Here is a 143,573-nt window from a genome sequence, read left to right as displayed (position 1 = left end):
TCATTCTACTTCCCGGGACGTGGCTCATTCTCCTTCATGGGACGTGCCTCATTATCCTTCCTAGGACGGGCCTCATTCCACTTCCCGGAAGGTGCCTCATTCTCCTTCCTGGGATGTGCCTCATTCACCTTCCTGGAACGTGCCTCAGTCTCCTTCCTGGGACAAGACTCTTGTTCTCCTACCTGGGACGTGGCTTTTGTTGTCCTTTCTTGGACGTGGCTATTGTTCTCCTTCTCTGGCTCTTGTTCTCCATCCTGAGAAGTGACTCTTGTTCTCCTTTCTGGGACAATACTCTTGTTCTCCTTCCTGGGACGTGGCTCTTGTTCTCGTACCTGGGACGTGGTTCTTGTTCTCCTACCTGGGACGTGGCTTTTGTTGTCCTTTCTTGGACGTGGCTATTGTTCTCCTTCTCTGGCTCTTGTTCTCCATCCTGAGAAGTGACTCTTGTTCTCCTTTCTGGGACAATACTCTTGTTCTCCTTCCTGGGACGTGGCTCTTGTTCTCGTACCTGGGACGTGGTTCTTGTTCTCCTACCTGGGACATGGCTCTTGTTCTCCTTCTTGGGATGTGGCTCTTGTTCTCCTTCCTGGGACAAGACTGTTGTTCTCCTTCCTGGGAAGTTGCTCTTGTTGCAATTCCTGGGACATGGCTCTTGTTCTCCTTGCTGGGATGTGACTCTTGTTCTCCTTCCTGGGATGTGACGCTTCCTAGGATGTGACTCTTGTTCTCCTTCCTGGGACATGGCTCTTGTTCTCCTTGCTGGGATGTGACTCTTGTTCTCCTTCCTGGGATGTGACGCTTCCTAGGATGTGACTCTTGTTCTCTTTCCTGGGATGTGGCTCTTGTTCCCTGTCCTGGTGCGTGGCTCTTGTTGTCTTTCTTGGGGTGTGGCTCGTGTTCTCCTACCTGGAACATGGTTCTTCTTCTCTTTCCTGGGGTGTGGCCCTTGTTCTCTTTCATGGGATGTGGCTCTTGTTCTCTTTTCTGGGGCATGGCTCTTGTTCTCCTTCTTGGGATGTGGCTCTTGTTCTCCTTCCTGGGACAAGACTTGTTCTCCTTCCTGGGAAGTGGCTCTTGTTGCAATTCCTGGGACATGGCTCTTGCTCTGCTTGCTGGGATGTGACTCTTGTTGTCCTTCCTGGGATGTGACGTTTCCTGGGATGTGGCTCTTGTTCTCCTACCTGGAACATGGTTCTTGTTCTCTTTCCTGTGATGTGGCTCTTGTTCCCTTTCCTGGTGCGTGGCTCTTGTTGTCTTTCTTGGGGTGTGGCTCGTGTTCTCCTACCTGGAACATGGTTCTTCTTCTCTTTCCTGGGGCGTGGCCCTTGTTCTCTTTCCTGGGATGTGGCTTTTGTTCTCTTTCCTGGGGCATGGCTCTTGTTATCCTTCTTGGGGTGTGTGGCTCTTGTTCTCCTTCCTCGGACATGGTTCTTGTTCTCCTTCCTGTGATGTGGTATTATTTTGGGAATCAAATTGTAGCATATTCTGGAAACTTGGAAAAATCTTGTACTGTGATCTTCATAAAACCAGAACTTTATTGAAGCACATTATTAATGCGTTAAGAAACCGACATTACCTAGGAACTATATGGCAGTAGTATGTGAGAAATCAACATAGATAGCAACAAGTATAGATAGAATGAAGAAGTCAAAGATATTGACGACTGTTAGGTACGACCGGGACACATTTGAGATGGACGGTGATGAACTGGAAGTTGTAAAGGACTTCAGCCTATTCAAATTGTTAATAATTCAAGATGGAGCGATGACACCGGAAGTCAATAGAAGAATCGCTATGGGCAAATCAACAATGAAGTCACTGGACAAGGTCTTCAAATTTAGGAACATTTCACTGGTGATGAAGACACAGCTCGTACGTAGTCTGGTCTTTTCTGTGGTAGCATACGGATGCGAAACCTGGACGCTAAAGAAACAAGACAGAAGAAGAATCAACGCCTTCGAAATGTGGTGCTGGAGATGGATGTTATAAATATAATGGATGGCAAGAAGAAAAAAAACAAATCAAGTTTGCAACAAATCAAGTCAGACATGTCACTGGAGGCAAGGATCACTAAGCTACGACTTGCCTACTTTGCACACAACATACGAAGAGATCAGTCACTGGAGAAAGACATCATGGTTGGAAGAATAGAAGGAACAAGGTGAAGAGGAAGACCAGCAACATAAGGGACAAGGAGAAGAGGAAGACCAGCAACATAAGGAACAAGGCGAAGATGAAGACCAGCAACCCAATGGCTTGGTACAATTAAGATATTGGTGGAGAAGATCATGGTGGACCTATCTAGGCTGCACAAGATCGACCTTCCTACAGAGCATTCATTGGTAATGTCGCCATGGCTCGGGATAAGCCATACCAGACAATTTTGTTGTAAATCGGCGCTTCAAGGTGGCTTGAACTGGGGTATACAAAGGTGTGGGATGGCCAAAGAGGGGCCTCTAATGGGCGACCATGTCTGAAATTTTTTGGCGGCATACTTTGCACTCCTCAAAGCCACCCATCTTCCAGATGACAACCAACTAAATTTGTCAGATATGATGTACTTGAATGGAAAGTCGGATTATTTTAGGGATTTGAATTGTAGCATTATCTATTATTGTAGCATAGACACTATATAGCAGTATTATTAAAAGCGTCCTCTGCCTGTGACAACCCCTCTCTGTGTGCCGTTGGGATATATAGATGTATTGCAGGGGGTTCCTTCACTGTAGCAACCAGGATGGAGAGAGTGCAGAACACTAGAAGCAGGCTAAAACTACTAATTTTTATGTGGAAGTATATGGCAGTATTATTTTATGTGAATTGTAACATTATCTCTGAACTATATGGCAGCATTATGGACTTTTTAAAGGGGTTATCCAGTTGTTTTAAACTGATATCCAGTCCTTAGGTGGGTGGTAGTCAGCCTTTCAGCACCTCCACTGTGAGCTGTTTGAATTGCGGGCCATCATAGTTTACACTGCTATATCCTTCTCCATACCAGGGATACTAGGGATATCAAATCTTTATCCCTTTTATATTCCCTCTTTTTAGCAATTATCCTTTAGATTCTGCATATTATTCGGGCACTATATGAGGGTTTATGTGAGCTATATATGATACTATATAGTGTTATAAAGAAAGCTACATATGGCAATAATATTACAGATGGCAGCATTAACTTTGCACTATATGGCTTGATTATGTGCGTTGGCACTATTATCCGATATAGTTTGATTTTGTAAGTTGCCTATGGCAATATATAGCTGTATTATGAAGGCTGCATGTCACAATATTATTTTAGCACTATATGATGGTATTTTTTGAGTTGTACACTACGGTATTATAAAAACTGGATTTGACAAAATTACGGTATCTCTGCACTATATATTGCTATGATGTGAGTTTTTGGTATTCTAGAGCTGCATATAACAACTTTATTTTAACACTACATGTAAGTTGTATTTGACACTATTATCTTGGGTCTATATGGCGGCATTATGCAGGATTTGCTACCAAAAGTTCAGGTTCTTAAAAAACAGCCCTTCCTGTATAATAGACATCGCAGCTACTGAAGAACCTCTTTGAAAAGAAAGAGGGAGCAATGTATGTCGGTCAATCTTGGGTTGACACACGACATGGAACTTTCTTCTACGTCTTTGCAGATCAGCAGTGCCCATGCAGCGCCGCTTATCTCTGTGTCATGGTCAGTCAGTGATATGTGATTTGTATATATCCATTATTATTATTATATCTGATATATTTACCATACGATTTAGACAATTATGCAGAACATTATAACTGAGTAAATGCAGATTCAGAGACTTCTTATCCCAGGCGCTAAGGCGTCACATCCGCGTGGGGCCAATTCCTCTATTTTACATTCCTGGAACCACCACCACTTTGACATTTTTTCCTATAGCTCACTTTTTAATTTTAAAAATGTAGAAGAAACCGCAGGAGCGTACGGCGGTGACAATAAACAAGCGTCAGTAATATGTTTTTACGAGCGTCGATGGCTCCTCGCTCTCCTGCTTTTATTTCTAATGTGGATTTATGGAAGATTCTGGTTTGTTTAACATCACAGGTAGCGAGCGCATGGATTAACACGATATTTTAGCCCCCCACAAATAGACATTTCTGTGCTCCCCGAGGGAAGGGGAGAAAAAGCAGCTCAGGTTCTAATATGGTTTCTGTCTGCCCTAATCACCCTGTAATGTGGCGTCCCCCGGGGCCGCACGTCGCCAGTCTCTAATATTGGATAATTTGTCTAATTGTGACACGCCGTTATCCCTCAATGTGACACCGGGGCGGGAGCTCATCTGCCCCACAATGCAACGGGTCATTTCCTCCACGGACACGAAGCTTAAAGATTGTAATTTTATTGCAAAGCGATGCAGATATGGGTAATAGACCCTAATTGTTATTCCGGGGGGCAATATCAATGTCTATATATAGATTGTAACTAACACTTCACACAATGCAATTTGTTTTGCCGACGTTACTTTTAATTATTACTTTACTCATTAGATCCTGTGTGTACTTCACATTATCATATACAGTATATAACAAAAGTAAGTACACCCCTTACATTTATGTAAATATTTTATTATATCTTTTCATGGGACAACACTGAAGATCTGACCCTGTGACACAATGTATCAGTGTACAGATTCTATAACAGTGTAAATATTGTATGTGCTGTAAATAACCCAAAACACAGCCATTAATGTTTAAACTGCTGGAAACAAAAGTGAGTACACCCCTAAGTGAAAATGGCCAAATTGTGCTCGATTAACATTAGTGTTACATGGTCTCTGGTGTGAATGGGGAGCAGGGGTGTAACATTTGGTGACATCAAGGACTACCTCTTGAAGCTCATCAAGAGAAAGCCAAGAGTGTGCAAAGCAGTCATCAAAGCAAAAGGTGGCTACTTTGAAGAACCTAGAATATAAGACATATTTTCAGTTGTTTGACACTTTTTTGTTAAGTATATAATTCCACATGTGTTAATTCATAGTTTTGATGCCTTCAGTGTGAATGTACAATTTTCATAGTCATGAAAATACAGAAAAATCTTTAAATGAGAAGGTGTGTCCAAACTTTTGGTCTGTACTGTACCTATGAGTGCTGCCAGCATTGCTGCAGAGGTTACAGGAGTGGGGGTCCGCCTGTCAGTGCTCAAACTATACACATTGCTACAGAGGTTACAGGGGTGGAGGGTCCGCCTGTCAGTGCTCAAACTATACACATTGCTGGAAAGGTTACAGGGGTGAAGGGTCCGCCTGTCAGTGCTCAAACTATACACATTGCTGCAGAGGTTACAGAGGTGGGGGGTCCGCCTGTCAGTGCTCAGACCATACATATTGCTGCAGAGGTTACAGGGGTGGGGGGTCCGCCTGTCAGTGCTCAAACTATACACATTGCTGCAGAGGTTACAGGGGTGGGGGGTCCGCCTGTCAGTGCTCAAACTATACACATTGCTGCAGAGGTTACAGAGGTGGGGGGTCCGCCTGTCAGTGCTCAGACCATACATATTGCTGCAGAGGTTACAGGGGTGGGGGGTCCGCCTGTCAGTGCTCAAACTATACACATTGCTGGAGAGGTTACAGGGGTGAAGGGTCCGCCTGTCAGTGCTCAAACTATACACATTGCTGCAGAGGTTACAGGGGTGGGGGGTCCGCCTGTCTGTGCTCAAACTATACACATTGCTGCAGAGGTTACAGGAGTGGGGGGTCCGCCTGTCAGTGCTCAAACTATACACATTGCTGCAGAGGTTACAGAGGTGGGGGGTCCGCCTGTCAGTGCTCAGACCATACATATTGCTGCAGAGGTTACAGGGGTGGGGGGTCCGCCTGTCAGTGCTCAAACTATACACATTGCTGCAGAGGTTACAGGGGTGGGGGGTCCGCCTGTCAGTGCTCAAACTATACACATTGCTGCAGAGGTTACAGGGGTGGAGGGTCCGCCTGTCTGTGCTCAAACTATACACATTGCTGCAGAGGTTACAGGAGTGGGGGGTCCGCCTGTCAGTGCTCAAACTATACACATTGCTGCAGAGGTTACAGAGGTGGGGGGTCCGCCTGTCAGTGCTCAGACCATACATATTGCTGCAGAGGTTACAGGGGTGGGGGGTCCGCCTGTCAGTGCTCAAACTATACACATTGCTGCAGAGGTTACAGGGGTGGGGGGTCCGCCTGTCAGTGCTCAAACTATACACATTGCTGCAGAGGTTACAGGGGTGGGGGGTCCGCCTGTCAGTGCTCAAACTATACACATTGCTGCAGAGGTTACAGGGGTGGGGGGTCCGCCTGTCAGTGATCAGACCATACACATTGCTGCAGAGGTTACAGGGGTGGGGGGTCCGCCTGTCAGTGCTCAAACTATACACATTGCTGCAGAGGTTACAGGGGTGGGGGGTCCGCCTGTCAGTGCTCAAACTATACACATTGCTGCAGAGGTTACAGGGGTGGGGGGTCCGCCTGTCAGTGCTCAAACTATACACATTGCTGCAGAGGTTACAGGGGTGGTGGGTCCGCCTGTCAGTGCTCAGACCATACACATTGCTACAGAGGTTACAGGAGTGGGGGGTCTGCCTGTCAGTGCTCAAACTATACACATTGCTGCAGAGATTACAGGGGTGGGGGGTCCGCCTGTCAGTGCTCAGACCATACACATTGCTACAGAGGTTACAGGGGTGGGGGGTCTGCCTGTCAGTGCTCAAACTATACACATTGCTGCATAGGTTACAGGGGTGGGGGGTCCGCCTGTCAGTGCTCAGACCATACACATTGCTACAGAGGTTACAGGGGTGGGGGGTCCGCCTGTCAGTGCTCAAACTATACACATTGCTGCAGAGGTTACAGGGGTGGGGGGTCCGCCTGTCAGTGCTCAAACTATACACATTGCTGCAGAGGTTACAGGGGTGGGGGGTCCGCCTGTCAGTGCTCAAACTATACACATTGCTGCAGAGGTTACAGGGGTGGGGGGTCCGCCTGTCAGTGCTCAAACTATACACATTGCTGCAGAGGTTACAGGGGTGGGGGGTCTGCCTGTCAGTGATCAGACCATACACATTGCTGCAGAGGTTTCAGGGGTGGGGGGTCTGCCTGTCAGTGATCAGACCATACACATTGCTACAGAGGTTACAGGGGTAGGGGGTCTGCCTGTCAGTGCTCAAAGTATACACATTGCTGCAGAGGTTACAGGGGTGGGGGGTCCGCCTGTCAGTGATCAGACCATACACATTGCTGCAGAGGTTACAGGGGTGGGGGGTCCGCCTGTCAGTGCTCAAACTATACACATTGCTGCAGAGGTTACAGGGGTGGGGGGTCCGCCTGTCAGTGCTCAAACTATACACATTGCTGCAGAGATTACAGGGGTAGGGGGTCCGCCTGTCAGTGCTCAGACCATACACATTGCTACAGAGGTTACAGGAGTGGGGGGTCTGCCTGTCAGTGCTCAAACTATACACATTGCTGCAGAGATTACAGGGGTGGGGGGTCCGCCTGTCAGTGCTCAGACCATACACATTGCTACAGAGATTACAGGGGTGGGGGGTCCGCCTGTCAGTGATCAGACCATACACATTGCTGCAGAGGTTTCAGGGGTGGGGGGTCCGCCTGTCAGTGCTCAGACCATACACATTGCTGCAGAGATTACAGGAGTGGGAGGTCCGCCTGTCAGTGCTCAAACTATACACATTGCTGCAGAGGTTTCAGGGGTGGGAGGTCCGCCTGTCAGAGCTCAGACCATACACATTGCTGCAGAGGTTACAGGGGTAGGGGGTCCGCCTGTCAGTGCTCAGACCATACACATTGCTGCAGAGGTTACAGGGGTGGGGGGTCCGCCTGTCAGTGATCAGACCATACACATTGCTGCAGAGGTTACAGAGGTGGGGGGTTCGCCTGTCAGTGCTCAAACTATACACATTGCTGCAGAGGTAACAGTGGTGGGGGGTCCGCCTGTCAGTGCTCAGACCATACACATTGCTGCAGAGGTTACAGGGGTGGGGGGTCCGCCTGTCAGTGCTCAGACCATACACATTGCTGCAGAGGTTTCAGGGGTGGGAGGTCCGCCTGTCAGAGCTCAGACCATACACATTGCTGCAGAGGTTTCAGGGGTGGGGGGTCCGCCTGTCAGTGCTCAGACCATACACATTGCTGCAGAGGTTTCAGGGGTGGGAGGTCCGCCTGTCAGTGATCAGACCATACACATTGCTGCAGAGGTTACAGGGGTGGGGGGTCTGCCTGTCAGTGCTCAGACCATACACATTGCTGCAGAGGTTACAGGGGTGGGGGGTCCGCCTGTCAGTGATCAGACCATACACATTGCTGCAGAGGTTTCAGGGGTGGGGGGTCCGCCTGTCAGTGCTCAGACCATACACATTGCTGCAGAGGTTACAGGGGTGGGGGGTCTGCCTGTCAGTGCTCAAACTATACACATTGCTGCAGAGGTTACAGGGGTGGGGGGTCCGCCTGTCAGTGATCAGACCATACACATTGCTGCAGAGGTTTCAGGGGTGGGAGGTCCGCCTGTCAGTGCTCAGACCATACACATTGCTGCAGAGGTTACAGGGGTGGGAGGTCCGCCTGTCAGTGCTCAGACCATACACATTGCTGCAGAGGTTACAGGGGTGGGGGGTCCGCCTGTCAGTGCTCAGACCATACACATTGCTGCAGAGGTTACAGGGGTGGGGGGTCCGCCTGTCAGTGCTCAGACCATACACATTGCTGCAGAGGTTACAGGGGTGGGGGGTCCGCCTGTCAGTGATCAGACCATACACATTGCTGCAGAGGTTTCAGGGGTGGGAGGTCCGCCTGTCAGTGCTCAGACCATACACATTGCTGCAGAGGTTACAGGGGTGGGAGGTCCGCCTGTCAGTGCTCAGACCATACACATTGCTGCAGAGGTTACAGGGGTGGGGGGTCCGCCTGTCAGTGATCAGACCATACACATTGCTGCAGAGGTTTCAGGGGTGGGAGGTCCACCTGTCAGTGCTCAGACCATACACATTGCTGCAGAGGTTACAGGGGTGGGGGGTCCGCCTGTCAGTGCTCAGACCATACACATTGCTGCAGAGGTTACAGGGGTGGGGGGCCCGCCTGTCAGTGCTCAGACCATACACATTGCTGCAGAGGTTACAGGAGTCGGGGGTCCGCCTGTCAGTGCTCAAACTATACACATTGCTGCAGAGGTTACAGGGGTGGGGGGTCTGCCTGTCAGTGCTCAGACCATACCTATCACTAGATGTGAACACATTCTGCTTCCAGGTGATATCAAAGGTGAATATTAGATTTTGGCGAGGACAGTCGCTAACTAATGTCTTTGGGGAGTCTGGATGATATGCCATATTTAGCAGGGATCACGATGTACCCACGCGCCTCGCTCTTCCTCCTGAGGAGGATTGTTTCAGGCCACATGTTCTCAGTGACATTTCCAGGCCTCCTGCTGAGTATTATAATATGATGCTCACATGTAGGAATTCTGTGTATAGACAAGAACATTAGATTTTTCCAGGCATCTGAATGCAGCATTTACATCCATGACTCCATGACAGATTCTCCTGACATTTCAATCAGAAAGTCCCAGATAGCAGATATCACCTGAGCGAGACGATATCAGCGCAGACACACCCGGGCGCGTGCTACCAGCGCACCACGAAGATCGTGTCATCTGTCTGCTAAGAACAAGTGCCTGATCTATCTATCTGCAAAAAATAACACAGCTGAGCAGCACCTACTGCAAATGTGAACAGGTGCATGCTGCTATGACTGCCTAATGTACAAACCAAAGAGTACAGCACCCTCTTTATACACTAAGATGTGCAAACATTGAATATAACACATTTATTCTACATTACTGCTAAACAGACTATACGTAGAAAGGGGAGAGGTTGCCTTGTCTTGGCTGGTGGGCTCACATGAATTGGCCAATATTGCGTGCTAAGTACCTTCAGTATTTTCTATATGGCAATATAGCCGTTTATATTTCATCTATCCATCCATGCCATATCTAACCAACCCTCTAATCTATCATGTATCTATTAATTTTTATACCTCATTTATCTATTGATTTGTCTAGACCCCCTGATGAAGCTTGATGCGAAACACTTAGATGCATTTCTCCTAAATGAGGCCTTACCAATACCACTGTGCATGCTCTTTATCATGCATGACCCTCTTTTCTTTCCATAGTTTTTTCTTTATGCATTAACCATCTTGGGCTCATTGATTTTCATCTTCTATAAATATCCGTTTTCAATGCTGAGATATCATTTTTGTTTCTCCTACCTAATATTATATTTAACACCTATCAGGGTGGTCTTGTTGTTCACCTTGTTGCTGTCTTATATGTCTGACTTTCTATGTTTACTAATTGTTTTATAGTCATGCGTCAATAAAAATATACACTTTTTTTTTTCTATTTTTTAGCTCTGCACATTTTTTTGTACAGGTATTTATATCTCCACTTCTTATTTATCTAGACCCCCTGATGAAGCTTGACTTGAAACATAAAAAAATATATATACATACTTTTTTCTATTTTTGTTTTTTTTAGGTTTGCACTCTTTTTCGTACAGGTATTTATATCTCTACTTCTTATTTATCAAGACTCCCCTGATGAAGCTTGATTTGAAACATAAAAAAAATATATATACATACTTTTTTCTATTTTTGTTTTTTTTTTAGGTTTGCACTCTTTTTCGTACAGGTATTTATATCTCTACTTCTTATTTATCTAGACCCCCTGATGAAGCTTGATTTGAAACATTCATCAAAAAAATATATACATACTTTTTTCTATTATTTTTTTTTTAGGTCTGCACTTTTTTGTGTACAGGTATTTATATACTGTATATACTTAATATTTATCTATTTATCTAGACCCCCTGATGAAGCTTGATGTGAAACATGCATCACGTGCGTTTTTCCTAGGTGAGATTTATCCAATTTCTATCCCATATTAATTGATAACTGATCCTAATTGCCGCTGTAGCCCATAGCAACTATTCAAAGCACTGCATTCGGTTTCTTCAACTGGCCTCATAAGATGATAGCCCAGCTGTGATTGGCTACTATGGATTACAAAGACAATTTTTATCAATCTGCCCAATTATGTGAGAAGGGGATTGTCACGGGGCTACCGCGACAGAGAGGTTCCAGAGAACCGCAGCGCTCTGGGCCTCATTCACACACAGTGAACAGAAGCTCTTCACCTATATTCTGACCTGGCTGCTTTGTGCCAGCAGTGCAGGAGTTAATCTTATTGCTGTGAGCTGGGTCTCTCAGCTGAAGTGGATTTTGTAATCTGATCCTCTATATCAGGGGTCCCCAACTCCAGTCCTCAAGGCCCACCAACAGGTCATGTTTTCAGGATTTCCTTTGCATTGCACAGGTGATGCAATTATTACCTGGGCAAGACTAAGGAAATCCTGAAAACATGACATGTTGGTGGGCCTTGAGGACTGGAGTTGGGGACCCCTGCTCTATATAGACCCAGTCCTGACTTCAGGTATTGTCAGCGATCAGTTCTACTGCCTGGCTTGGAGGTTGAAGGAGCGTAGTGTTGGTGTTGGAGGTTTATTTACAGAGATTTGTGTCTGCGGTTTTTGTTGCATGTTTAACCGGTTTTCCTTCCTAGTTTATTCCTTCTCTTCCCTTCTCTGTGTTTCCTCTGTGGTTGTGTGAGCATTTGGTGAGTTTGAGACTTTTAGTTACCTTGTCTGTATACCCTGTTATTTGTTGTATAATTACACTGGTGCAGTCCACCTCCTTTGGGGGGAGAGGGGGCCACTGATAGGGCCTGTACAGGAGACAGGGATACGCTGGCGGCTCGGGTCTCCTAACCATCATAGGTACCCCCGAGATAAGGGAAAGCCAGGGCTCCATTAAAGTGGTAGGGACAGGTGCGGGTCCCAGTACGCCGTCCTGCCCCTTTAACGCCGCTTACGGTGTGACAGAGATCTACTGCGATATTGCGCCTGTCATCCAGCTAAAAAGGACAGTTGGGAGGAGCATTGTGAGATTTGCAGCTTTTTGTGCCTCTATCAGTTACTCGCCTATTCAAGTGAATGGGCCTGACTTGGATTGAGCTTCAGCAGAAGTCACTTTTCATTAAAACTGTTGCACCGTTTGGCTTTTACAGACTGTTTCTGTGCACATCCATCTTTGATGCGATCTGTGGTCATAAATCGTCATAGAGGAGCTCAGAAAAAAAAGATCAGACCATCACTGATGGATTCTCAGTTAACTAATTCGTAATTCGTAATACAGTGCAAGACACAGAGGCAAAAAAAAAAAATAATTTGTCTTAATGAAACTCGACAACAAAAGAAAATATAATTTTTAGCTCCAAATGCAAACATTTAAGTAAAAAAAAAATATAATTTGTCCCCTAAAGTAACCAATAAATCCCCTTTCTTAGCAAAGGCGCAGCTCCGGGGCCCGAATGAAACACGTTTCCCAGGTCCTCCACCTACCATGCGCCATTATTAGTGCTGGTCTTGGTAAATAGGGCATAGAAGTATTTTCAGCCCCTCTAGATCCCCATAGTGACTCCCTTGTACATCAATCAATGGACTAAATATTAAAAAATCTCCAAAAAGTGCAAACGTCTCCTCCTTCTCCTCCATTATTCATCCCCTCTTCCCCCCAGATTTATAGTGCGCTTTTTGTAGGATTATTCTTATTGTTGGCGGTGTAAGTAGGACAAAAACATGTCATGCCGCCTGACTCGGCCTTATTGTTGTTATCCTGAATCGAAATAGTGTGAGCCTCCTAGGAAAACCTCACAGAAGTGGGTCAGAATAACCCTTCTCATTACATTTCTGGGTTGAATGTTCATTTTTTTAATATATATATTGCAGATTTGCCACCCAGGGCCGTGCGGATGCGCACAATCAGTGCAGCGGGCGCGGCGGCGGCGGCAGACTTCATGAAGGATATTCAGGTCAATGACTTGCATGTAAAGCGTGCTCTGTAACGAGGTTGTTAGACTTTATTGTCCGGCCCCTGTGCGAGCGAGAAGAGTCTCCCGAGCCTCCGCTCCGTGTCGGCAAACAGCTTAGCCTGTGTTTTGGATGAAATTGGGTCTAAATCCACACTCCCAAGTCTAAGGTGGGAGGGCGAGCTTGTACCGGTCTCACTATCGGGAAGCCAATGCATCCCCCCTCTAGGGACACTAATCTTACATTGAAGAATCTGGTGCTTTTTGACTAATGAGGTCAGTGAAATATGCTATGGGATTTCGACGCTTCCCAAATCCTTCTGCCTTATTTTTCCTTTTAATTTGCTGACGCGTTTCATGCCTCTAATGAAGCGCGTTCCCTCGCAGCAGTAAGGATATACAGGATCCCTTTAATCTTCCCACTAAATACCCAGCTATCAAGCTTTGCATCCCGGGGGTCTACACAGAAGCTCGCGTTGGGTGGTACATGAAGACGTTGCGGCTTCCATGTACAAAGGACGTCCTCCCCACCATCCTGGCCACCTGGTTCCGTCTAATTCTCAACGGTACAAAGTCAATTATCTATCCTTTGGGTGAGAAAAGGGAGAAAAAATAAATCATAAGACTTTTGCATATCAATAATGCAATGTAGAAACGGGGTTAACACATTTCCAGAGGGCGCAGGAAATATAAATCCTGTTATATGATAATCACCGATTCCCTACATGAGCGACTCCGGCAAACAGCGAGTTGACTGACAGATCCGCGACTTATTTTAAAGTCTGTGGCTCGGTTTGGAAAAAATGAATGAGTTCTCTATGCTACCGTTGACTTTCGATATACAATGGGAGGAATATTAATGGGGCGTTGCATGAGATGATCGCTTTCCGTACCGGTGACTTGCTCCAAAACCCAACTGCTACTAGAGGAACTCAAAGAGAAGCCTAGAAAGTTATATGGAAATAAGGGCGAGAAAGGCAAAGTACCGTAATTGCTGGAGAATGGAACCATATGACCGCTGTCATACGAGCCGCCTTTTGGGAGGAATATCGAGGCTGCCGGCGAGATTTATGATTCTTTATAAAAAGGGAAAATCAAAAGATAAAATCTTCTGGGGTAAATGTAGGGAAGCGAATCGATCTGTTGGGTGGCGTCAATGATTTTTGTAGTGATTTCATATGCATTGCTAAAATATGGTTTTTATTTTGCAGGACCCGCAAGAGGACGGGATGTGGGACTATTGTGAGTGACGAGGGGATGAGAGGCTTCTGGGAGACAGTCATAAAGGAGGTGCGTTATCCAAGCTAAGAGAGGAGCCTGGTACAGGCTTGGCTAAGACGAAGCATAGTCATGTCACTGTATTGTGCTATCACCTTGTTGGAGGAGGCAATAGGGAGATCATTAATTAAGATGGTTCAACTCCTTTGGGGAGAGTGTGCACTTTACCATGTGAAGTCATGGGGTGAGTTCTTGGCCACTACCGACGACGACATCTTGTTTCTCTCTGGTGAAGCGAAGGTGACTACAAGATGCTAAATTGGAGTGTTGGACCAGATGTCAGACATAGTGACGGAGATTTCTCTATGCACCTGTAGGAGAAGGTCATCTGTTGAACCAGTGCTGACCTTGGAGCAGAAGAGGGTTCACCAGTCTTGCTTAGACCTTGTGGGTGGACAGTAAGTTCGCTGTTGGCCTATGGTGTTCAGGGTCTGATAGAAGTCTACTATGTAGAAGATAGACCGGTGAGACTTCCCTGTTGGTTGCCCCTTAGCTGGTAATGTCTGAGATGTATCATCAACCCATGTGGTTAGCTCTGCAAGCCTGCCCAGTGGAGATAGAGGGTGGGTGAGATTGGTGAACCATAATCTAGAAGAGGCTGTGACTTATATAAGGGGTGACCTGTTATGAACTGGTGGTTTAGGAGCAACATGGGACGAGCTCTGAAGGAAGTGGTACCTGTACTGACCGCAGTCCCTGAGCTCAACACAACACTAGAAGTAGCCGTGGGATGCTCCTGTCACTCCCTAGGCACCTCGTCACAGCCTGAGAACTAACTACCCCTAAGGATAGAAACAGGAAAACTATCTTGCCTCAGAGAAAATCCCCAAAGGATAGATAGCCCCCCACAAGTAATGACTGTGAGTGGAGAGGGAAAAGACATACGTAGAATGAAACCAGGATGTAGCACAGGAGGCCAGTCTAGCTAGATAGATAGATAGGACAGGACGGAATACTGTGCGGTCAGTATAAAAAACTACAAAAATCCACACAGAGTTTACAAAAATCTCCACACCTGACTAAAGGTGTGGAGGGTAAATCTGCTTCCCAGAGCTTCCAGCTTAACTGAATTAATCCATACTGACAAGCTGGACAAAACATAGAATGCACAGAACGAATAAGTCCACAACATGTGGACAGAAAAGAGCAAAGAAAAGACTTATCTTTGCTGAACTGGTCAGGATATCAGGGAAATCCAAGAGAGATGTGAATCCAACCAGGAACCATTGACAAGTGGCACTGGCTGAAGGAAAGAGCCAGGCATAAATAGCCGAACAGAAAGACAATCAGTGGAAGCAGCTGCAGACTGCTAAATCCAAGGAGCAGCCATTCCACTTAAAACCACCGGAGGGAGCCCAAGAGCAGAACTCACAAAAGTGCCACTTACAACCACCGGAGGGAGCCCAAGAGCGGAATTCACAACAGTGACCCTAAACTATATGTATAGATTATAGTGGAGGTCTGGTTGCCCGGTAATCCTGAAACGTGGCCTGGAGGTGTAAAATTGGATTGTAGGGGACTCTGGGTCTTGACAATGGAAATGCTCTTCTGGCTCGAGCCCATGTGAGACACAGGTTTTAAGTGGAAGGCCACATTGTTGGTGGAGATGATGTGAGCTGGTAAAGGCCAGTGTGGTCCAAATGTTTTAGACCGGGAGCACCAGTGTGGTGTAATTGTGAGTATGACATTTCAGTACTATGCCCCAGTAGAACGATGAGAAGTAAGGACTGAGGACATGCGGATACAGAACTGTCTATGAAGAGGGAACCCTGGAGATTCCAGGTACATGGTAGAGTGAAACCCCAGAGATACAGAGACCATGACTGAAGGAGTAACAAGCCCCGAGAGAGCTGGGACTGGAGAGACAACATCCCAAGCGTAGGGACTACGAAAGAGAAACGCCTGACAGGTGGCGAGAATGTAGGGAGAGGAGCAAGGTTGGGTTAGGGGACACAATGTAAGTGTGCTGTAAACAGCAGACATGACCAAGCGGATCGTACATATTTAATGGTGTTTATTCAGTTCACTTTGTTCTGTAACAAGTAATCCCTCGTACAAGAGCTGCCAACAATACGCGTGTGATGGAAGCGGTACCCATTGTGTGCCGCCATGTTTTGTAACATTCAATTCTATTTGGTCTGATTGTCGGCTTTCTTAAAGGAAAACTTTACCTGTTGACCTATAGTAACTAAAAGCCTTGTTACTTGGGCCAAGGAACGTTAATTTACCATCTTTTTTTCCATGTAAACAGCTTTGTAAGCCCTACAGCCGGCAATAATCCGGCAGCCACCTCACCACCACCGGCGCTGCCGCAACCCCCTGAACTAATGTCTCCATCCACAAAACCTCATAGATTGTAAGGCCGTATTACAGCGTCGTCTCCCCTCCGCACCCATCTATCACTGTTAGTTCATTTATTAGTACTTTATACAGGTATTTTAGTTACAGCTGTGGACAAAAGTTTTGAGATTTTTTTTCTTCTTGAGTGTTTTTCACTCGTTTAGTCTTATGTTTCTATGGTTACTGGAGCACAATTATTAGCATTTCAGAAGATTTTACACTTTTATTGCCAAATACATGACATAGTAACATAGTAACATAGTAACATAGTTAGTAAGGCCGAAAAAAGACATTTGTCCATCCAGTTCAGCCTATATTCCATCATAATAAATCCCCAGATCTACGTCCTTCTACAGAACCTAATAATTGTATGATACAATATTGTTCTGCTCCAGGAAGACATCCAGGCCTCTCTTGAACCCCTCGACTGAGTTCGCCATCACCACCTCCTCAGGCAAGCAATTCCAGATTCTCACTGCCCTAACAGTAAAGAATCCTCTTCTATGTTGGTGGAAAAACCTTCTCTCCTCCAGACGCAAAGAATGCCCCCTTGTGCCCGTCACCTTCCTTGGTATAAACAGATCCGCAGCGAGATATTTGTATTGTCCCCTTATATACTTATACATGGTTATTAGATCGCCCCTCAGTCGTCTTTTTTCTAGACTAAATAATCCTAATTTCGCTAATCTATCTGGGTATTGTAGTTCTCCCATCCCCTTTATTAATTTTGTTGCCCTCCTTTGTACTCTCTCTAGTTCCATTATATCCTTCCTGAGCACCGGTGCCCAAAACTGGACACAGTACTCCATGTGCGGTCTAACTAGGGATTTGTACAGAGGCAGTATAATGCTCTCATCATGTGTATCCAGACCTCTTTTAATGCACCCCATGATCCTGTTTGCCTTGGCAGCTGCTGCCTGGCACTGGCTGCTCCAGGTAAGTTTATCATTAACTAGGATCCCCAAGTCCTTCTCCCTGTCAGATTTACCCAGCGGTTTCCCGTTCAGTGTGTAATGGTGATATTGATTCCTTCTTCCAATGTGTATAACCTTACATTTATCATTGTTAAACCTCATCTGCCACCTTTCAGCCCAAGTTTCCAACTTATCCAGATCCATCTGTAGCAGAATACTATCTTCTCTTGTATTAACTGCTTTACATAGTTTTGTATCATCTGCAAATATCGATATTTTACTGTGTAAACCTTCTACCAGATCATTAATGAATATGTTGAAGAGAACAGGTCCCAATACCGACCCCTGCGGTACCCCACTGGTCACAGCGACCCAGTTAGAGACTATACCATTTATAACCACCCTCTGCTTTCTATCACTAAGCCAGTTACTAACCCATTTACACACATTTTCCCCCAGACCAAGCATTCTCATTTTGTGTACCAACCTCTTGTGCGGCACGGTATCAAACGCTTTGGAAAAATCGAGATATACCACGTCCAATGACTCACCGTGGTCCAGCCTATAGCTTACCTCTTCATAAAAACTGATTAGATTGGTTTGACAGGAGCGATTTCTCATAAACCCATGCTGATATGGAGTTAAACAGTTATTCTCATTGAGATAATCCAGAATAACATCCCTCAGAAACCCTTCAAATATTTTACCAACAATAGAGGTTAGACTTACTGGCCTATAATTTCCAGGTTCACTTTTAGAGCCCTTTTTGAATATTGGCACCACATTTGCTATGCGCCAATCCTGCGGAACAGACCCTGTCGCTATAGAGTCCCTAAAAATAAGAAATAATGGTTTATCTATTACATTACTTAGTTCTCTTAGTACTCGTGGGTGTATGCCATCCGGACCCGGAGATTTATCTATTTTAATCTTATTTAGCCGGTTTCGCACCTCTTCTTGGGTTAGATTGGTGACCCTTAATATAGGGTTTTCATTGTTTCTTGGGATTTCACCTAGCATTTCATTTTCCACCGTGAATACCGTGGAGAAGAAGGTGTTTAATATGTTAGCTTTTTCCTCGTCATCTACAACCATTCTTTCCTCACTATTTTTTAAGGGGCCTACATTTTCAGTTTTTATTCTTTTACTATTGATATAGTTGAAGAACAGTTTGGGATTAGTTTTACTCTCCTTAGCAATGTGCTTCTCTGTTTCCTTTTTGGCAGCTTTAATTAGTTTTTTAGATAAAGTATTTTTCTCCCTATAGTTTTTTAGAGCTTCAATGGTGCCATCCTGCTTTAGTAGTGCAAATGCTTTCTTTTTACTGTTAATTGCCTGTCTTACTTCTTTGTTTAGCCACATTGGGTTTTTCCTATTTCTAGTCCTTTTATTCCCACAAGGTATAAACCGCTTACACTGCCTATTTAGGATGTTCTTAAACATTTTCCATTTATTATCTGTATTCTCATTTCTGAGGATATTGTCCCAGTCTACCAGATTAAGGGCATCTCTAAGCTGGTCAAACTTTGCCTTCCTAAAGTTCAGTGTTTTTGTGACTCCCTGACAAGTCCCCCTAGTGAAAGACAGGTGAAACTGTACAATATTGTGGTCGCTATTTTCTAGATGCCCGACCACCTGCAGATTTGTTATTCTGTCAGGTCTATTAGATAGTATTAGGTCTAAAAGTGCTGCTCCTCTGGTTGGATTCTGCACCAATTGTGAAAGATAATTTTTCTTGGTTATTAGCAGAAACCTGTTGCCTTTATGGGTTTCACAGGTTTCTGTTTCCCAGTTAATATCCGGGTAGTTAAAGTCCCCCATAACCCCCATGACGTTTCTGTAAAGTCTTAATATTTCCAACGCTGCCCCTTATTTCTCCAGGCTCCTGCCATTCACTCCGGCAGCTTCCGGGCTAATCAGTCCTTGAAGTTCATCATAATGTCTGTGTTTTGTTTGTCCACCTGCTTTTTGAGGATATGGAGGGGACACAAGACTTTTCTCCAAATAGTGCAAATACCTTTGGAGGGCACGCCAATCCTTTCACCTTGTCTACATTTTAAATTTTGAACGAGTGTTCCCAACCTAGCTACCATGTGGAATATTAGGACCATCACCATGTGGGCAATGGGGGCTTATAAATAATTGGCCTGATACAGTTCTCCTAAAAAAGAAGCGTCTTAAAAAATAAAATAAAACAATAAGTGATTTGTAAGGAACTCATGATCTCTAATGCCCGAGACTTTCCAAGCAGTGACAGACACTACCCATTATGATGATTTTCACTTGACCAGCCAACCATCTAAGGTATAGGACATGTTATCCTGGAGGAAAAAGGGTTGGTCATGTTGAATATCAGCATGTCTGATCCATTGTTCTCACAGGAGAGAAGACGCTGCTACTACAGGCATTTAGTAGTTTACCCCCTCTTCCAATTTATAACACGTACTCCTTTGACTAATTCAATTAATAGGCTCACCTCCAAGCCCAAGGTACAGGTGGGTTAACGGGCCACGCGTGTCGGTGCAGAAGATGGCTGAAGCACACAGGACACAGATAGCACAAGTACTGGAAGCGGCAGACAGGTAGATGAGGTACTGGAAGTCACAGGCAGACAGGTAGCTGAGGTACTGGAAGCCGCAGGCAGACAGGTAGCTGAGGAACTGGAAGCCGCAGGCAGACAGGTAGCTGAGGTACTGGAAGCCGCAGGCAGACAGGTAGCTGAGGTACTGGAAGCCGCAGGCAGACAGGTAGCTGAGGTACTGGAAGCCGCAGGCAGACAGGTAGCTGAGGAACTAGAAGCCACAGGCAGACAGGTAGCTGAGGTACTGGAAGCCGCAGGCAGACAGGTAGCTGAGGTACTGGAAGCCGCAGGCAGACAGGTAGCTGAGGTACTGGAAGCTGCAGGCGGACAGGTAACTTTGCACAGACAAACTACAAGTCTTAGGAGTACTGAAGTCTTAATACCAAGATACAGGTGTGTGTTTTGGTGAGCATTGTATAGGCCAGCAGACGATCACAAGGGATCATACCAGGTCATCTGCAAAGACCAACATGGACCACAACAGATTTTAGCGTACCAGGGTGTGGGAAGCAAAGCGCAATTCGGGGCAGGTGTGTAACCCCCGAATTGCGCTTAATGCGTTACTAATGTAATCTGGACCCCTGTAGACACCAAAGCCTGGGTGCAAACGCAAACTCAGCCCCTACACTAAAGACAAAAAATTCTGCTAAAACTAAAATTGCCAATGGAAGTCGACATACAACCGTGGTATTTAGATATAGTAATCGTCTGCCTCTGGGAGAATAAAAAGTGAACTGTCCATCAATATGCCATGCTAATTATGTCTACTAATCGGACTGAGGTTTTATCTGGACAGCAGATTTTTCAGCACAATGTCAGTCTGGGCAACAAAGAATAAAGCCTTGTATTGTCTGTGAAGGTTCTGCTAACCAATATGAATGCCATCAGATTATCCCGTGATTGGGACAGGTTCATATTGGACTAATCAAACCTTTGTAACCAGGTACTAAATATTTCTTCTCCCTGATTCCCGGACAGGGGAGGTCGTTGAATAAATCTCCTTTTTTTACTTCTTTCTTTCGTCTTGCATCTGACAGTCTCCCAGGAGAATCTGCAAGCATCTCATGAAGACAGTGCATCAAATCACCGGTCTTATCTCTCCGTTCAGTAAATGTTCTGTGTGTTGCTTAAAATTGTCCTTATAAATCAGAAAAAAATAAAACTAAACAAGTGATAAAATGTCTCCAGGGCCCAAGGACCACCGGGAGTGAAGCCAATCGGAATCATTGGAGAAATATGAAGATTATAGGGACACTCTAAATATGCTGCGATCACTTAATAAAAACTGGAAATGATGGTCTTGTAAATTATTAGTTATATTAACCCCTTCAGGAAGGAGAAGGCAGCTGCCCGGTTATACTAGAAAACACCCTTCTGGTCTGAAAATCTGAAAATAGTGTATTATATTGTTTCTATCATCCCCTAATATAACATACTTACAACATTTTTCATTAAAAAAATCTTAATGTATTGTTGGCCCCTGGTAAACCAATGTGATCCAAGTAAACAATACATTCAATTATAAACTGAGCACAACACGGTCCATTGCAGTGGGTACGTGCAGGGTTAGGGGTCCATAGGTATACCTCCGGACAGACCCATGTAGTGCTGCGTCCCATAAACAAGACTATATAATGGGGTGGCTTGGATTTGGGAGATGATTTTGGCTGGAAATGGGGTGGAATGAAAAAAAAAATGCAAACCATGGAGCCAAGTAATAATAAAGTAATAGTAAAGCTGTTGTGTAGCTAGAAGGAAGTGTGGCGCTTAAGGGGGTCCTGGCGTTCACCCTTCCTCCCCTGTACAGAGATGTTGATATCTTTAAAAAGTTTCCCCAGGACAGAACTGTAATGTCGCCTCTATCAGCAACAGCTGGTGCAATTTTACTGCAGGATCCATGAAGCCAGGCAGACAATCCAAGGGCAGGGCAGGCAGAGTTCACTCTGTATAGCAGTCATGCAGAGGTCAGGGCAGGCAGAGTTTGCCTAGTGCAGTAAACATGCGAGAGGTCAGGGCAGGCAGAGGACAAAAATCTAGGTCAGAATGCAGGCTGATTTGGTAATAGAAGCCAACTAGGATGATCGGCATTGCACAGATAAGAGCTTAGGAGCCTTATTGCTCAGGCAATGAGTGATGGAGGAACGTCCCTAAAGTACCCTGGGTTTTCAAGGAATTGGTTGGGGCAGATGGACCTATAACCTGATTTCCAGTCTCCTACACGACAACTTAAATCCATTTTTTCTAACCAGTAAAATAGCAAGAGGTCCCAAAGAGAAAAGAGTATGAAGGGTTGAGTTCAGTGCACTAATAAGAAGCATTATCACCATTATGCATAATGTATCCACCATGGGCAGGCAGAGTCAGGTAGACAAACAGGCACATTGATGTAGTAGAGCCAGATGCGCACCTTGGAATAGCAGAGTTGCATTGGCTAAATGGAACCTTGGAACAAAACCAAAAGGAAAACAAATCCGCACTGAACAGCTGCTGAAACACTGGTATAGGGTATACAAAGCTTGCTATGCGTTAAACAAGCCAGTTCATAGGATTTGGGTGCTCATTGAAAAAAAGGCAAAGTCAAACACGATATGCAAAACCAAAAAGCAAAAAAATAGCACTCACCATCCAAATGAATTCTTACTCTTTATTGTGGCATTAAAATAACAGCAGGGTCCCACAGGGAGAACAGTAGTGTCAGGAGACGACGGCCGTTTCGCGCTGCCGCGCTTCTACGGGTATGACCCGGGTATGAATTCTTACTCTTTATTGTGGCATTAAAATAACAGCAGGGTCCCACAGGGAGAACAGTAGTGTCAGGAGACGACGGCCGTTTCGCGCTGCCGCGCTTCTACGGGTATGAGCCGTAGAAGCGCAGCAGCGCGAAACGGCCGTCGTCTCCTGACACTACTGTTCTCCCTGTGGAACCTTGGAACAGTAGAGGCGAGTTGGCAGATGAGCTCCATAATGACGCAAGGTCCGCCATAGCTCGGTTAGTCTTGAATGCAGCACATGGCAGCAGTGTGCGCTAACTACCTGAATAAAATATACCGGGGAGGAGAGGAACTTCCTTAATAGAAGGTTGTTGATCAGAAAACCCATCCGATTAATTGTGCCACCCAAATATTGGTCCATGAACCCCTGTACACCTTCACGAGCCGCAGTCTGGGATTCTGGAGCCCAGCGTGAGATTTCATTGTTCCGTCCTTCCATTAACTCCACGTTTGTGTTTCGGGTGTCTTTTTGCTATGCGGCGTTACATTTTCTGTAATGACGTCATTTTACTGGTTTGCTAATTGTACAATACTTGACAAGTCACTGTCATTATCTGCAGTTGTTGTATCTGCTCGCTCACTAATTACATAAATATTACATTCCGTACAGTCAGACAATGAACACGGGTAACTGCTACATTGTATCATCTTTGTATAAAAAAAAATCTATGAATGAATGAGAACTTTACTCCAAAAATAACAGATTTCTTCCTTTCCCAACATGCGCCTTTAATTTAACATCACATATTTAAAAAAAAAAAATCCTGTAATCCAGAATCACGAAATGATTGCTTAAAGGGGTGGTCCACTTTTGGGGACACTTTTTTTTTTTTGTCACTTAAATGCATGTATTTGGGGCTAAAAATTAATTTCACCGTTTGGCTTTTTGCTTCCCGATACATTCATGTTAGCAGATAAAAGAGTCAGAAACTCTCCCACTGCCCGATTGAGCTCTCTGATGGATTTTCAGTTCACTCATTCTGCAGCCAGCAATTATCAGTGCAACACAGACGCTATAGAAGCCAAATGGTGCAACATATTTCATGCAAAAATTATTTTTAACTCACAAAACATGCATTTATGGTAAGTAAAAAAAAAAAAAAAAATTCTCCGGAGAAGTGGATTATTACAATTTTGCTAAAAGTATATGTACTTAGATTACTTAGAGGGATTGTCCATTTCGGATAATCTTTTTTTTTTTTTTTTTTTGCTAGAAAGGCCCCAGATACTTAACAGATCCCAGACCCCCAGTTTAATCAGTATGTGGGAATCCCGCAGCAAGTCTCCAGTTCCCCTGCAGCGCCTCCACAGGAGAAGTGAAGCATTACACAGTGAAATTCATGGGCTGGCAGTGCAGTTCATACATGTGCTGGGTCCTGCAGACTTCAGGATCCTCTTTGTAGCCGATTTATGATCCGTGACAACAGAACATTCAGCCATATTGGTAATCTTGTCAACAGGTGTAAACTATAACAAGACATATATTAATATAAGGGCATGAGGGCTGAAAGCTGTCTTTGTTGCTCATAGCAACCAATCACAGCGCAGCTTTCATTTTTTTCAGAGCTGTGTTAGAAATGAATCCTGCTCTCTGATTGGTCGCTATGCCAATCGGCTGCACTTGTGGACTCCCTGCCCTGAGAATGAACACAGGGGCAGCAGTGCACATGATCGACCACCGCTCCAATCACAAGGGGCTCTTCAGAGACCCCTTCCTTGGGATTAATGGAGATCTAAGCAGTGGGAAAGTTATCTCTTATCTCATGGATTGGGTGTCATTCTTAAACTTCAGAATACCTCTTTAAGCTCATTGATAGCAGACCAAGGCATGAACATGGGGAGAGCCCCCCAAATTCGCAATGAGCTGCAGTCTCCTTTTGACCCCTTATTCTTCCATTAACTATAAATAAGAGCATTGATTAGATTTGGGGTCCGCAGTGGCGTAACTTAAAGCTCGAGGGGCCTCAATGCAAAATCTATAAAGGGGCTCACAATTATCAGGGGTCTTTAATAGTACTGGTTTTTGGGCCCCCTTGACCTTCAGGGCTCAGGTGCAAATCACTCCCACTATTGTAGTCAGCAACTAAGGCGCACCCTACCGGTATTTTGGTTCCTCCACAGAGTTTTCCCACCAGGGGACAAGAGGATCCTCTGGTTTACCTAGTCTTCGAAATAATAAGGCGCCCCTAGTAAAATGGTCCCCAAGGTCCTGCAGAAAGGGGGTCACTTTGGGGCAATTGCATGCCTCTATTTCTTATGGGATGATGACAAAATACCCTAATAGGCCTCATTGATGACGAGGGTGGACAGAGGGGCATTTTCTCTGGCGGGTCCATGGAACCCCAATCGACATAGTTACTGGTCCATAACCTTAATCTAAGACTCCTGATTTCTTGCCTTGGTTGTCATGGCTATTATATCGCCATATTACATGTCACTTGCATAAGTTGATACTTGCTAGAATTCATCTCTTTCCACATTAATCAATCACGTGCCCCTCCTTTATCTGTTCCACCGTCTACCTTCCATAATTCGCACTCCCTTCACCCGTCTTCTCCTTCTACTCCACTAAATCCCGCTCCCTCCATCGCTCCGCTCTCCCCTCCTCGTCCGTTCTTCTGCAATAGGAGACAGATTAGCATTAAACACAAGGATGAGCGCTGAAGAATTTTTACCAAAAGCGTCGCCATGCCAATATTCTCTTCTTTTTTTTCCTGCTTGAGGTCTTTACATTCCTTTTGACGATCAAGAGATGTCAATTCTGTAACACAGAATAGTTCGCCATTAAAAGGTATCAACCACCGAGGACTCTCAATTCTAAATATTTTCCAATTCTGTAACATTAATATATGTGAGGCGACACCAACATTCAGTGCACAGGAAGGTTTTATTGGCAAAGAAAAGGTTAAGTAGCGTTGGTGGGATTATTGCGGAGGGGGTGGAAGTGTTAAATAATGCTGCAAATTATGTCACCAAGAGAAAATGAAAACAGACAACCTGGAAATGTACACAATTATTACGGCATGTAACTTATACGTTCATCAGATCTCCTCGGAATGGAATCTCTAGGGAAATGTTTGAAGATGTTCTGCAAGCTCCTTTCATTACCACTTAAAGGGGTGTTCCACTTTTGGGAAATAACCCTGGGGGACTGGGGTTAGCCAAATCCAGAATACCCTTTTAGGGCTCACGACAATAACTATTGCGTTGTCTCCTCCATTGTAAGATATTTCGGAACTGATAGGTGGGACTCCGGACTGACCGAATGTCACTGCTTTCTGCAGTGCGTACTGAGCACACAATAACTCCCGAAACCTAATGATAGGAATTTTTCAACATGGCTTTATTTACAGGTTCAATGACTATAAATAAATTATTAAAATACATATAGTCTCTCCGGCCTGTCCAGGTCTCCTGGTATGCCGGATCTTGTGTTACCACCTAGCATCACTATACTTGCAACTTCACTGCTGGTCACACTGTGGGACCAGTTCCACTCTTCGGACCACTTCCATGGGTCTCTCCACGAGACTCATTCCAAAATTTTCAACCTCACATGAGTCTCTGTCTGCACTCCAGACCCTCATCCTCACAGTGCCTTTTTACTCAGCCCAGACTGTACCCTTCTGAGTGTGCACCCCAGGCCTTCAACCTCATAGTGCCACCTGCACCACGGATGGTACCCTCCTGGATCACTGGCTCATGCATTTGTCTACTTCAGGTGCAGCTATCTGTTCCTCTGAAGTTTACTGGTTGCACAGTGGCCCAAAAGGTAAGGGGGCCCATATTTACCTCCAAAGGAGGTGGGATTGTGCACAATGATGTGTTGGACTGCAAAGGGCCCAGATGTTCTTCTTGCACAGTGTCCCTCTTTTGTCTGTGTCCGCTAGTGCCTACCTGAGGTTGCATGTACCTGCACTCTCTCAGTTCTGCTCCCTCAATGATTTGGCTACTTCTTCAGGCAACATGCGTTTGCCCTTCTACTCAGGCTCCTATCTCCTCTTACGGGACACTGTCTGCTAGAGCAATCCCTTGTTCCTCTGTTAGGGTTGGCACAGTCACAGTGGCAATCTCCCCTCCACAACCTGGTCCAGCACACTGGATGGAGTAAACCAGTGCCCAGGTGATCTCTCTCTGAGTCCAACACTCTCTTCCCAGCCTCGCTCAAACAACTGGACAACAGACGTCAACTCCTAAACTGCTGCAGCATTAGCTCGGCTTGGCACTACTCGGGCAGAATGCATTCAGGGGAATAATTCACAGAGGAGCAAAACATAGACAAGTGCACTAAACATAAGTCCATGTCAGGGCTGGAAACTCACAAATCTCACGGGTCATCATCCTCTTGCAGTGCTGAGGTCTGGCAATAAAATACAAAGGCAAATAGAATGACAGTGCAAAGGAGCAATGCAAAATCATGTGCGCTACATACTGAACCTAACTGGTGAGAGGGTATCTGTAGCCCACCTTCACCCTTTTACATCCCGATCCAGAACTCTACAACAGCAGTCGTCACATAGACAAGGAGTGGAGCGGTGGAAACTATTCCATTTTATTGAGGAATTTTGGAGCCCTGATCTCAGGATCAGTCGTGGTATCAGTAGTTGGACCCCTACAATCAGCAAGTTAACACCTCAAGACTGAGGAAAATTAAGGAAGAGAAAAAATTAAGCCATTTACAATATATGATGAAGTGCTTTAGAAATGTCTGATTTTGATCCCACTAGTCTTAAATAACGATAAGACAAAGGCATTCTGCAGGTGGGATACGATCCTTAAACCGGCCCACTATATGCTGCAAAGTCTCCTTCTGGCTGTAATGGGCCGTGATGGGATGGCACAGAAATACTGGCAGATGGACTCCTAGTTGGCAACACAAAAGCAACTAAAATCATTGCTCAAAGCAAATGCATAAAGACATTTATACACCTGTGGATGCAGATATGAAGGCCCTAAGCTGATGGTTGAAGGCTGAGTCCAAGAATTGCATGAAGTCTCTGCAAACTGCAGTGATAACAGGGGCAGGTCACAGGCCTTTCAGACCTTTGGGATATTTTCTGATGCTTAAGCCAAAAGTGTGGGATTGTGTGGCAGGTGGCAGCTAACCCTGGTGGTGGGAAGTCCTCTTACCTTCACCCACCTGCAGAGCAAAAGAGATATCTTGGCACCTCTCCGAAGGCCCCAAGAGGTCCCGCTGCCCTGCCACCCCAGGAGATATGGCCACTTTATAGGCACCTTCCCGACTACCCAAGATGGAGCCATTGCTTATATGCAGCCTATCCATCATGCCATCCATGCTCTAGCTTGCCACTGCTTCAACACTACCAGGGGGGCCATCTTACCTCCCTGACACCAACCCTGTGCCAGCTTTGCACTACAACTCCTGCTTTGGTGGCTGCTGACAGCACGGCCATTATCATTGCATTGAAGTTGAGCTCCAGCCACACCATGCCCATGTGTAGATACAAAGATCTGAGCAATGGCGATGTTTTATGATTGGTGCCACTTTTCTCTTCTGTATATTGAGGGATCCATTTAATGAACTCTGTCAATGTCCGGGCAATCGGTCACATAATAAATAATATCGTTCTTCTGGGCTGTTCGTATGACAGTGGTCATTTTTGCCGAGTGTTGGGTCAGGTTCAATAGAAGGCCAGTAAGAAGTGGCAGTCTGGGCATCGTGCCCTACTTTGAATATGCTTCACCTGGGCTGGAAGCTGCTATAATGTAGACAATAATGCCAGTACACTGGTTTCTTCTGCCAAAATGACTTCAGCTCCACTGAGCAGAAGTGTCCTGGCTGTGCCAGTCAATAAGTGGTGGGTGAAAGCCTTGGCACTGCCAGTCACAACAGCAAGTCCACTGCCAAAAGCTGGCGGCACGGAGCACATGCAGCCAGTCCGTGACAAGAGGAATCATCGTCGGTGCCAGTCACGGAAATTAAAGCTCAAGCTTCAGGTCTTCTATTGCCAATCAAAGTAGAGCATGCCAATTACACAACAGCGGTAGTCCAGTCTTAGGTACTAGACTTGCTGATGCCAACACCGAGACTTTAAACTGCTGGTAAAGCACCATCTCCGCAGATTACAAACACTCCCCTGGGCATTTATTTCACGATTGCTGTGCCAGTCGAATTCTGAAATGTGCATATCATTAAAGGAAGATTAACCCAAGCTTGGGCATGATGACCACGGCAGTGTTAACGCATTGTGCCACCCTTGATCTCCAGGGGGGTCTTTCCCGCACCTCACACAAGATGCCAGAATATCCCCCCTTAAGCCGCAATCCTATAAAGCACTGATAAAAACGTATAAAAGGGGTTTACAGGTCTGTAAATGAGAACGGCGTGGGTCTCCGAAGAACAGATGCCTTTAGAAGAGAGATGCTGCAGCTGTGTTTGGATTCCCGCTTGCACAACAAAGCCTCAGCGGCTCTTCTTTCAATACCGCTTACGCCATAATGAAGGCAGGTAAGCTGGAAACAACCGGACGCCTTTTGGCTTTTTGTCTGCTCGCTGGAAGCATAAAGCAATATTTGTTTTCTATGTTATCGGTGCCACTTGTACGGGTCGTACGCGGGGGACTCTAATAGCACATGAAAGCCAGGAATACAACGCCATCCCTCTGACTGGAGACCCTGTGATCTGCCGAGCCGTCGTGAGCTGCAGAGCAATGCACCGAGAGAACAGATGTCTACACGTGCGCTACAAGCACGGAAAATCCATTTCTTTGAATTTAATTTGGTCATTATGTAACATTAGCGCGGCAGGAGCACGGGCCGTAATGTAATAAGTGGATTACTGTCTCTAGTTAATCTGATGCAGTCAGTTATGTCTGTCTCTTCCAGTCTGTTATCACACGGGTCCGCCGTTCGTTCGTGTGGGTGGAAATGCCAGGTCTGTTAGAGCTCAAGGGAACAATGGTATTTGGGATGTACGGTAAGAACAAGATGATGTGTCCATAATTAGGAAGAGCGGGAATGAGACGTCCAACCTGGTAATGGGAGCGAGCGAGAGAGAAAGAGAGAGAGGCGCTTGCTTGTAATATCACAGGAATAATCTATTACTGTGTTGGTAGTTTCTTATATTTCAGTAATTTGTAGCATACGTATAAAAATAAAGGCACGACTGAGAACCCTCTAAAATCATGGCTAGTCAGGGGTGTGAAGAGTTGTCAAGAAACCCGGTTGTAAAATTGGAGATGAGGATCGTTTTAGATGGAAAACGACAGAGTGAACTACAAAAGAGCAAGTATCAATAAGGGCCCCGATCTCTGCTTCTGAGCTCAGAAGAATCTGGTGTTTTTTTCATTCCTTTCTGTGACTCTAGGCGTCAATTTCCCATCTCGTAGTTCCACTAGGGGGGGGGGGGGGGGGAGTCCAGGGCAGATTTGCCCATCTAGTGGCAAATGAGATAAGAGCAACCGGGCCCAGAAAAAGGAAAAGCTGAAAGTTCCCCACATAAGGGATGGTGAAGAGATGCGGGCGTGCCCAGATGACAGGCAAAGAACTGTATTCACAAGGAGGCAACGAGCTTGGTGGTCACACCATCTTACATGAAGCAACAGGTAGACTTGAACTGATGAAGATAGTTGGCACTTGCAACATTGGCTTTCCCTTGTTACAGTTTGCTAGAACTTGCAACGGTCTGCTGGCACTGTCCTCAGCTGCACCTCCATCACTCTGCAGCAGCCTCTGTGTCACTCCCTCGGCAGCGCACACTCTCACTGCTATTGTTACTCAGCTGCCTCTCTTACAGCACTCAGCATGTTCAGACGTTACTATCTCTTCTGTGACGCTTCAGACTGGCCAGACAATGAGATCATCTCAGATAACGTTATCCAAATGGATTATTTTCACCCAGCTCAGGCAGTAGATATCGCCTGAGTATTCAGGTAGTTGAGTTTCATTCCACTACGTTGCACCACTATTGCAAAATACAATTCTGCTGTTTTGTGATTCCAGCACTTCTATGATAAAGCTTTGCTGTACAACTCTGCTATTCCAGGGTCCCAGCACTGCTACATTAAGCTCCACTGTACAAGTCAGCCTTTCCATGGCTCCTGCACATCTTCATCAAGCTTTGCTGGGCAACTTTACTATTTATTATTATTATACATTATTATATATCTTTTATTTCACTGCGCTAGCTCTGCTACATTCAACCTTTGTTGCAAACTCAGCTCAACAGTTCTTCATCACGGAGGTCACTCTACTACAGCGCTGATCTGGTTCTGCTGCCATTGATCCAGTTCAGCTACTCCAGATGTCGGTGTTCTGGCTCTGATACATCTGCCCCTGTTGTTCCAACTAGATGCCTCTTTTGGTCTTTACTAGGCCCTCGGTGGGTGAAAGGTATCTACAGGGCATACCTCTGCCCATCTGCACTGTCTGTCCTCTACAGACTGGAATGTCCCTTACTTATCTGCTCTCTGAGATGCCAGAAGGGGCATGACGTTGCCTGGTGCTCTGATCCATGACCCAGTTATCTCACCTGCAACGTAATGAACATTTAACCATTAGTGCATTTACTCATATTCTGAATCCGCTACCCAGCAACACCCTGCATGTGGCATATCCTAACCCGGGGGTTGTATCTCCCTTGCAAACGCCAAGTCCTGATCTCATCAATCACCTACATCTGTTATATGGTACAAGCTTCGTCAGTCACACATCTGTCGCATCACGGAAATAATAAAGCTGCATTAGTGATCATTGACATCAGTCCCTGTCCCCAATGGGGCTCACAATCTAATCTCCCGATTTCATGCAGAGATAAATGCCTTATGTTCATGTTGATTTCCCTTTTGGCTCAAACGGATTGTTAATTTACAATTGCCCAATGGCTCAGAACCTCCATGATCCATATATCTGCATGTAGAAGTGGTGGGGCTCTTCGATACAGGGCTGGGGCAGTGCAACCAGCAGTATATGTGGTATCTAACTAGATGACATTGAACTATACCGAAAAAGGATTTGTCACAAATATGCATTTTTTTTCACCTGGTGTAAACGCCGCTTTTTTCCTGAATCCGGCAATGTTTTTCTTTTGTTCCTGCGCCTCTCCGTTCCCAAGATATGGACCTCTCTTCTATGTATATAACGCTACACTTTTTTGCCAAGTGGGTGCAGCCGTCATGAACACCGCCTAATTGGCTAACAAGTCTAGATTAATATACCAGGAAAAGGGGGCCATATTTCAGGAACAGATAGGTGCAGGAACAAAAGAAAAACATTGCCGGATTCAGGAGAACAGCGGAATTTTCACTAAGCAAAATAACGAAATATTTATGAAAAGTGCCAGGTCTAAAAAATTGAATCTTTCAGTCAGTTTAGTTTTTTTTCATTACAACATGTCAGATACATTTTACAATTGATGGAAAAGTCTTAGAATGGGAATGATAGTTGTGTTACCACGACCACAGATATCATCAAGGGGTCTCCAATCATGTCAGACAAATTATAGGTGTGAGAACAATAGGACCTGAATAATTCCTCAGATCAAAGTGAACGGCGCTCATCCGATGACGTAGTCTACGGACACATTGACCAAATTACAGGTATCAGTGAATGTAATATCGGGTACCACGGGCACACTATTATATCAATTACCTGCCACTCCAGTGACAGAGCAGCGTAAAGGCCACCATTAAATGTCCGTAATTGTCCATTATGAGAATTTATGTGCGGAAGATTCTCAGGAAGGGAAATTCTCTTTATGAGATCTGAGTTTTCAATGATAATCCATTTCTACACTTCATTAAATAAAAGCGGACTGAAAAACACAGATTTTCTCATTTAATTGAAAGTGAAAAAAAAATGAAGATTAGGTTTTATGTGAGGTGTCACTAATCGTAACATATCACACTGCGATGTGTCTGCGGACGTGATGCCATCCGAGATGTAGGTGGTTAACGACAAAGTCGTTCTAAAGAAGTCCTTGTATTTAGGAGCAGGAATCGGAAAAGAACGGGATGCAAAAAATTCACGAGTGAGAAGGACAAATTCCTGCTCGACCTGTCATAAAAGTTGACAGCCGTTCTCTCCTTAGGCTCATTGGGCTAGTATATGTAGTATCGATATCTGGGAGTTCAGAGGCTAGGGCTCTAATAAGAGTGTCCCTATTGCCCAATTTGGTATAGGCGTAAGAATTCTGTCTAACAGGAGCTGTGATCACTTTGGGGGCCAACTTGGACCACTTCTGTCACGCTGTGACGGTCTTCGATATCGAAGAGGAGCCTCAAACTGTCCCTGGAACTGGGACCCGAACGATCCCTGTCCCAGGGTACTCTTGAAGGTAGAGAGGCCCGAGTCTCCGACCTTACTATGCTCCTGTTAAACCCTGATCTGTCCCCTCCTCCATCCAATGAGGCCTGAGACAGAAATGTAATGTAACAAGACACAAAGACAAAACAGGCATAACAGAAAACCTCTATCCTACAAAACCAGTAATCAACAATAGGGAGGAGGATAGGGACAGGGAGGAATAAACTACATGGGAACAGGGACCAAGAGATAAACATATACGTACTACAACAAACCACAAATCACTAACAACTCCACTCCAACCATTTAGCCAACAGCACAGGAAGACGAGTCTTTCACAGGCAGGGACAAGAAGGTCTGACCAGTTTTTATAGGAAAAGGTAATGACCAGATCAGAAGCAGCTGAAATGGAGCTGTACGTTTCAGCACCAGAGGAAACTAAATCCATTTAATATGGGACACAAATCACACCATCTCTAAAGAAGACCTGCAATTAATTTCCCGACGTGACTGTCTTACTCCAGATCATCAAGGTGGATGTGACTCCCTCTTGACAATTACCCACCATTTCATAGGTGGCCAATGAGTTCAAAATCTCTAGGAGAAACTTAAAAATAACAAGAACTATTAAGGAATGCATGTGTTAGGTGTCGAGTTCCCTCCTCTTCACAGGGGGAATCTTGAACCACCTCCGCTGCGGTCTCCCATTCTTCTCCAGCCACAGTGGAGCCTGCTCAGCAGAGACGTCGGTTCCCAGGCTCAGGCTGATACTGGCAACTGGTTACTACTGTTCTTCCAGGCTCTGCCTTTGTAGCCAGTACTGGTCAGCGGTGAGCAGACGTCTCTGGGACTAAGTCTTGCTTTTCCCCTTCTGAGCATGCCCAGGGTAAGACCTCTCATTGGAGGTCGGGGGTCACATGCTCAGATACTGCAGCAGCTCCCATTGGTCCTCTAGGAAGGCCCTGAAGTTGCTCAGGTACTGTAGCAGCTCCCATTGGTCCTCTAGGAAGGTCCTGAAGTTGCTGCAGCTATAAAAGGTTTGCATAGCTGCACGGCCATGCGCTAGTATCAAACCAATGTATATGAGCTCAGCACCAGTGTGGTCATGTCTGGATGCGGTTAGGGTTTGGCTGAAATAAGCCCCTAGAGTACCGGCACCTCCGGTGAGGAGTTTGTATGAGTGTATTCAGGGCCTTGGCTGAAATAAGCCGCTAGAATACCAGCACCTCCGGTGAGGAGTTGTTTGTCTGTGTTCTCTGACTGCATGACCACAGTTTGCTATGGTTGGTAGCTGTGTACCTCTGTGAGGTTAACAGGGCACAGCATCTTGTTCCTAGCGACTCTGTGGAGTTAACAAAGTTCGCTTATACCGCCATATAGCGCCGCCATTTGCCAGCAGCAGGTTCCTCTCCTGCACGGTGGACCCCAGGTTGCGAACGCACCTAATAATACATATATATACTCGGTGAGTTCCGCCAACCCTAACAGCATGGCTTTTGGAAACAAAATTGCAGCACAATGTGAGAGCTATATGGCAGTGCTATGTGAGCTCTTAAAGGGAATAATATTTGGATATTTTAGGGACCATGGTGCTGATCTATAAAGCAGTTTTCACCAGAATTCCAGGATAAAACGTCTCGAAATGCCACAAAGTTTTCCCAGTCACGAACATTACGGGCCACGTACAAACACTCCTGCAAAATTCATCATAATGATCGCCACAAAAATGTATGTAAAATACAACAGAAATGTAGGTCAGCCCCTGTGGTGGCACCCGACAGCTGAATGATGGGGCACATTCATTAAAAAGGTATATGCAGAAAAAGGTCAACCCTTGTAAATTGGGCCCCATGTGTATTAAGCAGCACGGTGGCTCAGTGGTTAGCACTGCAGTGCTGGAGTCCTGGGTTCAAATCCCACCAAGGACAACATCTGCAAGGAGTTTGTATGTTCTCCCTGTGTTTGCGTGGGTTTCCTCCGGGTGCTACGGTTTCTTCCCACGTTCCAAAGACCTGTTAGGGAATTTAGATTGTGAGCCCCAACGGGGACAGCGATGATAATGTCTGCAACCTGTAAAGCGCTGCGGAATATGTTAGCGCTATATAAAAATAAAGATTATTATCATTAGGCACTGGGTTGGCGGTATTATTTGGGCACTGAATGGCAAATTCATTGGGCATTACAAGGCAGCATTGCTTGGGGGATGAATGGTACTGATGTGTAGTATTATTTTGATGCTATATGGCGGTATTAGTAAATAAGTGCATAAGGAAGACTTTAAACCTGCCCCTGGCCGCCTAGACCGAAGAGAGCATTGTGGGCCCGTGTTTCGGCATTCTTGGCATGCTCTGCTATATGAAATATTATAGACGTTTTATGGGTGTTTACATGTAAGTTTCAGGAGTTTATCAGCACTCAGGATGTGTGAGATATGGCGGTGGACTCCTGCTCTGTCATCTCATTGGAGAACTCAAGAGACGGCTCCGGCCCTGCGTGAGATGGCTGATAAGAGAGAAGTATTTTGGCAGCATCCTTATCTGCACACGGTGAATATTCTTATCTAATGACTATGATTTCATGTAGAAACAGTAGATATCACATACCAGCGGAAATTGCTACAACTGCAGGGCGTATGGCTCTGTGAAAACGTGAAGGATCCTAGAAATGTCTATGCCAGTTGGCATAAGCTTTTTAGATCGAGCTCCTGAAAAACAGGACTGTTTCCAGTTATTACACATCCTGATAATTAATTACCCCTTTAGAACACCCGTTTAATAAGAGCAGGCATCTATTAGGATTAGATACATCATTTGTTCCTGGGCTTAATCCAAACTCTGTTACGGGGGCGGTTAAACTTTTTAAGTACAATATGGAGCTTCTTTTTGGGCAGAGATATCTTTTGAACCCTCATATGTTCCCCAACTCAGGTGCAACGGCAACCTCAGGACTCCTTATACTGCACCCATTGGTGTTTTTTTATGTCATTAAAGCCCCTCTATTACAAGCACCTAGCAACAGCAACTATGCATGCAACTAGAGAACTTAAAGGGACCTGTCACTTGGCATAAACATGTCATTTTTTTCGACCTGGTGTAAACACCGCTGTTCTCCTGAATCCGACGATGTTTTTATTTTCTTCCTGCGCCTTTCTGTTTCTGAGATATGGCCTCCTCTTCCCGATATATAAATCTAGTCTCGTTACTAAGTGGGCGTGACCATCAACTTTTATCTGTGGGCGTGTTCATGAAGGCCACGCCTACTTGCACTAGATTTATAGACAGGGAAAAAAGGGTCATATCTCAGGAACGGAGAAGAGCAGGAACAAAAGTAAAACATCACCGGATTCAGGAGAACAGCGGCATTTACCCCAAGTAATAAAATTACATGTTTGTAGCAAGTGGCAGGCCCCCTTTAAATAATACTATAAATATAGATGCTAGATAATCCGTAATATGGGTTGTTAACTACGTCAGCTTAAGTACTTTATGCTGGGAGCGCTGGATGTGAAATTAATGTCACATTTGGAAAACTCGGTTATCATCTCATAGAATAATTCCCCCCGAGACAATATAATTACACAATGAGCGAGCATGTAATCAAAAGAACATTTATTAAATCAATAAAAGCAGCAGCACATGTAACCATACAAATACATAAGCGATATCAGTCCATCTTGTTGAGCTGCTTACCCTTGAGTTCAATTCATTTTCTATGGAGGAAACACATTCTAGTACTTATTTCTTAAAGGGATACACACACCATAAAACATGTTTCTCCGTGTCCCTACAAGGATGGGCAAAATGCCACAATGGTAGTTAGCGGCAAATATTGAGTTCACTGCCCTAGCCATCCATTATGTCTATCTTGCTAAGCTTATTAGGTTAGTCCCAAGCTCCCAGTGGACGTGGCCCACCGGACCTTCTGGCTAAGCCACCACCTTTTGTGCCTAGGACCCTCATCCTTAAAATGCGATCATCTCCAAATGCTTTTGTCCTGATAATGCTAAAAATTGAAGGCTGCGCTTGTCAACCAGGGGATCTGCCAAATGGTTTCCACCAATAGAAGTGGGTTGACCAGCTTCCAGCACTGTGGGATCGCTCATTTCCAGGATCTGTGGGATTTTCAGAGCTCAAGCTGATCATAAGGAGATGGCATAACCTAGTGATATACCACCATGTTATTACCAATGATGAAAGGCACATCTGTAAATATTGGGCGTCTTGGGTTGCAGTAGACTTATCTGGGCCAAACTGAAGGGTGAGGAACCCTTGGACGCCCTTGGTATTAACCCTTTGGACTTTGTTGTAGGGTTTCCAGAGACACAAGCTCAGCGTAGTCTCTGTTAGACAAGATGGTGAAATCTGAGACATACGGTCAAGACAAGATCTGTGAAGCATAGTCAGAAAAGCCAAAGTCAGGCCAGGAAGACCTCAATTAATACGCTGCTCCAGCTGAAGGTCAGGGCAGGCGGCAAACAAGAATCAAGACAGGGTACAAGTAGGGTCTCACACTGGAAGACAATACTAAAGAAATCCATGGTACAGACAGGAACTAATGTAAAGGAGCATGGGAGAGGGTCCCTTAAAAGGGGTTGTAGCACGTTACTAAATTATCCTCTAACGATGGGATATTGGATAAATTATTGATCACCGGAACTTAAACTGCTGTGATTCCGTTAAATCCCAAAAACGAGGCTCTGAAAATCTGCTTCTGAATCTGCCCTTCCGCTCCATTAATTCTCTATGAGGCCAGAGATAGTGAAGCACAACATTCGACCGTCTCGGGCAGTTCCATAGTGAATGAGTGAAGCAGAGGTGTACATGCTCGACCTTCGCTCCATTCTTTAGAGCCCCATTCTGTGGTGATCACATTGGTTTGACCCCTAGCTATCAAGTAGTTACCCCCTTATCCTACCAGTAGGGGAACATGTATTAATTTGGCAGAGCCCATTAAAGTATTCTGTATATCCGTAGGATATTGGTTGGGGAAGAAGCACTAGGATCCCCACAGGCCCTTTAAGAGACCAGGAGACGACCCTAACTCTGTGCTACGCCAGCGTCCCCCTTTCTCAGGACCAGTGCAGGTCCCAGGAGGTGACTTGATGGCATTTCTTGTATGTGTGTCACCTTTTATAAGTTTCTGTAATTTCCACAAGTACATGGAGCCTTATGCCCTGATCCATAGCACCACACGCGGTATTTAATTATTGACAAGATGTGCGGTTTGTTATATTAGATTCAATTGATGTATTATCATCATGCTTCCTATGATTCCTATAATAACCGTGGCCTCCATCAGGTTTCCCAATAATTGAGAAGAGGAAATTGTGCGTTTATTGGTTTACACGTAGAGATAATCTAGGATTCCCACAATCACTTCCATGATAGAGATATGGAATCCTAGAAGGGGGTCTTCTCCGTGATTAACACAATCTACAACCACAGCAATAATGCAGAATGATCATTGTGCCCATTCGTGCACAGAGATTTTTTTCTATAATCATCGATGAGAGATGATCATTTCCCAAGAAAATCATCGCTAGAGGATTTGTTATTAGTATAGTGATACCGTCCAAAATGATCAATAATGTACAAATGTAACAGCCAGGGCCGAGAGCTGCTGAGTTTTTCATCTTGGATATTTTTTGCACCATTTCTTCACCCATTAAGTAAAATACGGTAAGTTACTTGCATTTTTTTTCTAAAATACGCAGCGTGAAATTTTCACCAAAATATCATTGTGGAAACGTGGCCCAAGACATTTTCAAAGTGATCAGGCAGCGATCAGGCACTTGCCAAAACCAATCAACCTTCCAGAGATCAGACAAATCAAAAGCGATCCAGCCTCCCATCGATTAGACATGTCCAAAATGATCAACACCCCAGCTGTCAAAGATATATATAAAGTGATAAGGCCCACAGCGATCAGACATGTCCAGCGATCAGATACAGTATGTCCAAAGTGATCAGCCGGTCAATGATCAGACATGTCCAAAGCAATCAGCCACCCAATGATCAGTCATATCCAAAGTGATCAGCATCCCAGAGATCAGACATGTCCAAAACGATCAGCATCCCAGCAATAATAATAATAATCTTTATTTTTATATAGCGCTAACATATTCCGCAGCGCTTTACAGGTTGCACACATTATCATCGCTATCCCCGTTGAGGCTCACAATCTAGGTTCCCTATCAGTATGTCTTTGGAATGTGGGAGGAAACCGGAGTACCCGGAGGAAACCCACGCAAACACAGAGAGAACATACAAACTCTTTGCAGATGTTGTCCTTGGTGGGGTTTGAACCCAGGACTCCAGCGCTGCAAGGCTGCCAATCAGAGATATCCAAAGTGGTCAGGTCTGGCTCACAATGATCAGGCATGTCCAAAGTGATCAGGCCCCCCAATGATCAGACAAGTCCAAAGTGGTCAGGCTTCCAATGATCAGACATGTCCAAAGCGATCAGGACCCCAATGATCAGACATGTCCAAAGCGATCAGTATCTCAGCAATCAGACATGTCTAAAGTGATAAGGTTTCCAGCAATCGCATATATCCAAGGTGATCCACATCCCAGCGATCAGAGATATCCAAGGCAGTCAGGACCCCAGTGATCAGACATATCCAAAGCAATCAGGCCCCCAAATGATCAGAGATATCCAAAGCGATCAGGCCCCCCAATGATCAGAGATATCCAAAGCGATCAGCATCCCAGCAATCAGAGATATCCAAAGCGATCAGGCCCCCCAATGATCAGACATATCCAAAGCAATCAGCATCCCAGCAATCAGAGATATCCAAAGCGATCAGCATCCCAGCAATCAGAGATATCCAAAGCGATCAGGCCCCCCAATGATCAGACATATCCAAAGCAATCAGCATTCCAGCAATCAGAGATATCCAAAGCGATCAGCATCCCAGCGATCAGACATATCCAAAGCGATCAGGCCCCCCAATGATCAGACATATCCAAAGCAATCAGCATTCCAGCAATCAGAGATATCCAAAGCGATCAGCATCCCAGCGATCAGACATATCCAAAGCGATCAGGCCCCCAAATGATCAGACATATCCAAAGCGATCAGCATCCCAGCAATCAGAGATATCCAAAGCGATCAGCATCCCAGCAATCAGAGATATCCAAAGCGATCAGGCCCCCCAATGATCAGACATATCCAAAGCGATCAGCATCCCAGCAATCAGAGATATCCAAAGCGATCAGCATCCCAGCAATCAGATATCCAAAGCAATCAGCATCCCAGCAATCAGATATCCAAAGCGATCAGCATCCCAGCAATCAGATATCCAAAGCAATCAGCATCCCAGCAATCAGAGATCTCCAAAGTGATCAGGCCCCCCAATGATCAGACATATCCAAAGCGATCAGGCCCCCAAATGATCAAAGCAATATGGCTCCCAGTGATAAGACATAGCTAAAGGACAGGTGCTGGTTGTTCATTGTGGGTAACCTCTTTAGACATCTGGGGGTCTCTGGTTTGGCTGGTATGAGCAGATTCTCCATACCAAGTTGGGTTTATTTTAATTTCCTTTGTATTACAATTTTTTATCCAAAAATACAGAGCTTCAGAATTCTGGTTTTGTTGGATAATTACGCAGCCGGTACAGAAAACACATTATAGCGTGTGAAATGGGTCTGGTCCTCTGGGAGGAATTTAAACCTAACTGGAGCTTGGACATAAAGGATGTGAAATGTGAAGGTCGCACAGAAGTCGTCTGTCTTCCATTTCCCGGTAGAACAGCCACATCAAAGTTCTCAATAGCCAATTAACTTCCACGGCAGAAGCTCATTTTGATTTCTATAATAAAACAGATTGGATTGTGAATTATTTCTTCAGAGATGGATATTACACTTCTGTACTGGTGACACAATGCTGTTTGCACACACAGAGCCGAGGGTTACATAGTATCTATATAATGTGCAGATGATGGAGACACATTGACTGTTCGGTTATAGGAGAGTCATAAAAATGGATATAATATACAGTATTCCTGGGGGTGGAAACCTTGAGGGAGACAGATAGAAAATTATGACTGTGGGATCTGTCAGATATTTATGCCTTCGCCAAGGGCAGAAGGTCAGAACACATAAGCATTCAGGTTATAAATGCTTCAAATGCTATTATTCACCCTGTTCATTTCTGTCTCCTTCATTTTGTTTATTCTGTTTCATCATAGGAGAGAGGCAAAGAGACAAGCTGGCAGTGCTGATGCTTTCTTGTAAGAGTTTATCTCACCACAGTGCTGAATTCACAGCTACACTGCTCAGTACTAATATATAATGCTATTCATGCTTCTGGAGCTTTCTAGTAAATGCATTCAAGTGCTGGATTCACAGCTACTCTGCCCAGTACTGCTGTATAATATTAGAAAGCTGCTGCAGCATGTAGGATAAGTATTTTATCACACACCAGTGTGGGATTTACAGCTACCCTGATCTGTACTTTTGAATAGTACTATGCATGCTGCTGCTACTCCCTAGTTTTGCATTACTCAGCACTACTTTATGATGTCCAGCAGGTGTCTTCTAATTTTTGCATCCTTCGGGTGTTTTTCATCCCAGAGCTGGATCCAAAGCTACACTGCTTAAAACTACTGTGTAACATTGTCCATGCTGCTGCTTTCTAGTATGTGTTTTATCTCACCCCAGTGCTATATTCATTGCTAGGCTGATCAGTGCTGTTGTATAATTTCCCTTAAGCTTCTGTCTAGTATTTTATTTCACCACATGGCTGAATTCACATCTACACTTCTCTGTACTGTTGTATAATTGTATAATATCCGCCATTCTGCTGCTTTCTAGAAAGTGTTTTATCTCACCACAGAGTTGGATTCACACCAAGTCCAAGGAAATAACGGATTACAAGTTCCACTCTTAGTCTGCTTTTGGGGTGTCCATATGAAAGAAGGTCCTTGGATGATTTCCTGGAGCCCATCCATATGAAAGAATTTATGAGTATGACAACTTCATTTCCACTTTCCTTCCTTCCTGCATTTGATTGCTATACAGAAATTCTGACTGTATCCATGTAGAACTGTGTAGCAGGAGAAAAGTCATAGAAAAGAAGAGAAAAATCAGAGTGATAAGACGCCTTCTGCTGTGTAGTGAATCTGCTGTCACCGTCGTTCCCCCCACTCTCCGTACCTGTGTGTGGCAGGTTGCCCGCTGGGAAGCTATTCTTTGATATCCGCCTTTGATATCTGGTTATTAAACACAGTCAGCTCCTGTTTAATTGCAGCAAAATAACAAAAACGTTTTCCGGTTGTAAAATATAGTAACAGACATCATGTTATAATGCACCAGTACTATGTCATAGGGCAGGTGTGGACTCGATGTCTGCACTGGTCTTTGGATCACCTACTATTACTGGACTGTTCCTTGGACTACCAGCTATTATAGTAGTAGTCCTTGGGCTACCACCTATTACTACATTGGTCCTTAGGGTATCACCTATTACTGCACTGTTCCTTGGACTACCAGCTATTATAGTAGTAGTCCTTGGGCTACCACCTATTACTACATTGGTCCTTAGGGTATCACCTATTACTGCACTGTTTCTTGGACTACCAGCTATTACAGTAGTAGTCCTTAGGGTATCACCTATTACTGCACTGGTGGTTGAGGTACCACTTATTACTGCACTGGACCATGGGCTACCCCCTATTACTCCACAGGACCATAATGGGCTACCACCTACTACTGCACTAGTCATTGGGCACCACCTATTACTACACTGGTCCTTAGGGTATCACCTATTACTGCACTGTTCCTTGGACTACCAGCTATTATAGTAGTAGTCCTTGGGCTACCACCTGTTACTACACTGGTCCTTAGGGTGTCACCTATTACTACACTGGTCCTTGGGCTATCAACTATTATAGTAGTAGTCCTTAGTGTTCTGTCCCCACATGAGGCGAATGGAGGTGTGGTTGATTAATAAGTGTTGTGAGAGAGATAATCGTACCTCCGTATTTCCTCGATGTGAGGCAGACAGGACCAATGCTGCTCAACGTCCAGAGAGATGATGCACTCCAGGGATTGTGTAATCCAGACTTGTTTATTTTGTAGATCTGGACATACAGCGTATAACTGGTAATACAGAACTTCTCCAGAAATGCAGGGTAGACAGGGTACAGTAAGATGTAGCACCAAGTGTGTCTGCAAGTGTGAGCAGCAAGAGAGAGTGGTCGAAAGACTGATGCCTTCCTAAGCCCAGTTCAAAAGCACGTCCTCTCATAACAGAAAGTAAACTGGAAATGGCTGCCAGAGGAAGAGAAGATTTGACCCCTGAACCGGATGTAAGACATGCCCACAAGAAATACATGAAAAACAAGCTGCCATACAGAAAAAGGCCATTGGGTGGCAGCAGAGTAAAATATAACAACATACATGGAAACTGAGGAATATACATGGAACAGCACACTTAGGGTATCACCTATTACTACACTGGTCCTTAAGGTATCACCTATTACTACACTGGTCCTTAAGGTATCACCTATTACTACACTGGTCCTTAAGGTATCACCTATTACTGCACTGGTGGTTGAGGTACCACTTATTACTGCACTGGACCATGGGCTACCACCTATTACTCCACAGGACCATAATGGGCTACCACCTACTACTGCACTAGTCATTGGGCACCACCTATTACTGCATTGGACCATGTGCTAACACTGGTCCTTAGGCTATCACCTATTACTCCAAAGGACTGCTATAGGCTACCACCTAATACTACACTGGTCCTTAGGCTACTACCTATTACTGCACTGGTCCTTAGGCTACCACCTATTGCTGCCCTGGATCATTAGCTATCACCCATTACTGAATCTGGCATTGGACTACCACCTATTACTGTAAATCGATCATGGGCTACCACCAATTACTGTACTCGATCATGGGCTACCACCTATTACTGTACTCGATCATGGGCTTCCACCTATTACTACACTGGTCCTTGGGGTGCCACCTATTACTACACTGGTCCTTGGGGTGCCACCTATTACTACACTGGAACATGAACTATCACTTATTGCTGCACTGATCCTTGGGCTAAACCTTCTTTCTGCATTGGTTCTTGGGCTACCACTTATTAATACAGTGGACTTTCTCATTACCAACTTTTAATATATTGGTCCTTGGGCTTCCACCTATTACTGCACCAAACCTTAGGTACCAGCTATTACTACACTGGCCCTAGGCTACCACCTATTGCTGCCCTGGATCATGAGCTATCACCCACTACTGAATCTGGCATTGGGCTACCACCTATTACTGTACTCGATCATGGGCTACCACCTACTACTACACTGGTCTTTGGGGTGCCACCTATTACTACACTGGAACATGAGCTATCACTTATTGCTGCACTGATCCTTGGGCTAAACCCTCTTTCTGCATTGGTTCTTGGGCTACTACTTATTACTACAGTGGACTTTCTCGTTACCAACTTTTAATGTATTGGTCCTTAGGCTTTTACCTATTACTGCACCAAACCTTGGGTACCACCTATTACTACACTGGCCCTAGGCTACCACTTAGAACTTCAGTGGAGTTTTGGCTTCCACCTATTATTGCAATTGTCGATGTGATACTATTACTGCACTGAAGCTTGGGATACCATTTATTACGGCATTCCTGTTTGGGCTATCGCCTATTACTACACTGGCCCTTGGGCTACCTCCCTATTGCTGCACTGATCCATGATGGACTGCCCCTGTCCAATAATTAAATGCATCTGGAATCGGATCACCACCAATCTGATATTGCTGGCCCATCTTAAGCCCTAGTAAACCTCTGTCTTCATGGATACCATAGACAGGAAAGGTCATAAGAGCAACATTTTCCTATTCATCGTCATCAAATCGTCAGTAATTGATTTTATAGGAAGAGCTTGGGTGTAAAATATGGAGGAAAGTAGGACCAATCAATCAGGGTAAAAGCAAATGTCCCTGTGAATATGTTTCCACACGATTAGTGATATGTGTGGTCTGATGTTTCAGGATTCTTGAAATCCAGTTTCTATATATTCCAGGCAGCGCGGTCCTGAAACGAGCGCCGTCTCCTCTCTTTGATGGTGTCATAGATGCACTGCGGTCTGTCATCACCGGTGGAGAACACACGACTCTTCTGTATTCATTGCCGGAAACTGATGGCAGGATAAAGCCACCGTATATTGTAAGACGAGGGGTCGCCATCCTTCTTGTTAGCAGAATTTGGAGAGTGCGCCCGGTAAGTTTTTATTAACTCGGCCCAGATTGTATCTCGGCAGAAAGACTAGTTCTTTTTGTATTCCAAGAACAAAATGTGAAAGGTCGTTTATTCTGACTACATGAGAGGAAGAATATGACCCGGACATCATACGCCTGAGCAGATGTACGGCGCCGATCGGATGATAAAGAGCAGGAACGCATTGATATTCCCTACAATGTAACTATATATTTCTCTACATTTAATACAGTGACGAGCGCAGAGGAGCAGGTTAGGACTTCATATTCCGGGGGTCTGATACAAAGTCTTAGCTCACACCGAATAACCTAAACCATCTCCATAGGTTCACAGTTGGCGACCAGAATCCTCCAGTAGGTCCACGATCTCACACATCAATGGTGGCAACCCGTCAGCCCAAAGCAGCTTCCATCATCAGGATTGGTCTGCTTAGCAGGGTCCCGTGGCTCTCTGGCTCCTACACAGGAGGTCTAGACTTCAATAAAGGGGCCCCCAGGTTGTATCTGTGGAGTAGATGCTGACTACATGAGTGGGCGGAGGACAAAGCCAAAAAAGCCAGGTCAGAGCCGGAAAGGCAGTGTCCAAGAAAGAAATCAAGCGCCGAGTCCAAGAGTTCACCTAAAGTGTAAGGCAAAGAGGAGTCTGGTTGTCTGAATGGCTAAACCAAGAGAAGATTAACAGGATAATTAGGAGAATAGTCAGAAAATCAGTCGGAATGGAGTAATCCAAAAGTGCCGCAGAGTGGTAACACAAGTGGGCCATAGCTGTACCAGGGGACAAGGCATAGGGGATATAAATGGGGCAAATAGCCCATCAGGAGAGCTAAAGGGCCACCAAAACCAGACCACTGAGCAGTTAGTAATTGGCTTTGTAGTCAGACCACGTTATTGGCCCTGGGCAGCGACATGTATACTGCCAAGTATGGGAACAAAGCAGCAGCATCTGACAAGAGGCAGGTAAGTACATAAGAAATGGAATCTAAGGCCGCGTTCACACAAAGTTCTTTGAGGTGCTCCAAAACCACAAGTTTCTAAGTAGAAACCACTTCAGGAAAAGCTCCTTTTTTGGAGAAGTTTTAGTAAGAGTTTTTTTAATAGATTTTTGTCAAGCTTCTGATTGGAGAGTGTTTAGGTTGGAGAGGTTTCTTTCAGGATCCGCTTCCTTTCTTCCACCAAGTTTATTTACAAAACCTCTACAGGGAAAAAAAATCTTATATGAACAGCAAAGTGGATTTCCCATAGAAATTAAGTAGAAGAGTTCCAAGAGTTAAGTAAAAGTTTTCCAAGTTTTTTAAATGGTTGTTGATGAGGATTTCAGAAGGGATGTGCTTAAAAAAAAAAGTATTTGTTAACCATAAACTAAAGGTCCAGTAAAAGATACACAAGAAGAAAAGGAGCCACAATATGATCTGCACACCACCAATCAAGTATATGAAAAAAGAACAGCTTTATTGGTAACAAAACAGTTAAAAACAATACACCAAACAACTCCCCCATAAGGTCTGTCCGAAATGATATCACATCAATAAAATGAATAACACACATGGCGCCAGACACAGATATACAAATGCAAAATACGGCTGGGAATGATCTTGTGAAAATATATATATAGACCATATACTCAAACCTAATGTAGGGATACGGATCAAGGCCACAAGCCTAATACATAAATAGCACATGGACAAAGATCTACCAATAACAGGGCCTTAGCCCCTAATACAAGATGAACAAATCATGTCCACTGCCCATGGTTAGGGCCGCAGCCACAAAGACCCAGATGAACATATCACCCCAGCAGCATGCATAAAGTTACCCAATGATCACCTAAAATAGGAAGGGTAACCCCGGCAACCAGTGTGCGGACCAGGACCAAGAGGTGGGAGAACCCAACGCGTATCGCGGTTTCCAAGACCGCTTCGTCAGGGGTAGTGACTTACCATAAAAAGCCTGCGTCCTTATATATCAAAATAGAGCGGCCGTAAGTGAGCACCGGTGTGTGGCCTGTCCCGGACCGGAAACACGGAGACCGGAACTGGTCATGAGGGAGGGTCAAAGGACAGGTATAGTCGCACTTGCGCAAACAGTAGGGGATGTCAAAAGTGGGCAGACGTCTCTGCTCACACTGTTCCAATGCGCACGCGCTGAGAAAACAGCCGGCGGTCCGCATAGGAACAAGGAGAAGAAATCTTCAGGGGCAGCCAGAGGTATATAGCGAGAACACAGCTATGTATGTGAGCGTATAAGGAGAAAAGAAGGAAAAAGAAGGAGGCATAGCCAAAAATGTGTCTGAAAATACAGACCATTTGGAAAGAAAATAATAATACTGAAAGGAAAAACATTTAGTTAAACAAATGCTAAATACACAAATCAAACAAAAACCTGTAAATAATAATTATACCTGGAAATATAACGAGAAAAGTAAGAGGGATACCACCCAAATGTCCCAGACCCAATAAACCATAAATAAGACCCATTTACAATTATACAAAAATATTTCAAAATTATGACATAATACAAAATAGGGGCGATGGTACAGATGGTACAAATATTTGAAGGGTTTCTGAGGGATGTTATTCTGGATTATCTCAATGAGAATAACTGTTTAACTCCATATCAGCATGGGTTTATGAGAAATCGCTCCTGTCAAACCAATCTAATCAGTTTTTATGAAGAGGTAAGCTATAGGCTGGACCACGGTGAGTCATTGGTCGTGGTATATCTCGATTTTTCCAAAGCGTTTGATACCGTGCCGCACAAGAGGTTGGTACACAAAATGAGAATGCTTGGTCTGGGGGAAAATGTGTGTAAATGGGTTAGTAACTGGCTTAGTGATAGAAAGCAGAGGGTGGTTATAAATGGTATAGTCTCTAACTGGGTCGCTGTGACCAGTGGGGACCGCAGGGGTCGGTATTGGGACCTGTTCTCTTCAACATATTCATTAATGATCTGGTAGAAGGTTTACACAGTAAAATATCGATATTTGCAGATGATACAAAACTATGTAAAGCAGTTAATACAAGAGAAGATAGTATTCTGCTACAGATGGATCTGGATAAGTTGGAAACTTGGGCTGAAAGGTGGCAGATGAGGTTTAACAATGATAAATGTAAGGTTATACACATGGGAAGAAGGAATCAATGTCACCATTACACACTGAATGGGAAACCACTGGGTAAATCTGACAGGGAGAAGGACTTGGGGATCCTAGTTAATGATAAACTTACCTGGAGCAGCCAGTGCCAGGCAGCAGCTGCCAAGGCAAACAGGATCATGGGGTGCATTAAAAGAGGCCCGGATACACATGATGAGAGCATTATACTGCCTCTGTACAAATCCCTAGTTAGACCGCACATGGAGTACTGTGTCCAGTTTTGGGCACCGGTGCTCAGGAAGGATATAATGGAACTAGAGAGAGTACAAAGGAGGGCAACAAAATTAATAAAGGGGATGGGAGAACTACAATACCCAGATAGATTAGCGAAATTAGGATTATTTAGTCTAGAAAAAAGACGACTGAGGGGCGATCTAATAACCATGTATAAGTATATAAGGGGACAATACAAATATCTCGCTGAGGATCTGTTTATACCAAGGAAGGTGACGGGCACAAGGGGGCATTCTTTGCGTCTGGAGGAGAGAAGGTTTTTCCACCAACATAGAAGAGGATTCTTTACTGTTAGGGCAGTGAGAATCTGGAATTGCTTGCCTGAGGAGGTGGTGATGGCGAACTCAGTCGAGGGGTTCAAGAGAGGCCTGGATGTCTTCCTGGACCAGAACAATATTGTATCATACAATTAGGTTCTGTAGAAGGATGTAGATCTGGGGATTTATTATGATGGAATATAGGCTGAACTGGATGGACAAATGTCTTTTTTCGGCCTTACTAACTATGTTACTATGTTACTATGTTACAGGCCCATAACATATTTATCCATCAAAAATGGAGGTCGCCAACCCCCCCCCTTAATAGAACATATAGTCCATAAAGGTCCACTGATATCCTAAAGCCAGTTCACAGTGGCGAGAATCCATGGAAGAGAAAGGGGGAATACCCCCGCCAATCCATCCAATTCCGGAAATGGCCACTAGAAAACGCCATAACTCCCAGTGTTGTCCAATTTCCCAAGTATATGTAGAACATCCAGTATATCCAACCATACAGGAGAAGTTTTGAGGGAGACCTTCTCATAAATGCCATCCATCCACAGAGTCCCATCCAAACATCATCAATCCAGAATAAATGGAATGGGATGGAGTCCGAATCCAGAATTTTTAGAATTTTTAGCCCAGGAAACCTGTAAAAAGGAGATCCTCATTAATACCCTGAGGCGCTAAAGAATCAAGCAGATAGATCCACCGAGATTCCACTTGCAAGAGTCGTTTGTGTAGGGAGCCACCCCTCCCGGAGCCCCTAACATGTTCCAAACCAATTATCTTGGTATTGGCATAGCTACCGCCATGGTGAAGTAGGAAATGTGAGGCCACTGTAGTGAGCGTCTTACCCTTCTGGCTGTCTGCGGCTGCCGTACTAATAGTAGAGAAGTGACCCTGCATTCTCCGACGCAGCTCTTGCGAGGTCTGACCTACATAAATACAGGGACACGGACAAATCAAGGCATAAATCACGCGAGAGGTTTTGCAATTGATATATGCCTTTAGTCTGTGTTGCATCTGATCAGTGGGATTGCAAAAAACGCGTCGGATACATATATGGACACATGTTGCAATCCCCGCACGGAAATGAGCCTCTCAACGATATTCCCCGATTGAGTCTCCGTGTGGGCCTCATGTAATGACTTTGGGTGAGTATATCCCTAAAATTAGGTGCCCTCCTAGCAGTTGTCAATGGACAAACGCTGACCACCTGAGATGTTTGTGTGTCCATAGTTAAAATCCTCCAGTGGTCATTCAAAATCCTACTCACCTGAGGCCATTGGGTGTGATATCCCGTAATAAAACGCGCATAACTATCCGATCTCCTCTTGTTAGTGACAAGCAAGGAATCTTGTGTCTGCCGGCTCGCCCTCTGATAGGCGCGGGAAATACATTTTTTAGGATAATTCCTGCTTTGAAATATTTTGGTAAGATCCTGGGCTTCCGTCTTGAAATCTGAGTCCTGCGTACAGTTCCGTCTAGCCCTGAGGAACTGGCCAATCGGAACCCCATCCCTCGTATGCTTCGGATGAAAGCTCCGATATTCCAACAGACTGTTGACAGCAGTGGGTTTCCGGTATAAACATGTGGATAGCATGCCGTCCTGACACTTGACCTCCAGGACCAAAAAATTAACTGTAACAGAGGAAAAATGATGAGTCAAAAAGATATTAAAAGGATTATTGTTGAGGAAGCCCAAAAATTGGAGACATTCCTCAGATGAGCCAGACCAAATGAAAAATAAATCGTCTATGAAGCGCGACCAATGTCGCACCCTGTTGTTAAAAACATTGGATACATAGATGACTGTGGACTCCCACCACCCTAAAAAAAGATTTGCAAAGGCTGGGGCACATCGTGCCCCCATGGCCACACCAGAGGTCTGCAAAAAATACGCCCTGTCAAACAGAAAGGAATTGTGTCTCAAAACAGAATTAAGCAAATCAATAATAAAGGAGTCGTGCATTCTGTCTGAGTCTGTCTGTTGGTCAAGAAAGAACAGAACTGCATGCATGCCATTGTCACGATTAATGTTTGAGTACAGCGACTCGACGTCGCAGGTGACCATGAGTTCGCCTGGTGCTAGCGTCACCCCTTTATATCTGCTGATAAAGTGCGATGAGTCTTTCGTGTATGATGGTAATGTGGCCACAAGCGGCACATAGGTACATGCCCTCTCACACAGGCTGCCAATGCTGGAGACTATTGGAGATATTTCCATTTGGACCCAAACACTTGGCGCTAGCGTGCTATGGGGTAAATCACAAATAAGCTTATTGATCCCCTGTGCAATTATGGGATCAGACATGTGCATGTGCTGTATGGAGGGAGGTTCTGACCCATCATCTGATGACGCCAACTTGTCATTACCTAACTGCTGCAGCCAATCACAGGCTGCAGCGGTGCTCGGATTTCCAAACAGTGCTTGCAGAGTCGCCGCAGACCCCTGGAGAAGCCTGCGCTGGGTGACATTTATTAAATCATGGAGCTGAAAAAAAAAATCAGCAGCGTAGATATAAAATCCTCAGCCTTCCCTTCACAATTTGGTGCAGATTTTGACACTGCAGATTTAAATGCAGAAATCCCAAATGGAGATCAGATTGTTCCCTTTCCATGAGCAAAAATTAGGTTTTAAATAACAGTAATCTGCTCTGATCGTGGAGTTTTTTTGTTGTTGTTGCATTTTTGCTGCAGATTTGAAGCAGTGTTTTTATGGATTTTTTAGTGCAGATCCGCTGCATTTTTTATATGCATTTTTCTACTATATGGGAAAAATATGCAAAAAAAAAGTGCACAGTTCAACAGCGTCTTTAAAATTATGGTGGCCTGGAGTTTTCATAAAGTCACATCTTCTCTGCTTGAACTGTTTAATACAGCGGATTTTCTGCACTAAAATCACAGCAGAAAAACAACTTTGCCTTTATGCTATGTGGGAACACGGCCTTACACTACGGCGTGCTGTCCGCTCTTGCCGAACTACAACTCCCAGCGGTGGAGACTGCAGTGATACGTGTAGTTCTGTTCGTTCCATGTTCGCTTTATAGTGGAGATTTCTGGGTCTCGTCTCAAGTTATCAAGATGTTTCCTCTGCGACGACTTTTGTGGTTTTAACTTATTATCTGGTGTAATTATCTGGAGTGAGCGTCTGCTGAAATGTCAAGATGGTCAGAAGTCACGTTTATATAGTAGACGGAACAAAGAAGGAAAATGAAGAAAGGAGAGCATGCAACACGGTAAAATGCAAAAACGACACCGCGCAGGGCGCAGCCGCCGACCTTTACATAAGAAAACTATGTATCTGCATCATTCCCATACTAGAAAGGAGAAAAGCATGGCGGACTTCTTCCAGAAACAGCGCCACCCCCTTCTATAGGTTGTGTCTGGTATTACAGCTCAGCACCGGTAAAAGTGAAAAGGATGGAGCCGCAATACCAGACACAACCTGTGGGCAGACATGGCGCTATTTTTTTTGGGAAAAAGTAACCAGGTTTTTCTAGTTTTAGACAAAACCTTTTAACCCCATGGGGTAAAAAAAAAAGAAGAAAGGTCCACTGATGAGAGAAGTGAAGTACAGGAAACTGAATGGACGGCATGGGGGCATTCTTCATGGCATAAGGGACGTTGTAGGTTTGTCAGGGCAAGACAGCGGTAATTAGCGGGTTGTGGCTGTCATGGCGAACATTGCGGCCGTCATGGGGGCATCATGAGTGTCCCAACTGTAAACAGCAATGGAGGCATGAGAGCAATAAAACATGAAGATACTGACAAATGTGATTGTATACATGCATATAACTGTATACGTGTATAGTAGTTATACAGGGTGGCCCCATAACCGGGCCCAGGCGGGGCCTGCCGCTTACTGGGCCTCATTCAGAAGAACTGTGTTACCCATAGCAACCAATCAGGGCTCAGCTTTCACTTTACCTCACAGGCCTCATTCAGAAGAACTGTGTTACACATAGCAACCAATCAGGGCTCAGCTTTCACTTTACCTCACAGGCCTCATTCAGAAGAACTGTGTTACACATAGCAACCAATCAGGGCTCAGCTTTCACTTTACCTCACAGGCCTCATTCAGAAGAACTGTGTTACACATAGCAACCAATCAGGGCTCAGCTTTCACTTTACCTCACAGGCCTCATTCAGAAGAACTGTGTTACCCATAGCAACCAATCAGGGCTCAGCTTTCACTTTACCTCACAGGCCTCATTCAGAAGAACTGTGTTACACATAGCAACCAATCAGGGCTCAGCTTTCACTTTACCTCACAGGCCTCATTCAGAAGAACTGTGTTACCCATAGCAACCAATCAGGGCTCAGCTTTCACTTTACCTCACAGGCCTCATTCAGAAGAACTGTGTTACACATAGCAACCAATCAGGGCTCAGCTTTCACTTTACCTCACAGGCCTCATTCAGAAGAACTGTGTTACCCATAGCAACCAATCAGGGCTCAGCTTTCACTTTACCTCACAGGCCTCATTCAGAAGAACTGTGTTACCCATAGCAACCAATCAGGGCTCAGCTTTCACTTTACCTCACAGGCCTCATTCAGAAGAACTGTGTTACCCATAGCAACCAATCAGGGCTCAGCTTTCACTTTACCTCACAGGCCTCATTCAGAAGAACTGTGTTACACATAGCAACCAATCAGGGCTCAGCTTTCACTTTACCTCACAGGCCTCATTCAGAAGAACTGTGTTACCCATAGCAACCAATCAGGGCTCAGCTTTCACTTTACCTCACAGGCCTCATTCAGAAGAACTGTGTTACCCATAGCAACCAATCAGGGCTCAGCTTTCACTTTACCTCACAGGCCTCATTCAGAAGAACTGTGTTACACATAGCAACCAATCAGGGCTCAGCTTTCACTTTACCTCACAGGCCTCATTCAGAAGAACTGTGTTACCCATAGCAACCAATCAGGGCTCAGCTTTCACTTTACCTCACAGGCCTCATTCAGAAGAACTGTGTTACCCATAGCAACCAATCAGGGCTCAGCTTTCACTTTACCTCACAGGCCTCATTCAGAAGAACTGTGTTACCCATAGCAACCAATCAGGGCTCAGCTTTCACTTTACCTCACAGGCCTCATTCAGAAGAACTGTGTTACACATAGCAACCAATCAGGGCTCAGCTTTCACTTTACCTCACAGGCCTCATTCAGAAGAACTGTGTTACACATAGCAACCAATCAGGGCTCAGCTTTCACTTTACCTCACAGGCCTCATTCAGAAGAACTGTGTTACCCATAGCAACCAATCAGGGCTCAGCTTTCACTTTACCTCACAGGCCTCATTCAGAAGAACTGTGTTACCCATAGCAACCAATCAGGGCTCAGCTTTCACTTTACCTCACAGGCCTCATTCAGAAGAACTGTGTTACACATAGCAACCAATCAGGGCTCAGCTTTCACTTTACCTCACAGGCCTCATTCAGAAGAACTGTGTTACCCATAGCAACCAATCAGGGCTCAGCTTTCACTTTACCTCACAGGCCTCATTCAGAAGAACTGTGTTACCCATAGCAACCAATCAGGGCTCAGCTTTCACTTTACCTCAGTGTGCGGAATGGCTGCGGCCATCATCTCCTTCCTGAGGTCGGTCAGTGTTCTCTATGGAGGACAGTAGTGACGTGTGGGCACAGCATGGCGGATTGTGACAGAGGTGGTGATGTACACACAAGGTCAGTCACAGAATCATTAGTGAGCCATGCCCGTACATTCACGCTCCAGTAACAAGCATTATACACGGTGTGGTGCAGAAGTGACGCGACGTGAGATATGCGGCCAATTTCGTACATGATAAACACCAGGAAACATACAGAACATAAAAATAATCCCAGCAGAACAACATGGCGCCGTGTACGGAAATCACCGGGTGTCCGCAGTGTGAACAGACGGTTACCCGAGTTTTCTGGGATTGTATCCGAAAAATTGAGACAAATTGAGGACTGTTGGCAGCTCTGGGTCCGCAGTTCTGCACCAGGATGACGCTATTCATTTTCTGTCAGATCCGACGACTGAGATCCCTGATGATCCCAAAATCCGCTCTGCAGCCGCGTCCCCTGGATGGAGGGGAGCTGCGCATGCGCCATTGTCTATGGGGCCACAGAACGCCATTTCCAGCAGTCCCATAGACAATGGATGACGTAAGCGCCACTCTGCTCCATCTATGGCGCCTCTGCACAGCGCTCGTTCTCAGTGGATTTCAGAGCCTGAATTTTGGGATCCGAGGGGTTCTATTGTACCACCCTGCGATAGGGGGTAACTTTTTTTTTTCTTAGAAGTCTACAAATAAAGCAGGAATTTACTGGAGCAACACGGCGCCTCAGTTATGGCGCTCCAGCCATTGCATAACTACTACAGCTCCCAGCATGTCCCCACAGGCACCGACATATTTTCTTTACACCGATCGATGTCGGAGATGCAAATGTTAATATTTTTGTTTGCGCGGCTCGTTTCGAGCCTTTTGTTGGGGGTTGATGCAGTTCTGTTCGGCCGTCTGTTGCCGCCGCCGCGTCAGAGCCAGATGTTCCTACTTCAGCGTTCGCCTGTCAGATGGTCTCTGACTTTCAGTAATTACCCAAACAACAGGGCCGAGAAGACAAGTCTGACGGTACACGAGCCTTAATCAGAGAAAGGGAGAAAGCCCGTGCCCCAGAGGAGCCGGCAGCTCAGGGCAGCGCTCGGGCCAGCACCGCGGACAGCAGAGAGGATGGACGCCATGGTGGCCTCGCTCCTCCGCACTCCTCTGGGGGCAGATGCGTCAGATTGTAAGGGTGCAGCACTCGAACGATTCACTTATATCTTCTTATCGTTTAGGGTTTTTATTACCGAAGTAATAAGCAGGATGCAGCAATCTGACCTGCGTATAATCGCCGTATGACAATCTCTTCTACCTCCCAAATCTGCGTCCTAACCACAGTCACTTTCGGACTTCATGTCCCGGCTCATTTCATGATCATTCTCCTGAATCACTTAGACTTTTTTTTGTTACTTGGTCAAAAATGACTAGTTTTCTAGTGGAAATGGCTTCAGGAAACGCTCCTCCATTGGGGAGTTTTTGGAGGAGTTTTTTTTTTGTTTCTTGAGCTATTCGCAAAGTTTTTTTTCTCTCCGAAACATTTTTTGTACAAAGCCTGAAGTGGAAAACAACACTCAAAAGACTGAGCATGTGAACGGCGGAGAGGTTTTACTGTAGAAATGAACAGATCACGGAGGGTCTTTTAGGCAATTTTTTTCCCCACACAACCCAAAAACTGTGTCCACCCGACTCCTCTCTATTATTGGATTCTGATTGACTTCCTAACCTCTGCTCCGGCTCCTCCAGACTATATACTTGGATCAGAGCGTTCTCTTGTCCCTGCATCCCTGATTTTGGATTGTTAGGTTTAGCCCTTCAGCATGCTCCACTGATGAGCAGATACTCCGCAGACCCAACCCAGGGGCCCCTGCAGTGAAATCCAGACACCAAAGAGCTACTTGACCTTACTGAGCAGAATGTCGACCTGTCAGTTTCAATCTGAAGTGTAGACAATTGTTTTATGGGATCCTGGATCCACGCAGGGGTCCCCAACTCCAGTCCTCAAGGCCCACCAACATGTCATGTTTTCAGGATTTCCTTAGTCTTGCCCAGGTAATAATTGCATCACCTGTGCAATGCAAAGGAAATCCTGAAAACATGCCCTGTTGGTGGGCCTTGAGGACTGGAGTTGGGGACCTCTGCACTGGAGGATTCTGGTGGCCCAGTGTGACCTTATGGGTTTGAGTTATGATGTCTGAGGTTGTGTGTTGGACATAAGTATTGATTTTACATCAGTCCAGGAACATTAAGCCATGTAAATCTATGTCTTAGAAAATGGAACATGTCATTATACAAAATGCATAGAAATATAATTTTTTACAACTTTGTAGCTAACATCAATGTGTTCGTGTTCTTTACCCTCAGATTGGCACGGTACTTCTGCTCAGGCCTCTGATGTTTGGCTGTATCTTTCCGTCAGGTAAGTAGGCAAGATGCCTCCAAGAGAACTTTTCCAGCAGACCTCCATAGTAGTCTGATGGGCCAGCACCACCATTTCCTCGAATGCTACATGATCTCACAATAGTGGTAGAAGAAAAGATGGACCTAAGTCCGTCCTAGCAAATTGCTATGTTCAATTACTAATGAATGCTTTTCGTAGAGAGTTGTGTTATGACATAGATACAACACTATAAGTGTACAGTACCTTAAAAGGGACACATAATACAGCAACAACTTGTACTTTACGTTAAATAACTTCCCTAAACTCATTTTATGTGTGCCCACACAAAAATATACTCTTGGTTAAGCCCATTAGTGTTCCTGCACATTACAGTACTGCTTCCATAGCCACCACAGCCGCCCACATAACTATAATGCTACCATAGTCCCCTACACAATAAGATGCCCCCCCACACAGTATAATACCCTTCCAGTACCCACACACAGTAATGCCTCATAGTACCACCACACAATAGGATTCCCCTGTACAGTAATAGCCTCACATCACCTCAACAATATAATGCCCTTACATCCCATTACAAACAGTATAATGCCAACTCTGTACCCCCACAGAGTAATGCCTTCACAACCCCCCCACAGTAAAATGCCCCCCACAGTACTACCAAACAATAGGATGCCTCCCACACAGTATAATGCCCTCTCTGTACCCTACACAGTAATGCCTTCACAGACTGCCACACAGTATAATGCCCTCTCAATTCCCCAACAGTAACACCACACAATGGGATACCTCCAACACAGAATAAGGCCCCATCAGTACACCTCCACAGCCCTCCACACAGTAAAATGCCCCCACAGCACCACCACACAGTAGGATGCCCCCCACATGCAGTAATGCGATCACAGCACCCCCATGTAAGCATCCTATTTGCCTGTTGCATGACCTGGAGGTCTTTGGTGGTGCTTTAGTCTTTACATAAAAGGTTTTGTTGTATTCAAGCTCTGTGTAATGGGCACACAAATACAGTTAAAGCCTGGACATACCTCCCTATAATCCCTATAAAGCTCCCCAAATTCAGCACTGTCCTGTTGGATTCAGAGCAGATGGGAAGCACTCTACAGTGCACTGGGATAGCCTCCCATTAGGAGACGCACTCAGAGTTGTGCTCACCATGGTGGGGAAAGACCAAACAGTAAGAAGTGGGAGCAACAAAGTGACACCAAACTTCCTCCCTGGTAAACATAGACACAGGGATAAATTAAAGAACTTAATGGGTTTCTTAATGCATATGTATACTTTTATCAATAGTTGAGTATCAGATCTTGGATTAGGTTTTGTTAGATTTTGCTGAAAATGCAGAAATCTGTCAATAAACACAAAATGTCCATGAGATAACGTACAGCCGTCTCCAAAGATCTGGAAGTTATCTGTCATATCGGTGCCATCTTGCACTATTTATGCCTCCAGCAGTTCAGTAGAGCGGTCATTAAATTCCCTATCCTCTACTGAAAATGAAATTACTCTGCTGACTGTGGCACAGTCTAAACAGTAAATCTAAAAGCTTAAAAAAAAAAAAAAAAAAGGGGATAAATTACAAATTTTGAAGTGTACTCCAGTGTGGAAATTGGGTATGTATATTGGGATAGTCACATAAAAACACAAATCACCAAGCTATAAAAAAAAAAAAGTCGTATAATGTTGGAAGTTTCCTTTCCTAGAATACTGAACTCCGCAGAGGGGGAACGTTCTTACACAGGGTCCCTGGGCTTATATTTATTGACATCTGAAAGGAATAGGACTCACAGAAGGACTAGATTAGACTAGATGTTTATCTGTCTGTTGTTTCCCTATTGTCTCTCTGATGTCAGCACAACCACCTGGGAGCTCAAGATCAACCAACTAAATTGGAAACCTGTCCACCAGTTACAGAAAAGTTGCAGCTACAAGGTCTCTGAAAATTACCAGCGAGTACCTAGTGACATGACCGATCAATCAGCTGCTGTGATACAAAGAAAGTAATCATATGTTAGGGAATCAGTTTTTTTCCCCCCAGCAAATATATTGCCACTATAACACAGTCAGAGCCCTGGAAGGATTCAATGAACGGGCTACAATGGGCCCATTTATACATTTGTGCTGAGAGTTTGTAAGGACATCATGTTACGGCTCTTTTCCCTTCGACTGCAATTCGGTTTTCTTGTGCTTGGAAGCACAAATCGTAATGGACTCCATTGAATCGGATAAGGAGGGAGACTTCCTTTTATCCCTCTTATAACGCTCGGGGCTCCAGTAGACAAATCATGAATTTGGTGTTGTTAGGATTTGCATAGCAGGGTGGTTCTTAGATACCTGTGCACCTTACTTTCTAATCTTTATATGTCAAGTATCCCAAGACGTTTAAAAAAACATAGTAAACCCCCCCCAAACTTGTGATTAGATTCAATTTTTTTCTTAGCACAGAAATCCAAGTTCCTTGCATTGATATAAAAATGTAATGGTGTAATTCCTCAGTTGCCACTAGGGGGAGCTTAAGAGTTTACTACATATATATATGTCCACTATATAATTGTCTAAGAGTTACTTCCGTCTATCTGTCTGTCATGGAAATCCCAAGTTGCTGATTGGTCGCGGCCACGACCAATCAACGACGGGCACAGTCCGGCCGCTCCATACTCCCCCCGTGTCAGCGCCCGCCACCCACATAGCGTTGTAGCAGTCCGTTAAACCGACTGAGTTACACCGCGGCATAACGTGGTGTAACGCAGTCTGTTAACGCTGCTATTAACCCTATGTGACAAACGTTTTACTATTGATGCTGCCTATGCAGCATCAATAGTAAAAAGATATAATTTTAAAAATAATAAAAATAAAATAAAATCGTGATATACTCACCTTCCGGGGCCTATCCCGCTCCTCGTGACGCTATACTAAGTGGCTGCTATATACTACGTGGCTATGCTATATACTAAGTGGCTGCTATATAATATGTGGCTATGCTATATACTAAGTGGCTGCTATATAATATGTGGCTGTGCTATATACTGCGTGGCTGTGCTATATACTACGTGGCTGTGCTATATACTACGTGGCTGTTATATACTGCGTGGGTATGCTATATACTGCGTGGCTGTGCTATATACTACGTGGCTGTGCAATATACTACGTGGCTGTGCAATATACTACGTGGCTGTGCTATATACTACGTGGCTGTGCTATATACTACGTGGCTGTGCTATATACTACGTGGCTGTGCAATATACTACGTGGCTGTGCTATATACTACGTGGCTATGCTATACACTAAGTGGCTGCTATATAATACGTGGCTGTGCTATATACTGCGTGGCTGTGGTATATACTGCGTGGCTGTGCTATATACTACGTGGCTGTTATATACTGCGTGGTTATGCTATATACTATGTGGCTGTTATATACTGCGTGGGTATGCTATATACTGCGTGGCTGTGCTATACACTACGTGGCTGTGCTATATACTGCGTGGCTGTGCTATATACTGCGTGGCTGTGCTATATACTGCGTGGCTGTGCTATACACTACGTGGCTGTGCTATATACTATGTGGCTGTGCTATATACATACATACATATTCTAGAATACCCGATGCGTTACAATCGGGCCACCATCTAGTAAATAATAAGAATATATGATATCGTCAATATTAAACTCCCCTCCCACCTTCACATGTAACAAACCTTACAGATCACTGAATTTCTGACCCACTTCAGACGGAAATGTGCCAGAGGGTCCGATATTTCTTTGATATTTCACTGTCCCCATTAATAATAATAAAAAAAAAACACTGAGCACTTTGAAGCTTTATTTTCAGATGCCACATTGTGCAAGTCATGTCTGATGTATTTTAACCTATTCAGATGAGCCGAGAGTTTTTGTAACATTTTTACAAAGTAAAAGACTTGAATATTGAGAAATGGAATCAGACCAGATTATTTCAAAGGGTTAGTAAAAAAAATATAAAAAAAATAAGGAAAAATGCTTGCGTTTTCTTTGCTAGTTTTGACCATGGCCAGTGTGCAATAGTGCAGATGAGCCCCATGAATGGATATCAGCTGCAGTACCATAAATTGGCCATGAAGAAAAGTGGCGCGGTTTCTAGGAAAAAAAGGAAACCTTTTTCTCTAATGCAATCAGACCTCGAGGGCTTCTGCTCAGATATAAAACTTGAGATCAGTAAAAATCAATTTTCCTCTCTCCGCAGAATAGGAGATAACTTGATAATCACTAAGAATCCAACTGCTGAGACCCCCCGTAATCCCAAGATTGGGGAACTGCACATTCATTAGCAATGGAGCAGCCGTCGTGCATGCTTGGCTTCCAGTCCCTTCATTGTTTATTCCACTGCTGGAAATAGCGGAGCACTGTACTCTCTAGTCCTATAGACAATGAATGGAGCAGCGGTCGCGCATGCTTGGCTTCCAGTCCCTTCATTGTTTATTCCACTGCTGGAAATAGCGGAGCACTGTACTCTCTAGTCCTATAGACAATGAATGGAGCAGCGGTCGCGCATGCTTGGCTTCCAGTCCCTTCATTGTTTATTCCACTGCTGGAAATAGCGGAGCACTGTACTCTCTAGTCCTATAGACAATGAATGGAGCAGCGGTCGCGCATGCTTGGCTTCCAGTCCCTTCATTGTTTATTCCACTGCTGGAAATAGCGGAGCACTGTACTCTCTAGTCCTATAGACAATGAATGGAGCAGCGGTCGCGCATGCTTGGCTTCCAGTCTCTTCATTGTTTATTCCACTGCTGGAAATAGCGGAGCACTGTACTTTCTAGTCATATAGACAATGAATGGAGCAGCGGTCGTGTGTGCTTGGCTTCCAGTCCCTTCATTGTTTATTCCACTGCTGGAAATAGCGGCGCACAGTACTCTCTAGTCCTATAGACAATGAATGGAGCAGCGGTCGCGCATGCTTGGCTTCCAGTCCCTTCATTGTTTATTCCACTGCTGGAAATAGCGGAGCACTGTACTCTCTAGTCCTATAGACAATGAATGGAGCAGCGGTCGCGCATGCTTGGCTTCCAGTCCCTTCATTGTTTCTTCCACTGCTGGAAATAGCGGAGCACTGTACTCTCTAGTCCTATAGACAATGAATGGAGCAACGGTCGCGCATGCTTGGCTTCCAGTCTCTTCATTGTTTATTCCACTGCTGGAAATAGCGGAGCACTGTACTTTCTAGTCATATAGACAATGAATGGAGCAGCGGTCGTGTGTGCTTGGCTTCCAGTCCCTTCATTGTTTATTCCGCTGCTGGAAATAGCGGCGCACAGTACTCTCTAGTCCTATAGACAATGAATGGAGCAGCGGTCGCGCATGCTTGGCTTCCAGTCCCTTCATTGTTTATTCCACTGCTGGAAATAGCGGCGCACTGTACTCTCTAGTCCTATAGCCAATGAATGGATCAGCGGTCGTGCATGCTTGGCTTCCAGTCCCTTCATTATTTATTCCACTGCTGGAAATAGCGGCGCACTATACTCTCTAGTCGTATAGACAATGAATGGAGCAGCGGTCGCGCATGCTTGGCTTCCAGTCCCTTCATTGTTTATTCCACTGCTGGAAATAGCGGAGCACTGTACGCTCTAGTCCTATAGACAATGAATGGAGCAGCGGTCGCGCATGCTTGGCTTCCAGTCCCTTCATTGTTTATTCCACTGCTGGAAATAGCGGAGCACTGAATTCTCTCTAGTCCTATAGACAAAGAATGGAGCCGAGGTTGCGCTTGTAGCGATCAAAAAAATGTTGAGAAATAAATGTAGAACGCATTAGACAAGGAATTTAATTTAAAGGGGCGCTCCAGCGACAGGTTATGGCATATCCTTCTGAGAGGTGCTAACTACCAGATTGGTGGGGGTCCAACCGTTCAGATTTGCCCATAGTCCACAGGGATTTTGCATCACATAGTCACGACCGTGACACCAAAGGGTGGACACACGTCGCCTGTTCTGGGATTTAGAGGGGCCTCAGTGAATCCAGTAGAATAACTTGCAGTATCTGGAGTGCCCCTTTAATTTACTTGCATCATTGGGCAAGTGAAAATTTATGTAAAATCCCAAATATTTACAAGAAAAGACATGATACATTACGTGTTTTACGCTGTCTTCACCAGCGTGGCGATCACCCACATTCCCCGGATCCGGCCGCATCCTCTTACTCTTGCAGAAGCACAAGCCGCTGATATCAGCTGCTGGAAATAATAGCCGGGGATTAAATTATTGGCTTCTTGTGGATGACATATTTTATAGTCTGTCTCTTCGGATCTATCAGGATAATTTCTGACCCGGCCTGGTTTCTGATGATTATGATATCATTGGAACTGAATTATCTTCCTTTTATTGCTGGAGAAGCTCGCAGAACATTGCAGGGCAAGTGGATTAATCTTGTCAGATCCGGAGGGGGTGCGCACAGAGGGGAGAGACTGGAGGAAGGGAACGCAGGCGTTGTGGGAACAGCAGGGGAGACAAGTTTCCTTTCATGTAAAATGTATAATTCTTAATTATTGGGGTGAGAGATGAGCCTCATAGCAAAAGTCAAATTGCCAACCCCTCTCATATTAGACCATGCCCCAACCCTCGCCTGACCTTATAGTGGAGGAGACATGACCAACGTGGGCCTGGTGCTTCCCTTCCTTGCTTTTTGTGATGCAGCCCATGATAGAAGGTAAGAGATTTTGCAGGGTCCCTCCACGATTAGGGATGGTGGATACAGTGCAGGCTAGACAGAGACCTGATGTGTCCTCCTTGCTTTGGGGTTGGATATATCTCTTACAGTATGACCCACTCTGGAAAACAAAAGTTTGCATTACTCACAATGTAACAGAGTTTTTGATAGTTTTCCATTGTTTGGGGACAAGGAATGCCACCCGAAAGACAATCGACTCCAAGAGTCTTCCTGATGTAGACTGGGAAGGCCAGGTCATTGATCTACTATGGTACCAACAGAGTCCCCCACCCAGAGAAACAGACCGATGGGTTTATCTGGGTGGGTGGAGAGCCTGTCCGCTTGGTTCTTTGTGGATATACCTTCCAGGGAGATACCTACCTCCAGTGGCTAAGAACCTGGCCTCCTGGTGCCCGGTATGCCTCCATAGAAGTCCTTGTCTCTTGGAAGGTGATGATCCAAGCCAATGACCTCCAATGGCTCCACTAAGCTCCCTTGATAGATGCATAATGTGGGGAGTCATCTGCTATGGCTGGGAGAGACCTTCTGTGTCGAGACCTATTCAAAGATTGGGTGCAAGATGAAAGCCTCTGAGAGGTATCGCACCTGGTGCTGGAATGACAGAAGCTTTACAACTCTCCACCAATGCTCGTTAAAGATGCCGTGGTCCAGTGGCTACATCAGAAGTCCATGGCCGTCTGATGTGGGCCTGGAACACCTGTCAGCATCAATGGCACCTGCTTCGATTAATAGGCCAAGCGTTTTCATGCCACAATGATGAAGTTGCGTCCGGCCCACAAAACAAGTGCAGGTAGGAGGTATTTCGCAGGGTTCCCTTTTGGCAGCCAAGGACTAGAGATAGAAATGATTACGCGCTCTATCCACAAAATAAGGGATGTAACATCTTCACGGACATGTGACATAAACTCTATAGCACTTACGAGTAAAAGGGTTGTCCGGCCACAGGACATTGAAGACGTCTGACCTCTGGATAAATCATCAATATCAGATTGGTGGAGGTCTGACACCGGCCAGAATAGGATCCGATGTCCAGTACACATCAGGCGCTTTTCCACTTCATTCAATCTGCTCAATTGGCCACCGCCAGGAGGGCGCCATATGTGAGACCCCCACCAATTAGATATGGGTTAGGTCATCAATATCACATGTTCAGAAAACCCATTTAATGAGTGAAGCCGATCACAGGGTCATCCCGCAATCAGCTATGAAGTGGTGGATCTGGCAGTGAGTGATCAATTTCCCTGCAGCGCCTCAACAGGGGAAATGAGGTATTGCATGTAGTCACTGAATTCAGTAATCTGGGTGTGCGATGCATAGGTAGATCCGGTCATTTAGTGCACGACATCGTCTTTGAAGCCAATCTGTGTAATGGATGAGGACCACCCTTTAAATTACTAATATACTGTTTATGGATTAGTCCAATACATGAATAGGGCTGAATTGCAATAACAGGCACAGCCTACAGTGCTGCTGTTTTCTAATCCCCCAACAACCCCTATATAAAAAACCCACACACACAGGGGTAGTGAATAGTGAAATATGAAGGGGGCACAATGTCGGGGATGGGGTTGTACGATGCCGTGTGTTGGGCTCCACTCCTCCAGCATTGCCTCTCGCAGGAAGAGCATTTCAGGTGAGATGTAAATATCGGCGTCTACAAAGTGATTTACTGAAATGAGATTCAGTAAAAAACAGCTTAAGATAATCATCTTGTCAATTTTACCTTCAGGAGAGAATTCAGTATCATCACATTCCCAATGATTTCTTACCCTATGAGACTCATTGGTCTCTATAAAAAATATACATAATGTGATGCATATGACGCCAGATATAAAGGAGCCCCCCGCCTGCCACATCAGACATGATTACACTTCTGTACAAAAGTTTGTATCCCCTTCAGGTCTCTACAATGGTGGAGGAGGACCTCACCTGGTTGTTTGGGGGCATATTGCCACCACCACATCCCTGAAGTACCCATTGACCACCCCATAAGAAAATAAATGGCCCCTAATAAACAAAGGGGGTTCATTGTTCTTCGATTAACCAGCGCTGACACGACACAGTTATTAGAAAGCGTTGCAGACATGGTAGACAGTCACGTGTGGCCTCCAGGTGACATTGCTTGTCCGTGTTATTATAGTACTCACCTGGCCAGGACCTCGCACCCCGAGGGTTCACCATCACTAGCCGCAGACTACATGAGCTGGCGACAGACGCTGGGTAACGGCTGCCATCCAGAGACAAGGTGTCACCCTCGCTCACGATGATCATATCGCTGACAATGTATCAGGTCCGCTAAAATAGGTCACTATTAATATCGGAGCGGAAAAAGAAAAAATAGGTCAGGCCTAAACCTATAACAAGTGGCGCTGGGCAAATACGAGACGTGCAGAGCAGATAATATCCCGGATCGGTGATGTAGAGGAATGACAACCAGATGTAACGGACACCAGCGGCCATTATCATCATACGAAACACAGATTTTTGTATTTTTTTTTTCCCTTTACACCATAATTTGTAAAATAAGGACCTGGACCGCAAATCCAAATATTATACATTAATCAAATGCGACAAAGCAAAAAATTTACAGAACTGTTCACAAGGTTGTTATCCAACATTTCGATCAAATTGTATAAGCCCACTGCCACGTCAGTGCGACCCCCGTAGTGGTTACCTACTAAATGAAGTATTGGAGGGCGACGACCGCCTCCACGACACTGTTCAAATAGGCAAACTGCCCCTAATGGTCAAGTATCTCGACTATTGTTATGCAACTGCTGGAATAACGACCCTTGTCAGGGAGATCAAGTTGTATAAGCCCACTGCCACCTCATTCATTTCAATCGAAATCACCATAACGAACCCCATCAATTTTTTGGGGGGAGGAAATAGAAAGTAACATTATTCTACTCAGAACTTAAGACCCCCACTGACCTCCCCTGCTAAGTGTTCAGCCCCGCAGGGTATGGGTTAGTTTGCATTTGTGAAAGTCTGACTTTTTAATCCATTTTTAAGCCATACAGCGCCATATTTTATTCTTATTGTCTCTGTCTCTTTACGATTCCGGAGTCGCACTTCTAAGACCGACATCTAAGATCAAGAAGATTGATTCATTCCACAGTATAAGTAATATATGTGAAACTGGGTCAAGGCTGTGCACCGGCCCGTTTGAGGGCTCTAACCACTACGCAGGTGATTTTTGATCTGACTGTTTTCTTTTGGCAGATTTGGATTAATTAATAACAGATTCTCCTAACAAGAAAAGAGAAATTCCACGTTCCGTAATCCTGCACGATCGCGGGCACAAAACAGCACAATAAACCCCGGATAGTACAATGTACTACACTGTAAACCTACCCTGAAGAATTTACCAAATGATTGCTTAAAAAAAAAAAAAAAAATAATTCCCGAAATTCGTGGTACATGTTTGCGCCACAGTGTCCAGACCAGCCATGGGTCTCCAGCCCTAAACACAATAACGTTACAGGTAACCGAGGCTGACATGAGTTCGAGAGACCTGTGGCCAGTCCATATATCGACGACGAACCGTACTCTGAATTTTGCGCATATAAAACCGGCCAAGGGAATTGTCTGATTTTAAGAACTAATCTACAAATACCCCCTTAAAAAAATAATAAAAAAAAAAAAAAAAGGTGTGTGTGGAGGTGATCACTAATTTAGGAGTTTTTGTTTTTACCCAGAGTGAACAACAGCTGCAAATGATGCGACTATCCTTCTGGAGGACCCACCATGACTGTACGCTGATTGATGTTAATGGAATCTGTGTAATGCTGCGTTTCACCTCTGGGGGTGCTGCAGGAGAACTGAACACCTCGTATCTCACGACCAGCTGATTACTGGAGGTCCCAGCAACAGTTCACTAGGAAATTAGCCTGTAATTAGGAACTAGGAAGGATTGTTCAGAGCAGACAGCCCCTTTAAGAACCCCAACTTCCAACATCAGCCCCAAAATGAATGGACTGCACAAGATGGCCAGTGAGATGTCCATTTTCCTTCCTGGGGCCATCAATACAGTTGTCTTTTTCTGCACCACCAAAATGCAGCATTTGGATGAGAGAAAATTAAAGCTGATCCACTCCACTGGGGCAATCCAATAATGCTCGACACGATCAGCACCAAACAGGCGACATGTTAATCTAGCCTTACCACCAAAGTGCATGGGTTTTATGCCAATATCATACACACCCTGTATTTTTTTTTGTGTGGATTCTGCATAGTTTTTTTCATTGCAGTTTTTGCATTACCAAAATGTCAATTCTTTGTGAACTGATTGTCCCTTTTACAACGGAAAGGGTGAAATCTGCACCAACAAAAACGCTGCAAAATCTGCACGGAGGTGATTCTGATGTAGAAAAGCTACACATACAGAGCTGCAGGAAGACCAACAAACATGCCACGTCTCGTGCCAGGAGAGGTATATAGACCTTCGTAGCCTTATAACACAGGTAGATCATCATATGCAGAGGCGGACACGCAGTTCAAAGGATCCTCTATTGGGCCCCGACGCAGGCACAATGGGCCCCCATTGAAGACAGCCCCATTGGGAAGAGACTTTGGAGCAATCACTTGTTTCTTCTCTGTTGGGCCCCGTCCAGCACTGAGCATATTGCTGGCACGTTGAGTCACTCTTCCAAAGAATATGCATTTTCCTCTTCACACCAGAACTCACATGGGTAGTTTCTCATGAGTGGGTGTAAATATCTCATGCACCAGGCAATAAGTACCGTGTAATGGAGCCGCAGTGTTCACACCTCGCATGGTGAGATACGCTATGTGACTACTGAAGGAACAGTGAAGATAACAAGTGCATAGTAACAAGGTCACGAGACGCAAGAAACAATCCAGATGCTTACGTTATACAGGCCCGCTCAGGAAGATGAAGTGAAAAAGTGGTCTCAAACAAAAGGATTTTTAGGGAGACAGAATTTTCTAACCACGTTGAGTGCAGTTATAGGGGTTGTTCAGGGGATAAAATTACTTTTAAAAGGCCTCAAGAAAAAAAAAAAAGTTATAACCACCAGTCCTTTAAAGAAAAAAAAAAAAGCTATCATGTCACTTGCTTAATCAGAATAAGCTCAGTGTTACCGAGCAGTGTATCTGTGAATACAGCCCTACGGAGAGATAACACACTAAGAAGAAACAGCATGGAGGAAAATACACATCAGCACTGTGCAGTAAAGCTATGAATCCAGCCCTTAGGAGAGATAAACCACTTGCTAAAAAGCAGCTGTATTAGAAGATATTGCACATCATCGCTGAACAGTTTAGCTATGAATCTAGCATTTGGCAGATATAAAAAAATTAATATAAAGCAGCCACATGGATAACAATATACAGAAGTACTGCACAATGTAGCTGTGAGTCCAGCACTTAGAGATAAAACTAGGAAGCAAGATGGTGAACATTGTACATCAGTGACTAAGCACTAGGATGAGAAAACATTGACTAAAAGCAGCAAAAGTGGCATGGAGGATATTAGGCAGTAGTACTGAGCAGTGTAGCCGTGAATCCAGCACTGGGCTGAGATAAAATACATAATAGAAGGCAGCAGGTATTATATAGCTGTACTTAGTGTTGTAGATGTGAATTCAGCTCTGGGTTGAGATGAAGAATTTACACTGCTACTTCCCCACCTCCCTTCACAGAATTTAATATGCAGCTGTAATGTGATCCTCAGCTGGCAGTCTTTATTGAACAAGACAGATTTATGTTTCTTCAGATTGAAGGAAGACTTTAGGAGGCAGGGGGGATAGGAAGTGTCTCATAAGTGGAGAAAAGTTTTCTCTGCTAAGATATATTGCAAGGATTCTTATTTTAGCTTGTGCTATTGATTTATGCAAAGTTTTTGGAATTGGCTGCACTTAATGCCGCTGATCCAGACACTGGCACAGTTTTTAGCTATAATGTTTCAGCCTTAATAATCCGGAAAAAAAAAAGCACCAGTTTTGCCAAGATAGCGGTATAGTGTGAGCAAACGATGACCTTATGGATCTGCACCCTCAGAGACCTCTGGCATCATCATATTATTATAGGCAGGAGATGAGGAAGAGGAGGTAGAGGGTCACATTGTACAGAACACAGCAGTTGTCTGTATGTGCCAGTGTGGGAGAGGAAGAGAAAACCGTTCTTCCTTGACAGCCAAATGACAAAACACATCAGAGCTGTCACCTCCCTCCCATCAGCGAAATGAGCTGTCACTGCACTCTCGGCGCTGTCTCTCCCATCACCCCAAAACACAGGCAGATCTGAGGAAAGTGCGCAAATTATTGTCAGCATTTTACAAGTTGTAACAGCCTTCACCCACCTAAACCTTCCCGTCTCCACCTATTACCAAAGCTGCAGCACAAATCATGGAGAATTGCAAAGCCAAGATCGAAAGCAGGGAACGAGCGAGTACGAAAGCAAGCGAGTGAGGAACACAGAAATCCCTCCGTCTGAAAGAGTCAGTCCACACACATGAAAGGGGTTGTTTAATGCAGCAGGTGCATGGATGATTGGGAGAGAAGCAAAAATGGTTCCATCAAATCGGCCATGATTGTGCCCTTAAGGACAGTCTACAGCTGCACCCAAAGTTCTGGTCACGGAGCCCATAGATGATGGTAGAACAGTTTGTGCGCTTGATTTTGCTAAAAAAAAAAAAAAAAAAAAAAAAAAAAAAAAGGTGCATGCCCAATTAGCTCATGTCATAAATCAGCCTCCTGCAAAGTCACTTGGTGGGACCAGGGAACATTAGGCCGAGAAGCTGAGCAGGAGATGGCTGGTGGACCTAAGATCAATGCTTGAAAGTTCAGGAAGGTTTGTTGTGGAAGGCCTGAGAGTACAACTATTGAGTGTAAAACAAGAAGCTTTGATTTGGTAGTCACATTAAAGCAATAATGACCTACAGCGCGGGAAAGAAGTATTTGATAAGCTGCCGATTTTGCAAGTTTTCCCACCTACACAGAATGGAGATATCTGTAATTTTCATGGTAGGTACACTTCACCTGTGAGACCGAATCAAACAATAAAATCCAGAAAATCACATTATATGATTGTTACGTAATTAAATTGCATTTTATTGCATGAAACAAATATTTGATACAATAGAAAAACAGAACTTAATATTTGGTGCAGAAACCTTTGTTTGCAATTACAGAAATCAGACATTTCCTGTAGTTTTTGACCAAGTTTGCAGAAACTGCAGCAGGGATTTTGGCCCCCTCCTCTATACAGATCTTCTCCAGATCTTTCAGGTTTCGGGGCTGTCATTGGGCAACATTGAGTTTCAACTCCTCCAAAGATTTTCCTTTGGGTTCAGGTCTGGAGACTGGCTAGGCCACTCCAGGACCTTGAAATTGCTTCTTACGGGGACATTCCTTAGTTGCCCTGGCTGTGTTTTGGGTCATTGTCATGCTGGAAGACCCAGCCACAACCCATCTTCAATGCTCTTACTGAAGGCAGGAGGCTGTTATCGAAAAGGTCACGATAGTTGACCCCATCCATCCACCCTTCAATACGGTGCAGTCATCCTGTTCCCTTTGCCGAAAAGCACCCCCAAAAGTATAAAGTTTTTCCCACCATGCTTCACGGTTGGGACCGTGTTCTTGGGGTTGTACTCATCCTTCTTCCTCCAAACACGGCGAGTGGAGTTGAAACCAAAAAGTTCTATTTTGGTCTCATCTGACCACATGACCTTCTCCCATGTCTTCTCTGGATCATCCAGATGGTCACTGGTGAATTTCAGACAGTCCTGGTCATGTGCTGGCGTGAGCAGGGGGACCTTGTGTGCCCTGCTGGATTTTAATGCATGACGGCATAATGTGTTACGAACGGTAATGTTAAGAGACTGTGGTCCCAGCTCTCTTCAAGTCATTGACCAGGTCCTCCCGTGTAGTTCTGGGCTGATTCCTGACCGTTCTCAGAATCAGAACGAGATCTTGCATGGAGCCCCAGACCCAGGAAGATTGACAGTCATCTTGTGCTTCTTAAATTTTCTAATAATTGAGACAACAGTTATTGCCTTCTCACCAAGCTGCTTGCCTATTGTGCTGTAGCTCATCCCAGCCTTGTGGAGATCTACAATTCTGTCCCTGGTGTCCTTAGGCAGCTCTTTGTTCTTGGCCATGGTGGAGAGGTTGGAGTGTGATTGTGTGGAAAGGTGTCTTTTACACAGGTAAAAAGATCAAACAGGTGCAACTAATTCAGGCAATGAGCGCAGAGGAAAGTCTACTGGTAACAATCTGCGAGTAGAGGGAGATCGAAAGGGAACAAGTAGAGAGTAGAGGGGAATCTCCAGGGAACAATTAGGGGGTAAAGGGAGATTACTGGGAACAAGTAGGAAGTAGAGGGAGATCTACTGGGAACAAGTAGGGAGTAGAGGGGAATCTACTGGGAACAAGTAGGGAGTAGAGGGAGTTCTACTGGGAACAAGTAGGGAGTAGAGGGAGATCTACTGGGAACAAGTAGGAAGTGGAAAGATCTACTGGGAACAAGTAGGGAGTAGAGGGCGCTCTACTGGGAACAAGTAGGGAGTAGAGGGCGCTCTACTGGGAACAAGTAGGGAGTAGAGGGTGATCTACTGGGAACAAGTAGGAAGAAAGGGTGATCTACTGGGAACAAGTAGGGAGTAGAGGGCGATCTACTTGGAACAAGTAGGAAGTAGAGGGAGATCTACTGGGAACAAGGAGGGAGTAGAGGGCGATCTACTGGGAACAAGTAGGGAGTAGAGGGCGATCTACTGGGAGCAAGTAGGGAGTAGAGGGCGATCTACTGGGAGCAAGTAGGGAGTAGAGGGAGATCTACTGGGAGCAAGTAGGAAGTAGAAGGAAATCTACTGGGAACAAGTAGGGAGTAGAGGGCGATCTACTGGGAACAAGTAGGGAGTAGAGGGAGATCTACTGGGAACAAGGAGGGAGTAGAGGGCGATCTACTGGGAACAAGTAGGGAGTAGAGGGCGATCTACTGGGAGCAAGTAGGGAGTAGAGGGAGATCTACTGGGAACAAGTAGGCAGTAGAGGGCGATCTACTGGGAACAAGTAGGGAGTAGAGAGATCTACTGGGAACAAGTAGGAAGTAGAATGATCTACTGGGAACAAGTAGGGAGTAGAGGGCGATCTACTGGGGACAAGTAGGGAACAGGGCGATCTACTGGGAACAAGTAGGGAGTAGAGGGCGATCTACTGGGAGCAAGTAGGGAGTAGAGGGAGATCTACTGGGAGCAAGTAGGAAGTAGAAGGAAATCTACTGGGAACAAGTAGGGAGTAGAGGGCGATCTACTGGGAACAAGTAGGGAGTAGAGGGAGATCTACTGGGAACAAGGAGGGAGTAGAGGGCGATCTACTGGGAACAAGTAGGGAGTAGAGGGCGATCTACTGGGAGCAAGTAGGGAGTAGAGGGCGATCTACTGGGAGCAAGTAGGGAGTAGAGGGAGATCTACTGGGAGCAAGTAGGAAGTAGAAGGAAATCTACTGGGAACAAGTAGGGAGTAGAGGGCGATCTACTGGGAACAAGTAGGGAGTAGAGGGAGATCTACTGGGAGCAAGTAGGGAGTAGAGGGCGATCTACTGGGAGCAAGTAGGGAGTAGAGGGCGATCTACTGGGAGCAAGTAGGGAGTAGAGGGCGATCTACTGGGAGCAAGTAGGGAGTAGAGGGCGATCTACTGGGAGCAAGTAGGGAGTAGAGGGCGATCTACTGGGAGCAAGTAGGGAGTAGAGGGCGATCTACTGGGAGCAAGTAGGGAGTAGAGGGCGATCTACTGGGAGCAAGTAGGGAGTAGAGGAAGTAGGGAGTAGAGGGCGATCTACTGGGAGCAAGTAGGGAGTAGAGGGCGATCTACTGGGAGCAAGTAGGGAGTAGAGGGAGATCTACTGGGAACAAGTAGGCAGTAGAGGGCGATCTACTGGGAACAAGTAGGGAGTAGAGAGATCTACTGGGAACAAGTAGGAAGTAGAATGATCTACTGGGAACAAGTAGGGAGTAGAGGGCGATCTACTGGGGACAAGTAGGGAACAGGGCGATCTACTGGGAACAAGTAGGGAGTAGAGGGAGATCTACTGGGAACAAGTAGGGAGTAGAGGGCTATCTACTGGGAACAGGGAGGGAATAGAGGGCGATCTACTGGGAACAGGTAGGGAATAGAGGGAGACCTACTGGTAACAACTCGAGGGCAGAGGGAGATCTACGGGTGCACAGAAGCCTGGGATAGATAATGATGTCCGGAGTGCGGCCTGTGGGCGCGGGGAGGTGCTGTAATGCGACCATATGATATTAAATGTAGAAGACTGTCACCTTTTATTTGCAGACGTCCCCATGATTCCCGGCCTCCTGGTTTTTTTCTGTTCTCACTAAATGTAGACCATGTGATGATGTGGATGGTTATTTTCCAGCCTGAGTCACTGTCAGTGGGGAAAGAAGAGTACGGCCCATTACAGCAGCCAGATGAAAGTTAGAGGAGAACCGCTCCGCACGTAGGTAGAACAAGGAGAGCGGCAGCTGTCTGTAGATAAGTTGCGCTCGGGGTGAGCAGTAATAGCGGAAGGCAGCGCAGATCATGGCGGGGAGATTAAAGGGCTGCCGCTGGCTTTCTTGTTCGTGGGGCCGAGGTGAGCAGTGTCACAGACACATAATTGGGGGCCACGCGGGCCGTCAGCAAACACACGGATGAGTTTGGCATATGACCCCACAATAACAAGGACATCCAGTATTTAGGATTCAACGCTGTGAACTCGGCACATGGAGCAATTCCTGGCAGGTGGAGGGTTTGGACAATTTGGGCCTAATTTAGGCGTCCTTTGCAAAACAAAATAAAAAATAAATTGCGGTTGAGTTTCCGTGCCCTCTCCCCCCGGTCCCCGCACGAGGCTGCTTGCACTGTAATCCTTCACACTTCTCTAACCTTTCCCCCTGCAGAAAAAAAAAAAGATGATTTTTCAGCCTAATGAATTGCAGCCCAAGGAGGAAGGTGCAGAGGCGCAGGGACAGCGCGCGCCTGTCAGCCGGATCTGCCAGCGAGATCTGAAGTCTCTGCGAAAAGCGATCGTGTTCTTCAAAAGAAAAAGCTGCTAATGAGAGCGATTCTCTGCGAGCGCAGACAGCCGCACGCAGGCTTGTTCAGCAAGGCACGCCGCCGGCCACGGCTGCCCACCGAGACGGGCACAGACGGGAAGGAAATGGGCAGCCAATGATCACTGAACGCTTTAAACAGCGCCACTCATGTATACAGGTCGTGTTTGGTATTGTCACCTCGGTCCAATTTCAGTGAATTTAAGACTTGCAATACCAGACACAGCCTGTGGATATGAGCGACGCCATTTCCAAATCCCTTGAAATATATTACCGGATCTATTTAAAGGGATTGTACAAGATTAGATAACATGGCTGCCTTCTTCAAAAACACAGCGCCACTCCCATTTACAGGTTGTATCTGGTATTACAGTTCTATTCACGTCAATGGAGCCGAGCTGCAATATCTGACAATCTGCTTACAGGGGTGTTATCATTTTTTTCTTTTTTGAAACCTGGACACCTTTTAAACTTTCTACCATTATTAAAAGGACAGATCTAGAAAACATGGCTACTTTGTTCCTAAATAAGGGACATACGATTCCATGGCCTGGCCGCAATGCCAGACAACCTAGAAACACTTTTTTTTAACCTTCTCTTCCGTTTTGTGTACACAGAATGCAGATCTATGCGTCTCCGCGGTAACAGACAACAAACGACATCTGTGTAGTCTGATCCTGCGATCATGAATTACTCGCTTCATTTGGTCCCTTGTTCTGCAGTGAGGTGGGATTTCCAAAGGATTCATAACACGTTCCGAGGTATTGAGGCAGATTCACGTGAATGGCTGGAGGGGAATTCATGGTCCTAGCCACTATTTGGTTGCTGGTGATTTGTAGTAATTACCGCCACTCAATTTTATCCTATCTGAGGTCGGATCGGCAGCTCCAATTTCCTGTGTCGGCCGTGACAAGAGGCGAGAAGAATAGGTAGCGGCTGACCGCTCAGTTGAGTAGCTAAGCCGGCCCCCTTCTCAGTTACAGTTCATACACAGAGGGGGCTGGCTTAGCTATTGAATTGGATCAGCCAGCCGCCATCATACAACAGCATTCATGAGGTCCAGTTGCGGAGCTGCTCAACCACAGAACAGGAGAAGACCCCTGAGGATCGGGGCACGTAACACTGGTGTTATAACTTTTTCAGCATATTGATGTATTTTTTTTTTCTTTTTAACCCTTTAAATCAATCATTGGTCAATCACCTTTAGAATTAACTTTTAGCTAGAATATATGTTTAAGAAACACAAAAAGCATTTTTTTTTAGTCAAATGGTAAACCACACCGACAAAGGACAGTAAGATATATGTAGCGGTCAATCCTGGCACGTGAACAGAGAACTTGTAGAGCGATGACACGGAGCAGGTGATTAATGGGGCAGAGCGGATCCAGACAACACCGGCATAGCAGGACTCCTCCACTGGTGGCTATTCATCATCCAGACCCCCACTCCGTCGCCGTCTATAGATGCGATATAACAGTTGTCGTGCAGTGTAACGCCAGGACACAGTCTGTAGGGATTATTCTCATATAACCCAGCATCATGGGGGTCACATTGCTGTACGACATCCTTTCCAGAGATTCTGGGGTCTTCACTCTATATGGAGGATGGTCTTTGTGCATGTATGACGGTGTAAGGAACGGTCAGCAATCCTGCAGCTGCATCGCCCCCTACCCTCACCCTACGTCTGAAGTATGCCTTTATATAATTCACAAGAATAAAAAGAACTTTTACTGATCGTATTTTAAAACGAACACTCGCTTCTAAAGAACAAATGTCGGAGAGATTAGGATCACATTGAACAAAAGTGCTGCCGAGAGCAGGAATGGGGTTCACAAAGTTTAATTGCGCAACGTGCTGTAAAATCTTTCGTCTTCCTCAGGTCCCTGTCGATCTGTTCGCTCTCACCCTGTGGATCTTTTATTCTTTTGCATTTTGTTTACCGCAGCAGCCAGCTTCTATACTGAAGATTTCCGATATAAGTGAGCCCTTCCCTTTAAATTGACGTTCTAAATACCATCCATCCCAGCTAATATCCGACCGTGTCCTCTCCACGTGATCAGGACACTTGATCGGAGCTCATTATATACCAGTGGGCAGGAATTAAATTAGAAAGCGCGCGTCGGGTGATCGGAGGAGCCTCGGGGGGATAGCAGGACTTGACGGAGGACGGTTTGGCTTTATGGTCACCGGCAGAAGAGATGAAGCGTTATCTTGTAAACCTTCCCAAAATGAAAAGCAACGAGTTGTTGTGTCGCGGGTTACAGCCGCCTGGATCCGTCGCCCTCATTCTGCCAGTTGTCTCAGCGGAGACCAATTACCGAGGCTCAACAGGCCAGCAAACGAGCCGCTATCTCGTGGGCCAAAGATGATGAGAGTAGCTCCATCAGAAGGCCAATTAAAACGAGGCGTCTGGCCATGTAGCGGCGGAAGGGTGACGAGCCGCAACGCTGGCACTGTTTAACCTGTCAAGCGCTGGTTTTGGACATTTGCAATGCAAATATTGATCCCACTTCAAAAAAAAATTAATAAAATACTCATAACACAAAGTTTTGTTGGTGTCACAGGGTTTACTGGCGCAATGCTCTGCAGATTCAACAACTGTTACATGAATTGAGTCATGCCCTAAGGGTCACAATGGGTTATTGGAATGATGCTTTTGCACAGCACCTTGAAAAATAATAAGAATAAAAAAAAAGTGTTACACATAAGAGCAAAACCAACCGAGCATTACAGATCACCGGAGCCCGAGAATCCTTATAATGTTACAGCGGGGCGCTGGAGTGATGCTCTGCACTTCTGACCGATGAGGGGACACCAGGCACCGGAGCAATGTCCGCCAGTACTCGCTGCCACAACATACATGGGGGAAATGCTCTGCCGCCCAGATTAATGATACACCAGGATCTAAAGCGCAATGAAGCAATTACTGGGGGGCAATGCTCTGGCAGAAGGGTTAAGTAAAGCCATGGGAGAGGCGTAACGTGTCATCATGGGAGCACTGGTTGGCGGTATTGTGTCACCTGTGGGCACTGATCAGTAGGGTTCACTGTGCTGTAGCTGCCTCCTCGGGATGGAAAGGGACAGCCTCAGGCGACAGCGCCCTGACTGACACCGCTCTCGATATGCGCATCCTAATAGCACCCTGTGGGCCCATTACACAAAGTAAAAATTGGGACTAGGAGGGAGCATAAATTAAAAACAAAATTGGGGGAGATTCATCATTTTAATGCAAAAATCTCAAATGTCTGCATTAGTATTTCTCATGCAAGAGCTTTAATAAGAAACCCGGCCCCTTCTGTAACATTCACGTTTAATACTGTCAACATCTATTTGCAGCTCAGACGACTCGTGCCTGTCAAGAGTGCGCTAGTGGGTGTAAGCGTCTGGATGACGTGTCCGAATTATGGGGGGAGGGGGGAAGCTACTGCGTTTGCAACTGCCACCGTTAATCTGAAACGGGGCGCGTCAACGGCAGGGAAAGGGTAAACTGCAGCGCTGCGCTACTGGCCTTTGGCAAGGGGGGGGGGACGTAGGCTGACAAAACTCAAGGCGCAGTGGGGTGAGTGTGGGAAGGTGGGCTACACGCCATACAATATCATCCGACGCACACTGCTGACTGATAGGGTACAAGAGGGAGAGGGGGCTGGTGTGGACCCTCGCAGATACACAGGTCACGTTCGTATGCAAAAAGAAAAACAAAAAAAAAACCACAAAAAAAGAAAAAGCAAGAAGTCTGACCGTGGCATCGGTGTGGACCTATTTGGCAACCCAAAGAAGTCGGCTCTGGGAGAGGGCCTATTATGGGGCTTGTGACCACGGCGAGAAAATGACGAATGTCCTTACTGAATGCGGTGAAGTGATGGGATGGTCAGCAGGACCTGGAGGCCTGGTGGCATCGGATGAGGTGCAGAGCACCTGGACACATGCCTGGGATGGAGAGGAGACCTTTCAGGCCCCCGCCTTCCCTGTAGTGCATGCACCCCTCCTTGGACTTCAGTCAAGGCAAGGAGGGCAGTAACAGTCTCATAGCAGCTCCTCGCAGGCGACAGGGGGGGAGAGATTAGTGCTAAGTCCCCTGCCTTGATCAATCAACCTTTGGAAACAAATAAAAAAAAAAATCAAAACAACTAAAATAGGAACTTCTGCTCGTCCTGAAGCTTCAACTTCAAGGGAGCAAAGGGAAGAGTACAAGACTGGGAACCTTTCATAAAAAGGGGCATCAGGGAGGGGTCTGCTCTCTGAGAAGTCAAAACAAAAAAAATAGAGAAAGGGGCAGTGTGAGAAAGGCCGGCTGCAATGTTACACATCCCACCCTAAACTCTGCAACCCCCTCCGAAGGGTCAGCTCTCAAATTCCTCTCCAAGTCTATAGCACCATAGTCCACAGCTTGAGGGTCCCCACCGTGACCAGGCGGTGGGGGATCAGGCTGTCCTTACAGCAGTACCAGGTTGGCATGGCCACGTCTCTACCTCTCCACGCCAGGGAGGATGCCGCCGCCGCTGCTGGAAGGCTGCATGCCAAGGTCTTCAGCATTGTTGTTTGTTAGCGCCCCGGGGGGCCGACTTAGCTGATGGAGAGAAAGACGCCGTTCCAGCTCTTCTACAGTTTCTCTAGAAGTGGAGGGTTGTGGAGAGCGGGGGGCCGCGGTGCGGGAAGCAGGGTCGGTGGAGGTCTGTGAGCTACGGTGGATTCGGTGGCTCACAATGATATTATTGCCGAAGCCTCCCATAGACGCCATAGTGGTGCTCTGCTCCCTTTGGACCACGGCAGTCATCCCTCCTTCTGCCATAAGTCGTTGGATTCTGCTCAGAGCGTCCTCCTGACCCTCTCCTGTCGGACATGAAGGGGCATAGTGTGAGGGATCAGAAGGGCTGCAGCGTAATAGAGAGAGAAGCATAAAAAGTGCCGGTATAAGAGGTTATATTCTGAAGGCAAAGCGTCACAGGTTTGGGGGAAAGTCGGAAGGCTCTGCTCACATCCGCCCAGAGCCTCCATCACCGATCGCAGAATTCATGATAGGAAACATAGAAATGTGCAGCGCACCTTGGCAGCATCCGATTGACCCCATTATAAAACAATAGGGTCCGCCTGGCGCTGCCAGGGTCTGTTGTGCGAAGGATCCAGCACGCGTTAACTGCCATTGGAAACAGAAACCCTGATGCTGATGTGAACAGAGCCCAAAATAGGGAGAGGATTTCACCACGCAGAATTCAGGTGGCCGTAACGTGGCTGCGACCACATGAAGACGATCTGTCGATTAAAGGGGTTATCTGGCGCTGCTCACTTCTGTGTCGGAGGTGAATGGTACTGACGTTACGACCCTGCTCAGACGCTTGCACGGGAGGATTAGCGTTGTGCTCTCGTCTCGGCGGATGTGTGGGGATCCAACGTCATCGGCACCATGAACTTCCAGTGCTGAGGTGAGCATCGTCAGCCGTCCCCTTAACCCTGAATATGTAACCCTATGCTCAGCGACAGGTCCATACTCCTATTATCCAAAATTGCACTTTGGCGAAGAGGAATACGGCCTTATGGTGGTAACAAGAGGTTGTAACATAGGGGGACGATATTCAGCCGACAAATGTGCTTCAATGACAAGTCCCAGCCAGACCGCGGGTCTACTGATCTGAAGTGTCAGAGGGAACGGTGATGCTGTTAGTTGTGGTCATTAGACCCGCGGTGACGCTGGGACCTGCGGACGCATCTACACGGGGCCTAAATGTCAGTTCATCATCACAGTCTCCAGGAAAAGCTGGGTGACGGCCAATAAGGCGGCTCTAGGAGTTGTCCACTGGCCTTCTAATACGTGCAGATTAATCGCTCGGAAGTCTGACAAAGCAGAGCAGAATAGGCACAAATCAGACGTCACCCAGGTTCCCCCAGATTTTATAAAAGAAAAAAGCGCAAAACTTATCAAAAAAGGATCCGTCACCTCTCCTAGAAAATATCTGCATTACCCAAAAACAATCCTGGAGCATCTTTTCTTAAAACTCTGCAGTGTGCCGATCCTCTGTTATTCCTCCTGGAAATATATGAATAAGTTAAAGAAGTTGTTGCATCTTCTATATTAAGAAGGGAACGGTGCGCTCCTGATGAACGGCAGGCCGGGCTGGCGCAACGAACGCACCGCTGGTCTGAACTGTGCGCAGGGGCAATGAAGCTGCCCGAGTCCTGCCAGCTTCACAGCAGCGCCCACTGGCTGTATAGCATGCAAGTGCCTCCTTGCCTAGGAGACTTTTCTAAAAGTGGAAAACCCCTTTAAAAAGGATATTATCTCTATTGTGTACTGCTCGTTGCCAAGGCTACCGACCATTTCTGCAGAGAACAACATTTAGAGGGCTTCTCTACTTTCTGAAAATTGATCCACAACAAAGATGGCGCTCACCCTCCCGTGTCCAGCTCCGGACCCCCGCAGATGCAGAGAGCCGGCGCTGGAGCGAGAAAGGATAAGCAACATCTGATTGTAGTTTTTACAGATATGATTGGTTGGGGTCCACATTTCAAGAAGTGCGATCACCCCCATCATCACTGGATATGCTGTACATACTGTGTAGGGGGACACACGCCATTAGCAAGAGGAGTGGTAAAGCCCACATGTAATTCTATACATACATTTCCAGGAGGAATAACAGGAAACAATGTACAACAGTAAGATAAGATGCTTCAGAATATATATATTATTTAATGGGGGAATACAATTATTAGTGACTCACGTCAGGAGAGCAAGCGGATCCTCTCTGGCCACATAGGCCAATTACACCACACTAGATTTACTGCATGTATTATTTTTCTCATTTATTATGGGGGTCTCTAAGATTTTGCAATCATCCCACCTGAGCCAGACCCTTCGGCAGACTCCAGGCTTCCTTCTTGGGACTCGGCTGCAGTTCTTGCCTCCTCAGAAGTGCCGCTGGACTGTGCCGCTTGCTCATTACTGGAGCCGGCTGGAAAAAAAAAAAAAAAAACAAACAGGAAGGGGTTAAAACCTGTAACAGATCTATGCATGCAGAATGGAGGGCAGGGATGAAGAGGGGCTGACGGGCATTAGCTGGCCCTCTCCATGCCAGATGGGAATGACGATGGCCGACATCCGCGCCTCTCCCCAGTAGCTCCCGTAAGAGTGGACTTTAATGGTTCAACTTCCCATAGAAGTGAATGATGCATGAGGCGCCTTCTGCATTCACAGCATCACCAGATCTGAAGACAGGTGGTGCAGGTACCAGAAGTCGGACCACCATGTAACATGTGAAACTGTACCCCGCAGACCCCCATCAGGGCCTCTCATACAGCACAGAGGGACAGGAGCCCCCAAACATCTGTAGTTGGGGGGAATCTTTCCCTTTTGAAGATGATCAGCAATATTGACCCCCATTGAGTAATGCTCATTAATAAGTCCATCCTGACGTATAGGGCGGCACTGGAGAGCTGGATTTCCTTCCTTCTGGGGGAGAGCCAGTGTGTATACCCCCTTTCCCAGTGCATGATAATCCCCTCCACAATAAGACCGTCCCCCCAGAACCTGACCTCACAGATGTGTGCACTGCGCAGAATGAAGGCCTTGTGTCTTTCTTGCAAAAAAGCCAATATTGGTGCAATGCAGAATTTAAGGAGAAAATGCCCAGAAAGCGCTCTCACCTTCAGCGCTTGGCGCCGCAGGCCGGGTCTCTGGTACCTCTCGCTCGGTTTGGGTCTCTGCATTCTGTAGCTGAGGGGCCGGGGTCTGCGTGCCCTGCGACGTCACCGAGGTGCTCGGATTTCGGGGTTGGAGGCCAATGGCGTTCATTAGACCCATTTCTCGATCTGATCTCCAAGAGGCACGACTGGTCCTAATTCAGAAACATGGAGGAGGGACATGAAAGGCAAACTCTTCATTAGGCCCTGGTTATCTTACCGTGACTGATCAGTAAGCTGCTGGTATTAAAGGGATTTTATTTATTTTTACTAATTAGGACATTTGAAAGTTGCTTCAACTTTCAGTTTAGACTTAAAAGGGGTTTTCTTATGCTAGTAAATGGGTAAAAGATAGTAAAGTGCTGGTAAAAAAAAAAACAGGAAACTTTACCTCTTCTTCGAAAAAAACTCTCCACTCAAGAACAGAGGGATATTTATTCTATAGCTCACGGCTCATTGCCAAGGTTACCGGCCACTTCTGCGGTCTCAGAGTGGCTGGTTACCTGGATACGGCGCGTGTGCTGCCTGTATGCTCTATGGGATCACTGGATCCGGCCGCCTTCAGGCAATTCTGCCCTGACTACAGCACGAGAGCTGTAACATTATCCCTGTCAATCTTCAGGATCGCAGCTCCAAGGAGACAGACCCCTTAGGATTGGCATCTAGGGGTATGTTCTCAGGATTTGCCTGACCAATGCGCATTTCCGAGAGGTTCTGCAGCAGGCATGCGAGGTCTGAGCGGTACATTGCCCCTTTCGCTCGCGGAGAATGTTTAGGATCTAGTGTGAACGCGGCCATCGCGTCGCACGTTCTTACCCAGGTCTCTCAGTGGTTCGGGTAGTGTTATGCTGGAGAATAGCTTCATTCATTTGCTCCCAAAACTGGTCAAACACATTGTCGAATGCCCTGAAAACAGACAAAATCACAGCAGTTTAGTGTAACAGGAAAAACAATAACAAAGAAAATGGAGACTGCACCACTGAGACTTGGTGTAGATCCACATCAGCACGTAGACGGAGGTCTGCACAGACGCTTCGCCGGCAGGAGGAAGGCGATGGCATTGTATAATCTCGATCCATATGCACAGAAGTCTCAGTGGTGCAGCCTCAGGCTTTGGAGCCGTAACTTCAGGGCGTTGTATCTTGGAATAGAAGGGAGATATGAAGGAGCGGTTCTCACTTTTGTACCGGATTTTCTCTACTATGAGGATTTGTGGAGTCTGAATGCGGCTTTTTTGTATTTTGCACAAATCGTTACTGAGACATGCTGGAGAGCGCCCCGCGACGGCAGAGCATGACTTTTTGGCAAACCTTCACCTTCCACACATGATCAAGCTACAATTATGTGTGAAATCCCGGCAGACTCATGGAAACACAATTAAGAAATGAACTGTGATACCCTTAATGGTAAAGGTATCTGCCTCGCCAGTTAAAAGGGACGGTAAACTTTATTAATAAGGGGAAGAACCGTATTTGGAAGCATCAGAAAAGTCGTCTTTCTTGCCCTTCATTTACTCCATCTTTGTCCATGGGACCAGCTGAGGATTTAAGGTATGAAGTTAGATAATGGGGGAAGGTTTCGGCTGCTGCAAGCTGCATGGGGCCATATAAATGCCTCCAAATCATTTTTTTTCCTTTGTTTCACACCATTTTCATTTCACCCCAGAGAATAACGAAGGGAAGCTCAAGTAGCCGATATGTCCCGCTGTGCAGCACTGGGGAACGTTCCAAGATTTTTATCCTCGTCTTCTAGAAATAGGGAATACTAATTGAGATCTGAAGCTGGGATGTTATCACTGAGGATATGAAGGGCAGAAAGTGAGAGTTATAGGGCGTCATCTGAGAGACGTCGCCTCTTACTATTTAGCGAGCAATGAGGAGGGAATAGGGTCCCAGGAATTGGGATATTCCCAGTGGTCCCTGCCCCCCTCTCCAATATACCACCCCTCCACTGCCTCCCCCCAATATACGGTCCCTCCTCCCCAGTGTCTTCCTCCCAAATATACGGCTCCTCCACCCCCAGTGCCTTCCCCCTCCTATATATACGGCCCCTCCACCTCAGTGCCTTCCTCCCCAATATACGGCCCCTCCACCCCAGTGCCTTCCTCCCCAATATACGGCCCCTCCACCCCTTGCCTTCCTCCCCAATATACGGCCCCTCCACCCCTTGCCTTCCTCCCCAATATACGGCCCCTCCACCCCTTGCCATCCTCCCCAGTGCCTTCCTCCCCAATATATGGCCCCTCCACCCCAGTGCCTTCCTACCCAATATACGGTCCCTCCACCTCAGTGCCTTCCTCCCCAATATACAGTCCCTCCTCCCCAGTGCCTTCCTCCCAAATATACGGCCCCTCCACCCCAGTGCCTTCCTCCCCAATATACGGCCCCTCCACCCCAGTGCCTTCCTCCCCAATATACGGCCCCTCCACCCCTTGCCTTCCTCCCCAATATACGGCCCCTCCACCCCTTGCCATCCTCCCCAGTGCCTTCCTCCCCAATATATGGCCCCTCCACCCCAGTGCCTTCCTACCCAATATACGGTCCCTCCACCTCAGTGCCTTCCTCCCCAATATACAGTCCCTCCTCCCCAGTGCCTTCCTCCCAAATATACGGCCCCTCCACCCCAGTGCCTTTCTCCCCAATATACGGCCCCTCCACCCCTTGCCTTCCTCCCCAATATACGGCCCCTCCACCCCTTGCCTTCCTCCCCAATATACGGCCCCTCCACCCCAGTGCCTTCCTCCCCAATATACGGCCCCTCCACCCCTTGCCTTCCTCCCCAATATACGGCCCCTCCACCCCTTGCCTTCCTCCCCAATATACGGCCCCTCCACCCCAGTGCCTTCCTCCCCAATATACATCTCCTCCACCCCAGTGCCTTCCTCCCCGATATACGGCCCCTCCACCCCAGTGCCTTCCTCCCCGATATACGGCCCCTTCACCCCTTGCCTTCCTCCCCGATATACGGCCCCTCCACCCCAGTGCCTTCCTCCCCAATATTCGGCCCCTCCACCCCAGTGCCTTCCTCCCCAATATTCGGCCCCTCCACCCCAGTGCCATCCTCCCCAATATACGGCCCCTCCACCCCTTGCCTTCCTCCCCAATATACGGCCCCTCCACCCCAGTGCCTTCCTCCCCAATATACGGCCCCTCCACCCCAGTGCCTTCCTCCCCAATATACGGCCCCTCCACCCCTTGCCTTCCTCCCAATATTCGGCCCCTCCACCCCAGTGCCTTCCTCCCCAATATACGGTCCCTCCACCCCTTGCCTTCCTCCCCAATATTTGGCCCCTCCACCCCAGTGCCTTCTTCCCCCAATATTCGGCCCCTCCACCCCAGTGCCTTCCTCCCCAATATTCGGCCCCTCCACCCCAGTAACTTCCTCCCCAATATTCGGCCCCTCCACCCCAGTGCCTTCCTCCCCAATATTCGACCCCTCAACCCCAGTGCCTTCCTCCCCAATATTCGACCCCTCAACCCCAGTGCCTTCCTCCCTAATATTCGGCCCCTCCACCCCTTGCCTTCCTCCCCAATATTCGGCCCCTCCACCCCTTGCTGTTTGTTCTGCGCTCGAGATGACGGTCCTGGAAGCCACATGGGGGCACACAACAATGAATGTGAAAGGTTCTTGTTAATCAGAATTATTGATCGTCGGATCAATAACCGCAGGAAGCGATAAGCTAATGGTGCCAACATGATGGAGCCTGGATGAGAGGAAATCACACAAACTACGTAGCTTTACACTGGAATATGCGGCTCATTAGTGCGAGGCCGCGGCCGGTCTCCTGAGGAGTCAGCACGAAGCCCCCGGAGAAGCTGCCAATATCCTCGGCGAGCAGAGGCCGTGCTGACGGCTCAATGTTTGGACAGAAGGAGGGAGGAAGACAATATTGAGGGGGCAGCCATCATAAACACCATTTACAGAAATCAGGTCTCCACTATCCTCATCTCCGTGATGTAAGGACACAAGGGCACGATAATACGTCCTACTAGAACTTCTGACTTGTCCGTGGAATATAAGGGGTTACATTTCTCCGGTCAGAACCATTAGACTGGGAGCCCGAGAGGTAGAGATGGATTAAAGGGGCAGAGGACCGCCGGCCAGCCTTAACCTCCCCCTCCAGGAAGCGAGGACAAGTCTTGGTCTCTCTGCTCCTTCTCTTCTGTCAAACTGCACACCAGCAAGGAGCAACACATGCTGGGAAGTGAAGGAAAGAATGTCCTAGTACCTATAGTGCCGGTAAAATAATAATGATGAGGAAGTACAGCCTGCTCAACGAGCAGAAGATAAGTCACCGGACATGAGAATCGGGACAATTCCTGGACATATTAGATGAGAATGTCACCAAAATCTGACGCACGATTCTCCGCGCACGGCCCGACATGAATGCACCTTACAAAGTAGTGGCTGATTTCAGTTAACAGCCATCTCTCACCAGTGTTAAAGGGATGGAATCGTTTTGCTCTGGATGAATAAAGTGAGACTTTAAAATCTACTATTAATGTATACCTATGAGAAAAGCGCCTCCAGAGCTCCCAGACCCAACCGGACCTGTGCGGCACTTACTCTGGTCGGCAGATCACCAGATCCCCCTTATTGGTACCGTAAGCCAATCCCAGGCCGGGCTCCGGTAGCCACCGAGCTGAATTGATGCTGACGTGTCTCCTCTGGTCCGCAGGCATGGGATACAGCACATTGAAGACGCGCTGGAGGGAAAACACAAAATCAGGGTCAGTAAATAGGAAAATAGTTGGGGGTCCTTTATACGTTTCTAGACTGATTCCCCGCTATCCTGGAGGACTCACCCGTCTATACATTACATAAATGGACAATTTAATTTCAGCATACAAGGTGTAATTCTTCCTTACCCCTGTGGGGGTGCTGTGGGCAAGTAAACATTTGCTGTTACGCTCCCTTCAGGTCAGAGCTGATCATCAGGGGTCGCAGCAGCAGGAAACTAAGTGATCAGAGGGTCTCCTGACAAACAAGACTTAAAAAACCCCAAAACCTGTGTAACATCCAATATGGCTGCCAGACGGACACGCTATAGAAAGTATGACAACAAACTATAGATCTACTGCCAATCTCATGGTAAAGGAGGCCAGTGAGGTTTCCATCCAGCGGCCGGGGTGAACCCCACCCGCCTCTCATCGGTGGTCCAGTGTTATCCGTCTTAAGACACAGGGGTTGCAGGCAATGTGGCCCTGACAGATAAGCCATGAAGGCATCATACAGGGAAATCACTAGGATCGTGAGAGCCACAGTACGAGGGCGGCCATCACTGGATGTCAATACACGTCTACAAAGCCGGCGATAGACTTCCACCCTGCCGCTCGGATAGAATGACAATCCCACCAGCACCTCCAGGGCGTACGGAGGAACATGTCCCACGCCGAAGGGACAGATTTCATTTATACACCTACCTCGAACAGTGGGTGACCGGCCCCTTAAACGATTCATCCTCCTAATTTCTTAAGAGTAAAATTCCTTTGGGATTTTAATATTTTATTGCTTATGGCAGTAGATTAGAGGGCACTGCTGCAGTCAGAGGTGGCTGAATATACACGGTGCTTACTAGTGCTTTCCAATAGAGCTTGTAAGCGCTGTTCTGATTTTTTCCGGATCCCTGGAGCACACTCCGCTTATGATCCGGTCGTCTTCAGAGGCTCTCCACTAATCCGATGCTGCGGCGTTAAGAGCGCACTGTTCAGACCAGGCCAACTTCCCCCGACAAGGAAGAAGCCGGGAGGCTGAAGAGCGCTGCACTCCTGAAAAAGACCATGTGTAACCTCCTCTAGGAACACCTCCGCCCGCACAGAGGTCTTTATTTTAGGACTTCATTGCTTTTTTTATTTTTTAACAACATTCTCTTTGGATATTTGTCAGCTATAAAGACGTTCACAGATCAATCATGGACGGGCGCCGGCACGCAGACCGCCGCACACGCCAATGTGAGCACCCGGAGGGTTATCGCATACCAAGCAACAACGTGGCTTCCTTTACATGCAATCGAGCCTGAGAACGCCATTCCCAGAGGTTGTTTCCCTTGTGGGTATTGTCATCGCGCTGTCATTACAAGCTTCAGACGGCTGCGCGCTACACAGACGATCTCCCCGGAGAGCAGTCACACTCCTACTGCCAATATACGCTCATCCACACGAGCGCACTGCCGAGGTCGCACGTGTCATCATTACCGAGGAAGCAGCTTTTAATCGCATGACACTGCTCAACGGAAAATTAACAAGGTGGGATCATGAGAAGCGATAATCAGCGGTGACGGTCCGTGCAATTAATCCTCTGCATCCCCCTCCACCCCGCAGCGCACACAACCTCCCGCAGCAACGCTTCTTCAGAGGCTCTGGAAACCCCGGCGAGCTCCTGGCCGGCAGCGCCCCCTCATCAGCCCCATCATACGTCTATCTCTGCACCTTGGCGCGTGCCCTGCAGCGCCCACAGCGATCCTGGGGGAGCACCCACAACTCCCCGCGGTGCACAGCTCGCCCACTCCTGGAATCAGGAGCGAAACACTGTACTTATGAATCCGACCCGCCAGCCATGACGAACCGAACACACGATTAGTGGCACAGTTCCGATCAATTAAAAAAACGCTGGTCGACTATCACCGTCGCCAACATTAATGGCGCTAAACGCCCGCTGTGTGTAAATCTGGAAAATAAAATCTGTGACTAAAGGCCGATTTCAGGCCAGTAACAAGCGCCGATCCACTACGATGAAGTCGTTCAGGGTTCGTTTCTTTCGGCAGCACATCATGTTTACTACGGGCAATGTGCTGCCGAAAACTATTTTATGGCGGCATAAAAAAACCCAAATCACCCAAAGAATGAGCATGTTGCGTGTTCATGCATGACAGCAGACATCATCCCAGCAGCCGATTATCGGGCACAAGTATCACCGACGTATCATCGTCCCGTCAGTCAGGATTGGTGATGATGGTCCCCGATGCAGAGACCCCCACAGATCGCAGAAACAATGCTGACCAATGCGCCAAAAGGGTGTAGAAATTAATCATTTAGGGATGCAGAGTGATAAAATATATACCACATTACAGAAAAAAAGACGTCTCGTAGAAAAAAGGAAATACAAGTCAGTTCTGTGAAGTGGATCCTTTAGGAATCCACTCCACACGAGGCACGGGCCAATCAGAAGGCTGCGAAAAACTCTTCAAAAACGGCTTCAGGAAATGAAAAACTCCTCCAAAAACTCCCCAAAGAAGAAGTCATCAGAAAAATAGAAATTTTCACAATAGTTCTTGAGGCGGTTTCTGCAGTGAAATCCCCAGGATGCCGAGGCTGGCCGCCTGCAGATCGGCCTCATTACATGGCTCCACGTCAGTGCAAACCTCCACAAGTCACAATTATCCAGAATACTTTCGCTATTCATTTCTCAATACCTCTGCTTGCTGTCATTGTTTGAGATCGTTTAGCATTAGAATTGCAGGAGATCTCAAGGAGCAGATCACCAGGAAAAGAACCCCGTGTTCCCTGAAGGATTTCTTCAGAAAAATGGAGGTCATCCACACTTATGATCTTTTTATTGTCCCTTTATATTGATTAACACGCCCAACCCCTGCAATAATCAGGATTACTGGACGCAGGTTCCAACCGTGCGCAGCTTACAAGCGTTTTCGCGTCAGCAAACCCCGTTAAACGTCTGCCGCAGGTAACGTAGCGCAGTAAATCCGAGCCAATAATCACAGATTATATACATGGGATTATCAGGGGAGATCAGATCCTGAGCTAATAATGACCAGGAACAACACTATTCCGGCTTCTCCCCACTCTACGGAGGTCGTGGGCACGCATGTGGCCGAGGATCACAGGAGCGAGACCGGCAGAGAAACGGCACAACCTGGCACTGAACAAGTGAATGAGGATCCTGTAATTGTGATAACTCAGGACTGAACGTCCACATGGAAATTAATCCCAGATTACACCTGTCACAGTAGGAAAAAAAAAAAATCAGCAAATGAAATCTCCACATTCAAGTGGATCCATCATTTGCCGTAAATATGTCATTATTTTTGCTTAGTGTAAACGCCACTGTTCTCCTGAATCCGATGATATTTTTCTTTTGTTCCTGCGCCTCTCCTTTCCTGAGATATGACGCCTTTTTCCTATGTATAAACTGTAAACATCGTAATGACCACGCCCACAAGGAAAGATTTACATACCGGAAAGATGAGGCCCTATCTCAAGAATGGAGAGGAGCAACCCGAAAAGAAAGACATCACCGGATTTAGGAGAACAGCAGCATTTACACGGGATACAAAAAAAAACAACATTTATGGCGAGTGATGGGTCCCCTTTAAATGAGCTTTCCCATTGCTTGGATATGCCATTGTGAAGTTTGGAGGGTGCAAAAGGTGGAACCCTCCCAAACAACTGCACCCGTGTGCACAGCGGTCAGACTGAACACAGAATAATGGCACACTGCTATATGACGACGTGTTACGTGGTGGGGTCCCGCTATGTCTGGCAAGGATTCATGGGAAATAAAATATGCAGTTCAACCCTGTCCTACAAGGAAAGAAAAATCTTACTTGTGTCAATTTGAAACCCCTTAACAAGCATAAGGATGAAAATGTGCAGCTCTCCAAGATGTTGTGGAACTACAACTCCCAGCATGCCCTGGCAGAAGAATGACAGCCTGTTGCAGGCAGGGAATGCTGGGAGTTGTAGTTTCACAAGGGCAGATTGCCCATTCTGGCAGGAGGGATGAACATCTACAGACGGCTGATTCGGGGGACATTGCCCCTCATCAGCACAGGGCAGGGCAGGGTTTGGTGGCCGAATAAGAGGCCCTTAATGAGTTTCTGTGATGCCTTATTAAAGGGGCGGGCATTGACTTACAATGTAAATTTCACTAGTAAGGCTTTTTTTTTAACCATTTAGACCACAGTCTGTTGCTTCCTCACTGCACAAGGTACAGTTACTGTAATAAAAATTATAACTTTTTTTTGAGAAATGTAATAAAAGTGGACGTAGAAACTTTTTTAGGACCCATATATAGGCCACCCCTGTAAATGCGGGTCCTTCTGCCCCCAGGAGAGCAGGGAGCTCCTTTATAGCTGTTCCGGTCAGTGAGTGAATATATTAAATAGATCAGGTCTATATTCACTTGGTCCATTGGCGCGGGGGCATCGCTAATAAGCCGACCGCCGCCAGCTGCTAGGAAATATCAATACAGACAATGAGAGAAGCAGAACGCAATTAAACACTGGGATTTCATCCACTTTTCCAGCTCGTCTAGACACAAGTCAGATAATTAGGAGCCCATTTACTGCGACCTGCCCGGCGGGGCTCAGAATTAAGTCTGGTCATCCATTGACCGATGCCAAAGTTTATTATCATGTGCCGCTCCACGGTGCTCAGGACGGCGATTGATCGAATCTAAAGAACGCTTCCAATTAATAACTGTATTCCAATTAAAGGGAAAGTCCACGCAAAGGAACATTAAATGCAAAAATTATTTTATCTGGAGTAGTTTTCCTTTAACATTGCTGCTTTCCTTTCTAAAATGGCGTCATCACTGACCACGTCTTGTGCCAGTTATTAAAACTCTGTCCCATTAAAGTGGGAGGACCAGAGTTGCAATACCATGCACAACCTAAGCTTCACGGTGGCGCTGTTTCTGAATGAAAGCAGCCAAGTCTTTATAATCCTGAACAACCCTTTTAATAAAAACCCATCAGCTCGTTACAGGATTGCCGTTTCATGGGGAATTCAAAGAAGATCCAATATATATACGATATATGGCGGCATTAGTCGGGACGCTGTCTTGACATGTGGCGGCATTAGTCGGGACGCTGTCTTGACATGTGGCGGCATTAGTCAGGACGCCGTCTTGACATGTGGCGGCATTAGTCGGGACGCCGTCTTGACATGTGACGGCATTAGTCGGGACGCCCTCTTGATATGTGGCGGCATTAGTCAGGATGCAGTCTTGACATGTGGCGGCATTAGTCAGGATGCAGTCTTGACATGTGGCGGCATTAGTCAGGACGCCGTCTTGACATGTGGCGGCATTAGTCAGGACGCCGTCTTGACATGCGACGGCATTAGTCGGGACGCCCTCTTGACATGTGACGGCATTAGTCGGGACGCTGTCTTGACATGTGGCGGCATTAGTCGGGACGCCCTCTTGACATGTGGCGGCATTAGTCAGGACGCCCTCTTGATATGTGGCGGCATTAGTCAGGATGCAGTCTTGACATGTGGCGGCATTAGTCAGGACGCCGTCTTGACATGTGGCGGCATTAGTCAGGACGCCCTCTTGATATGTGGCGGCATTAGTCAGGATGCAGTCTTGACATGTGGCGGCATTAGTCAGGACGCTGTCTTGACATGTGGCGGCATTAGTCAGGACGCCCTCTTGATATGTGGCGGCATTAGTCAGGATGCAGTCTTGACATGTGGCGGCATTAGTCAGGACGCCGTCTTGACATGTGGCGGCATTAGTCAGGACGCCGTCTTGACATGTGGCGGCATTAGTCAGGACGCCGTCTTGACATGTGGCGGCATTAGTCAGGACGCCGTCTTGACATGCGACGGCATTAGTCGGGACGCCGTCTTGACATGTGGCGGCATTAGTCAGGATGCAGTCTTGACATGTGGCGGCATTAGTCAGGATGCCATCTTGACATGTGGCGGCATTAGTCAGGATGCCATCTTGACATGTGGCGGCATTAGTCGGGACGCCCTCTTGACATGTGACGGCATTAGTCGGGACGCTGTCTTGACATGTGGCGGCATTAGTCAGGACGACGTCTTGACATGTGGCGTCATTAGTTGGGACGCAGTCTTGACATGTGGCGGCATTAGTCGGGACGCCCTCTTGACATGTGGCGGCATTAGTCAGGAAGCCGTCTTGACATGTGGCGGCATTAGTCGGGACGACGTCTTGACATGTGGCGTCATTAGTTGGGACGCAGTCTTGACATGTGGCGGCATTAGTCAGGACGACGTCTTGACATGTGGCGTCATTAGTTGGGACGCAGTCTTGACATGTGGCGGCATTAGTCGGGACGCCGTCTTGACATGTGGCGGCATTAGTCAGGACGCCCTCTTGACATGTGGCGGCATTAGTCAGGAAGCCGTCTTGTGCCGCAGATTGGCAGATAGTCTGTGTGGCTGTCGATGGCTCCAGATGGAGGGTTTACAAGGAGACATTTGACACTTGGGAGACCCCCTCTTAAAGTATGGAGGGGTGGCAGGACTTTAGCACCGTCCTTCGGCTGCCAGTTCTCCGCCCGGCACTTACCAGGAGGGAGAGGAGACGAAACAAGGAATTGGCTTCAGTCTGAATATAGCAAAGCGAGGGCCGTCATGCACTTGGCGCAGATTCCTACAAGAGCACAATCAGCCCCCGCATGCATCGTCAACGCTGCCCACCCAGCATGCCAATTTATCTCTGGCGCTGCCATCATGGCAGAGGTTTAAATACACACACTAATAGATTTCTGGAGATTTAATAAAAGAAAGCAAACAGCCGGGCCGGGAAGAGAAGGCGTCAGACCGAGGCGATGAGAAAGCGAGAGGATCTAGAATAATGGCGGTCTGTATCAGGCAGGATGCGTGATGGTGGCACAGGGACGTGCAGCTCTCCTGAAAGGTTATTGCATTTCCCCGATATATATTTCTGTGTTGCACTTTTCCTTCAGGAAATGTATAAATGACTGGGTGCTACCATCCCCGTATTGAGGGGTTTCCTGAAAGGCAGAGACTGCCAGCACTGATAGGACATGTCCGAGGGTGCAGGGGTCCGATCCATGCACCCTGGGAATGGGCAATGCAGGAGGAATAATGGGAAAGGCACAAAGCAAAATTCTAACAAAAAAAAATAAAATTGGATTTAGATCTTTGGCACAAGCCGGAAAAGGTGAATATAGGGCCATTTTTGTTTTGTTGCTCAGCTTCAGGTAAAATGTGCAACTTTGCACCAAAATCGGAATATTTTGCTGCTGAAACGCCATTGTGGATTTTCTGCATAAATTTTCTGAAAATTAATGAATTTCTCGAATGCAACAGCCTCTAACCCCAATGATGTAAACTGACATGAACTCACTCTCATAGAAGTCTCTCCTCCATGGGGTTTTTGGAGTCGGAAGACTTGAGCCACCATGTGCTCCGTAGAAGGATGCAGCAGGATCCTGCGCGAGGCCAGACCCACCATGACGTACCGGCCCATAGGGGACAAACTCACAGAGATGGCATTGGGACCTGGATAAAGAAAAAATAAAGTGGCTGCCATGAGAATCCAGGAACGAGCACCAGACATGATCGATGACGACTATGACGCACCAAAACGCTTGGTGAACAGGATCTCGCCGAGGTTGTGCGGGGCCAGGGAATAGACGGCCAAAATGCCCTCGTCAGGGAAACCTCGCTGGCTGCTGGGTATAAAGGCGGCCAGGAGCTGCCCGTCGGCGGAGATGTCACAACTGGCGTCATTGTAGATCTTGCAGTTCTGAACGAGCACGTTGGCAGTGGCTGCAGAAACAACATGAGAATCCATGAAAACCTTGCACCATCACCGGCCGCGGAGGGAAGTGAGACCCACGCACCGTTACTGATCTCCGGTAAGTCGTATTTGGTAAAGTCCCACCACTGCAATCTGTAGGTCGTGTTTGCAATGTTACTGGCCACAGCGGACTGTCCATCTCCGATCACAGCACCTGCGGAAAGGGGAAAAAAACAGAGCGACGATGAAATCACCACCGGAAAACATCGGATGTCAAATACGGCAACTTTAAAAGGAAAGACAGAAAAGTGCAAAAGTTTTAGTAGAAGGTTTAGAAAATCCTTCATTAGAGACGATCATCTATGGATCAGAGAAGAGCTGAAACGAGCTTCTGCCTCTCTGAGGACCAAGGGCTTCTGTCTGAGCATCATGTAATGCTCCATCTCTCCAGTGGTGGCGCTGCTGGGGTTACACGCTGCTGCCAGGTCTCTGCAGATTACAACTGATCGCTGCAGGATCCACTCATAGTAACACTTCAGATCAGTTTATGATCAAGAGGAGATTGTCCAAAGAGGCTACAAGCATTAAAAGTCCTAGGTCATCGGCGCTTAAAGGGATATTGCTGGGACCTCCACAAATGCATCCATGTTGTTCCATGCATGGTCTATGAGACTGGCAGAGACACTACCACCTCCTCCAGTCCTATAGATGATGAATGGAGCTGTGGAGAATGGCCCACGCTCCTCTCTAATGGGCAACGGAGTCCCCTAGGTAAGTGGATAAAAGAAAAAAAAATGAGGAAAAAATAGAAAATGAAAAAAAAAAAAAAGAAATAAAGGAAAAAAAAATAAATAAAGGAAAAAAAAAGAAGAGGAAAAGAATTAAATAAAAAAGGAGAAAAAAAATAAATAAAGGAAAAAAAATTAAGGGGGGAGAAAATGAAAAAATAAAAAAAAATATGAAAGAATAAAAGTGTAAAGAGGAAAAAAAAAAAGTGACTATATAAATTACTTAGCATGAATGAATGAATTCTTACATATTTTGGACAAGACGACAATAGCTTCCTAGACCCTCTGGTGGTCTTCAGGTCCGAGGAGTCTAATTATTGTTCTACCAGATCGGTGCAGGATGGAGCCGGAGACATGAAAGGGTTACCCATCGTCTGCACCGGCCACACACAAGCCATGAGCTAAAGGACGACTCTGCTTACTCGGGAGTTTCATGCCCTGAAAATTCTGAATGGGACCGGCGGGGTCAGCGGACAGAGTCCCGTGCAGCCTTTCAAGCCGGGGCCCCGGGGCCTGTACACTCCGGGAGTCACTTAATGGAGACTTCCTAATGCAGGTCCCATTAGTCGGCTTCACACTCCATGTCCCCACCAGGCGGACGGCTCGTCAGAGAACCTCATTTGCAGCGTTTGGAGTCAGACAAAGGCCGGCCGCTCGATACAGAGACGGTTAATGGAGCCGCTCGGACACCGCTGCCCTTTCATTTATAAGAGTAAACTAATTAATGCTCCGATTTTCATCCACAGGACGTTACTTAAGCAGGAAAGTCACTGCCGGGTCACACCATCGCCTGCTGCCGACTGTCAATGCTTTCACAGGGTTCAAAGGGTTAAATGCCTGAGAAATGGTATTTAAAAGGGACGAAGAGAAAAGGCGCCTTATATTGGAAAAGTATCTGAGCTCTGGTAAGAGCTCACAATAGAATATGTCCTCAGTGTCCGGTCATGGCACCCGGCACAGGAACACGGTGGGGAAACGCAGGCTCAATGACTTTTTTGGAAGCCATATGGCCAGCCATTGACTAGAACCGGCCAAACACCGTGCCTCAGGAGACCGGTGCGGACTCCTTTAGAAGGATTATTTTGCACCTGTCTCTTGGCCTAATACCTTTAGAATAGCAACGCCCCACTGTCCTTCATGCCCCACAGCACGATAAAGCTGCTTTTTTTTTATAACATACTAGCCTAATATGTCCAGGACTGTCCTAAGTCTCATGCTCTGTAACGGGTCTTCCACTTTTTCACCGTTCTGCCAGCACTCTAGGTCCTGGAACTTCCTTTGCCTTACATTCCCACATGCATTGCTACTTCAATTTTTCCAATGGCTAACTTGACCTGAAAGACTGCCTATCTGTTACACTGGTATGCAAGCTGACAGACAGTGTGCTGGAACAGAGACAAAGGCTGGCCCTCCCCCCAACATTTTCCATAGGGGGACGAAGGCCCACCCTCCACTTCCAATAGAGATAAAGGCCCACCCCCCACTTCCCGTAGAGAAATAAAGGCCCACCCCCCACTTCCCGTAGAGAAATAAAGGCCCATCCCCACTTCCCAGAGAGATAAAGGCCCACCCCCTACTTCCCGTAGAGAAATAAAGACTCATCCCCCACTTCCCATAGAGAACTAAAGGCCCATCCCCCACTTCCCGTAGAGAGCTAAAAGCCAATCCCCCACTTCCCGTAGAGAACTAAAGACCCATCCCCCACTTCCCGTAGAGAACTAAAGGCCCATCCCCCACTTCCCGTAGAGAGCTAAAAGCCAATCCCCCACTTCCTGTAGCGAAATAAAGGCCCATCCCCCACTTCCCAGAGAGATAAAGGCCCACCCCCCCACTTCCCGTAGAGAAATAAATACCCATCCCCCACTTCCCGTAGAGAACTAAAGGCCCATTCCCCCACTTCCCAGAGAGATAAAGGCCCATCCCCCCACTTCCCGTAGAGAGCTAAAAGCCAATCCCCCACTTCCTGTAGAGAAATAAAGGCCCATCCCCACTTCCCAGGGAGATAAAGGCCCATCCCCCACATCCCAGAGAGATAAAGGCCCATCCCCACTTCCCGTAGAGAACTAAAGGCCCATCCCCCCACTTCCCAGAGAGATAAAGGCCCATCCCCCACTTCCCGTAGAGAGCTAAAAGCCAATCCCCCACTTCCTGTAGAGAAATAAAGGCCCATCCCCACTTCCCAGGGAGATAAAGGCCCATCCCCCACTTCCCAGAGAGATAAAGGCCCATCCCCACTTCCCGTAGAGAACTAAAGGCCCATCCCCCCACTTCCCAGAGAGATAAAGGCCCATCCCCCACTTCCCGTAGAGCGCTAAAAGCCAATCCCCCACTTCCTGTAGAGAAATAAAGGCCCATCCCCCACTTCCCGTAGAGAGCTAAAAGCCAATCCCCCACTTCCTGTAGAGAAATAAAGGCCAATCCCCCACTTCCCAGAGAGATATAAAAGCCCACCTCCCACTTCTCGTAGAGATAAAAGCCCAACCCCCACTTCCCGTAGAGAAATAAAAGATCATCCCCCACTTCCAGTAGAGAACTAAAGACCCATCCCCCACTTCCCGTAGAGAACTAAAGGCCCATCCCCCACTTCCCATAGAGAGCTAAAGGCCCATCCCCCACTTCCCGTAGAGAGCTAAAAGCCAATCCCCCACTTCCTGTAGAGAAATAAAGGCCCATCCCCACTTCCCAGAGAGATAAAGGCCCATCCCCCACTTCCTGTAGAGAGATAATTGCCCATCCCCCACTTCCCATAGAGAGCTAAAAGCCAATCCCCCACTTCCTGTAGAGAAATAAAGGCCCATCCCCACTTCCCAGGGAGATAAAGGCCCATCCCCCACTTCCCAGAGAGATAAAGGCCCATCCCCCACTTCCTGTAGAGAAATAAAGGCCCATCCCCCACTTCCCAGAGAGATAAAGGCCCATCCCCCACTTCCCAGGGAGATAAAGGCCCATCCCCCACTTCCTGTAGAGCGATAATTGCCCATCCCCCACTTCCTGTAAAGATAAAAGCCCGCTCATACAATTACTGTGTGGACAGGGGATAAGGACAAGCCTTTAGTTTATTTGGGAACCTGTGAAGCCCCCAGGCGGAGATCAATGGATCAGCAGCGAGCTATGACAGCGACCTATGACAGCTGTACCCAGTACATAGTGTATTGCCCCCAAGGTTATAATGTGGTCCCTACATACTTGTATGCGGCCGGAGGATGTGGCGATCATTCATTGCTGTTATTTCTACCGTACACATCTATTCTTCCACGTAGAAAGCCCGTGGCATCTACAAGCCCCCCATATCTAGTCACGGCCCCCTGTAAGCGTTGGAGGAGCTCGGAGCCTTCTTTCCAGATCTGCACAGGTTAACGTGCGCATCTGCTGCCCGACCCAGCGCTGACAACCGCTGCAGATCTGACATTTTAGAGACGACGCGGCTGACGGCTCATCTGCGGGGACATTCATCTCTAAATTATCTTCCGAAAACAATTCTGCGGCTGATTTAATGCTCAATCGACTATTAAATGGCAGTAAAGATCATGCACACAGCCCCCCGCAGCATCGACAGGAAAGAAGAACGAGAGGAAAAAGCAAGAACGAATGCGAGGAACGGCGCGGACGCAACGTCCAGGGCGCAGAACGTACGGAAAAGTCGCAGTAGGTGACGCGAGGACACATCGCACATGAGGGGACCGGCGTTCACTGCAGTTTTCCAGATGATGCCGCTTTAATTACACTATAAATCCCCCCACCCAAGAATAGAACTCTGTAACCACGGCAACAAGCACACAGAGGGGGCTTCGTAACCTGGGCATTAGAAGATTGCACGCTCAGGACTTAGGACAGCAAAGGAAGCGTCCTACTCGCATGAAGCGTTCAAGGGGGGCATCCGCAGCTGCATGGGCCCCCCGTGTTGTCATGACAACCAAATCGCTGGCTTGCTCTTCCCTCTTTACAGCGAGAGGTAATTGGGTTAATTATCCCCTCACGGAAAGGTTTCCTGATGCTCCTATTCTAGGGGGTCATCGGAATAACTCAGGCGGCATCTGCTGTAAATATCCTTCAGAGATTCTGCATTTCCGCAACACCGAGAAGAACGGGGGTCCTGCAAGGGTCGGAGGAAACAAAACCCGCGCTAACGGAACGGAAAACGGGGATAAATGCAAGGATGCACTGGGAGGTTCAACGGGACGGGTGCAAGGAAACGTGACGCCGTGGTCTGGAGCTTCTCCGAACATCGGGTGCAGGATGGAGCGGGGACGGCGTGTTCGCCTGATTCTGCACCCGGCGAGCATAGACTTAGCAGAGTGCGACTTTAGAGCCGCATACAATTAAGTAATGACTATAGGATTGGCCAAATGACGTGTAGAAAGGAGAGGTGACCGCTGCAAGCCAGTGTACACCCCACTGCGGACAGTGGTTAGCTGCAAAGGTCAAGTGTAATGTCAGTGAGCAGCAGGGATTTGTTGGCAGTGGATGACAGAGGTTGAATGAAACAAACAGCCCCCCTCCTCCATGGTGCCCTAGGCAGCGGCCTTGCTCCTTCTGTGGTCAGCTATGTACTAATTTGTAGTTAAAAATATGGCGGAGGTCACAATGGGCATCGTAAGAGCGCGCCTTACCCCGACCGCTCATGAGATGAGCGTCTGCGGGCCCAGGCCAGCACGCCGATCAGAGAGGAAAATGTGACAACAGCAGTAAATTAAAGGGTTTATAACATAAATGTCTCATCGGTGGTGGACCCACTACCAAGACAATGGGGGATCCCTGATCTGTCAGGAGGCGGCCATATGTATCCCCAGAATGAAAGCAAAACTGACCACAAGAAGCGAGAGAAGAAACTCTACCTTCTCTGCATTCAGTCTGCAGCAGCCGCACCGAGGGGACTTGTCTGACACTTCTCATGTCTGCATCAAATGGTGAGGGGTGCGGAGGACATGGCCAGGTCTTGTGTACAGGTATCTGCAAGTGTCCCATTATAACAGGACTGGAGCACGATACCCACCGATACCGTCACTGGCCCAGTATAACAGGACTGGAGCACGATACCCACCGATACCGTCACTGTCCCAGTATAACAGAACTGGAGCACAATAACCACCGATACCGTCACTGTCCCAGTATAACAGGACTGGAGCACGATACCCACCGATACCGTCACTGTCCCAGTATAACAGGACTGGTGCATAATACCCACGGATGCCATCACAGTCCCATTATAACAGGACTGGAGCACGATACCCATCGATACCGTCACTGTCCCAGTATAACAGGACTGGAGCACGATACCCACCGATACTGTCACTGTCCCAGTATAACAGGACTGGAGCACGATACCCACCGATACCGTCACTGTCCCAGTATAACAGGACTGGAGCACGATACCCACCGATACCGTCACTGTCCTAGTATAACAGAACTGGAGCACGATACCCACCGATACCGTCACTGTCCCAGTATAACAGGACTGGAGCACGATACCCACCGATACCGTCACTGTCCCAGTATAACAGAACTGGAGCACGATACCCACCGATACCGTCACTGTCCCAGTATAACAGGACTGGTGCATAATACCCACAGATGCCATCACAGTCCCATTATAACAGGACTGGAGCCCGATACCCACCGATACCGTCACTGTCCTAGTATAACAGGACTGGTGCAGGATACCCACCGATTCCATCACAGTCCTAGTATAACAGGACTGGTGCATGATACCCACCGATGCCATCACAGTCCCAGTATAATAAGACTGGTGCATGATACCCACCGATGCCATCACTGTCCCAGTATAACAAGACTGGTGCATGATACCCACCGATGCCATCACTGTCCCAGTATAACAGGACTGGTACATGATACCCTCCGATGCCGTCACAGTCCTAATATAACAGGACTGTGGAGCACGATACCCACCGTTACAGTCACAGTCCCAGTATAACAGGTCTGGTTCATGATACCCACGGATGCCATCACAGTCCTAGTATAACAGGACTGGTGATGATACCCACGGATGCCGTCACTGTCCCAGTATAACAAGACTGGTGCATGATACCTACCGATGCCATCACAGTCCTAGTATAACAAGACGGGTGCATGATACCCTCCGATGCCATCACAGTCCTAGTATACCGTATACCAGGATTGTGGAGCACGATAACCACCGATACAGTCACAGTCCCAGTATAACAGGTCTGGTGCATGATACCCACCGATACAGTCACAGTCCCAGTATAACAGGTCTGGTGCATGATACCCACCGATACAGTCACAGTCCCAGTATAATAAGACTGGTGCATGATACCCACCGATACAGTCACAGTCCCAGTATAACAGGTCTGGTGCATGATACCCACCGATACAGTCACAGTCCCAGTATAATAAGACTGGTGCATGATACCCACCGATGCCATCACAGACCTAGTTTAACAGAACTGTGGTGCATGATAACCACCGATGCATGGCAGGACCACACTAGAGCTTCGCACCTCCCGATGCAAAAGTGAGCAGCAATGCTCAAAAGTCCGTAAAATCTTCATTTGCAAATTCCACGCAGAGAAATAATGGGACCCTCTCCTCCTGTCCCGAAACGGATTATTTAATGGGGTGAAGCTCAGGTTGCTGCGTCCATTTCAGCACAAATCTCCCTGATGCTCTTCCGGAAATGGACGCAGCAACGACTGCTCCAGCCGCAGCCCCTCACACACGAGCACTGGAGGGGGAAGGGGGGACACAATGGAGGTTTCCTTACATACAAAAAGTAAAACTTCTATTTAGCAAAGAGAACAGGATGATTAAATGGAGTTTGCCCCAGGCCTCACCCGCCAGGACACGGTTGACAGAGGAGTGCGTGGCTAGTCCCGGCTGACCCCGCTCATGAAATATCCCAGCATAGGGAAGGTATTCGGGCAGCAGAAATCTCCTGCAATGAGAGGAAACAAAGTCACAAAAAGCACAAAATCCAGAGGCCACGAAGCCTCTCGTGGTGACCAGAGGAGGCAGAAGAGACAGGATGTCAGACGGGAGAAACTCACAAGAAGTTAGAAAGTAAAAAAGCTGCGGTGGCAGAATGAGGAAAGTAAAGTGACGTTACCTGGGAACGAAGCGGCCCAGCGATGGAGCTGACATGCGGGCATTCCTGGGGGTTCGGTGCCGAGATCGGTCCCCGTTATCTCTGCGGGAAGAATAAAAACTTTACTTACATTAATAAAGTGGATATAACAGAAAATCAGGGAAAAGCAAAGATCCAATGTCGGTGTCAGGAAGGACAATGACTTATGGGGCTCTGCTTCATTAATGGGGATATGACCAGGATGTATGATCGCTGGGGGTACGTCCATTGCAGAAGTAGGTGGAAAATCCAAGCAAGAGAATGCAATTCTTGACACCAGTACACAAGTGGTTACACTGGTATTCGCACTGGTGGGCAAGCAGGAGAGATCTGCAGGCAACCTGCCCGCCTGTCCAATGCTGCGCCTCCCTGGACCAATTGCAAATTATTTGCATTTGCAGGACCACCAGGTCACCACCGCCCCATAACCGCAGCTACATCGGCTCAGAAGTTGCACTTAAGCAGTTAAGGATGCGCTAGAAATGGGTACGGAGCTATTTCTGCTCACAAAGGATCGGCAGGTGCTCCGACACAAAGACCAAACTTCCCGCCTCGCTGCAGAGACGCCACCGCTGGGAGCTGCTGAGCGAGGAGAAAGGACTTCTCCTAAACCGTGTCATCGCCCTGCAGTCTACATATCAAAGCTCGTCTCCGGCAGAACCCGGTGCAACCATCTGACGGTGGCGGCTCTGGTCTCCGGACAGGAGCATGGACCGGCCTGGGGTCTCCTTCTCCTCAGATATATATAGTTCAGGTCAGGACCCCCACGGACCGTGACATGTGTGACTGCCACATAACGGTATTATGGGACTTTCTTTTAATTAAAGGGGCTGTATCACTAGGAATATCACAAAGGGCTCCTCTTCACGACTCAGGCAGATGTCGGCGGCATTTTATTTCAGTTGCCGCCATGCATCCCTAAAAGATGATCAGAAGAACCGGAGCGAAGTCGATCGTGTGATCGATGGTCTCGACCTAGGACTATATGGACAGACATGTGCTATATCCACGGTTCTGCGCTCCGACACTGGATAGCGGCTTTTTCGTCTCAAGATTACCGCAGCCAATCAGTGAGCACAGTCCGGGGATGCGGCTCACGAGGAGAAGTGATAAATCCACATCGTGTTTACAGCACAGGTAAAATAAATAAATGCAAAGAACGCTCCGGGAGGAGAGAGCTTGATTATTCCGCGTGTCCCTATTATATCAGGATTATAGATTGCACGAGAGGCGACGCACGCTGAGGCCGGAATATATACATACAGAACACCCCGATAACTCATTTGTTAGGAGCGTCCTTCAGGCCTTGCTAAACTTCTAATATTCCACAACCTATTTAGAGGCCAGGAATAGTTGTGGGATCGTGAAACGATGGGGGAAGTAGCATCACACGGGGCTCAGCAGGGGGCGGACACGAGGGGGCTCCTTACTCAAACTCCTCGAACTCCAGGTCTCCAGTTTCTACAGCGCCTTGTCCCTCGCTGGAGGACGGCGCGGAGGCCGAGGATCGGAGGCGGTTCTGCTGGTACCGCATGGAGCGTTGCCGGATGCTGTCCCTCCGCGACAGGTACTGAATCATTCGTTGTGCGTAATAAGCGGCTGGCGATAACCTGCGGGGGGACAGAATAGTCGTCAGTACCAACATATACCGCCAACCTGCCGGACCTCCACTTTCCGGACAGGGCTACAGTACGAAAAAAGAAAGTCGCCTCCGTCACCTCCTGAGCTCGAGAAGTCACTGACCGGGAACATTTCTGCCCTAATTTACTCCACAACTAAGATCCCCCCACTATTAATAATGTGGCGGCGCCACACAAAAGCCACAAAGCGTATGGTCAACTACTAGAGAGGAGCGAGTTATTCGCAGGGTCCTGGTCCAGTAATCCGGAGAAGATCGCAAGGCTCCCGTCCAGCGCCACAGGATACTGACTGGACCACCGACCACAGGGCGCCAACACTGACTGCTGGACGAGGGTCCTGCAAACTTCATCCCTCATCTCTAGCAACCACTCGTTTTGCAAAAATTCAGACTTATTTTTGGCCTGATTTTTAAAAGGTGAAAAATCTGAAGAAAAACTAAACTTGGAAACAAATGATTAACTGAAATATGAAAGTCGCCCCAAAGTCAGTCTGTACTATAATCGTCCAAGCCCCCAAGACAGATGTGTGGGAACCCTGCAGAGAACACAGGGTTAGTCAGCTGATCTGCTCAATCATTGGCTGAGGACTACTCTCAGTCTGGGGGAGGAGTTTTAGCGTATGCTGTGCTAGCAGGCAGAGCGGAGGGGGGAGGCTCCTGCTGCAGCCACACAAAGGACAATGGTGAGGACATGGCCGATCTGCTGGCTCACAGAGGTTTCTGTACCGATCGCTCAGGTTTAATTGTAATATGTGATGAAATCGGACTTTTTCTTGTGTATTTTTGGTGTTTATTGCAGCTTTATGGTTAGGATACAGGAATCCTTACCTGGCCGGATCGGGGTAAATGGGATGCTCTCGGGATCCAGTGCCATCATAGCGGGAGAGAGAGATCAGGGAGGACTCCAGGAGCCGCCTAGAAGACAAGTCACAGATTACTCCACGTAACATGGACCCGACCTTGTCACAACCCACTGCTGAGGTTTAGCCCTTGAAAACACGGGGTAAAAGGGAGAAACATCAGAGACAGGGACATTTGTGTATGGAGCCACCTCCTAACAAGCAGCAATGGCAGCTCTCGCCACATCACTATATTGTGAAATGCATGTGCTGCCCCCTACGGTCCGAAGACCACAAGCAAATTCAAAGAATACTCCGGCCGACCCCCTACACAAGCCACAGACAATACAGGATGGAGACTCCTATGGGTGCGCAGGGTTGGACCCCCATAGCTCAGATTTGGAGGCCTAATGGCACCAAATATATGTGCAGTAAATCCATCCTTTGGGTTTGTTCCCACATTACGCTTCCACAGTGACTTTTCTATAGCAAACTGAAAGATTCCTGACATCTCTGGCACACGCCGATTATTTGCATTATTTCATGTCTGCATCGTTGGGTCGTTCAGTGATTTTCACCTAAACAAAAAGCAGAAACGCATTCGAAAAATGTTCAGATTTTACACAGCGTTTTTCCTGCCAACATTCTGGTTTTTGCATCAGATAAATCTGCTGCAAAACTTAAAACGTGTTCACATCGCCGTAAGACCCCCCCACAGAAATCCTGCCCTCCTTGGAAGAGCTGGGAACACGTCTGCAACGAGATGACAGCCGGACCACCTATAAGGACGCCACATTCTCCTTAATAATCAGCCCCCCCCCTCCGGATCTGCACCGCGGTCAGTAATTGTCTTTGCTCCATCACCTCTTCCCTCGGTGGGCTCTTCCGACCCTCTACGGTTGACCGCCTGCAGTAGCACAAGTCACCTGTCACCAGCTTACCTTCCGAAACACTGATGCTTCCCGGGACGCCAATACTTTAGTAACAATGCACAAATACTAATTATTTTGCAAAGGCTGGGTTCTATTAGTAACATCAGAATATGGCGGGTTTCACACATTGGTTGACAAGCCACAACCAGGACCACGAACAATGCAACTACATTATCGATGGAAGCCGTGTTATAAAGGCCGGGAGCCAGCAGGAAATAATAGCCCCTAGGGCCAAGGAGTAAAATATGGCAAGAAGGATGGAAGATTGCAAGCACCGATGCAACACAGCTTATACCTGAAGATTCCAAGACGCCCAATCTTCCCAATTATCCAGGGACACAGGAGTCAAATAGGCAGAAATAAGCGTGTCACCTCCCAAAAGAAGTGACCGGATCGTGCAAGAAAGGAAGTTCCCCGACCACGTGGACACTCGGCACGTCATGTGTGGATCAGTAATGTAATGTATGCACACAGTGACTGCACCAGCAGAATAGTGAGTGCAGCTCTGGGTTATAATATAGGATGTAACTCAGGATCAGTAATGTAATGTATGTACACAGTGACTGCACCAGCAGAATAGTGAGTGCAGCTCTGGGGTATAATACAGGATGTAACTCAGGATCAGTAATGTAATGTATGTACACAGTGACTGCACCAGCAGAATAGTGAGTGCAGCTCTGGGGTATAATACAGGATGTAACTCAGGATCAGTAATGTAATGTATGTACACAGTGACTGCACCAGCAGAATAGTGAGTGCAGCTCTGGGGTATAATACAGGATGTAACTCAGGATCAGTAATGTAATGTATGTACACAGTGACTGCACCATCAGAATAGTGGGTGCAGCTCTGGAGTATAAGGGTATGTGCACACGATGCAGATTTAGTGCAGAACTGCAGCAGATTTTTCTGCAGCAGAAACGCTGCAGAACTGCACTGTGATCACAGTACAATGTAAATCAATGTGAAAAAAAAAAGCTGTGCACATGGTGCAGAAAAATCTGCGCAGAAACGCTGCAGATTTCAAAGAAGTGCCTGTCACTTCTTTTGTGCAGTTCTGCAGCGTTTCTGCACCCCTCCATAATAGAAATCTGCAGGTGCGTTTTTGATGCGTTTTTTATGCAGATTTCTGCACAAAAAACGCATCAAAAACGCATCTGCAGATTCTGCCAGGAGATGCAGATTTAGTGCAGAACTGCAGCAGATTTTTTTGCACAAAATCTGCATCGTGTGCACACAGCCTAATACAGGATGTAACTCAGGATCAGTAATGTAATGTATGTACACAGTGACTGCACCAGCAGAATAGTGAGTGCAGCTCTGGGGTATAATACAGGATGTAACTCAGGATCAGTAATGTATGTACACAGTGACTGCACCAGCAGAATAGTGAGTGCAGCTCTGGGGTATAATACAGGAGGTAACTCAGGATCAGTAATGTATTGTATGTACACCGTGACTGCACCAGCAGAATAGTGTGTGCAGCTCTGGAGTATAATACAGGATGTAACTCAGGATCAGTAATGTATGTATACAGTGACTGCACCAGCAGAATAGTGAGTGCAGCTATGGTGTATGATACAGGATGTAACTCAGGATCAGTAATGTAAATTATGTACACAGTGACTGTACCAGCAGAATAGTGAGTGCAGCTCTGGAGTATAAAACAGGATGTAACTGAACGATCCCAACGTCCAGTCCTTACTGTGATCACTGGTGACAGATCTTGCACTTTTCGCTCTGAGGGGCACATAAAGACCTGGATGAGACGTGAGGAGACAGAGGCCATTCACCGTTTCCGTCATGTCTCTTCGAGCGTCTGATTCACAAGCGCGGGGATTTTCCTTTTGATTCTGAGAACCTTTGTACTTTGCCGTTTCATTAAAAATGTTCCATTTTCTCCCAGATTGGAATTTACATATCCTATTAGGACGAACAAAGGAGTGGAAGACGCGGCACTGGCAAAGGCTCGCCTCCGCTCGATGCCGCTCGTCTCCCCCCTCTGTGGAGGCCGGGTGGATGCCGGCTACCATTCTCTAGAGTGGAAGAAAGGAATTGAGGGCAGAAAGATGCTGAATTGTACTTCACGTTACTAAAAAACTTATCTGTGACAGCAGGTTTAGAGCGGCAGGAAAACGCCAACCAGCCCGGACGGCGCGGAGCCCGGAGCTAAGCTGCTTTTCAGAGAGGACAGATAAAGAACGGGGAAAGGAAGATAAGGCAGAGAAAGCGCGGAGAGGGGATGTATGCGGAGCAGAAGACGGAGGCGAGGAGGGAGTCAGCAGGGGACGATGCCCAGAGGTGGCAGGATGGAGCGCGGCCCACGGACGCAGGAGACTGAGCACAACATGGGATTTACGGACCCCGCGCCGTCACTTTACAGATCTCTGCGCTGTGCACCGCTTTTCTCTTAATTGGAGCACCAAAGATAAAAGGGGGCTGCAGCACTAAATCAGAATTAGTGGGGTGCCTTTATGAGAGCAGTGCCCCTTTAAACTAGTAGTCAGATATAAATAGCGCCATCTCTGATAACACTGGGGTCCTGGAGGAGTTCTGGGGTACCACGTGAAGTTGTAGGATCAGTAGGGATTATAAGGATCAGACAGTTATGGAGGAGTGATACAAACCCCCCCACATGCCGCCATCATCGGATGCAATAATGACAGTGATCGCTTTACCGATAAAATGTCTAACGGCCCCTCGATCACCTCCACATGGTTCATCCCGCTCCTCTTCCCGTAGTCTGTATTTTACCTAACAGTGCAGCAGTTTGTGCCCCAGAGCTGTACTTCCTGCAGGATGAGAAAGCTATTCCCGGCCCCTTCATTACACGTGCATGCTTAGATCCACCGAGCGCGCATGTGTTCTGGAAGGGGGAGAGGGATCAAACTGCTGCCAGACACCTGACGATCAAATGATCGGGCATGTAGAAATCCACCTGCCCGATCGTTTCTTCCATGTCCCCTGCTCATATTAATAGTCTGACGGGCTGGACGGGAATGGCTGATATTTCGGTGAGTGGCATGATCTTTCCTCTGCCAGTCTGCGCAGAGGCCTCCTTCTTGTCCCCTATATGCCACATGGGAGCACACTTTGTCCTATGCACACGCGGCGTTAAAGTGTAAGGAAAATGTTGTCACGCCCGCGATGAAGACGCCATACGGTGAGGCAGAGTTCTGCACTGCCTTAGGCACGTCTGGGTCTCCATCCAGGCAAGCAAAGGGATACAGATTGTCTCCAGGGAGCGCAGACCCCCACCATCTACATCTATTAATAAAGATTTCCCCCTCGGAGAGCATTGCGCAGAATCAGGGCAGCACCTGCCGGCTCAGCGGAGGCTCATGACAAAAGTAGCAACATTTGGATCCTCCGGCCGGATCTTGGAGACCCCACACACCCCAAAGTGATCCTACCAGCCGCCTCGGGCAAACAAAAGTCCCCATAGTGGAGCGAAGGCCATGTCCATGAGCAAAAGAAACCCTGTGGATTTTCTGGAGTGGAAAAAGGTGTAAAGGAGAATACTTATCAAGGTGGCCGGAGCTCTAATGTGTGCAGAAACCTTGGTAGGGAATAGAGCGTTCAGAGCAGAGCAATGTATGATGGATATAAGAGAGGAAGGACGATGTAGCTCCTATAGTGCTGGCAGAATGCTGATGACGAATCCGCCCATGGAAAAAGAGCAGACGGCAAGTTACAGCATAAGAGAATCGGACCAGCTCCTGCTCATATTACGCTTGTGTGAAACCGCTGAAGAGAATAGGGCCTCGTCCTGTCTGGAGGGGCCGCGTGATGGATCGCTGGGATAAAGTGACATTTAGGAAAGTGCAAGATGGATGACAACATAAAATCATTTACAAAGAGAATATCTGCAGATAGCCGGCGGAATCCCGTGGGTCCAGGATGTCTGCTCCAGCGGGTGCGATGACCCCGCCAACAAGAGTGCTGCAAACTTGTCTGGAGGTCAAAGGGTGACCGTCATGGAGAGGAGAATAGAGTTGATGAGAGCAAATAAGGATAGAACACACAAATAGGCTACGAGTCCCAGGAGCAGTAAGAGACACCTGGCATTGAGGGCTTAAAGCGGCATTCTGGTCTATAGAAACCGGACACATGCACCATCGGCAGGTACCGTGCACCCATCCTAATCTAACCGACAGGACGCATCGCGATTGTAACGACAGGTGAAGGATACCTGCCGATCACACGAGCGTCCTGGACACCACCTCATAGGTGCCGCTGGTCTCCTGTCGTGGCAGTGAGCGGCGACGGAAAACCCCTTTAAAGAGTTTCTGTAGTTCTCAGCAAATGCCAATGGCTGGGACCCCCCTCCGATCCCTATAGAAAGGTGGTAATTGGTCGATGGCTGGGACCCCCCTCCTATCCCTATAGAATGGCGGTAATTGGTCGATGGCTGGGACCCCCCCTCCGATCCCTATAGAAAGGTGGTAACTGGCCGATGGCTGGGACCCCCCCCTCCGATCCTATAGAAAGGTGGTAACTGGCCGATGGCTGGGACTCCCCTCCAATCCCTGTAGAAAGGTGGTAACTGGCCGATGGCTGGGACTCCCCTCCGATCCCTATAGAAAGGTGGTAACTGGCCGATGGCTGGGACCCCCCTCCTATCCCTATAGAAAGGTGGTAACTGGCCGATGGCTGGGACCCCCCTCCTATCCCTATAGAAAGGTGGTAACTGGTCGATGGCTGGGACTCCTCTCCTATCCCTGTAGAAAGGTGGTAACTGGCCGATGGCTGGGACCCCCCTCCTATCCCTATAGAAAGGTGGTAACTGGTCGATGGCTGGGACTCCCCTCCAATCCCTGTAGAAAGGTGGTAACTGGCCGATGGCTGGGACCCCCCTCCTATCCCTATAGAAAGGTGGTAACTGGCCGATGGCTGGGACCCCCCTCCGATCCCTATAGAAAGGTGGTAACTGGCCGATGGCTGGGACCCCCCTCCTATCCCTATAGAAAGGTGGTAACTGGCCGGTGGCTGGGACTCCCCTCTGATCCTATAGAAAGGTGGTAATTGGTCGATGGCTGGGACCCCCCTCCGATCCCTATAGAAAGGTGGTAATTGGTCGATGGCTGGGACTCCCCTCCGATCCTATAGAAAGGTGGTAACTGGCCGATGGCTGGGACCCCCCTCCTATCCCTATAGAAAGGTGGTAACTGGCCGATGGCTGGGACCCCCCTCCTATCCCTATAGAAAGGTGGTAACTGGCCGATGGCTGGGACCCCCCTCCTATCCCTATAGAAAGGTGGTAACTGGCCGATGGCTGGGACCCCCCTCCTATCCCTATAGAAAGGTGGTAACTGGCCGATGGCTGGGACTCCCCTCCGATCCCTGTAGAAAGGTGGTAACTGGCCGATGGCTGGGACTCCCCTCCGATCCCTATAGAAAGGTGGTAACTGGCCGATGGCTGGGACTCCCCTCCGATCCCTATAGAAAGGTGGTAACTGGCCGATGGCTGGGACTCCCCTCCGATCCCTATAGAAAGGTGGTAACTGGCCGATGGCTGGGACCCCCCTCCTATCCCTATAGAAAGGTGGTAACTGGCCGATGGCTGGGACTCCCCTCCGATCCCTGTAGAAAGGTGGTAACTGGCCGATGGCTGGGACTCCTCTCCTATCCCTATAGAAAGGTGGTAACTGGCCGATGGCTGGGACCCCCCTCCGATCCCTATAGAAAGGTGGTAACTGGCCGATGGCTGGGACTCCTCTCCTATCCCTATAGAAAGGTGGTAACTGGCCGATGGCTGGGACTCCTCTCCTATCCCTATAGAAAGGTGGTAACTGGCCGATGCCTGGGACTCCCCTCCGATCCCTATAGAAAGGTGGTAACTGGCCGATGGCTGGGACTCCCCTCTGATCCTATAGAAAGGTGGTAACTGGCCGATGGCTGGGACTCCCCTCTGATCCTATAGAAAGGTGGTAACTGGCCGATGGCTGGGACTCCCCTCTGATCCTATAGAAAGGTGGTAACTGGCCGATGGCTGGGACTCCCCTCTGATCCTATAGAAAGGTGGTGACTGGCCGATGGCTGGGACCCCACCCCGATCCCTGTAGAAAGGTGGTAACTGGCCGATGCCTGGGACTCCCCTCCGATCCCTATAGAAAGGTGGTAATTGGTCGATGGCTGGGACCCCCTCAGATCCCTATAGAAAGGTGGTAATTGGTCGATGACTGGGACCCCCCTCCGATCCCTATAGAAAGCTGGTAACTGACCGATGGCTGGGACCCCACCCCGATCCTATAGAAAGGTGGTAACTGGCCGATGGCTGGGACCCCACCCCGATCCCTGTAGAAAGGTGGTAACTGGCCGATCGCTGGGACCCCACCCGCTCCATATAGAAAGGTGGTAACTGGCCGATGGCTGGGACCCCACCCGCTCCATATAGAAAGGTGGTAACTGGCCGATGGCTGGGACCCCACCCGCTCCATATAGAAAGGTGGTAACTGGCCGATGGCTGGGACTCCCCCTTCCGATCATATAGAAAGGTGGTAACTGGCCGATGGCTGGGACCCCCCTCTGATCCCTATGGAAAGGTGGTAACTCGCCGATGGCGGGGACACCAGTGATCCCTATGGATATGGATCCAGCCTCCATCTTTATGCTGTTCTTAGCTTTCATGTGATAAAGTTGACGGCGGTCACCAGATTACATCACGAGGCCGCCTCTACACAAGAGTAACCCATCTGCCCCCTGACGGTGGAGCTAACATATCCCGCAGCAGTGGTCACAATCTATGGTTGTTCGAGCATGCTGGGGGTTGTAGTTTCCCTCAGGTTGGATATCGCCGCCCCATGTCCTCCTGGCAGCGCCCACACGTTCTCAGCGTGGCGGCCATATTGGTTAAACAGTGCGACCATTACCACCGGCCCCTTCCTGTCGGATTCCCCTGCAGATCAGCATCGTCTCCTCGTCCTCCTACGCGTTTTACCCGCTGTCCGACCACAGACATGAGTCCGATGTCCTGAGCTCGTTAACCGGGAGAGATAATTAACCTGGCACCTCTCATTTTCCATCTCTGTGACAGACGTGGGGGTCTCATCACCTCCACATGTGACTCTTGGGGTGAGGTCCACACTCTGGCAAGTGTGATATTAAGTACAGTGGCGGGCGCCCCCACTAATGGTCACGTATCTCCACACTGACATACACAGAGCGCAGCTGCCTAGATACGATATATCCGGGTCCTGGGGGCTGCAGTGAGCAGACCCCATCCAGACCACCCCACATTCTAGGGGCATTAGAGGGGCTATACAAGAATGGAGCAGGGGTGCAATTTACACCAAAACTCCCAACCCCCGACAGTGACCGCTCCAGAGTCAGGACGAGCTCCGCTGCGCTACAGGAGAAGTGGAATAATGTCTTGACCTGCAGCGCCACCAGGTGGAAGGAAGGAATAGCAGCACAGTCCTTCCTGTGTCCCTCAGGCCTGCTTTACCAGCTGAGAGACCCCAACGATCCAAGTTAGTAAAAAAGGGTTGTCCACTTTGGGGGACTTTTTTTTTTTTTACCTAAACACATGTTATTTGGGGTTAAAAAATCATTCTTAGGATTATATTTCATTAAACATGTTGCTCCATTTGCCTCCTAAAGCCCTTGTGCTGCGGCGCCTGCGTAATGAAGAAACTGAGGGTCCGGCAGTGAGCTCGCTATGACAGTCTGGCAGGGAGTTAACACTTTCACCTTCATTTTTCTGAGCTGCTAAGCTGATTTGTGACCATGGCACACATCAAAAATGAAGGTGAAGAGAAACAAGAGATTGTAAACCCTAGTGCAAAAATTACTTTTAGCCATAAATACATACATGTAAAAAAAAAAAAAAAAAAAAAAAATGGCCCCATCTGTGGACAATCCGTTGATAGTATGGATAGGCGCTAGCTTGTCAACAACCCCTTTAAGAATTCCGAATACCCATGAGTGCCGCTTAACACTCATTCATACGCTCAGAGACCCCCACCGATGCCGAGAATGAGGGGGTGCAGCGCAGATTCGGAGCCGCAGGCCCTTTACGGATTTTCCTTACTGCAGCTCCACTGCACAGTGGGTGGCCGAGCGCGGCTCTGCAGGGAAGGGGCCACAGAATCAATGCTCATTCTCAGGATTACAGACATAGACCCCCAACCACTCATAAACCGATATTATATCCGAGCAATGCGCCATCTCTTTGAGGTTAGAAGACCCTTTTAAAGGCTATAAAGCCACAATATTCCCGGTGAAAGCCATTTTGCTTTACGGGGGATCCTCAGTTATTCCAGTTGGAAAATGTATAAATTCACTGACAACTGGGTGCAACCATCCATAAGTCCCCACCAACGACACGGGCTCATCAGTTCGGACCCAATGACAAGGGGAATAGTGACACCAAGTTGTGAATGTATGCATATGGTTCTAGGAGGAGCAGACCTGGGTGCAGCTCTTACCTTCTTAGAGAGTCCTCCTCGGTGCTCTCCTCGTGGAGATCTTGCGGTAAGGCCTCTTGGGATACATTCGGAGCTCTGTTTACGGTGGCGGGCTGACTGTAGACCCGCTCCCAGTGTTCGGTCTCAGGATTATAAGCTACCCCCACTGTCCGTTCTTCCTGCGCTGTCCCAGCTTCCAAACGTCCACCGCCACCAGGTATATTCCCAATGTCTGGCGTTTCCACCCCTGCGGCACCGGGCTGCTCTGGGCTGCCAGCGGCCAGACCAGCCTGGAAAGTGGTTGGCGGAGAATCCGGGGGTGGCGTCCAGGTGGGCATGCTCTCGCTTTCGGAATATGTTGGCGGGGTCCTCTCCCAGCGCAGAGTGTCGTTATTGAATGTCAGCAGGTTGTGGCAGGCACGGCAGCGGTTCATGTGCCCTCTGGGCTGGTTTGCAGCGCCCTCCGCCCCGTGCGCCTGGTTTGCCTGATGTGAAGGACCTGGCTGCTCGGGCTCCAGGTTGTTGTTTAGCATCTCGTGAGCCTGCCCTTGTGTGGTGCCCGGCGCTCCGGGTTCCAGGTCGTATTGCCGGTCATACTCCATGAAGAAGCGCCTGAGATCACAGTGCAGCTCTGTTCGGGAGGTGGTGGGGTGTATGGGAGGCTGACTGCCAGCACTATCCTGATCCGTGGCGGAAAATCCTCTGCCCTCCGTGGCGGAAGTATAGACGGACGATGAGGCCTCGCCTTCCTGCTGCCTGAGGACAGACAACAGGCTTACAGACGAGGCGCTCGTCCGGGGAGGTGGCATGGGCTCCATTTCAGAACGAGACCCCATACTAAGCACTGTGCGAGTCCACTCAGAGCCGCCGATGTCAGTGGTCGGCTGTTGGTAACGAGACGGCTGTCCAGCGAGTGAGCGGCGCATGGGGCCCAGGCTCAGACTACGCAAGGTGTTACCGGCGGTGCTGCTGTGCACGCTACTGAAGGCAGACGGTCGGCTCAAGAGTCCGTGGTCGTGCTGGGCAGAAGACTGGTGATGCTGCCGCTCCAAAGAAAGCTGGGGATCAGTTTGGACTGGAGTATAGGAGGTGGAGGTAGCTCCCGAAGAAGTGGAGGGAGTACCAGGTGCTTCTGGGTGTGGGAAAAGGGAAGAGGACAGCCGGGCACTAGAGCATCGGACGCACAGGCACAGCATACTGGGGTCTTGGCAGCACGGAGCGGTGACACCTGGCGCTCTGTCTCGCATACGAGTATAAATAAGCCTTTGAGTGCTTTCAGTTGTCGGAGGAGGGGGCGGAGGTGGCGGCGGAGGGGATGGGGTGGCCGAGTCTTGTACTGGGGGCTGCTCTCCAGCCTGAGTGCCCGATGAGCGCGATGACAGCATGTGCAGGAAGTTGTGGAGCAGCGGCGTACGGCGGACCGGTTGAGTCGGCAGTAGGGAGCGCTGACGGTAGATGGGAATCTCTGCACTGTCGAGAGGGATCTCCGATTCTTCATCGCTCTGCAAGAAAACAGATCACAAAAAGCGTTCAGAGTCCGGGACATTGAACAATGCGAATGGTGCCCCATAATATACGGAGGATCGTCACGGTGCAGCGCACTGGCGGCTTTGGGGAGCACATTAGGTAAAGTTTGTCGTGCATGACGGACATAAGTGCCAGGACATACACCACAATTCCAAGGGTCCCACTCCCCAAACACAGAAATAAGGGGGCAGAATGCAGAGCACATGCTGATCTTAAAGAGAAGGCTATGGACAAGTGTAAAAGGACCTTTGCAGCTTCTAGGGAAGGCGACCTGGAGGCTTTTCCCTTTTGCTGCCCGGCACGTGGTCAGGCGATTGTGGCTCTTACCTGCTGGTTAGAGGGGTTCACGATGGCCGTAAGAAGATAATGCCCAAGGGGATCAAATCGTACCAGTCTGGGGGAGAAACACAAAATTGGGTGTTACATTAGAACCTGGGACTTTCATCACACGGACGTCTCATCCAAGTCACCGGGCGAAACACTTATCTCCGTATAAGAAATGTTCAGTCACTGAGTGCACAAGGGGTTAAAAAGTGACCACTCGTGCATAGAATATGTGGTAACTTATAGACCAGTGGGGGTCCGATCACAGAGGGCGGCCGAGGATATCATGGTTATAATCAAGGTGCGGGGCACATGCCTGACCGTCACTCCATTCATTCCATATAGGCCACCTAGAAAAAGCAGAGCGCAGCTCCAGAGGGCGTGAATGGAGCTGCACTTGGGAAACTGTGCTGCCACTATATTCTCACAAGGCAAAAATTTCCATGTCTGGATGATCGAGGCGGGACGCAGCGGTCAGACTCCCAATCTACAACTCACCATGTATCCTTATTTCTCTATGGTAACAGACAATAAACCCCGTGCCGTCTGATTGTGCAGCTATGCTTAATACTTTTTGAAAATTTGACAAATATATAGTCGCAAAAATAGGAGACACGTGAAAAAGAGCGAGTGACGTTGGACCTGACTACATATTGTGCGACTAGTCTGTTGCCATGGAGACACATAGCTCTGCATAGGCGCAGTACACACAAACTGGAACAAAATTATTATATTCATTTTGATTCATTTGCAGTAAGTGAAAGGTAAAAAATGTATAGCTTCTGATAACTGAGGAGCGAGGGGCCCGTATAATTGTCAGGGGAGGAGGGGACGAAACGTTATCAGTTACTGCACCCGTGATAATACCGCCATCAGTTTCTTCCAGACGTGGCCCCTTTTGATCGAGGCGACAGCAGAAACAAAAGCAGCGAATGAAAACCGAGAAGCCGCGACCGGAGTGAAAAGCATCTTCAGAGCAGCGCTCCATCCCTCGCCGCCTCCGATGTGCAGCAGACGGCGGTTTGTTATCATTTCTTAGATCAAAGACGCCAGAAATCAGGAGAACAATGGTAGAAGTGGAGACAGCTGCAAACTCCCGGCTCCGATAAATGTGCAAGATTAGTCAGCGGTGCTCCTTCATGAGCGATGGCGGGGGAGACAATGAGGACGCCACAATTACATCCTCTCCGGCTCCCTGCGATGCTGTGCACTGGCAGGTACAAGGACGGCGGCCCACACTATGCACTAATAAGCCGTTCCGACAACCAGACAGGGGCGAGTATAAGCAGGGTACTGCTAATGAGCGAGATGCAGAAGAGTCAGAGATCCCAAGGGCTAAATCTCACATCTGCAGGGGAGCGGCCGGTGTTGTGCTTGGGCTCTTTTGGCGGACAAGGATTTCCACGAAATATGGCCGCCCTTTCCCTTGGATGTCATTAATATCCGACACCCAGATCAGAATCCACTCCATACATTGTAGCGGCTGTTCTCCGCTCCTTTTGAAGTGAACGTGATCTGAGCTGCAGTACAGAGAACAGCCACTACAGTGTGTGTGGCACTGTGCTGTTCTGGCTCCGCACCTGCACACCGCGGATTGTGGGGGCTGCCAGACATCCACTGATTTATCAAAAGCAAAGGACATCAACCTCACAGTCCTAAGCAACCCCCTTATTGTCAGCTGAACCTGGCAAGGGCTCACAGACACTATGTTGGGAAAGAAAGGGATCAGGCAGATGAACTTCAACATGTCCAATCCTTTTGTTCCCAGGGAAGATCAGCTGCTATAAGACGTGTCCAGAAGTAGATTAGTCCCCCCTTCAATTACACATGTATAACATTCACCTCCCATAGTGGCGCCAATAATGCGATGTCAAATGATCGCGTGACATTGTTGTGTTACGTGACTGCTGCAGCCAATCAGCGACCATTAATCTGATGGGATACTAAGAGGTTGCAGCCGATCATCGACTGCAGCGGTCAGGTAACAAAATGTCACTTAGAATAGCTGCACAAACATCGCAGGGACGGCACCGCTAGGGTAGGCGAGCATAGATTGGATTATTTTATATGGGCACGGACGTGATTACGCAGGGACTTCCTGCAGCAGACAACCACAATAGACACACGGTCACACTGCTGCACACGGCGGTAAGGGAGGCCGGCCTGCAGGGGCTTACAAGCAGTCAAATTTACCCCAGTGACCCCACAAGCTCATTCACCCCTCCAGGTGGCCGTGACTTTCAGCACCACTAGACCGTACCCCTATAGATATAGCCATGGTTACAGCTTTGTTGGGTCTCTGAACTTACCGAACTCGCTCCATTTCGCTGCCCGTCTTCACCACAGCGAAGGGCTCTCGCCGACTCCAGTCCCAGAAATGGATTTCATTGGCAGTGGCGATAAGAAGCAGCTGAACGGTGGGATGGAAGGCCAAGGAGGCGATCGCATTGTTACTGTCCGTGAACCAGCTCTCGCTGCCGCCCTGATGGGGAGAAGACGCCAGAGAGGCCGTTATACACCAAGAGGCAAAAAAGACTAAGGCGACCCGTGTCCACAAGATTACAACATACACCGGCCCAGGAGTTGTCCAGTGAAAACAAGTTAGCAGCTATCAATAGGACTGGGGGGGGATCAACTTCTGGGACCGGCTCCAATCCGCAGCACGGGGACTTTGTATCACGGTTACAAAATGTAGCGGAGGGTCAGACGACCGACTACTGCTCCGTTCATTCTCTATGGGCTCAATGCGGCTGGGCAGCCCCATAAGGAGTGAATGGCTGTCATACATGTGCACCGAGGCTCCTTCTAACGGAATAAAAGTGCCCGATCAGATCGGATCCCGGCAGTCAGACGCCCCTCCTCTTTAAAAGGATCACATAGAAAAGGATCAAATAAACAAGCATTTCCTTCCTCAATCTCCTTAAATATTAATTTGTCTTATAAGTAAACCAGAGAACTATATAAAATAAATGTTCTGTGTCCAAGGAGATCCAAAAAGTCTCCTCCTCCACAGTGTCCTGTGTGTGGCTGCAGCAGGAGCCTCCCCCCACTGCAGCAAAAACAAAGCCTGGTTATTCCCCACCTTGTATATTCATCCAAATTATTCCAGCTGATGAATATATAACGGCGAGGTTACCAGGAACCACTGACGGGGTAATCGCCTAATACACAACTGATGGAAGAAGCCGACGGTGCAGACGACGGGGAAAAATTTTCCTAATATCCAAGATGAGGGTCCATGTCCCTTTTGTACAGCGCACGCTGCCTGTGCGTTTCAAAAGCTATAACTTCACTTTTTACGGGATAAGTTGTAAATTGGGGTACACAGGACTCACTGAATACCTGTAAGTGGTTAACCCCTCGGTGACATCCACCGCACATTTACAGCGGATGTGCGCACTGTATGGTGCAGGCACAGGAGCTGAATCCCCTCCATATAGCGCAGATGTCGGCCGAGTTATCCGGCCCGCACCCAAGAATAAGTGCTGCGAATCGCGACAGCACCCTCTAGATTAGAAACTTGTCAACTAATACTACAACTTGTCCTGCAAACGACACAAGTCACGTTCCGCAAAACCGGAAGTGACGGCGCACAGCCCCATTAATTTGCAGTGGGGGCAGTGTCCGTAAGCCGTGAAAAAGATCGAACAAGCTCTTTTTTCCACGGCCATACGGCGCCGTGGAATTATTGCGGCCTGTTTTTGTGGCCCCATAGAAATCTATTGGGGCTGCAAAATCACAAAAAGTGTAAAAGGAGCCTAACATTGAGAAGAAGATGATCAGAGAAACCGGACAACGTCAGCTCTTAGCCGATAACGGACAGGGGCTGTGCGCTAATGGATCCATGTCAAAAGCAGCAGTGCAGCCGGCTATATGAAGGAGTTACACAGACTCTACTGCAGCAAATTAGTAGGATTTTTTTTTAACAAAAGCGGTGCGCTGTGACTGCTGAAGGGTAGATGTTATTTACAAACAGGTTTTACATCATCTTTGCCACTAGATAGATCAGACTCCATTACATCTACAGGAAGGCAAAAAAAAATCTGCATAAATGTTTGCTGTGTTTCTTTAATGATATGACTGTGACCAGTCGTCAGGTGTTCAACCTGCTGCCATGGAAGAAAGACGTGGACGCCGGAGCCGGAGAATATTTATGCTCATCTATATATCTATGGGACTGTGGAGATGATGGGAGTGTTGTGTGCACATATCATAGGCATTTGTCATTTTCGAGATCAGTGGGGTCTCTGCTGTGGGGGCCCAGGAATCGGCACGTTATCAGCCATCCTGCGGACAGGTGATAGTTTACTAAGGTGGGAATAACCAATTAAAAGGCAGTGGTAAGGAAACAAAATGACCAAAGCTTCCAGCCAGGTAGATACTCACATGTAAATCCCATATACGCACTTCACCATCAAGGCAACCGGATGCAATGAGTCCTGGAATAGTGGGATGGAAGGTGACACACCAGGGGGTGCGACGATGTCCGACCAGAGAATGGATGCATCGCCCCGTCTTCACCTCGGTGATGTAGATGTTGTGATTGACGTGTGTGGATGCCAGCAGGGTCCTGCGGGAATAAAGAGCACGAAGGGTCAGATTATAATACAAGTCCACAATATAGGGGATGGCCAACCGTAACCTGACTGCCGAGACCCCCGCTGATCCCAGGCACGCTGGCCTATCCTCCTCAGTCCCATAGACGGTGTGCGGAGTGGTGGCTGGCATGCGTGGCCCTATATGAAGATATTTAGTGATGACTGATGTAGGAGACATTATACGGCATGGACAGGGCGAAGAAAGCAAACGCTTAGCGTAGGATCTCAGTCTGTCAGAAAACATGGAGGCGGCGGCTGCGGACTCAGACGGCTGTTTTCTACATTTTCTTGGCACAGTACATGGACTCTTGTAGATGATCCGCTGCCAGCAGGCAGAGCAGCTTTCTACGGACACGTCTGCCAGAAAGAAGAGGAAGAAATTCACCTGTCTGGGCTGAACGCCAGTAGGAATGTAGATCGCGGACTGTCTGGAAGCTCCACCTTCTGCAAAGCAAACAAGAAAACAGTCAGAAGGTGGGATGGAGAGGGCTCACCGAGAAGAGACCCCCACAAAACACTTTAATCTCCAGTGTGTGGAGACATCACAATTGTGGCCCTCCGCTCCTGTTACCTACAGCTGCACGGTGATCATATGATCATGGGGGACAACATGGAGGGGACACTGTGCCTGGCCCTGCGTGGATACTGATAATTAGTGATGAGCAATCATGATTGGATAAGAGGTTATCATGCTCGGGTGCTGACCGAGTCTTCAGCGTGATAAAAAAAAAAAAAATGTGTAAAATGTGTAAAAATGTTTACAGGTCTCAGAACATGGCGACAAAAAAACTTTGTAAAAAAAAAAAAAAAAAAAAAAAAAAACAAGATCATTTTATTGTGTTATAGCAAGGCTTGGCTAACATTTATCTTGCGCTCTGCGCTGAGCGCTTACACCGGGATTTCCATGTAAATCTCCAGAACTGCGATTCAGGCAAAACCCCAGACAAAAGATTCCCTATAATGAGAAAGATGGAGGCACTTTTGATTCAGTCTCGTCTCCCTTCCAGCAGTGTCACTTTTTTTTTTTTTACGTCTTTTTACTGCACAAGAATGTCGCTCCTTCACTTCAGAGCCATTTGCCCAAACTGAGGCTTCTTACCACATGTGGGGTATTGTCGCACTCGGAAGACACTAGGTAACAAATTGTGGGGTTCATTTTGTCATACTACCCATTATGAAAGTGAAAAAATGGGGCTACAACAATTTAGAGGTGAAATGTAATATTTTGTTTTCATTCTACTTTGCAGTCATTCCTGTGTAGCACCTGCAGGGTAGCTTTGAAGTGTTTGAGGAGTGCGGTATTTAAAATGGTGTCACTTTTTCCAATATAATCGGACCCTCAAAGTCCATTTACATCTGAATAGGTCCCAAAAGAAACAGATTTCGTAAGTTTCTTAAAAAAAAAAATAGAAATTGTTGCTAAACTTAACCCTTCCAACGTCCTAACAAAATAAAATGAAATTTGAAAAACGATGCAGATGTAAAGTAGAAATATGGGAAATGTGATTTATTAATTATCGTCTACTGCATTACTGACAGGTCTAAGGATATAAAGGACTGAAAGTAAAAAAATTGCACATTTTTCACAATTTTTGCCAAAATTCCGATATTTTCACTAACACAAAACATATCAATCTAGATTTTCCACTAACATAAAGAACAATGTGTCACGAAAAACAATCTCAGAGAATCACTGGGAAACGATTAAGCTTCAGAGTTATTAACACATGAAGTGACATGGGTCAGATTTCTGGGGTTAAAGTTACATGGCAGGTTTCTACATTACAGCAGAAATAGGGATTTTTGTGTACTCACCGTAAAATCCTTTTCTCCAAGCCATTCATTGGGGGAGACAGACCGTGGGTGTATGCTGCTGCCACTAGGAGGTTGCCACTAAGTGAAACAAAGAAAGTTCTCTCCTCCCCTGCAGTATACACCCTCCTGCTGGCTCTCAGCTAACCAGTTCGATGCAAAAGCAGTAGATCAATAACATGAGCGTATAGCATGTCATATTATATATGAGAGTATAGCATGTCAAATTATAAAACAAGCACAAGCTAATTACAGGGTGGGAGCTGTGTCCCCCAATGAATGGCTCGGAGAAAAGGATTTTACGGTGAGTACACAAAAATCCCTATTTCTCCTTTGCCTCATTGGGCGACACAGACCGCGGGACGTCCCAAAGCAGTCACTGGGTGGGAACAACATCAGATCAGGCCCTGTGTAACCGCTACTTACAAGTGCGCCACCGCGGCCTGCAGAGTCCGCCTGCCCAGACTCACATCTGTGGAAGTGTGGGAATTATAGTGCTTCAAGAATGCATGTGGACTGGAGGAATCCGCAAGCTTGCAGCCGTGCTTGCAGACGTCTGGTGCCTAGAGCCCTCAGATAGGGAGATAGGCTGACATCTAGCACGGAAGGACTCTCGAATGGTGAAACGCATCCACCAGGCTAACATGGCCGATGAAACGGCTAAACCCTTCCTATGACCGTCAGGAAGCCTTCTTACCGTCAGGAAGCCCAAATAAAGTGTCCAACCTTCAGAAGGACGCGGTCCTCGATACGTACCTACTCGGAGCACTCACTTCGTCCAGATTATGGAGAACCCATTCCGTTATGTGGACTGGAGCCGAAAGATGAGAGAAGGACGATGCCCCTGTACCAGTGGGAATACAATACCACCTTGGTAACAAGGGAAGGGGATGGCCTGAGGACAACCTTGTCTTGATGGTAATAAGGAAAAAAGTCTGAAAAAACAGAGCGGCAAGCTCTGAAGACTCATTAGGATGACAAGATCGCAGAGAAAAGATGGGAGCGACCTTCACTGATAGTGAAGTCTGTCCGGGTCAAAAAAGGGAGTCTACTGTAAGACCCCCAGGACCATTAAGGTCTCAAAGATCTAACGGTATGCAATAGGGAAGAACCACAGGTGAAGACTCCCTGCGAGGAAGCCCATATTTGCAGTTTTGTTGCAATAAGACGGAAAAATACTAGTACCGCAAACAAGAAATCCTGACATGGTCAGTGTGGGTCTCCCAGGATCACTGGGGCGCTTCCTGCTTCCAAAAAGATCTCGGAAGTAGCGGAAGAGGGGTTAAGGAAATTGGTACCATGGAAGAACAGAGCATGCACTGCGATGCTCTTGGATCTCGAGGCCAAACCATGAACTTGAGTACATTGGCGTTCAGTTTGGACGCCATCCGACCTACATCAGTACTCGAGTGAAGGCAGATCTGAAGGAAGACTTCCGGGTGAAGTTCCCCATCACTTGAGGAGAAACCCTGACGGCTGAATATGTCTGCTGCCCAGTGTTCTACTCCAGGGATATGTACTGCCGAGATCACCGAATGATAGCTCTCGGCCCATCAGAGTGTGAGGTACCTCGGCCATGGCGCTCAACTGTGGGTACCTGCTAGATGATTGACGTATGGCACACGTGTGGCATAGTCCAATTGAAGTCGGATGGGGTGACCCGCCTGAAGGCAGTGGACCTGCTGTAAGATTAGCCGTACCGTTCGGATCCCCAGAGCAATGATCGGGAGAAGAGGACTGGCATTGGTATTCACTAATAACCATTGGACCAGGAGAAGGCCCTGGATGAGGAAGGAGCTCAGAGACTACCCTTTGAAAGCCTGATTGACTTGCTGAAAACGAGCGGAGCGAAGGAAACTGCTTCCATTGTCGTCACCATTTTTCCTCAGAACCCTCCTAGCGAATCGAATGAACTGAGGGGATGAGTGATCAAGTGCGCGAGCTCCCTGTTGAAGGACCACGACCTTGACTCAAGAGAGAATTACCATCATTCTTGTGCAGGATCATCCTCAAAAAGGATCTGCTGGGCTGGAAATGAGGAAAACTTGTCTAAGTTTAGCTGCCAGCCCAGATGAGAGGGTATCGCAAGTCCTGGAAGAGCGGCTAGAAAGTCGACCAAATAGGGCAAGACAACCAAGCTACTAGGGTGCCAGAGGAACATGACAACCGCCATGACCCTTGCGAACAGTCTGGGTGCGGTAGCCAAGCCGAAGGGCAAGGTCGTGACTTGAAAATGCTGTTCGCGAATGGAGAGGCGAAGGGATTTTTGTAGAGGGGAAAAATAGGAATGTGAGGGTAAGCATCCCGAATGTAGATGGATGCCAGAAACTCCACCTTTTTCTGTTGAAGTAATGGCTGAGCGGAGGAACTCCATCCGAAGAAGGAGGACCTTGTCAAAGGTTGTTAGAAGTTTGAGGTCCAGGATCCGTCTTACTTTTCATTCCCCCTTTTTGGAACCAAGATCCCTTAGATCTAGACTGTCCTGGACAACCCTTCCACTGCTGGTTGGGTCTGTAGAAAAAAATACGATCCCTTGTTAGTCTCCCGCTCAGAAGATTTGATTGGCCAGCTGTACTGTCTTCAGGGAAAGGTTACTTGTGTGAATCGAAGTAGTTAAGGTCTCCGACCAGGAGACCATTGCTCAAGCAACCCATGTGGCGGCTAAGGAAGGGTAGAGCGCTGAACCCGAAGCCGCAAGACGGAAAGAACCATATTTGCTATCCGATCGTCCGTGGTATTTTTAATTGGTGACACATCGGGCAGGGATACTGGTAGGTATACCACAAGAGATTCAACCCTGTTAGTCTGCTAAGTGGCAGAATGCGGGGCTGCATCCAGCAGGTCAAGAAAAAGCCGTCTCTTGCCATCATTGCTCTCTTTTGACGGTGAAGAGTAGAAAATTAGGAACCCTCGATCCACCATCCTCTTAACAGGGAAGTGGAGAGGAATCGTCCGCCTTCTTGCATCATCTGCTAAATAGTGGTGATGCAGAGGAGGGTGCTCGGACATCAAAAAGGGGGCCTCTGTACATCCCCAGAGTTCAGGTCCCCGGGTGGACAGGGCAGGTTGTCTGGCGTAAGGTCTGGATGCAGTAGAGGATACATGGAGGCGACACTCCATGTGCTCATCTGTTGATGGTGTGGGGAGATCAGTGCCCTTCAAAGGACCCGTCGCCTTTTAAAATCAGACCAGGCATGGCATCCCACGTAGAGGCTTCTGTCCAGTGAATCGCTTATCCGGACTGAATGGCAAATGCTCTACGAGGGAGTTTAGTCTCCTTATGAGGGACACTGCGTAGTCTATAGTAGAACCAGAGTCTTCGTCAATGTACCGAGATTGGTTGATGATATAAATAGGTGAATCCATCCTTGTCTGAAGCTCTGGCAAGTCCAGGTCCTAGGGAATATCCGATCCATATTCAGAGCCTTGTTGCCATCAAATCATCGGTGAAGGATCAGGAAATGAAAACTTCCGTTTTCTAGATGCCTGTACGTTTCTAGAATATTTACGGCCCCTGCTAGCCGATGGCTCCCATGTAGGATAGGGACCATGTATATCGGTCCTGTGAGCACTCCGAGCCACAGAGGGTACACGGAGGGATTCAATCTCTTGGTCAGAGAACCATGGATTGCGGTCAGTGACAAAGTCCACTGAGGGGAACTAGGTACTTTGGGATAGACTGGGATCAGCAGCGGAGGGCTCCTGAGCTCATTTAGGTGACTGGCTTCGGATTGATCATGTGACCTTAAGACCAGGGAATACTGATCATGCGCCTTTAAGACCAGAGAATACTGGTCATACGCCTTTAAGACCAGGGAATACTGGTTGTGTGCCTTTAAGACCAGGGAATACTGGTCATGTGCCTTTAAAACCAGGGAATACTGGTCGTGTGGCTTTAAGACCAACTGGTCAGGTACTTCCTTACCTTGGTACTGATGTAGAGTCGATGCGCCCTTTTAATGCAAAAACAGTCGCCCCTGTGTGAGCCGGCCCGGGTGGACCAAGATGGCCACCGGGAGTTGCAAAGTTGATAAAATCTCGCAGAGAGAGCGAGAAGCACCAATTTGGGGGCAGAGCCACAGACACGATGGCGGAGCCTCGAGACTTCCGTGAATAGGCCCAAACCGGGGCCTAAATTTCTGCAGTCGGCGGGCGACACCAGCGGTAGAAGTGAGAGGCGTTGTTGCCAGGTGAGAAGCGCCAGAAAAGCGTGAGGAGCCGCCTTAGCGCGCCATAGTGCGGGCTCGGCTTCTGGGATGCGGCCTACACATCGGCAGAAGCCGGGGCTAAATTTTTGCAGCCGGACGGAGCGTTACCTCAGAGAGGTGGGCCACAGGGAAGTGGCTCAGGCCCTGTCAGCATGTGGATATCCCACTGAAGATGGATCCACTCACCATCGGTACGCGTCCCGGCATGGAGCCGCCGCGGATGTGGGTTTCAGCGCTGTTCTGTGCAGCGTTGATGGTGCAGGGATAAAACCTCAATCCATCATCCTTTGTTAGGGAGGTGGAGAGGAACCGTCCGCCTCCTTGTCCGCTTTCACAGTGGTGGGACAGTGGGGGCTGCTCGGACGCCATAGAGAGGGGCCTCTGTACATCCACGGAGTTCAGTCCCCGGGTGGACAGGGCCAGTTGTCCGGCATTAGGCCTGGCTCCAGGAGACGATACATGGAGGCGACACTCCATGTGATCGCCTGCTGCTGGTGTGGGAAGATCGGGACCGCATGGCTTCCCACGTCGCAGGAGAGGTTACAGGGAGGTATACTCGCCGTGCTCGCCTGTTGATGGTTCGGGGGAGATCGGAACCTTGAAAGGATCCGTCGCTCCCTTCACTCCGTTAATTAAAAAATAAAAATTTACAGAAAAGTAAAATTAAAATATTGGGGTCTGAACCAGACCCATGTGCCTCCTTAAGACACTAAGCAAGAACTGATTAGCTGAGAGCCGGCAGGAGGGTGTATACTGCAGGGGAGGAGCTGAGAGCCAGCAGGTGGTGTATACTGCAGGGGAGGAGCTGAGAGCCGGCAGGAGGGTATATACTGCAGGGGAGGAGCTGAGAGCCAGCAGGTGGTGTATACTGCAGGGGAGGAGCTGATAGCCGGCAGGAGGGTGTATACTGCAGGGGAGGAGCTGAGAGCCAGCAGGAGGGTGTATACTGCAGGGGAGGAGCTGATAGCCGGCAGGAGGGTGTATACTGCAGGGGAGGAGCTGAGAGCCAGCAGGTGGTGTATACTGCAGGGGAGGAGCTGAGAGCCGGCAGGAGGGTGTACACTGCAGGGGAGGAGCTGAGAGCCGGCAGGAGGAGGGTGTATACTGCAGGGGAGGAGCTGAGAGCCGGCAGGAGGGTATATACTGCAGGGGAGGAGCTGAGAGCCAGCAGGAGGGTGTATACTGCAGGAGAGGAGCTGAGAGCCAGCAGGAGGGTGTATACTGCAGGGGAGGAGCTGAGAGCCAGCAGGAGGGAGTATACAGCAGGGGAGGAGCCGATAGCCGGCAGGAGGGTGTATACTGCAGGGGAGGAGCCGAGAGCCAGCAGGAGGGAGTATACTGCAGGGGAGGAGCTGATAGCCAGCAGGAGGTGTATACTGCAGGGGAGGAGCTGAGAGCCGGCAGGAGGGTATATACTGCAGGGGAGGAGCTGAGAGCCAGCAGGAGGGTGTATACTGCAGGGGAGGAGCTGAGAGCCGGCAGGAGGGTATATACTGCAGGGGAGGAGCTGAGAGCCAGCAGGAGGGTGTATACTGCAGGGGAGGAGCTGAGAGCCGGCAGGAGGGTATATACTGCAGGGGAGGAGCTGAGAGCCAGCAGGAGGGTGTATACTGCAGGAGAGGAGCTGAGAGCCAGCAGGAGGGTGTATACTGCAGGGGAGGAGCTGATAGCCGGCAGGAGGGTGTATACTGCAGGGGAGGAGCTGAGAGCCAGCAGGAGGGTGTATACTGCAGGGGAGAAGCTGAGAGCCGGCAGGAGGGTGTATACTGCAGGGGAGGAGCCGAGAGCCGGCAGGAGGGTGTATACTGCAGGGGAGGAGCTGAGAGCCAGCAGGAGGGTGTATACTGCAGGGGAGGAGCTGAGAGCCAGCAGGAGGGTGTATACTGCAGGGGAGGAGCTGAGAGCCGGCAGGAGGGTGTATACTGCAGGGGAGGAGCTGAGAGCCAGCAGGAGGGTGTATACTGCAGGGGAGGAGCTGAGAGCCGGCAGGAGGGTGTATACTGCAGGGGAGGAGCCGAGAGCCGGCAGGAGGGTGTATACTGCAGGGGAGGAGCCGAGAGCCGGCAGGAGGGTGTATACTGCAGGGGAAGAGCCGAGAGCCGGCAGGAGGGTGTACACTGCAGGGGAGGAGCCGAGAGCCGGCAGGAGGGTGTACACTGCAGGGGAGGAGCCGAGAGCCGGCAGGAGGGTGTACACTGCAGGGGAGGAGCCGAGAGCCGGCAGGAGGGTGTACACTGCAGGGGAGGAGCCGAGAGCCGGCAGGAGGGTGTACACTGCAGGGGAGGAGCTGAGAGCCGGCAGGAGGAGGGTGTATACTGCAGGGGAGGAGCTGAGAGCCGGCAGGAGGAGGGTGTATACTGCAGGGGAGGAGCTGAGAGCCGGCAGGAGGGTGTATACTGCAGGAGAGGAGCTGAGAGCCGGCAGGAGGGTGTATACTGCAGGGGAGGAGCTGAGAGCCGGCAGGAGGAGGGTGTATACTGCAGGGGAGGAGCTGAGAGCCGGCAGGAGGGTGTATACTGCAGGGGAGGAGCCGAGAGCCGGCAGGAGGAGGGTGTATACTGCAGGGGAGGAGCTGAGAGCCGGCAGGAGGGTGTATACTGCAGGGGAGGAGCTGAGAGCCAGCAGGAGGGTGTATACTGCAGGAGAGGAGCTGAGAGCCAGCAGGAGGGTGTATACTGCAGGGGAGGAGCTGAGAGCCGGCAGGAGGAGGGTGTATACTGCAGGGGAGGAGCTGATAGCCAGCAGGTGGTGTATACTGCAGGGGAGGAGCCGAGAGCCGGCAGGAGGAGGGTGTATACTGCAGGGGAGGAGCTGAGAGCCGGCAGGAGGGTGTATACTGCAGGGGAGGAGCTGAGAGCCGGCAGGAGGAGGGTGTATACTGCAGGGGAGGAGCTGAGAGCCGGCAGGAGGGTGTATACTGCAGGGGAGGAGCCGAGAGCCGGCAGGAGGTGTATACTGCAGGGGAGGAGCTGAGAGCCGGCAGGAGGAGGGTGTATACTGCAGGGGAGGAGCTGAGAGCCGGCAGGAGGGTGTATACTGCAGGGGAGGAGCTGAGAGCCGGCAGGAGGAGGGTGTATACTGCAGGGGAGGAGCGAACTTTCTTTGTGTCAGTGTCGCCTCCTAGTGGCAGCAGCATACACCACGGTCTGTGTCCCCCAATTAGGTGAAGCAGAGATGTCTTTTCTTTAAAGAGGTTTTCCTGAATTAGGATATCATTGAGCCCCTGACAACTTCTGCTACGGCCAGGTGTGAACAATGCTAATAAACCCACATGCAGCCTCTGCAGATACAGCAGGTCGGTGGGGGTGAAGTCCACAACAGATCTGATATTGGTGACCTAAATTAAAGGTTAGCTCACCTATAGTCTTAGACAGCCCCTTTAAGGAGAGGATGGGTGGTCTGCAGTTCATAGGGTCACTCACCTTGCCCTCCCATTTCATAAACCGGGTTTTGTCCTCCACCAAACACTGGAGGAGTCGCTGGGCTCCCTGCGCCTGCGTACCCCTCTCTCGGCCCGAGAGAATCCGGACCGCGTTCTTCTCAGGCACAACCCTCATGGCACCGCCGGCGCTACAGCCTCTCACAACAGAAGGAAGGAGCTGACATCCAGGAGACGGGTAGACGTCATGGAAGCCTAGAAGGAAAAACAGAAGGAATTGTCAGATGGGAAATTAGATTCATGCAAGGAAAGCAAACAGAGATCTTGTAAATGAGCAGATGAATGTACACGGGAACCTGCAGCACTTCTCTATAAAGCTCTTACTCAGAACGGATGGCTCAGGATTAGAGAAACATTAAAATTATTTCCAAAAACGGTGCCACCCCCATCCACAGGTTGGGCGCGGTATCACAGCTGAGCCTTATTCACTGCAGTGGAGCGGAGTTATAACCGGCTGCGATCACTGATTACTAGTGTAGCAAGAGAATAACATGTCACTGTCCCTTTAAGTGCTGGAGTAGATTTCCTGTGCTGGGCGGCTGCCAGGTGCTCATGACCCCGTCTGCACCAACGCGAGGAGGAGAAGAGCTTCAATATCACATCGCGGGAGTGACGACTCGGAGCAGGAGATCCTGATAGGAAGAAAACGTGTCCGTGTCCAAACGGGAATATTCCGGTGTGTGGATGCACGAGGCGGACATTATTGAGCTGCTAGCCATGATGCATCCCCCCCAGGCCCAATCTGCGGCCCCGGCACGTCTTCTTTATACCATTATTTATCCATCCGTAAAAATCACTGATGGTAGAAACGGACCAAACACGGACCCAGAACACGGATGACACCGGCACCAAAGGGGTAAAGTCCACATCATAAACCGACAGGCTGCAAATCACAATGCTACCACTAGCTGAGCCCTATACGTTGGGGACAAGTCGTAAAGAGCTAGGGGTCTCCCCATCCAATCAGAGGCCTGGATTCATTTTCCCGCTTGTGTCACATGGCAGCAGGTCCCGCCGCGCAGTTACACAAGGGAGCCTTTACATAAATGGTGACTTTTGCTCCATCAAACATCAGGCTGCGTTTGTCTGAGAACGTTTATTTTGCAAGTGATAACATTAAATATTTTGCAATTCTGTCCAAAGGGAAAGCAGGAAGGGAGCAATAAAGGGGACGGATCATTCACGATCAGTGGGAATTTGAACTTTGGGACCCCGACTTAAAGCACATAGTAATGTCCTGAGACCCCCGATTGGGTTGGGAGCAGAACTGTGCAGATTTATTACAGCTCTGCCCAGTAGGAATCATGGAGGGTCCCAGGTGACCACCAGGTCTGATCAGATAGTGATACACAATAGTTGGTGATTTGGAGAAACCCCTTTAAGTGTAGCTGCACTGGTTAGAAAACTTTTGCCACCAGCAGATTTGATTGGTTGGGGGTCCGGGTGCCAAGTCCCACATCAATCACTAGAAGGAGTAGAGTCGCTCAGCACAGAGCCCCCCTGTTGGAGACCGATGACGACCTCGATACAAAGGTCCAGACTTGATATAAGGAGCGCTGGAGAAAGAGGCGCCAAACTCATGAAGAAGAATACACCTCTCTAAGCAAACCTGGCGTACCACCGCCAGGACCGTACGGGACCACCACCGACATGATACAGATGTTCTCTATTAAAGACCCCCATCATCCAAACCCACTGATATCAATAGACCAGCAGACAGACGAGGCAATAGCAGCTTCAGATCACTACGTGCTAAGGAGTAACAGCGCCGCCGCAACCACGAGGACACCGAAGCCAGCAGACGAAAAAAAGGGTATTAAAAAATAAGTTTAAGAAAAGGCTCTGAAATTTCTGTAAAAATCTGGTAAATACGACTCTGGAATTACATAGACTGGTGTCAGAGTGAGATACTTAGGCCGGGGTCACACTAGACCGTAATACCGACGAGTGCAATGCGATAAAAAAAATCGCATAGCACTCGTCCCAATGTTAATCAATGGGGCAGCTCCCATCATCCGATATTTTCTCGGCCGTATTCAGGATCCGAGTGAAATCGCAGCGTGCTGCGATTGTCAGCGTTTCTCGGCCGAGAATCGCCAATGAAAGTCTATGGGGGTGAGAAAAAAATCGCACAGCACACGGACCATCAGTGTGACTTGCGAGAAATTCTCAGGCATTGGGCAGGTGACAGGAAAGGCTCAGCCATTATTTGCTCATTTTGCAAGTGTGTGAGAAAATCTCACCATACGGATGTCACACGGATCATTTAATGCGAGAAAATCGCATCCTCGCACTGCACACGGATCACTGTTTTGGTAACATTTGTGCGATTCTCGTCCGTCAAAAACGGACCGTTTTTTTATACATTGTGTGTGTCCCCGGCCTTACAGAAAGAGACGGTACTGTGACCACATCACTTAAAGGCACTATTACAGTGGCTTGCAAAAGTGTTCACCCCCTCTTTTGCTTTTTACTTATTTTGCTACTTTACAACCTGCGTATAATTATTTTTGTAATCTGATTTATGTGTGATGCATCAGCACTGAATAGTCTAAGTTGGTGACGTGTGAAAAATATAGACATAAATTACACTTATGGGATCAAATAACTAAAAACTGGCATGTGCATATGTATTCACCCCTTTTGAAATTAAGTCCATAAAAATTTCTGGTGCAAGCAATTCCTTCCTTAAGTCCCATATTTAGTGACAGGATGTTCCCCTCGGTGCAATCTAAGTGTCAAATTGTGTCAGTATATACACTTTACCTTTTCTGAGAGGCCACAACACCAGGGAGATCTCCAAACACCGCCATGAGGACGCGGGAGATCTCCAAACACCGCCATGAGGACGCGGGAGATCTCCAAACACCGCCATGAGGACGCGGGAGATCTCCAAACACCGCCATGAGGACGCGGGAGATCTCCAAACACCGCCATGAGGACGCGGGAGATCTCCAAACACCGCCATGAGGACGCGGGAGATCTCCAAACACCGCCATGAGGACGCGGGAGATCTCCAAACACCGCCATGAGGACGCGGGAGATCTCCAAACGCCGCCATGAGGACGCGGGAGATCTCCAAACGCCGCCATGAGGACGCGGGAGATCTCCAAACACCGCCATGAGGACGCGGGAGATCTCCAAACACCGCCATGAAGACGCGGGAGATCTCCAAACACCGCCATGAGGACGCGGGAGATCTCCAAACACCGCCATGAGGACGCGGGAGATCTCCAAACACCGCCATGAAGACGTGGATCCGGTTTTTTTTTTTCAAACCTCGCCGGATTGTGCCTGACGGGAAAAACCTGATGTGTGAGAGTAGCCTTACTCATACATACCCTCCGACCCCAGGTCAGAAACCGGCGAATCCCCCTAGCTCACAGCATGCGCACTGGGGGGATTCAATAGTCTGCATTGTCAGACTGGACAACCCACTTAATCCAATGGAGGAACTGTGGTCAGAAGTGAAGATCGATGTTCGCCAGAGGAAACCACCTAACTGGAAGGAGCAACAATCTCAGTGGAAAGCTCAGAGACTTATCCAAAGCGCCTGCAGCGGTAATTGCTGCAGAGGAGGCTCTGCAAAGTACTGACTTTAGGGGGTGAATAGTTATGCACACTGAAGGTTTCAGTTATTTTGTCCTAACTGAAATTCCAGGTTGTGAGGCAGCAAAACACAAAAATGCCAAGGGGGGGGGGGGGGGGGGGTGAATGAATAAGTTTGTAAGGCACTGTATCTGTCCCTAAATAATGTACCAGGAAAGACAGGGAGGCAGCACTATCTGTGCCTACATAACTTACAGGTAGAGACAAAAAAAAGCAATACTATCTGAACCAACATAATTTACAGAGAAGAAGCACTATACCTCCCTCATCTCCAGGGAAAGACAGGGAGGCAGCACTATCTGTACCATCATCATATACAGTGAGGAGAAGTAGTATTTGACACTGCCGATGTTGCAAGTTTTCCCCCTACAAAGAATGAAGAGGTCTGGAATTCTTATCGTAGGTAGACTACACCTGCACTATCTGTTCTTCTATACCGGGGATGGGCAGGGCCGACGCGTCGTGGAATCTCAGGAAATAAAGAGATGCGGACATTTTTTTTTCCACTCAGAAATTTTCAGTGGACGCCCGGGATAGATTGTCCTCCCAGTGCAGGCAGGGTTAAAATCCAACGCTGCAGCTATGGGGAGACTACAACTCCTAGCATGGCTTCACAAACCGCAGTGTGGGGTGTTCTGGGCATTGTAGTCTGACAATGGGAGTTGTCTGTCAGGACATGCTGAGAGTTGTAGTCTGACATTGGGAGTTGTAGTCTGTCAGGACACACTAGGAGTTGTAGCCTGACATCTCGAGTGCCACAGTTTGTCGGGCCAGTCTGTCAGGGCATGCTGAGAGTTGTAGTCTGACATTGGGAGTTGTAGTCTGTCAGGGCATGCTGAGAGTTGTAGCCTGACATCTCGAGTGCCACAGTTTGTCAGGACATGCTGAGAGTTGTAGTCTGTCAGGGCATGCTGAGAGTTGTAGCCTGACATCTCGAGTGCCACAGTCTGTCAGGACATGCTGAGAGTTGTAGTCTGTCAGGACATGCTGAGAGTTGTAGCCTGACATCTGGAGTGCCACAGTCTGTCAGGACATGCTGAGAGTTGTAGTCTGTCAGGGCATGCTGAGAGTTGTAGTGTGACATCTGGAGTGCCACAGTCTGTCAGGACATGCTGAGAGTTGTAGTCTGTCAGGGCATGCTGAGAGTTGTAGTCTGACATTGGGAGTTGCAGTCTGTCAGGGCATGCTGAGAGTTGTAGTGTGACATCTGGAGTGCCACAGTCTGTCAGGGCATGCTGAGAGTTGTAGTCTGTCAGGGCATGCTGAGAGTTGTAGCCTGACATATGGAGTGCCACAGTCTGTCAGGGCATGCTGAGAGTTGTAGTCTGACATTGGGAGTTGTAGTCTGTCAGGACACACTAGGAGTTGTAGCCTGACATCTCGAGTGCCACAGTTTGTCGGGCCAGTCTGTCAGGGCATGCTGAGAGTTGTAGTCTGTCAGGACATGCTGAGAGTTGTAGCCTGACATATGGAGTGCCACAGTTTGTCGGGCCATGCTGAGAGTTGTAATCTGTCGTCGAGTGTGCCACAGTGTGTTGGGTGTGCTGGGAGTTGTAGTCGGACATCTGGAGTGCCATAGTCTGTCGGCCATGCTGGGTGTTGTAGTCTGACGTTGGGAGTGCCGGTCTGGCAGGGCATGCTGGGAGTTGTAGTCTGATGTTGGGAGTGCTGCAGTATCGGCCATGCTGGGAGTTGTAGTCGGACATCTGCAGTGCCATAGTCTGTCGGGCATGCTGGGAGTTGTAGTCTGACGTTGGGAGTGCTGCAGTGTTGGCCATGCTGGGAGTTGCAGTCTGACGTTGGGAGTGCAGTTCTGGCAGGGCATGCTGAGAGTTGTAGTCTGTCAGGACATGCTGGGAGTTGTAGTCTGACGTTGGGAGTGCTGCAGTGTTGGCCATGCTGGGAGTTGTAGTCTGACGTTGGGAGTGCCGGTCTGGCAGGGCATGCTGGGAGTTGCAGTCTGACGTTGGGAGTTGTAGTCGGACATCTGGAGTGCCATAGTCTGTCGGACATCTGGAGTGCCATAGTCTGTCGGGCATGCTGGGAGTTGTAGTCGGACATCTGGAGTGCCATAGTCTGTCGGGCATGCTGGGAGTTGTAGTCGGACATCTGGAGTGCCATAGTCTGTCGGGCATGCTGGGAGTTGTAGTCTGATGTTGGGAGTGCCGTTCTGGCAGGGCATGCTGGGTGTTGTAGTCTGTCGGGCATGCTGGGATCTGTGCTCTCACACCTGCTGGTGTAACATTTGCGCCGTTGGACGGTTTCTGCCATTTTTTCCGCGGATCGCAGATAATTCTGGTAAATTCTTTGCCGCTTCCAGTTGTAAATCCGTAAACCCTGATGGAAACCGTTCAGCGATTCGGCAGCGTCGTCCACCGGTGTCACCGGTCCGCACATGGCGAGAACGGAGGCGACACGGACACCACGACAGCTGCGGACGGCGGTGGACGGTTACCACGGAGACATAGGCGGTAAAACGAGGAGGTGCAGCACACACTACACGGAACACACCCGCACATACGTGACCGCACATACGTGACCGCACACGGCAGCCGCCGGCACAAGCCCCGGGATTAGTCACCTCTCGGGCGGCGCAGGCCTCGCTGGCTCCGGCCCGGCTGATGGGGCTGAGTCCTGGGCCCGGCCGGCCGCTCTCTGTCCCGAGCCGCGGTACACCAACGGTTCCGGCTCTCACACTGACAGCGGAGAGTGACAGGAGATCGTCATCAACAGACAGGTCCGGAGATCAGCGACCATCCGGGACAATGGCGGCCGCCAGCCGAGATCACCGGATGTCAGAGCGAATCGATGGGGAAAGCCAACTAGGATCGAGCTGAGCCAATCAGAGCGCGCGTCTGCGGCAGGCGGGAGGAATCGAGCGCGGAGAGCGCTGTCAGCAGCCCAGGCGGATTAATGGAGCGCCGAGCGGGAAAAGGCCGCGATCTGGACCAATCTGCACCGTTCTGGACGCTCTGCACCGATCTGGACGCTCTGCACCGATCTGGACGCTCTGCACCGATCTGGACCGCTTTGGGGGATAATTGTTGGCTGGAAGTTTTTCAGGGAAGTTTCTGAGACTCTGATACAGAGCAGACATCGTGCGGTGACTCCATTATCAGTGGCTCTGTGATTGGAATTTAGTTTTTTGGTCTACCACAGTGTAACGTGTGATCACATCTCGCCTACGATCTTCCGTGGTTTTTTCTTTTAACTCGCTGACTTCTCTCGTGCTTCAACCCATCCATACACCTCGTCCGTTCGACTATTTTACAGACTCAATTTAGCTGTAAAACAAAACGGACAAATGGCGGCTATGAGACGTCATAGTGTGAAGGCTGCGGAGCAAAGGAGCGCACAACTTGTGATCAGGAATCCAGACATCCAGGTGGGACGCTCCAGACTGGAGATCTTCGATCCCAGGAGACCCGCGACAGTCGCAGTCCGGACCCCCACATACAAACATCTGACTTGTCGGAGGCCTGATGTTGCTGCGTTACCAGGATGGCGCCCAGTTCTCAGACACCGGCTTCTACCCACGACACGAGTGGTCCAGGACAGGTCGTTCCTGCGAGGACAGAACTTAAAGGGATATTCCTATCTTTAAAACTTATCAACTGGCCATAGAAGAAGTGATGACTTACTGATCAGTAGGAGCCTCACTGCTGGGACCTCCAGCGATCCCGCGAACAAGGCTCTGAAATGCCCCATCTGAATGGAGCAGTGGCCGGATATGTGTCCCAGCAGTCCAATAGACAATGAATGGAGCAGTGGCTGGACATGTGTTCCAGCAGTCCTATAGATAATGAATGGATCAGTGGCTGAGCATGTGTCCCAGCAGTCCCATAGATAATGAATGGAGTGATGGCCAGACATGTGCCCCAGCCGTCCCATAGACAATAAATGGAGTGGTTGTCAGACATGAGTCCTAGCAGTCCCATAGAAAATGAATGGAGCGGTGGCCGGACGTGTGCCGTTGGCAGCCCAGACGATGAATGGAGTTATGGCCAGACAAGTACCCCAACAGTCACATAATGAATGGAGCAGTAGCAGGACATGTGTTCCAGCAGGCCCATAGACAATGAATGAAGCAATGGCCAGACATGTGTCTTAGCAGTCCCATAGACAACGAATGTTGCAGTGGCTGGACATGCGTCCCAGCAGTCCAATAGACAATGAATGGAGCAGTGGCTGGACATGTGTCCTAGCAGTCCCGTAGATAATGAATGGAGCAGTGGCTGGGCATGTGTCCAGGCAGTCCCATAGATAATGAATGGAGTGACGGCCAGACATGTGCCCCCGCAGTCCCATAGACAATAAATGGAGTGGATGTCAGACATGACTCCTAGCAGCACCTAGCATCACGACCGAGGGCACGCCAACCTCCTGATATCTGGACATGTGCCCCGGCAGTCCCATAGACAATGAATGGAGCGGTGGCAGGACATGTCCACCTCTGCTTCACTCTGGATTCTGCAGAGCCCCAGTGTCAGGATCAGTTAGTTGGACCCCGCCAATCAGTAACTGACAGGTGATAACTTAGAAAATTAGTAATTAGGCTATGTGCACACGTTGCGGATTCGTGTGCGGATTTTTCCGCACCGTTTTTGAAAAAACGACAGGTAAAATGCCCTGCACCTTACCTGCGGAGTTACCGAGGATTTCCTGCATTTTTTTGTGTGAATTTCACCTGCGGTTTTACACCTGCGGATTCCTAAACAGGAGCAGGTGTAAACCGCTGCAGAATCCGCACAAAGAATTGACACGCTGCTGAAAATACAATACAGCATTTCTGCGCGGTATTTTCCGCACCGTGTGCACGGCGGATTTGGTTTTCCATAGGTTTACATGGTACTGTAAACCGCATGGAAAACTGCTGCGAATCCGCACCGTGTGCACAGAGCCTTGCACTTTAGGCCACACTCACACCAGCAGTATTTGGTCAGTATTTTACATCAGTATTTGTAGCCAAAACCAGGAGTGGGTGATAAATGCAAAAGTGGAGCATATGTTTCTATTATACTTTTCCTCTGATTGTCCCACTCCTGGTTTTGGCTTCAAATACTGATGTAAAATACTGATCAAATACTGAGCGTGTGAACAAGGCCTTATAGCGAATGTTTCATCAGATAATGACCCGTACTTTACATGAGTTTTCTGGAATAAATGTGTCTATTAAAAACATTTGAAAATGGGTTTTTTTCGTATCAGAATCTTTGTGAAAAATAAAAAATAGAAATGTCTATTCTCACCTCTGGGGCTTTATAGACTCAAACTTCCTGTTTCACAAAATTCACGTGTTATCAGCTGTATATAGAGGTGTTATCAGTCAATGTACAGTAGGGGGGAGGAGGTGAGCTGTGACATCACCTATTGTGAATGGTGGATCCTGTGTTATCTACTGTATATAGAGGTGTTATCAGTCAATGTACAGTAGGGGGGAGGAGGTGAGCTGTGACATCACCTATTGTGAATGGTGGATCCTGTGTTATCTACTGTATATAGAGGTGTTATCCTTATCAGTCATTGTACAGGAGGAGGAGGTGAGCTGTGACATCACCTATTATGAAGGTGGATCCTGTGTTATGTACTGTATATAGAGGTGTTATAGGTCATTGTACAGGAGGAGGAGGTGAGCTGTGACATCACCTATTGTGAATGGTGGATCCTGGGTTATCTACTGTATATAGAGGCGTTATCAGTCATTGTACAGGAGGAGGAGGTGAGCTGTGACATTACCAATTGTGAATGGTGGATCCTGGGTTATCTGCTGTATATAGAGGTGTTATCAGTCATTGTACAGGAGGAGGAGGTGAGCTGTGACATTACCAATTGTGAATGGTGGATCCTGTGTTATCAGCTGTATATAGAGGCGTTATCAGTCATTGTACAGGAGGAGGAGGTGAGCTGTGACATTACCAATTGTGAATGGTGGATCCTGGGTTATCTACTGTATATAGAAGTGTTATCAGTCATTGTACAGGAGGAGGAGGTGAGCTGTGACATTACCAATTGTGAATGGTGGATCCTGTGTTATCAGCTGTATATAGGGGTGTTATCAGTCATTGTACAGTAGGAGGAGGTGAGCTGTAACATCACATACTCTGAATGGTGGATCCTGTGTTATCTACTGTATATAGAGGTGTTATCGGTCATTGTACAGGAGGAGGTGAGCTGTGACATCACCTATTGTGAATGGTGGATCCTGTGTTATCAGTCATTGTACAGGAGGAGGAGGTGAGCTGTGACATCACCTATTGTGAATGGTCTATCCTGTGTTATCTACTGTATTTAGAGGTGTTATCAGTCATTGTACAGGAGGAGGTGAGCTGTGACAACACCTATTGTGAATGGTGGATCCTGTGTTATCTACTGTATATAGAGGTGTTATCAGTCATTGTACAAGAGGAGGTGAGCTGTGACATAACCTATTGTGAATGGTGGATCCTGTGTTATCTGCTGTATGTAGAGGTGATATCAGTCATTGTACAGGAGGAGAAGGTCAGCTGTGACATCACCTATTGTGAATGGTGGATCCAGTGTTATCTACTGTATATAGAGGTGTTATCAGTCATTGTACATGAGGAGGAGGTGAGCTGTGACATCACCTATTGTGAATGGTGGATCCCGTGTTATCTACTGTAGATGACGAGGAAAAAGCTAACATATTAAACACCTTCTTCTCCACGGTATTCACGGTGGAAAATGAAATGCTAGGTGAAATCCCAAGAAACAATGAAAACCCTATATTAAGGGTCACCAATCTAACCCAAGAAGAGGTGCGAAACCGGCTAAATAAGATTAAAATAGATAAATCTCCGGGTCCGGATGGCATACACCCACGAGTACTAAGAGAACTAAGTAATGTAATAGATAAACCATTATTTCTTATTTTTAGGGACTCTATAGCGACAGGGTCTGTTCCGCAGGACTGGCGCATAGCAAATGTGGTGCCAATATTCAAAAAGGGCTCTAAAAGTGAACCTGGAAATTATAGGCCAGTAAGTCTAACCTCTATTGTTGGTAAAATATTTGAAGGGTTTCTGAGGGATGTTATTCTGGATTATCTCAATGAGAATAACTGTTTAACTCCATATCAGCATGGGTTTATGAGAAATCGCTCCTGTCAAACCAATCTAATCAGTTTTTATGAAGAGGTAAGCTATAGGCTGGACCACGGTGAGTCATTGGACGTGGTATATCTCGATTTTTCCAAAGCGTTTGATACCGTGCCGCACAAGAGGTTGGTACACAAAATTAGAATGCTTGGTCTGGGGGAAAATGTGTGTAAATGGGTTAGTAACTGGCTTAGTGATAGAAAGCAGAGGGTGGTTATAAATGGTATAGTCTCTAACTGGGTCGCTGTGACCAGTGGGGACCGCAGGGGTCAGTATTGGGACCTGTTCTCTTCAACATATTCATTAATGATCTGGTAGAAGGTTTACACAGTAAAATATCGATATTTGCAGATGATACAAAACTATGTAAAGCAGTTAATACAAGAGAAGATAGTATTCTGCTACAGATGGATCTGGATAAGTTGGAAACTTGGGCTGAAAGGTGGCAGATGAGGTTTAACAATGATAAATGTAAGGTTATACACATGGGAAGAAGGAATCAATGTCACCATTACACACTGAACGGGAAACCACTGGGTAAATCTGACAGGGAGAAGGACTTGGGGATCCTAGTTAATGATAAACTTACCTGGAGCAGCCAGTGCCAGGCAGCAGCTGCCAAGGCAAACAGGATCATGGGGTGCATTAAAAGAGGTCTGGATACACATGATGAGAGCATTATACTGCCTCTGTACAAATCCCTAGTTAGACCGCACATGGAGTACTGTGTCCAGTTTTGGGCACCGGTGCTCAGGAAGGATATAATGGAACTAGAGAGAGTACAAAGGAGGGCAACAAAATTAATAAAGGGGATGGGAGAACTACAATACCCAGATAGATTAGCGAAATTAGGATTATTTAGTCTAGAAAAAAGACGACTGAGGGGCGATCTAATAACCATGTATAAGTATATAAGGGGACAAAACAAATATCTCGCTGAGGATCTGTTTATACCAAGGAAGGTGACGGGCACAAGGGGGCATTCTTTGCGTCTGGAGGAGAGAAGGTTTTTCCACCAACATAGAAGAGGATTCTTTACTGTTAGGGCAGTGAGAATCTGGAATTGCTTGCCTGAGGAGGTGGTGATGGCGAACTCAGTCGAGGGGTTCAAGAGAGGCCTGGATGTCTTCCTGGAGCAGAACAATATTGTATCATACAATTAGGTTCTGTAGAAGGACGTAGATCTGGGGATTTATTATGATGGAATATAGGCTGAACTGGATGGACAAATGTCTTTTTTCGGCCTTACTATGTTACTATGTATATAGAGGTGATATCAGTCATTGTACAGGAGAAGGTGAGATGTGACATCACCTATTGTGAATGGTGGATCCAGTGTTATCTACTGTATATAGAAGTGTTATCAGTCTACAGGAGGAGGAGGTGAGCTGTGACATCTATTGTGAATGGTGGATTCTGTGTTATCTACTGTATATAGAGGTGCTATCAGTCATTGTACAGTGAGGAGGAGGTGAGCTGTGAAATCACCTATTGTGAATGGTGGATCCTGTGTTATCTGCTGTATATAGAGGTGTTACCAGTCATTGTACAGGAGGAGGAGGTGAGCTGTGATATCACCTATTGTGAATGGTGGATCCTGTGTTATCTACTTTATATAGAGGTGTTATCAGTCATTGTACAGGAGGAGGTGGTGAGCTGTGATATCACCTATTGTGAATGGTGGATCCTGTGTTATCTACTGTATATAGAAATGGTATCAGTCATTGTACAGGAGAAGGTGAGATGTGACATCACCTATTGTGAATGGTGGATCCAGTGTTATCTACTGTATATAGAAGTGTTATCAGTCTACAGGAGGAGGAGGTGAGCTGTGACATCTATTGTGAATGGTGGATTCTGTGTTATCTACTGTATGCAGAGGTGCTATCAGTCATTGTACAGTGAGGAGGAGGTGAGCTGTGACATCCCCTATTGTGAATGGTGGATCCTGTATTATCTGCTGTATATAGACATGTTATCAGTCATTGTACAGGAGGAGGAGGTGAGCTGTGACATCACCTTTTGTGAATGGTGGATTCTGTTATCTACTATATAGAGGTGTTATCAGTCATTGTACAGGAGGAGGAGGTGAGCTGTGACATAACCTATTGTGAATGGTGGATCCTGTGTTATCTGCTGTATGTAGAGGTGATATCAGTCATTGTACAGGAGAAGGTGAGCTGTGACATCACCTATTGTGAATGGTGGATCCTGTGTTATCTACTGTATATAGAAATGGTATCAGTCATTGTACAGTAGGGGGAGGAGGTGAGCTGTGACATCACCTACTGTGAATGGTGGATCCTGTGTTATCTACTTTATATAGAGGT

General features: G+C 47.7%; 2 protein-coding genes and 1 long non-coding RNA gene across 8 annotated transcripts; all 3 read right to left on the bottom strand.

Moving 5' to 3' along the window:
* Positions 1–5: 5 nt before the first annotated feature.
* On the bottom strand, positions 6–1,095 carry LOC138649511 (UPF0430 protein CG31712-like). Its single transcript, XM_069739984.1, has 2 exons — positions 359–1,095; positions 6–306 (listed from the first exon to the last, which is right to left on the bottom strand). Exons 1-2 carry the CDS (start codon positions 1,093–1,095, stop codon positions 6–8), a joined length of 1,038 nt encoding a protein of 345 aa, XP_069596085.1.
* Positions 1,096–40,293: 39,198 nt separating this feature from the next.
* On the bottom strand, positions 40,294–42,335 carry LOC138649463 (uncharacterized). Its single transcript, XR_011315319.1, has 3 exons — positions 42,254–42,335; positions 41,929–42,143; positions 40,294–40,907 (listed from the first exon to the last, which is right to left on the bottom strand). It is a non-coding gene; the product is annotated as an uncharacterized lncRNA (long non-coding RNA).
* Positions 42,336–77,299: 34,964 nt separating this feature from the next.
* Positions 77,300–136,925, bottom strand: AMBRA1 (autophagy and beclin 1 regulator 1). 6 transcript variants are annotated; one of them, XM_069739904.1, is made up of 20 exons: positions 136,710–136,915; positions 130,503–130,714; positions 121,446–121,504; positions 120,849–121,032; positions 118,772–118,944; positions 116,466–116,532; positions 114,633–116,113; positions 105,261–105,347; positions 104,224–104,403; positions 102,776–102,874; positions 102,504–102,604; positions 95,007–95,117; positions 94,744–94,932; positions 94,508–94,662; positions 86,990–87,129; positions 83,240–83,329; positions 82,388–82,578; positions 81,586–81,696; positions 80,710–80,774; positions 77,300–79,582 (listed from the first exon to the last, which is right to left on the bottom strand). In XM_069739904.1, exons 2-19 carry the CDS (start codon positions 130,635–130,637, stop codon positions 80,737–80,739), a joined length of 3,591 nt encoding a protein of 1,196 aa, XP_069596005.1. In that variant the 5' UTR covers positions 130,638–130,714; positions 136,710–136,915; the 3' UTR covers positions 77,300–79,582; positions 80,710–80,736. The 6 variants fall into 6 exon arrangements, with proteins under 6 accessions (XP_069596005.1, XP_069596006.1, XP_069596002.1 ...); XM_069739905.1 differs by having other exon boundaries at positions 102,776–102,856; XM_069739901.1 differs by lacking the exon at positions 80,710–80,774 and having other exon boundaries at positions 102,776–102,856; positions 136,710–136,925.
* Positions 136,926–143,573: the final 6,648 nt, after the last annotated feature.

The sequence above is a fragment of the Ranitomeya imitator genome, chromosome 9 (genome assembly GCF_032444005.1).
Source record: "Ranitomeya imitator isolate aRanImi1 chromosome 9, aRanImi1.pri, whole genome shotgun sequence".
NCBI lineage: Eukaryota > Metazoa > Chordata > Amphibia > Anura > Dendrobatidae > Ranitomeya > Ranitomeya imitator.
This window is presented reverse-complemented; position numbering and strand designations above follow the sequence as displayed.

What these genes read in the sequence shown, in the direction of transcription:
- LOC138649511 (XM_069739984.1), bottom strand. Translation starts at nt 1,095, where the DNA reads ATGTCCCAGGAATTGCAACAAGAGCCACTTCCCAGGAAGGAGAACAAG. An exon ending in CAACAAAAGCCACGTCCCAG is followed by an intron (nt 307 to 358) that starts GTAGGAGAACAA and finishes GCCACGTCCCAG; the next exon opens with GAAGGAGAACAAGAGTATTG.
- AMBRA1 (XM_069739900.1), bottom strand. Translation starts at nt 130,637, where the DNA reads ATGAGGGTTGTGCCTGAGAAGAACGCGGTCCGGATTCTCTCGGGCCGA. An exon ending in CTGGGCCGCTTCGTTCCCAG is followed by an intron (nt 102,605 to 102,775) that starts GTAACGTCACTT and finishes CTCTCATTGCAG; the next exon opens with GAGATTTCTGCTGCCCGAAT. An exon ending in TGCCGAAGGGTCTGGCTCAG is followed by an intron (nt 79,583 to 81,585) that starts GTGGGATGATTG and finishes CATGTCCGACAG; the next exon opens with GAGAGGGTCAGGAGGACGCT.